The sequence below is a fragment of the Chinchilla lanigera genome, unplaced genomic scaffold, assembly GCF_000276665.1.
Source record: "Chinchilla lanigera isolate Chin_1 unplaced genomic scaffold, ChiLan1.0 scaffold00044, whole genome shotgun sequence".
Classification (NCBI taxonomy): Eukaryota; Metazoa; Chordata; class Mammalia; order Rodentia; family Chinchillidae; genus Chinchilla; species Chinchilla lanigera.
The window spans coordinates 10,739,693-10,848,054 of NW_004955445.1; the positions used below are offsets into that span (position 1 = coordinate 10,739,693).

The following is a 108,362-nucleotide window of genomic DNA, read 5'->3' on the forward strand; positions in this document are numbered from 1 at the left end:
ATGACAACCCATTCATCAGGGCTGAAATTCCAATTTTTCCTTCATTCAAAATGCAGTGACAGCCAGGCGTAGTGGCGCACACTTCTAATCCCAGCACTTGGGAGGCTGAAGCAGGAGGATCGTTGTGAGTTCGAGACTAGCTTGGGGTACAAAGTGAGCTCATGGCCGGCCTAAACTGCACAGTGAGACCCTGTCTCAAAAAGATAAAAAAAAAAAAAAAAAAAAAGAAGTGACAGTGATGGGAAAGTCCAGTGACTGCCCTGGAGCCTCCTGGGCTCCGCTGCACTGCTGTGCTCAATGGTTTTCTCTCTGGTCTCCCTGCTTCCACCCCAGCCCCTCTGCATTCTTTCTCACTTAGCAGACAGAGGGACCCTAGAGCCAGATTATACCACCCTCTATCCAGAAGCTTGGTGGCTTCCCACCCCATGTCTACTTTTCTGTATTTGTGTTACATGTCAGTAAAAAGCTTACGCATATATGAATAGAAACTACCACCAAGTTCCCCATTCCAGCTGCTTCCTGCCTTAGGCTCCATAATCTTGAGCCTAAGATAATCTAGAGCACTGCAGCTGCCTCTTCATGGGTGTCCCTCACTCCTGCCCTTGTCACCCCACTGTACCCCCAAGCTATGTTCCTCCAAGGCAGTCTGGGAAATCCTATGAAATCTCAGTTCATGTCCTGTCCTTCCATTTCAACGCTCCAGTGGTCTAACCTCACTCAAGGCCAATCTGTCCTGCTCCATCCCAGCATTTAACCTCTGGACCCCTGCTTTCCTACCCTCCCTAGCACCTCGGAACGAGCCACACTTCCAACGTGCCCATTTGTGCTCATCACAGGGCCTTTGCATTTGCTGTTCTTTTCACCTAACACAGTCCACAGAGATCTCTCAGGGCTGCCTGCCACTTTGAAAGCCTTCCACAAGCACCTTATGTGTGGGGTGACTCCCTTCCCCACCTCTGTCTCCCCAGCTTTCTCCATCTGAGGTCAGGCACAACTACTTGGCATCCTTGCACCTACTTTCTCATGTAGTTCCCGTCTATATCCTCCTCTAGATCATGGGATCTGTGCAGGGAGGCTTGCTCAGGCCTCTGCTGTAGCCTGTTTCTAAAACAGAGCCTGGAATGTAGTAGGTGCTCCTGAAGCACTTTGTGGGGAGGCAGTACTGGGGACTGAGCCCAGGGCCTTTGCCCTGAGTCACATCCACAGTTCTTTTTCGACTTTTAGTTTTGAGACATCTTGATAAATTGACCAGACTAGGCTTGAACTTGATTCTGCTTTAGCCTTCTGAAGTGGTGGGATTATAGATATGCTGCACCATGCCCAGTGTCCATAAGTACATACTGAATTGAGTTGAATTCTTTATTACAAGACCAGCCTGCCTGTCGGAGAGAATCAGTGCTCCATGTGAGGAACCCGTCTTCCTACTCACACACACGTACACACACATTCCACCTACCCATAGTTTTCCCTACTGGAGGCAAAGCAGAATGTGGTCCTGGCCTGTGGTTTGGAACAAAAAAACAGTCAGAGCACTGGGAGTCCAATGCCGATCAAAGGCCCCTTCATGTTTGTAAACTTCCCCCCTGCCTGGCACATCGAAGGGTAGGGGATGGCCCAGAACCCAGAGTGACTGGTCACAGCTCCAGGCCGTCCCCAGAGTGAGGAATAGCCCATCAGGCCGAGGTGCTTGACCACCACTCCAGGGGACGTAAAGGATGCCTAAACCCAGCCCCAGCCTGAGGCCTCCCTGCTGGGACCTGCTTCAAAGCCAATATTGCTCTTGGAGCTGCAGAGGCCTTGAATGAAATGTTACACTGAAAGATGCTGACAGTGGCACCAGGGAGGGGAGGGAGACGGAGAGTCCCTTCTAGAGAGGGAAAGCTGAAAGTCTGTACCAACACTCCCTGTCCCCGGTCACCCTGTCTCCTCTGCCTTTCCATGGTTGCACTAAGCACTGTGTGATATGCTACACATTTTACACATCTGGGTAGCACTGAGCACAGGGCCTGGGCATGCTAAGTCCTCAGTCCATGGCCTTTGGCCTGCGAAGGGACATAAGGAATTAGCAAATACTCCTACGTAAGGTGTGGTTTCCCTCCCTAGTTCAGGGTCTCACAAAGGGCCAAGGAGCCCTCTGCAGTTCTGGGGTCCTGGGGGGCAGTAGTTCTTTGCACTGATGGCAGTAATGAGCCAGTGGCAGCTACATGCGAAACCTCACCTGCACTCAACCATATGTGGGTTAACATCACCATTTTACATGTAGGGAAATACTCAGCGGTGTGAAATGTGTCCCACGGAGTCCTTGGGACACCTTGATGGAAGGCAAAGGAAAGAAGCAGGAGCTTCCCCACGCAGTTCAGCCATGTTTTTGGATGCCAGGGCACATGTTAGATTCCTTCATTAAATATACAGCTCTTGTTCTTCTGATGAGGGCAAGCAGCTCAGCAGTCAGATAGGAACAAGGCAAGCAGCAGTGTGTGTCATGGGAATTTCAGCCCTGTGTGCACTAGCTGTGTGGCCTTAGATAAATGCCGTAATGTCTCTGAGTCTCAGTGTCCTTGTCTGCCTACTGGACATACCTAGTAGGGGAGAAAAATACATGTTGGACAAAGCATCCATTGATTGTGGAAGCTCTTTAAGAATTCCCTTCCATAGTCTACAGCTTCCTTTTCACTATCAAGGGGAAGGAACAAAAGAAAAGAAATTTATGGGTCCAGGCTTGCGGCCACCTTTTCTCCTGTAGGGTTCTAAGGTCCAAGTCTTCCAGCTGCGGACTTCAAATCCTGCAAAGTCCCCTTCTTTTGAGAAGCTGTAACTCCAGTAAGAAAAGTAATGTTGGCAGTGATAGTTATCTACTTCCAGGTAACGAATTACTACATCGCTTACTAGCGTAAAGCAGCCGTTCCTTAGTTCATGGACTATGTGGGTCAGGAATTTGGACAGGGCAGTGTGGGAGGGCTTGCCTCTGCCCTACCACACCTGGTTTTAGCGGGGAGACTCAGAAGCTGGAACTGTAGCCATCTGAAGTCTTGCTCACTCGTATGCTAGTAGCTGTCACTGGCTGCTGGCTGGGAGCTTGGGTCTCTTCCCTGGACCCCCTTTGTGTAGCTTTTCTGCCTGGTTTAGCTTGAACTTCAAATACGGTGGCTGGATTTTAAGGACAAAGGTCCTTAGAATGAGCAAAACCGGCAGAAGCTGTGCCCTCCTTATGATTTAGCCTTGGGAGTCATTTAACTCTACTTCTACCGTGCTCTTATTGGTGGGGATGTCACTAGCCTCCACCCACACTGAAGAGGTGGTACATTGATTCCCAGCTCTCAGTGGGAATGAGTTCCGATAACAATTGCTATCACGTATTCAGTCTTATACTGGGTCATGCCCTGGTTTATCAATTCTCGCATCATCCCTAGGAGTTGCATACTATTATAGTTCTCATTTCAGGTGAAGAAACTCAGGCCTAGTGAAGTTGATCCACTTGTCCAACAACAAGCAGGTGGCCCAGGCATAATCTGAGTGTGGCTTTGTCTGACACAGGGGTGACAGATTCAAATAGGTAATACAAATGGATTTTTGTAGAGTTGAAATGAGTTACACAGGTACGGCGGTGCGTGTCTGTAGTCCCAGTACTCCGGGATGTTGAGGATTACAAGATTGAACCCAGCCTGGACAATTCAGCAACTCAGTGAGACCCTTTTCCAAAATAAAAGAGAAATTAAAATGAGTTAATACAGGTAAAATGCTAAAAACAATGCCTGGCACCCGCTAGTAATGTAGTACATGTGCTTGTTATTATTAATACTATGATTATTACATTTGAACCACCAGATTGAACCCTCTGTTCTATTTTTTTATTTTCATATAATCAGCACTTTTTACATTTTTATTTTTGATTTATTTATTTATTTATTTTTTGGTTTTTCTCCAGTACCGGGAATCAAACTCATGACCTTGCACTTGCCAGGCAGGAGCTGTGCTGCTGAGCTAAATCCCCAGCCCCCAAATTTTTATTTTCATTAGTGCATGTTTGCAGTACATAATGATTCATCATGGGAAGTTCATACATGTACTTAATAACGCATCTTAATTCTTTTTATGTTTCCCTTTCCCTCTCTCACCCCCTTCCCTCCATGCCTTGGCCACCTTTAACAAGAGATCTATCTTCCTGTTTCCTATTCTCTATCTTACATTTGCTCTTTGTCTATACCTTGGGTTTCTCACGGAAGAGAAACTGTGCAATATTTAAACTCGTGTGTCTGATTTATTTCACTTAACATTATGGTCTCAAGATGCATCCATTTTCCTGCAAATGGCCCACATTTATCCTTTTTATAGCAGAGTAATACTGTGTTGTTTTTATAAATACCACATTTTCTTTATCCATTCATTTATTGATGGACATATATGCTGCTTCTAAGATTTAGGTATTATAAGTTGTGCTGCTATAAACACGGGTATGCACGTATCACTGTAATATGATGAATTTGACTCTTTTAGGCAGATACCTAGAAGGAGAATAGTTGGGCCAAATAGAATTTCTATTTTTAGTTTTTGGAAGAATTTTCACACTGATTTCCATAGTGGTTGTACTGGTTTACATTCCCACCAATAATGTAGAATGATTCCTTTTTCCCTTCCAGCCTTGCCAGCATTTGTTATTATTTGATTTTTCAATGATAGCCATTCTTTCTGGAGTAAGACAATCTCACAGCTGCTTTAATTTGCATTTCTCTAATAGCCAGAGATATTGAACACTTTTCATCCATTTATTGGCCATGTGTACTATTTCTTCTGGGAAATAGCTATTCATTTCTGTTGCCCATTTTTTGAATTGATCTTTTATTCAGGAGGGGGATTTAATCTTTTTGAGTTCTTTATATATTCTCGATATTAATCCTCTGTCCAAAGTGTAGCTGGCAAATTTTTTTCTCATTCTGTAGGCTGTCTCTTTACTCTATTGGTTGTTTCCTGTTGCTGTGCAGAAGCTTTTTAATTTCATATGATCCCATTTGATGATTCTTGATGTTATTTCTTGTGCAATTGGGGTTCTTTTCAGAAAGTCCTTACCTACACCTATGTCTTCAAGAGTTTTACCTCTTTTGTCTCCCAGAAGATTGTTTGTCTATACCTCTTTTGTTTTACCTCTCCCAGAAGATTGTTTTTATATTTAGATCTTTGATCTGTTTTGATTTTAGATTAGTGTGTGGTGAGAAATATGAGTCTCGCTTCAATCTTCTGCATGTATGGAGCCAGTTTTCCAAGCACCGTTTGCTAAAGAGGTGATCTTTCCTCCAACGTATGTTTAGCTGAATGTGCCTGGATTTGTTTCTGCATCTTTTGTTCTTTTCTAGTGATCCACATGTCTGTTTCTATGTCAGTTCCATGCTGTTTTTATCACTGTAGTTTGATAATATAACTTGAAATCCAGGCTTGTGATGCCTCCTGCTTTGCTCTTGTTGCTTAGGATTGCTTTTGCTAGTTTGGGTCTCTGCTGGTTCCATATGAATCTTAGGATTTGTTTTCTAGTTCTGTGAGGAATGCTGCGAATATTCTGATTGATATTGCATTAAATCTGTATATCAGTAAAACCTTTGTTCTAAGGCCAAACTCTGTACTCTCAGTCTTTTGGCTGCTTCTGAAACAGGGAGTCATCCCTGGAACCTGAAGCCAGCTGCCAACATTGGACTTTGGGGAAAGGACCAATTTCTATGCTGTTAGCTGCTCTAGATTCCTGGGAATAGCTTTTTTGGTTTGGAGTTCCCCGTCCTGCCACACACAGGCTGCAAGGTCCAAAGTGCTCTTTTGAGGGCCTTGCCTCTCCACCCAAGGTCATCTGCAGCCTTTGATGAAGCCGGCTGTTGGACTGCCTAAGGGTCAGGTCCCACTTTGAAAAGTCACAGGTGAAACTTTCATCACTATGTCCATGTCATTTACTTGGAACTGCACACTGGGAAAAAACATGTCCTTGAGGCTTACGGGAACGATGGCACTGTCTCCTCACCGGGTCCTGTGTGCACCATATCCTGGCTTCTAGAATTTCAGCTCTTCAAGGCCAAGGTTTGCAATTTTGCCATAACCGTGCACTTTCTGCACTAAGAGTCACCAACCATTTTTCTTTGAGTTGCTTAACACTGTAAATTTAAATACATTGCATTTACAAAGAGCTTTTTAAAATCAAGTGATACAATAAAAAACAAAAACCACTTAAGTCAAAGGTAATTATAAAAATAAATAAAATAAAAATAACACCATGTTGTCCAATTCCATAAAGATGCCAAAGTATCTGACCTAAAGCCACCTCTGTTGGTTATAAGGGAATATTTCCACGCGGTGAGATGTGGGCTACATCACTCAACTCAGACCTTCTCCATGGAGTAATGAAGATCTACGGAAAAGCAAGAGGGAATAACTTTCACATTTTGCCATTTAATGTTAGTGTTTAAATGCCATACAGACGATATCACATGATACTACCTGCATATGCTCGCCAGGGTACCTCTCACTCTTGGAGAAATACTCCGTCGTGTCATCTGATCTAGCAACAGTTCTTTTCTCACACACCGTCCTTAAGCTTTCAGCAGGACCTGTCTGAACAGGCAAAATGTATCCAGAATTGAATCCTTTCTTGCCATTGCTGCTCTGGTCCAAGTCACCATCATCTCCGCTAGCAGAATCTTTAAACGAAAAGCTCATCTGTTAGCATTGGTACGGTAAGAAAGATGGATAATGGCAAGTGCTGGTGAGGATGTGAAAAAGCTGGACACTCATACACTGTTGGTGGGATTGTAAGATCTCCGGTCCCCTTGGAAAGCAGTCTGGCAGCTCCATGAAGGTTAAGTACAGAGTGACCATGTGGCCCAGAAACACCACTCTTGGGTATGTCCCTACGAGAAATAAAAACCTGTATCTGTACAAAAATATGTAAACTAATGTTCAGAGCAGCATTATGCACAACAGCCAAAAAGTGCAAACAATCTACATTACTGTCAACTCATGAATGAATAAAATGTGGTGCAGGGTACAATGGAATATTATTCAGCAGCACAAGGGCGCAAAGTGCTGATGTTAAGATATGGGTGAATCTTGAAGATGTGATATTGGGAGGAGTCAGATGCAGAAGCACCACACATTGTATGATTCTGCATATGTGAACTTCCCAGAAGACGCAAATCTATAGAGACAGAAAGTAGATTAGTAGTTGCCAGAGGCCGGGCAGGTGGCGGGGAGATGGGGAATGACTGTCTTGGGTGTGGGGTTTCTATTTGGGGGGAGAAAAATCTTCTACACTGATTGTAGTGATAACTGTACCTGTGAGTGCACTAAAAAGTATTGTATTATATACTTTTAAAAATGGTATTAGGGAGTGAAGCAAGGGCTTTGTTCTGAGCTACAACTCCAGCCCATTTTTATATATTTTTTTAGGACAGGCTCTTGGTAAATTGCACAGGCTGAGCTCGAACTTGTGATCATCCTGCCCCAGTTTCCCAGAATGCTGCATTATAGGCATGCACCACTACATCTGGCTAATTGTACCCTTTTGAAATGGTGAGTTGTACACTATGTGAGTCATGTCTCAATGATGCTGACTTCTTATAAAATGAAAACAGAACATGCCATTCTACTTAAATCTCGGCAGAGCTGCCCATGTATCTCAGCACAAAAGTCCTTACTTTCAAGATCTACGTCATCTACTTGCTTGTTGCCCTTCTGATCCATCCCCATACTCCCAGATCCTCAATGACTCCAAGACCTGTCAGGCTCCTCACCTGTGTGAAGGGAGAAGTTCAGTGTGATGGCTCAAGGCAGGAGTGAACTTGACAAGTCCAGTGTAAATTCCTTTAGGGCAGGGATTTTAAATTTTTTGGTCTTATTCATGACTATGTACAGCCTCATATCAAGTAGATATTTAGTTAGTATTGATTAAAACAAGTAGCAGCTAGGAGCAGAGTAGCACACTGGTAAGCCCAGCTACTTGAAAGGCGGAGGCAGGATAATCACAAGTTCAAACCCAGCATGGGAAATTTTTCAAGACCATATCTCAAAATAAAATAAATGAATAGGACTGGGGGTATAGCTCAGCGATACAGTGTTGACTAGATGCATGAGGCCTTGGGTTCAACCTCTAATATCGCAGGAAAAGAAAGAAAAAAAGAAAGAAAGTTTCTAAGTTTACTGATAGAGGAAACCAAATCTGGTATCTAAATATTAATTAAGTCAACATCAACAGAGTACATACCACAGACCACGCCTGCCCCCAGAGGTGTTAGGTAGCAGATTCTATGCAAACTAGGATGGTCATAAGACCCAAAGTCAGTACAATAGGAGCCAGTTCAGAATCTGAATCAGGGAAATGATTCCACCAGAATTTAGCAAAGGATAAATTAGATTTTAGAGACATAGAAAATTGAAAGCATTGGAGTTGTTTAAGCATTGTTCTCAAATCAAGCCAGGTGTGGTGGTGTATACCAGTAACCCCAGCACTTGGGAAGCTGAGGCAGGAGGATCAGTGTGAGTTCAAAGCCAGCTTGGGCTACATAGCAAGACCTAGTCTACAAAAACAAACAAAAAAAAAACCAAAAAAAAAAAAAACAAAAAAACCCAAAAAACAAGAAACAAATCCAACCAAAAAGCAAAGAAACTAATCAGTTCTGGCTATATGTTAGAATCTGCTGGGGGCTCTAAAAATTCCAGATACCAAGCCACTTTTGAGCTCTCTCTGGGGCTGGAGCCTTGGAAACAGTGTTTTAGAAGCTTCACAGGTGATTGCAACATACAGCTAGGATTGGGAAATGCTGTGCTAGAAGTTTATAAGAATGTAGTTGGCCCTGAGACCTGAGGCAATGAGACTGAGAATCAGCTTCTAGAGTGACAATACTCTAAGTATTAGTAGTTCATTTAATATTTATAGGAATTTGGGACATAGAGAAGAATATTCATGGCTATTTTACTCTGTTTAATGTTGACTGTGAAAGTTGTATTTCTCATATGTAATAAACACATATAATCAATCGTTCCTTGGTATTCATGGGGCATTGGTTCCAGGACACCCCAAGGATATAAAAATATGCAGATGCTTAAGTATCTTATAAAAAAGATAGAGTATTTGCACATAATCTATGCACATTAAAAATATCTTCACGGGCATGTGGTAGTCTTACCCGTTACTGACTGGCCGAGTTCTGATCAGAATGCAGGTCCTCGTTGTCTAACTCCAGGTAGCTCACACTTGAGCAGCAAGATAAGCTCCTTTTTATTGTACAGTTTTTCTGCTACATTAGAAGCCCTTAAATCCCTATATTCTATATGGAATTCTATGTTGACAGACAAGTGTTTTTCCCCAGATGAATTATTCTTTAGGTTTTTCATGGTAAATAGGAATTCATCTCCTGGTCCTGGTGTTTTTATACATTTAAATGTCCTATGTCATATTTTTAATAGAGCTCCACCTCTAGTTCTGTTATATGTTATAAGATACTGTTGCTCCCACCAGAAGAAGTTGTACAAGCTATAAAATCATAGCTTTAAAAAATTCATAAAGAATTGGGGACACAAAGAAAGCTAAAGGAAGTGAGTTCTAGGAGGAAGTGCTAAAACCATCATAGAAGAGAAGGCTGCTTCATATCCTACTGTAACTGCTTGAAGAGGAGGATTCTGCCTTAGGTGACCAGTAGGAGCCAAAGTTCAGTCACTGCCTGTGAGTTGCTGTGAAGACTGGGATGGAGAAAACCGCTACTTGTGGGGTAGGTCTCCACCTGTTGGCCATGGAATTTACCAAGTGCGGGCATGGTACACCAAAAGGCTGGGAGAGGAGGGCCAAGAAGGATCCTCTGGGAGGAAGGAGGCCTCTCTCAAGTGTTAAACATTTTTAAACATGGGGGCAGGGAGCAGGGCTGGAGAACTGAGAGACAACCTAAGGTGATACATTTTCACCTGCAAAAGATTAGGAGTGAGACAGAAGAATGGAGAAATGTCCTCTCCTTCTGGGCACTCCAGCTTTTGATTACCAGAGATGGGAGAGTGGTGTAGGGTAACTAAGAGACAACTACCACAGGTCAGATGAATGACCATGGGTTGGAAAAGCCTTCCCAGGTGCAGAAAAGGAGGGGCAAGATTTGTGACATATGATAACTTCCTAATGACCAAAACAAAGCAAACCAAAATAAAACTTGGCGATCTCACATACAGAAGAGAGAACTCTACCATTCTAAAATTTGACAAGTCTACTGCTCAGTCAAGAAGACCTTTAAAATCTCACCAGTGCTCAGATCTCACCAGAGCTGGGGGAAAAGCTTTACTCAATCTTTGCAGATAGCAGTAAACTAAAAGAAATTAAAACCACACCAAAGATGAAATCCAGCTCAACTGCAGCTCATGTTGATGAAGTTGACACTCACAAGAAAGGTTCACAATAGTATTTACCCATTCTGGAGTTAGTGGGTAACTCCAAAAGTACCTTTTATTCTCTATTGTTCCTTCTCAGAAAATTCTCACAGTATGTTGAAAGATTAACAAATACAGAGAAAACAATAAAAATGTGACATTCAAGGGAGGAAAGACTCAGTAGAAGCAGACCCAGAGTTGGCCTAGTTTTCTGAATTCTCCAACTTAAAAACATAGCCAAAATGGAATGATATAAAGACAAACATGCATAAATAAATGAAGAATTTAATCAGAGCCTTAGAAACTATCAAAAGAATGAATTGAAATGCTAGAGTTGAAAAATACAGTATTAGAAATATAGGCTGAGGTCTAAAAACCACTGGACACAGCAAACAAAGGTACCAGTGAAGTTGAAAACAGGAAATATAAAATGCTTAAATAATCACACAGTGAAAAAATACAGGAGAAAGACCCTGAGATTTGTAAGACATCACCAAATACTCTTATCATAAGTGTGATTGAAATTCAAGAAGGAGAGGTGAATAAGAATGGGGAAAAAGAACTATTTCAAGAGATAATGGCTTGGAACATTCCAAAACTGATGAAAGGTATCAATGAACAGATCCAAGAAGCTCAGCAAACTCTGTCATAATAAATACTTCCAGGAAAGCACACCTAAGGACATCATAAGTAAACTGCTAAAAAGCCAACTATAAATACATCTTACAGAACACTAGAATAAACAGGTACATTACTTACAGGGAACACAAACAGCATTTAATTTCTTACTTGAAACAATATGAATTTAAAAATAATAAATAACTTTAAGAGGAATAAAGGAAAAAATACCTATCAATCCAGACTTGTATATCCCATGGAAAAACTTTTAAAAAGGCAATTAAAAATACTTTTAGAAAAGCAAAAGCAGAATTTTTTTTCACAGATCATCATTATAAGAAATGACGAGAAAAATGATCCTAGATCTGCAGGAAGGAACAAGGAGATAGGGCAAATATCTGGGGAAATATAAAAATCATTTTAAATGTGCCTTTATTTTTTATTTACATATATTTATACCTCTTTGTAAAAGATTACTGGCTATTTAAAAATTATAACAATGAAGTGTGAAATTTAGACAGTGTTTTTAAATAAATGTTTAGCAACTAGCTGTCTGAGAAAAGCCCCTGTTTTTGGCATCTTATTGTTTCTGCGGTATTAATAGTTGGATGGTATTTTTTTTTCTTTTTTTTTTTTTTTGGTTTTTCTCCGGTACCGGGAACCGAACTCATGTCTTTGTGCTTGCCAGGCAGGTGCTTTTGCCGCTGAGCTAAATTCCCAGCCCCTGGATGGTATTAATAGAAGGATGATTTCAAGCTGCCATCAGCTCTATAGCTGGCTCACAAATTGTCTGCAAACTCAACAATCATCTCTCACAGTTAGCAGAAGTTAGCTTCATCATACCACAGGGTTTATACAATACATAAATTTTTAAAGACTATAAGAATACTAAGGGTAAAAGGAGGTAGGAAATGGAATGGAATGCTTTTGTAAGGTTTTGAGACACATTATCATTTGAAGTAGACTGTGATAATTTGGCACATAATTTCTAGAGTAATCAGTAAAATAACAACACAGAAGAATAGCTTAACTACTTACCAGTCCAATTATTTAAATACAGGGTGATAAAAAATTGCATTTTTCATTAATTTTTATAAGATAATATAACAGGAAATATAAAAGTGACAATTTTATCAAATTTATTTAATGCAAGAATTGATTGGTTGAAATGACACCTGCTAGAGTGACACTTGGGATAGTCAATATGCAAAAAATTCACTGCCTGAGTGACATTTGGGGTAAACTGTTAAGCAGTTAAAATTAACACAGAAAATAAGTAGAATACTAAAAGCTAGGCTGGTGGTGCATATCTGTAATCACAGTACTCTGAGAGGTTGAGGCAGGAAGAACAAAATTTTGAACCCAGCCTGGGGAACTTAGAGACTTTGTGAGATCCTGTCACAAAATAAAAATAAAATAAAATTTAAAAGGGCTAGGGATGTAGCTTACTGTGAAGGCCTTGAACTCAGTCCCAGTAATAAAAAAAAGCAATATATTTAATTGGTACAAAAGAAGGCAAGGGAGAAGGAACAGAACAGAAAAACAAAGAACAAATAGCATAAATAGAAAACAAGTAGCAAAATGAGACACTTAAATCCAACCAGGTAAATAATTACATTAAACATAAATGGATAAACACTCCAAATAAAAATCAGAGAATGTTAGACTGGATTAAATAAACAAAACTCATCAGTACATGTATATAAGAAACATAAATACAGAAGAATAGACATATTGATATTGAAAAGAAAATGGAAAAGATTATCTCAAAAATATTAAGCATTAAGGCATGCTAATATAGCTCTATTAATATCAGGCCTGATAGTATCTTGAGTGTTCTGACTTCTCTTTGACAATTAAAACAAAAACTGTCAGATGTGGTTCCAAATGTATGTTGAAATATTGAAAACTGATATTATAAGTAGGATAAGGTAAAGGGACCTAAAGATAAGTCAAGTTCAGTATTTCCTTGAAACTGGTAAAATGACAATAGCAGTAGGCTATGATAAGTATGTATATATGCTAAAATATATGATATATATATACATGAAAAAACCATAAAAACAATATAAATGGTGCAAAGGACTTTTCTCCAAAAAGAAGCTACATAGATGGCCAATAAGCACATGAAAAGACGTTTAGGATTAGTGACTGTTAGGGAAATACACATCAAAATCACAAAATGATATACCATTTCATATGCTTTAGTATGGTAATTATGAAAAAAAAAAAAAAAACAAAAAAAAAACGCCAGAAATGTTGGTGAGGATGTGTGAAATTGTAATCCTTGTGCGCTAGGAATGTAAAATGGTACAGTGTCTGTGGAAAATGGTATGGCCATTCCTAAATACATACATAAATATATACAAATACATTTGAAACATTGACGTATAATATGATCCATCAGTTCTACTTCTGGTAGTCAGAGACTCAGACATATTCACATACTCATGTTCACAGAAGCATTCATTGTTCACAATTGCTGAAAGGTGAAAACAACATGATGTCTATCAGCAAATGAATGGATAAAGAAAATATGGTCTACACAAATGATGGAATACCATTCAGCCTTAAAAGGAAAGAAATTCTCACACGAGATACAACATGGATGAACCTTGAAGACAAGCCAGTCACAAAAGGACAAAGAATTGTGTGATTCCAGTTATAATAAGGTACCTAGATCAGTCAAATTCCTAGAGCCAGAAAGTAGAATGAGAATGAGGCTGCTGAGGGCTGGAAGACAGGGTAATGGGAAGTTACTATTGAATAGGTACAAGTTACAGAGTTATAAAAGCTCTATAAAAGTTTAGAAAAAAACCCATGAAAAACTCTGGTGTGCAAGGCAATGGGAATAGCCTGATTCCAAAGGCATGGCCCGAAGGAAAATTTCATTGAGAGCACACCAGAATTAAAATGTTTGTTCCGGGAAGCCTGTGAAGAGATGAAAAAACAAGCTATAGGATGAGAGAACTATTTGCGAGCAATATATCTGACAAAGGACTCTTGGTGTGTTGGTTTGGGGGTTATTTTTGCAAGGGGAACAATACAATACAGGACACATTACTTTATAAGATTATTTATAGTAGTCACCCGAACAATGATATACCCAAGAGTGTGCAGGAAATCTGCCCACACACTATAGACCAGGAATCCAGCGGAGGGCCTGGATCCCAAAATGATGTTCTACCTGACTCCAGCTGAATAGAGCCCATAATGATGCCTCCCATGAATCCAGCTGGAGGCCCAGAGCCCATAACAATATCTCACACAGGCCTGTTTCACAGATCTGCACTGGGAAGGCCCAAAGGTCAGTGGTGGAATCTAGAAAGTCTGTGCCAGCAGGCTGAGGGAGCTGCACTGGAGCCAGGAAGTGATGCTCAGAAGAACCAGAGCTCCCCTGAAAGGTACCACAGCCATCCTCAGCAACAGTGAGGTCCCAAGTTCCTCTGATGTCCAAGATGGCCGAGTTCCCATCAGGGAAGCCAACGCAGCAAGCTTTTGCAGGAGGCCGGCAGGGCACCATCTTCCCCTCCGGAGCCAGGAGGTGATGCTCAAAGTGAGGACCAGAGCTCCCCCAAAGTGAATCGAAGCCATTCTCAGTGCCAACGAGGTCCCGAGCTCCTCAGAGGATGAAAACAGCCAAGTTCATCAGGAAAGCCAGCATGATGAACTCCTCCAAAACAACCAACAGCTTCCCACAGCTTCTACCAGCTCCAACAGCCTCTCTCAGCTCCCAACAGCCTCTTTCTTCTTTCCAAGTCTGCTTCTTATGCTGCTGGCAGCAGTTCTCAGGTGGGCCTCCCACACCCAGCACCACACTCAGTTCAGCTGGGGGTTATAAGTTGGCCACCAGTTATCAGTCCATTACACTGGCTATCTAGAGTATATGAAAACAGTGCCAAATAATCCAGTTAGAAAACAGGCAAAGGACAACAGGAAAGTTCGCTCAAGAAGATACACAGATGGCAAATGCAGGCAAGAAAAGATGCTGAACATCATGAACCGGTAGGAAAATATAAATTAAAACCAGTGAGACATCACATCCCCCTGAGAACCGCCTAACTAAGAGCGATTGGTCATGCTAGGTGAGGCACGGACTCAGAGAAGCTGGATTATTTACGCGTTGTTGATGGAAACATAAAACGGTGCAGTCACTTTAGGAGACAGTTTACAGTTTCTTTAAAAATTGAGCATGTGAGGACCACCGCTCCCCTGCACCTCTGTCCAGGGAAGGAGAAGGTTCTGCTGCGGTCCAGCTTACAGGTGTTGCTCCCACTTTGTGGGGGAAATCGGAGTAACAGTGTCCACTCTCACCACAGAGCACTTGCTCTGCTAGGCCCCGAGCTAAGCATCTTATGGGTGTATCTCATTTAACCTCCCCGACTGACCTCATGTCTGGTAGAGACTAGGGTTAAAATCGCTCCCACTTTCACAATGAACAGACCGAGGCTCGCAGTTCCGTTGGTTGCTTAAGGCTATGCAGTACATGGCAGAGCCAGGATTTGAACTCAGGTAATACTAATAAGCTCCTTAATCCCCACATGATCTTTATCGCCAATTTCACAAGTGAGTAAATAGGGGCGAGGAAAGGTTAAGCCAGCTGTCCCGGGACACCGAGCAGGAAGCCGCCGCGATGCTTAACCCAAGGCCGTGCTCCCCGCGGGCTGGGTCGCTGCGCCCTAGACTTGCGCCTAACTTTCCCACCGCGGTCCCGGGAGGAGACCGCCGGCCTCCTGGTCCCGGGGAGGAGTGGAGGAGGGCGGGTCCGCGAGCGCAGTCCCCTCCCCGGCCCTCCCCGGCCTTCCCCGGGCTTTAAGCCAGCGCTGGCCGGGACGGGGCAGTCCCCGGTGCCCCGCGCCGGCGATCGCGCGGATGGCAGCGCTTGCGGCGCTGGCCAAGAAGGTATGGAGCGCGCGGCGCCTGCTGGTGTTGCTGCTGGCGCCGCTGGCTCTGCTGCCGGTGGTCTTCACCCTGCCGCCCAAGGTAACGCCTCCCCCGCCGGGGCCGGACCCTTTCCTCCGCGCTGCAGAAGGGGAGCTCTCTCCCCTTTAACCTGCCTCTGGGCACGCCGGGCTCCTTTTCCTGCTGCCTCGCTTCTCCGTGTCCCACCTACCCTTCTCGGTCTTCCCACATCCAGGACATGACTTAGTTTTTGAGCTCTAACTATGTATTTAGCGCTGTGTAGCACTTTCTCTCCAGGGCCAGAGCGAGCGTGTGAGTGGTGCGACCTCAAGCAGGTCACATTTACTCGTATGTAAGAACGGAGGGAATGATAGCATCAACCCGCCGTGGTGGATGGGAGTGAAAGAACTAAGCCTGGTACACAGTAGCTGGCCTTCCTCACCCAGGTCCTTAGGTGCTGTGAGAGCGAGGGTTTAACGCGCTCTTACTTTGGGTGAGGCTGTGCCTTACCTGTGTTACCTTTCAAAATCCTTTCGGTGGCCCCCAGAGGGAAGATGATCTACCCCCATTCTCCAGAGGTGAAAACCAAGGCTCAGAGAGAAGTGTCGTGCTCAGAGTCACGCTCGCTGCAAGGCACCAGGAAGGCAGAGACTCTGGCTTGTCAGAATCCAGAGCTCGTGTGCTTTCCATACTTCCAAAGCAAGCACCTCTAAAGATCAAAAGCCACCAGCTGATTGAGGGTTCAGGAGTCCAAGAAAGTCAACATGGGGGCGGGTAGAGGCTGGAAGGAGAAGGTGTTCGGGGTCCCCACGGGTGCCTCACCTGTGCCCTGAGTGGGGCCTTGTGGGGGGGCACCAGGCTCAGAAGATGTCTCTAACCTGAGAAGCTCCTGCACCGCCCCCAGTGAGACACAGATACACGTGAAGAGAGGGTGTCATTTACCAACGTGCTGCGGCCCTGTCCCACTGAGACCAGGGGCGCTGCGGGAGGGTTCAGCTCCCTAGGGGACCTAGAGTGAGGAGTTGAGAATAGGTGACACCAGGTGACTGGGACCAAGACATAATGATTTCCATGGTGAGGAATGATCTAAACTCTCCGACTTTCTTGATTTGGTAGAAAAAAAGATAAATGATAGGATAAGGATTAGGTCACATTTTCAGATGGTATCAGGCACGTTCAGGGTGATATGGCCGTAGACTAGGTCACCCATCCCGGGTGGCCTGCTGACCAGGGTCCTTGAGCCAACCTCTCCTCTCTGGGTCTCACTTTCCTTTAACATGCGGCGATCACCCTCCTATCTTCTTGGGCAGATGTGAGGCGTGCATTAAGACTTGCTGCAGCATCTTGGCAGAAAGGAGGTGGAAGGGTTCAGGCGTGGGGCTCAGGGAAAGAGATGTGCGGGGCACAGGGTCTCTGTCCCTGGACTTGACAGCTGCTCCCTGCTCTCTGCTCTGGCAAGATCCTGAACTCAGGAGCAGACTCCTGTGTGAGGGCGCTGAAGCCTTGGGCTGAGGGGCCACCTGGAAAGGAGAGCAAGACTTCCAATGGCAGACGTCAGTGTTGGGCTTGGGCTGGTCCTCTGCGTCCTGTCCCGAGGTGCACATGGGCAGGGCGGGACTGCGGTGAGTGCAGTGGGCCCTGTGGTGGCCATCCGCCTGATGAGAACGTGTCCTCTTGAATGCCTGGCTCTTCCTCTATTGCTGGCACCATGGCAGCTCCTCAGGCCCTGTCCCGTATAATGTCCCTGACAACCTGGCCGGCAACTGCTATTTGAGTCCCTCATTGACAAGTTAGGGAATGGACACTCAGCAAGGTTGGGTGACTTGCCCAAGGTCACACAGCTGCTCCAAGCTACAGTACAGAGCCTACTTCTAACTGCTGTCTACTTCTACTTCTAACTGTGGTACTTTCCTTGGTCATAAATCAGCCGGGACTACTCCTTGTGCCCTGTAGTGGGCCCTCGATGTCGCTGCCTTGCAGTGACTGATAAAGTAGACCCTCCTCCCAGGAGGCTGATCCTTCTGCAGGGGCTGGGGAGGCCGAGTCTCCATCCAAATCTCTGTTGGCCTATCTAAAGCCCTCTCCCACCCGTCACACTCTCTGTGGAATTGTACTGCTGTATTCTGGGCAGTGTTAAGAACTGTGATGCTTCTCGTCTAAGGAACGATGTGAGCAAAAGCATCCTCAGAGAACACTGCGCTGTGTTTTGCCGACAAAGGCCTTGCCATGTGCAGGCAGCGGCAGGCTGCTCTTATCTTGCCCCGACCTGTGCTGCCCCCAGAGGCAGGTGGTTTGACTTTAAATGTTTTCTCTGTGCAAAAATGCAGCTCCAAGATAAGTATCCGCAGCATCTGCCCCATCCCCGATGCCACCTGGCCACTGCAGAGCTTCTAGGTCACTCAGACAGTCTGAGCCGCCAGTGCAGGCTGGGTCACACATAAAAGTTTGGGGAAACTGCAGGTCATAGATTAGGAAAGACGGTCAGAAAGGCCACACGCTGAATGGTGTTGAGCCAGGGCATTGTCCCACAGTGGGTCTGGTTTTCTGGTTTGGCGATCTCTCTAGGCCAGAGACATCACTAGCCTGATGCCTAGGAATCGCTGTGGTTGAGAGAAGACCCACTCTGCGGGGAGGCTGCTGTCAAGTGTAGAGCAGGTCCTGGAGGAAGGGTTCCTGCGTTCTGTCTTCTGGCCAAGAGGGAGGGAAGGAGGGAGTGAAGCTTGGAACGCAGCAGCTGGAATCTCTGGCGCCCCTGGGGATCCACCCTAGGCTCAGGAAGATGGGCCTGCCTCCGAGTTTTCCAAGGATGGTGACTTGGGGAGTGGTCTTGGAGAGCTGGTGAGCACAGACAGAACTGTTAAAGCAAGCTTGCAAAGAAGCACCAGCCCCCTCTGTTGGTGTAGAAGTCTGGCTCCTTTTCCTGCCTTGCACTCACCGGAGCGAGTTAAAGTGGTGCTCACCGTGACTGCAAGGATCCTTTGAGGAAGAGGAGTTCAGGACACTCTAGGTGGAGCTGCTGTATGATGTTGTGTAGGTTGTACACCGAACAGGGGCCTCGAGGTGATACGTGAGGCTGAACCAACCTGCCGCCTGCGGCACACTGTGCCCTGATGCCACCAGGAAAGGCCCCTTCTCTAGTTTGCGTGAAAGTGTCATCGGTGCTCCTGGCAGACTTGTCCTGGGATGAGGATCTTCTCAGGGGCTGGAGGACACCTGAAAGGTCAGAGCCGTACTTTCTCACATTTGCTTAATTCCAGGAAAATGATCATTTCATTCCCAGTCTTAGGCTTTGGGGTCAGAGCTGGATTCTCATTCTACAGACTTGCTCTGTGAGCTTGAACAGGCCACTTTACTTCCCTGGGCCTCACATTCTTCCTTTACAACATGACCATAGTGTTGGCTTTCTTCCTGGTTAGTATCAGGGTTCCATGAAATCTAATCTCTTATGCCTGTATCATAAATGTTTCTTTTTAACTCAATGCTAAAGATGTGTCTGAGTGGTCCCATTTTACAGACCAGGAAACTGAGGCTGGGAGAAGTTAAATGATGCAAAGTACTTGGACCCTGAAGTTGGGCAACTTGGATTTGGGCTTTGGCTTTGAAATGACAAAGAGGGGAGAAGTCTCCTGGAGTTTTTGGGCCTCAGTCTCTTCATCTGTGAAGTGGAGAGAATCTCGATCCACTGGATGGGGCTGTTCTGAAAATTCAGAGAAGGCACAGACATGGTGTCTTGATAGCAGCCACAACCCCTCCCCCCACATTACCATGTGCCATCTTACCTGCCTTACACCTTTTAGCCCATTACTTTCCATAGCAGCCCTAAGAACTAGCAATAGTGACTGTTTTCATTTTTACAGACGAGGAAAGTGAGACACCGAGCAGTTAAGTAATGTCCACACAGCTACTGGGTATTAGGACTCTTCTTCCTCTTCGGACAAGGGTGTAAATGAGGCTGGCTGTCAACCCCAGCTCCTTGGTGTCCTCATCACACAGATGGTGGCCCAGTTCCCTCGCCTGTGTGTGTCGCTGTGTATGGGGAGCGGGTGTTGGGGAGGCGGAGAGGACTGTGCCTTATCTTGTGAGACCAATGCACTGCCATAGGTCCTTACAGGAGGAGGTAGAGCTCAAGGGAACCAGATGATGGCTGAGGGATACAGGCCACCTCCACACTGGGGGAGCACAAGTTCCGAGCCTCTCCTGGAGCTTCCCCGGGGACCAGTCTGCTGACATTTTGCCTTTAGCTTAGTAAAAATGAGGTCATACGTCTCACCTCTGAAGCAGCGTCAGGAAAACTCTTGTGTTGTCTGAGTTCCTGCATTTGGGATAATTTGTTACAGTAGCAGCAGGAAATAAATCCATGGCAGAACCATCCCCAGACTGCTGCTTCCAGGAGGGGAGTGGTCAATGCAGCCCTGTCTCTGCCCTGAACTCTGGTGTGCTAATTGCCCACAATTCACAGGCGTGCCCCAACCTATGGGCCCACTGTTCTTGGGATGTAAACCCCCATGTTTTGGAGAGAGCAGGGCTGGGTGAACAAACCCCGGGCTTTGGATTCCTCTGGGTATGAGCTCATCTCTGGCCCCTGCCCTGATGAGCTGTGATTCAAGGAGTCTTTACTTCTCTGCGCAGGTGCGTTCTGGGAACGATCCCAGGCTCATCTGAGAGCTGGGGTTGAGTGCAGGCGATCCAGTGACAGGACAGGCTGTGAGGCCACCGTAAGGCTCCGGGGTCATATGGCAAGCCAAGAGGCCTTCCTGTCTTGGGTGGGTTTGGCATTTGGGTTGGAGGGGGCAGGGTACAGAGAGAAAGGACGGATGCTCCTGGGAATGCTGAATAATCTGAGGGGGCTCTGGGGCATACGGACCTCCCTCGTTGCCTGGTACCTGGCCCTGGGGTGACTAGGGTAGGTGTGTGTGTGTGTGTGTGGTCTGGATTGTCTGGTTTGCATGGGAGAGCATTGCAAGCAGGCTAGTGGGTTATCATTTCTAGCAACTGGCTAGTCCCGAGATGCACAGCTCCTCCAGGATGTCAGAGCATCAAACAGAGAAATTAGAAATCATGATTAGTACAACCCCTACGGCCCCTTTCTTTTCTCACTATGCCTCTTCAGACCTGCCAGGATCCCTCCTGCCTCACTTCCCCTTGCTGTTCCCTGGAATGCTTCTGCTTCTGACCTTCTCTATTCATGTGGTCTTAGCGCCAGTGGCAGCTTCTCCTAGGAGTTCTCTTTGGTGACTTCTTCCCAAGTGCACTCTAAAACAGCTTCCTGTTCAATTGCTTTCATGGCCTTTGTTAATTCCAGTGGGAAAAGATCATTTCGTTGTTCAGCGTCTGCCTCTCCCCCTGGGCTGTGAACAACATAAGGACGGGATCCATGTCCCCCATGTTCTTGGTGGCAACCGCAAGATCTAAAGCAATGTCTAGCGCATAGTATGTGCTCAGCAAACACACACTGAATGTGTGAACTTGGAGTTGAACCCAGACTGTGCCTTCAGGACACAAGTGCTTTTCAAAATCTCAGGCTGTGTCTGGCTTTGTGGACCGTTTGAGCTGACATCAATGTTTTCGGCATTTTCTTTTTTCAGCTGGGACAACGGAGGCCTGGAATGGGCGGGGAGGGACTTTATCCCAGTGTGGTGGTCCGAGAGCCCTCCTCCAAGCCCCTCGTGTCCCTCCTACTGGGTTTGACCTGCTGCCTGGACCCAAGTGCTTGTACTGAGCCCTTGGTTGCAGAGCTGTTCCTCTGAGCCCCTGCCAACTCTCCGCTTTCCCCGAGTCCTGCCAGGTGTGTAAATAGGGTTCCCGGGGACGCTGCAGGGAGCAAGATCGAGTTTCCTGACCCAGCTCCACGGGACAGTGCCCTCTGGACGGATCACAGGATTTCCCCAGAGTGAGCGCCCCCAGCTAGGGCCAGGTATGCTGGGCCTTGGAACAAGCCTCATGCGTGTGCCCTAATTGCTCCATCCAGGGACCTTAGGAAAAGATACACAAGGTCACACTGCCTCCTGGCACACTGCTTCTCTTCCATGAGCCTTGATTTCCTCATCTGTAGAGTGGGCATGATGACAGGCCCCTGCTGGGAAAGCCCTGGCATATAGTAGGTGCTCAAGAAAAGGTCACTGCTGTTGCCTGCAAAATAGGGGTTCCAGGTTCTCTGTCCTGTCTGCCTGTCCTGGAATTCACAAGAGGGAGAGGAGGAAGAGGGGTGGTCCCCACTGCATGACACTGGAGAAGGCCCTGGGAGGCCAGCATGCCCCTCCCTTCCCTTTTGCTCTCCTTTGGGAGAGCATTATCAGCAAGCGGGATAGAAAGATTTGTCTTCAGCCATATTAAGCTCTCCTCCAGGAAAAATGTCAGTCCCTGAGTGGCTACAGGAAACAAGCTCAAGTTTGTTGATGTCCTGGGCCTTGTGCCTTCTGCATGCCCTCTTCTCTTGCCCCAGGGACCTAGTAAGAGCTACTGATAACCCTCTAGAATGTCCTCAGAGCCAGGGGTCGGTGGCTCACGCCTGTAATCCCAGCACTCAGGAGGCTGAGGCAGGAGGATTGTTGTTGCAAGTTCGAGACCAGCCTGGGCTACAAAGTGAGCTTAAGGCCAGCCTGAACTGCATAGCGAGACCTTGTCTCAAAAAGACAAAAAAAAAAAAAAAAAAAAAAAAAATAGATTGTCCTCAGGCCCGGGCATGGCTCTAAGCACTTGGGATATACAGGGCTCATTTACATTCCTCAGGGCTCTGTGGGGCAAGTGTTATGATCTATAGGTGCTGATAAACTGAGGCATGAGATGATTCAGTCACTGGCTCAAGCTCCCACTGCTGGGAAGTGGTTGAGCTGGGATTCAAACCCCAGCATCCTGGCTCCAGAGTCTGTGTCCTCAGCTCCACTGTATGACTCAGGGCTGATGGACCCATTTTACAGAAGGAGAGGCTGAGGCTCAGTGAAGTGAAGCCACACGCCCAGCATCCCACAGCCCTTGCACGCATGGTGGGCTGGTGTTCCTATCTCATTGGAAGCTCATGCTCCTTCATGGCTCTGGAGAGGAGAAGGGGAAGGAGCAGCTGTGCGGGATAGGGTGAGAACATTGAGGAAGGCTCCCAGAGGGGAGATGGCCATTCAGACACCAGAGCTCTCTGGAGCCTGGGCTTTAGGAGGAGTCAAGCATGGAGGCAGGGAAATTGACTTCCGCTGCTGGGTTCAAATCCTGATTTTCTGACCAACTATGTGACCTGTGGCCAGTTACTTAATGTCTGTGCCTCAGTTTTCTCACCTGATAAAGTAGGTATGACAGCAATAGAGAATGCTTAAAAGAGCTCCAAACTTCCAGGCTGCCTTCCCTGACCCAGCGTCTGCTGTGCTTCAAGCACATTTGTTCCCAGGGGACAATTTTCTATATCCGGAGACAATGTCAGTTGTTACAGCTGGGCATGGCACCCCTAGGCTCTCATAGGTAAAGCCCAGGGGGGCGCTGTTACACACCCTGCAGTGCCCAGGACGCCCCCCGCCAAGGATGCTCAGGCCCCGGATGCCCGTGGTGCCCAGGCGGGGAGCCCCTGCCCTGAGTGCATCCAATTGGCCCTGCCGGGCAGGCACCATCATGGGCCTCTTCAGCGCACATGCTTGCTGTGGGCGCACGGCCTGGGTGTGGGGGGCCTGAGAGGAAGGAGAAGCTGGGGGCGCAGCTCTGGAGGAACACTTGCCTGGCATGTGTGAGGCTCTGGGTTCCAGGCCCGGCCCTGAAAAGAAGAGGAGGAGGAGGAGGGGCGGGCACAGGGAGCATCCCAGGCTTCATGAAAGCCCTCCCCAGAGGCCGGTTCCCGCTCAACCCCGCGGAGCTGCCAGTCCTTTGCCCTCTGGGCTTTCTGTGGGCAGAGCAACGCCTTCCCCTTGGGAAAATAACAAAAGATGGCCTGTTCCTCCTCCCACAGCCTGGGCTGTCCCTCAGCCTTACCACGGCCCTTGTACCTTCCTCTCTTGACCGGCCCTGAAAGCCACTGGCTCTGGGGCCTGGGGTACGGGGCAAAGGGGAGGAAGGAAAATTCTTCCTGCCCCTTTAACCTCTTCCTGCCTCATCTGTAGAGGCAGGAAGAGGTTAAAGGGGCAGGAAGAATTTTCTGAGGGGCATCTGTAGCCCCTCAGACTTCCCTGGAGGAAGCATTCAGAATTCCCTGAGGACCTGCTCTGCTACAAAATATAGAAGGGCCAGGTTTACTGGGAAGCAAGTCCTGAGGACCTGTCTGCTCTGCCCGCATCTGAGCTGCAGTGCCTGCCCGAGGCCGCTTCCTGTTGGGGGGTCCAAGCACCATCCTGAGTAGACCTTCTTAGCCCCGCAAAGCCGGGAGTGGACCTGGAAGACCTGGCTGTTTCCTGCTTACATTTGTCTTGCTGTGAGGACTGGACTGGTTCCAGACCTGTTTTCTTTCTCTGGAAAAGGAGGCTTCTCCGGGCCAGTGTGTCCCCCAGACTCACTTCCGTGGTGGGGGTTTGGAGGGTCAGCATTGTGAGAGTATGAACTTTAGCTTCGTGGACTCCAGGTCACTCTCCCACCATCCGGCTCTGTGACTGTGGCCAAGTTACTTAGCCTCTCTGTGCCTCAGTTTCCTCCTGTAAAAGGAGAACACTGATAGTACCTACCTCGCAGGGATGTTGAGACAATTGACTCAGACATCAAAAACATTTGATGCGGGCCTGGCACATAATAGATTATGTAGTAGGCTATTACAAATGATCCCGCACTGGTGGTCTGCAGGGTGTTAGAGGGGATGAGGCTGGTTTCTGAGCCGCCACGGCTCCTCCCTTTACTTGGTGGGCTCTGGGTTCTTTGGGCCCCCATTTCCTCCCCTAAAAATGGAATAAAGCTCAGCTCCTAGGGGCCGTTGGAAGATTAAATGAGATAGTGCTCACCCAGAGAAAAGCCTCAATGGGAATTCCCTTGTCGTTCTTGTTTTTTGTTTAAATAACTTTATTGAAACAATTTACACACAATAAAGTTCCTCCATGGAAAATGTACAACTCGATGGTTTTTAGCCTATTCACAGGGGTGTGCAAACAGCTTATCGTCTAATTTTAGAACATTGTTATTATCCACCATAGAGACTGCAGTCATCATCTCCCCAGCCCTAGACAACCACTAATCTAGTTTTCGTCTCTAAGTTCGCCTGTACGGGACGTTTCCTATCATAGCATCACGCGTGCTGTGCGCTCTTGTGACCGCCTCCTCTGAGTCAGCATGGTGTTGTTGAGTCCATCCGTGCTGTGGCATGGATCAGTACTCCATGTCTTCTTATTTGTTTTTACTTATTTGTATCAGTCCCCGTTTGCAGTACGTAATGATCGCATTCCTCGCGGGGAGCTGGTGAAGGGACATCACGCATCTTCACTGTTTTCATCCCCCTCCCCCTCCCCCACCTCCGCGTGCCGCTCTTATCCTTGGCCCAAATCCCGAAGCCCAGGGACAGAGAGCAGCGCAGGCTCAGTATCAGAGGGGCTTGGGCACTCTGCAGGCCAGGCCAGCTGCAAGGGTCATTTTCCGTCTTTCAGTTCCCCCGAACGCCTGGGGGGCCGGCCGGGCCGGGCAGGATGGGGTGCCTGAACAGTGCAGAGCTGAAGAGACGGCACAGGCAGACCCCAGTGGCCAGAAGAGGGGACAGCACAGGATGTGGCCCTGGTGACTCTTGGAGGATCTAGGCTTGGCTGGGATGGGGGCAAGCGAGGCACTGCCCTTCCAGGCTCATTTTCCTCATCTGATACATGGGTCTGTGTACCCCGTAGGGCAGTGTGGAGGATCTCAGAGTTCCTGCAAAGAGTGAGGTACAAATGAGGCCCTGTCTATCATGTTCATCTTTGTGTACTCAGCTCCCGGCACACAGCAGGTGCTTAATAAACAGGTTTTGGATGAGAAGGGAATCAAAAGAGCTATTTCTTCAGTGTTTCTTGCGTACTTAAGCACGGTCCTCAAGGGACTCATAGTAAGCTGAAAAGTATTAAATGAGCACCTGTTAGGCACCAGCTTCTCTTCTAAGGGGATGTGGCGGGAAACCTCAGACACAAGTCCTCCTACTTGTGGGGCTGACATTCTAGAGCGGGAGATGCGGGAACAGGCCCGAGGATGCGGAAGTGTGCGCTAACAATGGTCACGTGACGCTGCACGGAGAGAACAGGCAGAGCGCTGGGGACTGGGCGGTGCGAGCTGAGGGGGAGGTTGCACTCAAACAGGAACATCTGAGCACAAACCGGAAGGGGGTGAGGGAGTGAGCCTGGACACCTGCGGAGAAAGAGCATTCCAGGCAGGGGGAAGAGCAAGTGCAAGGGTCATGAGGCGAGAGCATGCGGTGTTCAAGGAACAACAAGTGACCTCCCTCAGTCCTGAAGGCGGCCTCTCCTGGGGCGCTGACTTCTGCTCCTGCTCACAGCGGAGCCAGACTGAAAAGTCTAGATTCTTTTTTTTTTTTTTTTTTAAGACATAGGCAGTCTTGCTAAGTCACTAAGTAGCCCAGACTGGGCTCAGACTTGTGATCCTCCTGCTTCCTCCAGTGCCGAGATTACAGGTGCGCACCACCATGCCCAGCTGTAGATGGGCTGGAAAGGCTCGTCTCACAGGTGACCTCAGGTAGGGTTCCACTCCAGCCTGGGCGAGGCCTCCTGCAAGGCCAGGCCTTCCCCGCTGTGAGAGGGGCTGGGCCCCTAGATGCTACTGCCTCATCCCACATTGGGAGCTGAAGGAGCTGTTGGACAGCCAGAGAAACTGAGGCACAGAGAGCTGCCCAAGGTCACACAGTGAGTCAGCTTCTTTTCCCCAAAGAACGTGTTGTGTCCTTCTGGGGCTGAGTCAGGCCCCTGGCGCTGCTGGGCTGGGCGCTCCTGCCCATCCCTACCCACCCGCCGGCTCGTGAATGATTATTGAGGCCTGGCAGCCGCAGGGTGTGAGCCGCCCCAGGAGCACTTTTAATGAGCGGCTGCGAGAGCTGAACTTGTCAGAACACCTGCTAATGAGTTCAGGGGTCTAACACTGGCTCCAGAGCAGGGTGGAGGACACAGGCGGCTCGGCTCAGAGGTCTTCTGGGAACCAGCCCCTCTCCCCGCCACCTCGGCCGCCATGGAGTCTTGGGCCCAGTTGGACATAGGTGGCTCTGGGCTTAGCCCTCCATCCCTCAGTCTCTCCCTATGGCAAGTCCCAAAGGAACAGACCTAGGCGGAATGGGAGAGGGCTGCAAAGCATGCTCTGCAGGGAACACATCTGTTTGATTCCTCCAGCAGAACCCAGCAGAGTTGCGGAGGAACTAAAGGCGCACTGACCATAGGAGACCTAACGTACACAACACCTGCACAGAGCAAGTGTCTGGTGGATATCGCAGTGCTCTTCACTACGATCCTCACTGCAGAAGAACCAGGGCCAGGGCCCCTGGCTCAGACCACCGCGGTGGGAGCACGGTTTTGTCATGCACATGTGTGCACATGTGGGCAGAGAAGTCGCTGCACCTCTCTGTGCCTGGTTGCTCATTTCCAAACAGGGTCATGGTGGTGGGCCAGCGGGGTAATGCCTGCCAAAGCACGACTGAGCACCTGGCACACAGTGAGCCCTTCACTATGCTCTTCTGTCCTACACAGAGAGGCAGAGAGACTTTGAGCAGCTTCTGCAGACTCTCAGACCACAGTAAACTGAGTCACAGGTGTGCGTAGCTGCCTCCCGGGGCTATGACTGGAGTTCAGTAAAGGAACCCACGGGGCCACGCCTGGTATGTAGTAAGTGCTCAGTGCATGCGGCCACCTCCCATACCTGTGGGGTGGCGCTGTGGTGGCAGGGACAGACTGGGGGAGAAATGATCCCACCACCACCCCCCATGCAGGCACGCCCACATCCACATGCCGTTTTATCTCCCTGTGGTGTTCTTGCCTGACACATAGGGTTCTGCTGGGTTCTCTCTTGTCACCCCCAGGCCTGTACCTGATGTGTGCTCCCACTCCATTCCCTCTGCGTCCGTATCTGTGTAGCACCTAGAATCACTGACTTCATCTCCAGGTGGCAGACTGGAAGCACCTTAGCAGACATTTGATGGAACTTCTAACAGAAAGAGGGCAAGAGATGAGCTTAAAGCCAGCAAGCTCGGTGGGGGGGGAACAGGCAGCGGGATATGGGTGTGTATGTGTATGTGTGTGACGGGGGATCCTGCTCTGTGCCATGCACCGCTCCCAGCGCTCGGTCTACACTGCCACATTTAATCGTCACAACAAGAGCTCTGTGAGGCTGGAATTCTTATCAGTATTATTATCGTCACTCTCATGAGGAAACTGAGGAACAGGATTAAATCACTTGCTCTAGAAAATGGTAGAAGCAGGATTCAAACTCAGGCAGTCTCACATCCAGTGTCAACTGGTAGCCCCCAGGACACTCTGCTTCTTGGCATCAGGTCTAGATTTCAAACCCCATCCCCAGCTCCTTGTCCACGGCTCTTCGCATGGATCCCTACAGCTCTGCTTCTTGGAGCACTGGACCCAAACGAGTCTGTGATGCCGTTGTTCCTGCTCTACCCACAAGCACCTGAGGTCAGAGTAGGGCGGTGACTGGGCCAAGATCATGCACTGCAGTGGTGAGTGCTCAGACCCAAGGCTTCACACTCTGCCTGGCTCTGAAGGGGCGGCCTCGGATGGGCTGGGCTGGCAGGAGACACCACGGGATTAGGCTGCTTCTGCCAGCTGCATTCCAAGTTCAGGCCTGCCCCGTGCACTTCTGGAGAGTGTGCCTCTAGGAAGCAGAAGGAAGGCACCACTGTGCTGGGGACTTTGCCCCCCTACCCCGTTCTGAGAAGGGCTGGCCAGCCAGTTTTCTACCTGGCAGGGGCTACTGGCATGTGCCAAGATCCCAGTCACAGCCCAGCTCCTGAAAGCACACCTGTGATAGCTCAGAAGAGCAGGGGCCAGGGAAGGGGATGGTAGTGGAGGGGACAGTGTCCTCAAAGCCCCTGCCCTTGGGCTTGTAGAAGAGACAGTCTCTCCCTTTTCTTTCCTGGATGTAAGGGACAAGCCTGGGGCAGTGAGAAGAAGGCTTCTTCACGTCCACCTGGAAATCATTCCCCAGCTCAAAAATTAACCACCTGACATGGCGTTTTCTTTCTCCCTTCTGCCCTCCCCACTCTGCATGCTTGGCCTGCAGACTTTAATCCCTGTGCTAATGTACTGGCTAAGCCCAGGAATGTGGGATTTCTGTGGTGGGGAGATTATAAAGCTTCCTGTTAGCAAAGCAGTGAGTGTGCCTGGGTTGATTGGTAGGGGTTGGGCTGAATCAGGTGCTGTGATCAACTGCCTACTTCCACCCTGTCCTTGCTTCCCACCTGGGCCGGGACAAGGATGAGCGAAGGGAGGCATCCATGGATCCAGTTCTGTGATGAGCACCTGACACAGGGCCTATCAAAAGCTAGTATGGGAAATAAAGTGAATAAGGAACATGGAATTTAGAAAACACACTGGAAGAGTTGTTATGAAGTAGGAGAAACTGTTCAGCAGGTAATTCTCTGTGAAGTATAAAAAAAGTCAAGAGAAACGATGGCCTTTCTAAAACAAGTCTCAGAGCAAGAAATAAAAGGGTCGAAGAAGAGACATTAAGGAGCAGAGCAAAGGTACTGGCATGTAGCCCCATGGTGAGCACTTGCCTTGCATGTGTGAGGCCTGGAGTTTGATCTTCAGAACCAGGGAGGAAAAAGAAGTAGAGAGAGATAAAAAAAAAAGCAGTGCTCAGTGAAAGAGAAAAATAAAGCCATTATGTTGTAAACCCCACACTAGCAACAGCAAAATACATTAAATAAATAAAGAATGCATATTTAGGCCATAATCAGAAGTATGATTGAATGAAATGCAGTGCAAGAGAAGGAGAAAAATGATTCATGTAGAAGATAAAGGGAATCCAACATCTGCATAATTGGTATCCCTGAAGAGGAAAACAACACAAAACAGAATATATTAGAATCTTTAATAGAAGGAAACTTCCCTGAGACAAAAAACTAAAATGTAAGAAGACATAAAGAGCATATTATCTCTCATAAGAGTTACAGAGACTTATCAACACTGAGATATACTGTGCTCATGTTTATAAACCTGAAGCCTAAACAGACATCTTATAGATATCCAGGCAAACAGTTCAAGTGAGCTGTAAGGTGAAAGAAGTCAGGCTGAAAGAACACATACTTTGGGGCTGGGGATTTAGCTCAGCAGCACAGCACCTGCCTGGCAAGTGCAAGGTCATGAGTTCGATTCCTGGTACCAGAAGAAAAAAACAAACAAAAACCCCCATATTTCTGCCATATAATAATTAGATATCTATTCATTCTCAGGGAAAGTGTGACCTAAGAATTTCACCAAATATATTAATTTTCTATTCAAAGGATATTCTTCTTTTAAAAATACACATATTGTTAAATTTTACAAAAATAGAACCATGAATTAGTACAGGTTATTCATAACCTCATACCTAAGATAATTCACCATCAAGTACACATTTCAAAATGCTTTGTGTACATTTATCCTAAAGGGATCCTCTAGGACTTAGACATCCTAAAAGGATTATTCCCAGTGTGCACAGAAACAAACTCAGGTTGAATGTGTTCCACAGTTTGTTCTAGCAATTCAGTGCAAACCCTACTGTCTCCAGAGTCTCTGGCCCTCTACAGAAGTTCTGTCTGATAGAACCTTCTGTAATGATGGAAATGTTTCGTCCAAAATGGCAGACACCAGTCATGTGTGGCCGATGAGCATTTGCAATGTGGCCAATGTCACCAAGAACCCAGAATCTGAAATTCCATTTAATTTTAATAAACTGAAATAGCTACCTGTGCCCCAGAGCTGCTGTATTTGTGCTGCATCAAACAAGGAATATTTATGTAAACTATAATCAGGGGTGTGATATACAGACTAGAGAAGATTGAACAAAATAAAGTGGAAAAGAAGAGAAAGAAAAGAAAAATGAAATAATCAATATGGAAGCTAACAGAACCCAACATCTGTGAGATTTCTTGCTTATAGACCTGGCTTCTAGGGGTGTGATATCCCTTAGGTTCAGTTCTTTTCGTTCTTGCCTCCTGCACAACTCGAAGTAAAAAGTTCCTGGCTTCAGAGGACGGAGGGAATCTGCTGGGGGCGGTGCAGAAAGATTCACTTGGTGCCACCCCACCACCTACCCCAGTAAGCCTCCCTTCCTGCAGGGAACCTCTGGACAAAGGCAAGGGGGCAAACTTCTGACCATGAGTGACTCAGAAAATGAGTGTGCGACACCAAATGCTTCCTCCACCCTCTGAACTTTAGAAGTTAAAATTCACAAAAGCAATGTGTGGGATCCTGTGACTCTAACTCCTACCTTCCACTGCCCTCAAGGGCTCAGGGAAGCTGCTACTGTGCCAGCGTGTGGGCCAAAGCTCAGCATGCCCATGTGCCTGGTCTGAACTCACAGAACAGGGACCCAGAGACAGAGGTAGAATGGACCTAGTGTGGCTGGAGTGAAGTCAGAAGCACCGGGATCCCATCTATGATTTCAGTGCTAATAGGACTAGGGGTAAGGAGAGCTTCTTAGATGCTCTCCATGGTCCTGATGAAATCACTGCCTGTGCAACCCTCAGTTTTTACACTTGTACAATGGGAATTTTAAAATAGACAGGGATTTTCAACGCTGAGTCTTGGTTTCCCCAGTAACTACTCAACACTTTTTGTTAGTTAGTTTGTTTGTTTGAGACAGGGTCTTCCTATGTATTTCAGGTTGGCATTGAACACACTATGTCGCCCAGGCTGGCCTTCAATTTACCACAATCTTCCTGCCTCAGCCTCCCGAGGACTGGGACTACTGGCATGCATCACCATGCCTGGAAATTGGTCAACATTTTAACATTATGTTCAGTCTTGCCTGTGTGTGTGTGCACTTTCCTGGGGTTTTCATACATTCCCAAAGGCGTCCCTGACTCCACCAACTGAAAGCATCTTAGTGCGAAGTCATAAACTGGTGACTGTGGGTTGGATACCACTTGCAGCTTTTTTTTCCTTTTGGCTCACACTTGTGTTTTAATAGGCAAAATTTTTAAAGCTGTTAGATTTTACAAAACAGCATGTTTTATCCTTCTCTTGGAAAAAATATCAAGATATATCTGGCATTTTGGGGCTCACATTCCCCTTGGCAACAAACAAGGACCGGAGCTTGCTGTCCTTAAGGAGGCCTGTGTGCCCCTTGCCAGTCCCCACCCCTCCCTGCTGTACCCACCAACATCAACTGTACATTATCATCAATTTTGGGCAACCCTTCCCCGAAAAAGTGAAGGTTTCTGTACCCACAGCACTGTCAATAGTGCAAATCAGACTTGTGAAAGCGAGGTGTTTTCCTTAGGCCAGCTCACTTTGCTCATTACATCATCCCCCACCTCTGAGTCTGTAGCGTCTGTTGAGGCCCTGAGGGCACAGGTGAACACAGCCAGACACGGGCTTGTTGGCCTGGAGCTTGTGGTCTGGCGGGAGGAGAGATAATGAGAAGTGAACAAACAAGCAGTAAGCTTCAGCCAGCTGAAGCCCAGCAATGTAGTGCGGGTCACAGCCCAGCGTCATCAGAGGGGCTCCCTGAAGAGGGACCTTTGAGGACAAGGTGGACAGCGAGGAGCCAGAGACTTGGGGGGGGTGAAGAGGGCCAGGCAGAGGGGGCCGCAGACGCAGAGGCCCAGAGGTGAGCGCTAGGCCTGTCTGACCTCAGAGCACACCGCACCACTCGGCATTTTACAGCCTCGGCTCTGGGGTCCCTGCCTTCCAGCCTCGCAGGAGAGTTTGCGGGGCCCTGGGAATCATTTCTCTGCTCCCAGCCGGCAGGGGGTGGAGTGATTAATAAGCAGCACTTATTAATTCTCCGCCAGATGCCTGGCGCCCTGCTGGAAAACCTGAATCCATTTGCCCACAGGAAGCTCAGCTGGGCGAGGAGGCTATTTGGGGCCACCCTGGCGAGGTGCCGATCCCCAAGCAGCAAGGTAGCGAAGCTCTCTTGACTCGCTTGCTGCCAGAGCCCCGCGCGGGCTGAGGATGGCGTTCCTGACTCCTGCTTTCTCTTGAGTCACCTCTGAGCACAGTGCTGTATCTGAGTCCTTCCTCCACAGAGAGCTGCTGTTGGCATCCTGGTGAAGAGGGAGAGGGAAGGAGAGAAAGGGAGAGAGAGAGTAAAGGAAAAGGGAGAGAAAAGAGGAGAGGGTGTAGAAGGGAATGGCGCGGGAAGCGAAGAGACAGGAGGGGAGAGGAGCACAAAGAGGGGAACAGAGGCCTGAGACTCAGCACTGTTGAAAGGGGACCTCTGCCATCAGCAGAGCATTTCCCCCACTTATACCGTGTATAGAATGGCTGCACTGCACAAAGGGACCCACAGTCGTCACCCCCAAAGCAGATTCAAACATTCGCACCAGTTTTAGTCATAGGAGCCCCACACTGGAGATAACCCACATGTCTGTCTACAGAGCATGTACGGATAAGTTGCCACGTATTCACAGAACAGAGCACTACACAGCAATAAAAGATGGGAGACCAGACCGATGCACCCACTATGTGGATGAACGTCACAGGGGTTGTGCTGAGCAAAAGAGCCAGATGCAAGTGTTCTGTGGAGGGAAAGTCCGAGAACAGGGAGAACCAATCGCCAGTGGTAGAAATCATAGCTGGAGGATGTTTTCCAGAGGCAGGTGGGGACAGACGGAAAGGGCCACAGAGCTATGTTCCGGGCCTAGACCTGATTGCGGTGATGCATATTTTAAAAAGTCCTTGAACTGCGCCCTTTTTAGGCATATTTTTGCTTGCACGTTGTATAGATCAATAAAGCTAAGGTTTTAAACAGTCATGTTGGTTGTCTTGTTTCCAGCGGGGGAAGATCTTTTCCTATTACTTGAGAAGAACCCCCTGCAGATGCATGACTCTTTCTATCATTCTTGGGACACAAATGAAACCCCCAGCGGCTTTGGTATGTGAACATGGCCTCAATTCAGAAACTGGAAGGGTCAGCTTCAAGGGGCAAATTAAAATGTGGAATTGATTCCAAGTGAAGGCTTCCTCTGCCCTCGCTGGCTCAGAAGCTGGGGGCTGAGCAGGAAGGGGAGATTCTCATCTCTGAGGCCCCCATGCATGGGAACTCTTTTGGGGTCCAGCATCACTTAGGAGCAGACCTCTCGGGTAGAGCCCTAGAGGGGCCTGGGCTGAAGGGCTCCCCTTGTGACCCTACCTGGTCCTCCTCCCACCTTTGTTGTATTGGTCCAACAAGGGTTTAGATAAAACACAGGCTTCCCACCTCACTTGGACTGAAACAATGAATCCTTTTTAGGCATAAATATGTCCCAAGTATTGCATGGGACAAACTCATGCTAGAATGTTATTCATGGCGTATTCATCCCAATGCTGATTGGATATTTGGGGAGGGCCTGTTTGCTCTCTCCCATACCCGCTTTGATGATGGGAATGCCAAGAGCAGAGCCGAGGTCTGGACTCAGCACCCCTGATTTACACTCAGCGGGCTGCCCACACTCCCAGCATCTCTGTGAGCTTGGCCGGATGAGTCACTCTGTGCCTCAGTTGTCTTACCTGCTCATGGAGATATTGTGGAACCTACTTCCTAGAGTGGCTGTGGCAACCACAGTCCTGCTGAGGTAGTGCAGGGCAGGAGCTGGAATCATGTCAGGCATGCAGCAGGTGCTCAGTAAGCGTCGGCTCGTTATCAGTGTTACTTTATGGTGATGCTGCTGCTGCTGCTGGCGGTATTGTTGTTGCTGTCATACGAAGGAGGAGGTATAGAGCTTCCAGGATTGTTTTCTGGAGAAAAGGAGCAAGAACTAAAGGACAAGGCTTATGGGGTGTGGGGTCAGGAGGGAAGGTGATGGTTTTCAGAGCAGGATGTGCAGGCCTGTGTGGGGCAGAGGAGAAGAGATGGAGGGGCAGGAAGAGGAAGGACAGGACAGCAAGGACGAAAGATGCTTGTTTGGCCTAGGAATGTGGGGTTAGGACACACCAGAGGAGAAATAAAAAGGATGTGGGAATCTGAGAAGAGCAGCCACGGAGTATGCCAAGAGGCATTGTGGTAAAGAATCTATCCATGCCTGTGAATTCCAGCATGTTGGCAAGCTGAGGCAGGAGGATTGCATGTCAATACCAGCCTGGGTCAATTACTGACTTAGACAGTTCCTCACCTCAAAATAAAAAATGAACAGGGGGTGTAGCCCAGTGCGAAGACCCTGAGGTCAGTCTCCAATACTACAACAAAAGAAAATGTATATTTCTGGAGTCAGATTAAATGGGTTCAAATCCTGCCTCAGCAAGCTTGGGCAACTTGCCTGATTTATACCCTGCCTCTGTTGTGTTATTGGCAAATTGGACATAAAAACTCCTGCTTCAAAGGGTCATGAGACTAGAATAAGTTAAAACATGTAAATTGCAAAGGTTTCTGACAAATAGTAAGTACTGTGATTAGTGATCTTTGTACTGAGAGTCCTTTAAGTGTTTGAAAAAGAAGAATTTTAAAATGAGAGTTCTTGCTTAAAAGATTCTGTTGTTTGTGAGCTATATTATCTGTATGACCCAAATCAGTATCTTTTTATAATTCCTCCAGAATGTAATAGTACCTCCCTGTCATGGTTGTTTGATCATTAAATGAGTTAATACATGTAAGAGGCAGGGGATTTAGTAAATACCAAAACAGTGTTGGTGGTTGTCATTATCACTGTCATAACTTGGCCACACAGTGACATAAGTCAGGGTAGAAAAAGCAACTCTCTGCTGAGCTCCTCAGAGTTAGCTTTACATACTGCTGTGCTCAACCACTCTATTCTATTTTCTTTTCTTTGAATGCCCTGGTAAGGATCTTCCAAGGTTATGCTGGCCTCATCAAGTGAAATGGGACAAACACCTGCTTTCTTCTCTGAGTTTGTGCAAGGTGGCATTATCTATTCCTTCACTGTAGAAATTGTAGAATTACCATCGAAGGGCTTGGCGTGTTTTTGTGGGGAGGTTTTCAATGATTGATTCTATTTCTTTAATAGACACTAAAATATCCAGCTTTTCTGTTTCTTTTTTCTGATAGTTGATTGTTACGTTCTTCAAGCAGTTTGTTTCCTCTAAGTTGACAAAATTAGAGGAGTACATTTGCAAGATTCTTCTATGGATCTTGAGATTGAAGAGTACAGTAGAGAAATAAAAGCCCAAACATGTTCAGGACAAGGCAGGGTCTGATCTTGGGACTCTATAAAAGCTTTTATTTGCTCATCTACAGTTCAAATAGCTCCTCCCCAGAGGAGTCTTCCCTGATGTCCCACTTTTCCTTCTAGGCTAAATATCCGTCCCAGGTGTCTCTAGTGGACTTAGAATCACATTTGCTACTGGACCTGTTGTTCAGTGCTGCACTTAGGAATCTGCAGCAACCAGCCACTGAGACTTTGAATTCTTTGAGGGCAGATTCACTTATTCTGATTCCTGAGATTCTCTGCATTCTTAGGCTTTGGACCTATGGAAGAGTAGGTAAAGATCACAATCTATTCATCAGTCCATTGATCCATCAATCCATCCATCCATCCATCCATCCATCCATCCATCCATCCCTTCTCTATTGACTGATACCAAGCCCTACATTATGTTGGGCACTGTGCTAGGTGAGGGAAACACAAAGGAGAACAGGACAGAACAAACAGGTATCTACTTTTCAGGGACCTGTCATTGGAGAGACAGAGTAAGCGAAGAATGTAGAATGCCTGAATCTTTGCAGGTTACCATTTGATGGCATTTCTAAACTATTTTTCATGGAGCACAAATTGTGTAGAATTTGAAGGGAACTTTAGATCTACAAACAAATGTATTTTGGAAATGTGAGGTAAAACAGAGACAAATAAATGTGATCACATGATTTGTGAGAGGCTTCAATGTATATTTATGAATTTTTAAGGAAGTGGTGGGAAGAAGAGTTGTTGGCAACTCACCGGGCTTTAGAATTTCATTGGAAATGCACCAACTATGAGAGCACATAACTATATGAGACAAATATTGACAGATATGAAAGGTCAAATAAGCAATAACACAGTTGTAACAGAGGACTTTGATACTCCATTGTCGCAAAGAGATAGATCAACTAGACCAAAAATTAGCAAAAAAATAACAGAACTGAACCAAACTTTTGAACAAATGGATTTAGTACACCTTTACAGAGTGATCCACCCAGCAACATCAGAATACACATTCTTCTCAGCTTTACGTGCTTAAGTAAATGCAAAGGAACTGAAAGTATCCCATGCATATTATCTGACCATAGTGCAATGAAGTTGGAAATTATTGACAAAAGAAAACTGCAAAAACTCCATTAACACATGGAAATTAAACAACATCTTCCTGAACAACCAATAGATCACAGATGAAATCAAAGAAGAAATTAAACAATATCTACAATCAAACAAAAATGCAAATACAACTTACCAGAACCTGTGGGACCCAATGAAAGCAGTCCTCAGAGAGAAATTTATAGTGGTGAATTCTCACATCAGGAAAATAGAACAGGCACAGATAAACAACCTAATGCTGCACCTTAAGTTTCTAGAAAAAGAAGAGTGAGTCAAGCCCAAAACCCAAAGAAGGGAGGAAATTATAAAGATCAGAGCAGAAATTCATGCCATTGAGACTAAGAAAACAATACAAAGAATTAATGAATGTAAGAGATGGTGTTTTTGAAAGAATAAATAAAATTGATAAGCCCCTAGCCAACCTTATCAAAAAAGGAAAGAAAAAACTCAAATTCATGTAACAAGGAATGAAAAGGTAAAATCACTACAGATCCTGTGGGAATTCAGAGATTGTCAGTACCTACTTTGAAAATTTCTACTTGCATAGGATGGAAAACACAGAAGAAATAGAGAGTTTCCTATAAACATATGAATTACCAAAGCTGAATCAAGAAGATATAAAAATTCTGACTAACCCAATATCTGTCAATGAAATTGAAAACATAATTAACAGCTTACCAACAAAGAAAAGTCCAGGTCCTGATGGATTCACAGCTGAATGCTATAAGAAATTTAGAGAAGATTTAATACAAATATTCCTCAGACTCTTTAATGAAATTGAAAGGGAAGGAACTAATTCCTGGAGGCAAGTATTACCTTAATACCAAAACCAGAGAAAGACCCAGCCAAAAAAGAAAACTACAGGCCAATCTATCTAAAGAACATAAATGCAAAAACCCTCAATAAAGTACTAGCAGACAGAATGCAACAAATCATCAAGAAGATTATATACCATGAACAAGTGAGATTCATCCCAGGAATGCAGGGATGGTTAACATATGCAAATCAATTAATGTAAAATATCATATCAACAGAGCCAAAGACAAAAATCACATGATCATCTCAATAGATGCAGAAAAAGCTTTTGATAAAGTCCAACATTCATTCATGCTAAAAACCCTAAAGAAAATCAGAATAGATGGTCTTTACCTCAGTCTGATAAAAAGCATCTGTGACAAACCAAACAGCCAACATCATACTAAATGGACAAAAACTGAAAGCTTTCACTCTAAAATCAGGAACAAAACACGGATGTCCACTGTCACCACTCCTATTCAATATAGTTCTGGAAATGTCAGCCAGAACAATTAGACAAGAGAGAGAAATAAAAGGAATAAGGATAGGGCAGGAAGAAGTGAAATTATTATTATTCACAGATGACATGATACTCTACACAGAAGACTCCAAAAACTCCACCAAAAGACTTCTAGATATAATAACCAAATTCAGTAGCGTAGCTGGATACAAAGTCAGCACTCAAAAATCAATAGCATTCCTGTACACAAACAACAAACTTACTGAGAGAGAAATTAGGGAAACCACACCCTTCACAATAGCATCCAAAAAAATGAAATACTTAGGAATCAATCTAACAAAGGAAGTAAAAGATCTATACATTGAAAATTACAGCACTCTGAAAAAAAGGGATCAAAGAGGATTTCAGAAAGTGGAAAAATATTCTTTGCTCATGGATAGGAAGAACAAGCACTGAGAAAATGGCCCTACTCCTAAAACTGTTATACAGATTTAATGCAATCCCTGATCAAAGTACCATTAGCATACCTCACAGAACTAGAGAAAACATTCCTAAAATCCATCTGGATCCAGAAGCAATCTAGACTAGCAGAGGCCATCCTGGGCAACAAAGGCAAAGCAGGAGGCACCACAGTCCCTGACTTGAAATTATACTACAAAGCTACTGTGATTAAAAAAAAAACAACAACAACAGCGTGGTACTGGCAAAAAGACAGACCTGAGGACCAATGGAAAAGATTAGAAAAAGCAGACACAACTACAAACACACTCAGCCACCTTATCTTCGATAAAAGGGCCAAACTCTTCCTCTGGAAGAAAGATAGCATCTTTAATATATGGTTCTGGAAAAACTGGCTTTCTACATGCTGAAGACTAAAACTAGACCCACCTGTATCACTATGCACTAAAGTCAAAATGGATCAAAGGTCTAAATATTAAACTGGAAATACTAAATCTACTGGAAGAGAAAGTAGGTAGAAGTCTTGAAGACATTGGGGTAGGCAGAGAGTTCTTGAATAAAAACCAAACTGTACAGGAACTACTTCAAAGAATCAACAACTAGGATCTCATCCATTAAAAAGTTTTTGCACATCAAAAGAAATCACCAACACAGTGAAAGAAAAACCCCACAAACTGGGAAAAAAAATTTAGCCAACTTTCCCTCAGACAAAGGACTTCTATCTAGAACATATAAAGAATTTTAAAAAATCAGATCCCTAAAATTCAAAGACCCAATTAAAAAATGGGCATCTGAGATGAATACACACTTCTCAGATGAAGAAATACAAATGGCAAATAAATATATGAAACATGTTCAACATCATTGGTCATCCAAGAAATGCAAATTAAAACAACACTGAGATTCCTTCTCACCCCAGAAAGAATGGCTATCATAAAAAAAATCAACCAATAACAAGTGCTGGTGGAGCTGTGGGAAAAAAGGAACTCTTTTCCACTATTGGTGGGAGTGTAAACTGGTACAACCACTGTGAAAATCAGTGGAAAGATTCCTCAAAAAACTAGGACTAGAGATCCCATTTGACCCAGCTATTCTCCTTCTGGGTATCTTCCCAGAAAAAATCTTCCCAGAAAAATATTAAAAATATCATACCACAGCGACACTTGTGCACCCATGTTTATGGAGGCACAATTTGTAATGGCTAAGTCTTGGAAACAACTCAAATGCCCATCAACCAAGGAATGGATAAAAAAGATGTGGTATTTTTATACAATGGAGTATTACTCAGCTATAAAGGTAGATAAACTTGAGGCTTTTAGGTAAATGGATGCAACTAGAGACCATATCCATAAGTGAAATAAATCAGACTCACATGTGTAAACATTGTATTATCTCCCTAGTGTAAGAAACTGAAAGAGTAAATAAGATACAAAAGGTACAGTAGATACTGTGAAAAGGAAAGATACTGCTCAAAAGGAAAGAACAACTGGTATGGGGGAAAGCAGAAATGAAGGTATAAATAACTAAGATAATTGCACTACTAATTTCTATGAATTCACTGAAAGGAACAGTTAGTGTTTATATTGTTTGATCAATCTTATGTGACAATATCTGGTAATCTGAGCAACTAATCTGAAGATAACAATATGCAATGTAATAACCATTGTTAATCTCCTATCATCTTGTTTTGAAATTTTGTATCATTTTATTGTTTTCTTATTACCTTTAAAATAAAAAATAAAAATAAAATAAATAGAATTTCCTCAGGAAAACCTCATGTGGCGTTAGATGACCAAACAAAATGTCCAATATAGATATTACTTATAGCCACCTGCCGGGCTCCAAGCAGCTCACACACTTGCCAGTGGTTCTATCCATGTAGGGTGTCCCCATGTGCTTCTCTGAGTATGGAGTAACAGCTCTTTTTATGCTAGCAGCACACTAATAGTCCACTCAAGAAATACCTACTTCCATCTGGCTGATTCATTTGTAAGTAATATGTGGCTGTTCCATAAACAAAGCTAGCCCTTGTTAGCTGGGTTTGGTTCAGATAAGCCCCAAATCCCGCTGAGGAATTTGACTCAAGTACAAAAGAAACTTCCAGTACAGGCAAGAAGGCCACCCTTTCCTTCCCTGCAGCAAGTCGACCTCAAGTCCTAGTTTAGAAAGATGTCACCATCTTCAAGAACGCATCTGTCTTTGGTTCTCCAGAAGGACCTGAGACAAGGCTTTGATTGTGAAGAATTTTGCGGGGATGGGGGAGAAAGGAGGTAGCACAAATGTGTGAACAAAGAGGTTACTTCTCTGACACTGTGGTCTTAACCATACTGGGTACCTCTGGGGGATGCTGTTTAACATGGCTCGGTTGCCCCGCATGAAGGGCAGCCCAACTTCTGGGCTGGAAGGTGTTCCTAGGAACGGTGTTTCCCTGGATATGTCAGCCACACATGCATCTAAAGCCGGAGGAAGCTGGAAAAGTCACTGGTGCAACCAAGACTGGTGGGAGCCAAAGGAGTGTCTGGTCCATTTGAGCTGCTGTGACGAGAAGCCTTAGACTGGATAATATATTAAGAAAGAGATTATAGCTCACAGTTCTGAAGGCTCTGAGCCTCGAGCACTGTATTTAACAGCCCAATCCATATTTAAGATCAAGGCCCTCGCACATTCAGTGCCCAGGGAGGGCTTGCTCTCTGTTTCAAAGATGGCGCCTTGTTGCTGTGTTGCCATGTGCTAGGTCGCGTGGTGGAAGGAAGGCCCTCAGGGCTCTTTTACAAGGGCACTAATCCCATTTGAGGGGGCCGAGCTCTTTAGGACCTAGACATCTCCCAAAGGCCCAACTTTTCTTACCATCACCAAGGGGATTAGCTTTCAACCTGGAAGCGGAGACATATTCAGACCATAAGCAGGCGTTACGGGCACATCAGCGCTCTCCAGATTCCACGGGCCGGCTCAGTTCCCATCCTCCTCTGCTCCCACAGCTCACAGTACCACACTCTGTTTCAGACTCTGTCTCCCTGAGGATAAATGATTAGCCTACGTATCTGTCTCCTTGAGCGAGGGAAACAGAGGCGGCCAGCCTCGGAGCCTGAATGCCAAGTAGCAGCATCCACTGTCGCCTAGAAGTCCAGGTGTCTTGTAATAGACCAAACTGAAGAGGAAATAAATGCCTCATACTCATGCCCTTTTCAAAGTGCGAAGATACGAAATTGCCTAAGGGCACCCAGAAGTTCCTTGATGGTACATCCGGGCTCCTGCGGGCATCAGAGCTTACAAGCCCCCTGGGGGACTCATTCTCCAGACTGGGGCCCCTGCTGGTCTGCCAGGTGGTACAGTAGGCACATAGACGGGTGTGGTAGTCAGTTGCCCAGTGAATGTCAGTTACTGTTCCTATTTGCAGAGCACACAGTGTGTCAGCTCTTGTGCCCAGCACCCTGTATGGATGTGGTGACTGCTTTTGGGGTCACCTCCATGCCCCCATGGGGGCTCACCATCCTGCGCATTCCAGAGGCTTCTTGCTGCATCTTGGGGGGCTTCCCTGGCTGAAGAGTGAGCTCAGCTTGCACACGTGAAGGCCCAAGGTGCCCAGTGATGGCAGACCAAGCCGAGTGTCTCACCGCCCAGACCTCGGAGGTGTGCTCTCCCAGAGTCCCCATCAGGGTGCTGCTCCGGCCGCCCACAGTGGTGACCTCCTCCTGAGCACATGTCGTATTTGCTTTCTTCTCTGTCTCACCTCCCCACTGCCCTTCCAGACTTTCTGCCTCCCATCAAGTAAATTGTTTTTGTTTCCATCCTCACCTCATGATTGATTTCTGAGACAGTGGGGGTCTTTCATGTAAGCCTCCAGTGGTCCTCTGGACGGACAGAAATAGCTTCCTCATTTTACAGCTGAGCCAAAAGAAGCTCAGAGGCCAAAGCCTTGGGTACTGCCCCACCCGCTGCTTCCTTGTGAAGGGGCTGGGAGGCCGCCCCCCCCCGCCCCCTGCCCCCCGCTGAGCCCTGGTCTGTGTCTCCCGCAGGAAGGGCGCTGCCTGTTCATCATCCTGCTCATGGCTGTGTACTGGTGCACAGAGGCCCTGCCCCTGTCCGTGACAGCGCTGCTGCCCACCGTCCTCTTCCCTTTCACGGGCATCCTGCCCTCCCACAAAGTCTGCCCCCAGTACTTCCTCGACACCAACTTCCTCTTCCTCAGCGGTCTGATCATGGCCTGTGCCATTGAGGAGTGGAACCTGCACCGCAGGATCGCCCTCAAGGTCCTGATGCTCGTTGGGGTCCAGCCGGCCAGGTGAGCAGGGTCGCAGCCCGCCCTTGGGGGGAGGCAGAGGGACCACCCTTCTTGGCTTGCAGGTTCAGTCGTCAGGGCCAAGAGGCTCGTCATTGCCACCGTCATGGACCTGCTCATTCTCAGCTATCGAGGGAACCCCAGGTGTGGGCCAGGCGTGGAGCTGGGCCACCTGTGCGCGGCTGTCCTCGCGGTGCGTAAGGACAACCCGGAGAGGGGGTCAAGATGCTGACCCCAGCCCACGAGGCCCAGAAAGGTGATGCCACTGGCTCAAGGTCCAAGCCTTGGGCACTCCTGTGTCCACGGCTTCCCTGAGAACAGGCCTGGGAGGCCCGCTGTAGTAGTCTTAGGGCAGGGTGAGCAGGCTGCTTGGGCTGTAAAAATGACTCCGGCCTGTGACACAGCAATGTCCCAGCACCGGCTTCATCAAGTCAGTGTGAGGGTGGCAGGCTGGCTGCAGGTAGCTCGCTCAGCCTCGAGCAGCAAGAGGTGCCCGGCCACAGCTGTCTTCCCTGTGTGCTCTTCACCTGTGCAGGGGGGGGCTGGGGGCGTCCGGGAGATGCAGAGGGGGTGTGAAGATGGCCGCGGCGAGCGGGGAGCCCGAACTCAGTGCTGCAAGCCCTCAGGCTCCCTGGCCAGGATTTGAACTTTTATTCTCAGAGCAATAGCTATCGCTCAAGCTTGGCCGTGCTGGGTGCTGGTGAGAAGTCCAGGGTGTGAGCAGGGAATGAGAGGAGATGGGAAGGAGGCTGAGACAGGCAAGGGTGAGAGGGCAGGAGCCCCGTGCCTCAGCTGTTATCCTGAGACCAGTGCCCTCGGGGCTTGGGGACAAGGGAGAGACTGTCAGGTTCGGATCGGCTTTAGCATGATCTGACGTGGGTACCTGTGGTCAGTCCACTAAGCACGCTGAGCCGAGCATTCCTCAGAGCCAAAGCAGCTCAGATTACTGATTCCTGCTTTTCCACTAACTTGCCTTCTGTGGGCCTCAATTTTCCATCTAAAATGGACAGGTTGGATTCCTCAGGGATGGGAAATGGGGGCCAGAGGACCTGCTGGACCCAGGGATCGGGATTCATCTCTATCTGCCTCTGTTGTGCAGGCTTATCCTGGGGATGATGGTGACCACCTCATTCTTGTCCATGTGGCTGAGCAACACTGCCTCCACCGCCATGATGCTGCCCATTGCCAGTGCCATTCTGAAGAGCCTCTTCGGCCAGAAGGAGCCTCGGAAGGACCTTAGCAGGGAGAGTGAAGAGAACAGAGGTGAGGCTGTGCAAAGGTCCTGGGGTCCACTCCACCAGAGTGGAGGGGTGAGAGCAGGGATGCTAGGCAAGGATAAGGGAAGGAAACACCTATCAGGCACCTAGCATGTGTCAAGTATTTTTAAAAAAATAATAATAACAAGATTAGATTTTAAACCATGATACCTTGGTTTTCAAATTTTGGGTGTATTGGGCGTTTTACTATGTACTAAGCAACAAGTTAAGCATTTCACATATGTTTATTCTTTTAACTCCCAAAATGACCCTTTGGAATAGGTCCTATAATTGAAATTTGTTTGAAAGCATTTGAACAGATGCTCAGTATCACTAATACCCAAAGAAATGTCAAATGAAACAATGAGATTTAGATGAGTGAGATAGCAAAGTGAAGGCAGTTGGAGATATTGGTGAGCTTTCTATTGCTGTGACTGAAATATCTGACATACTCATGCTAAAGGAGGAAGGGTTTGTGTTGGCTTACGGCGTCAGGGGTTTCAGTCCATGGTTGCTTGGCTCCAAGGTAGGAACATCACAGCAGGAGGGCATGGAGGAAGAAAGCGTCTCACCTCATGGCAGCCAAGAAGGAGAGAGAGAGAAGATAGAAAAGCCAGAGAAAAGGCTGGATGGGGTACACTCCCCACAGGCCACCCCCAGCGGCCTACTTCCCTCCTCTGAGTGCCACCTCCTCTGAGCCCACTCAGCTATGAACTCATCCATTGAAGAGTTCAGGACCCTCGTGGTCCAGTCAGCTCTCTAAGCCCCGCTGGAGAACACTGCTGCGCTGGAGCAAGCCCTCAGTACCTGAGGCTCCGGGGGATGCTTCATGTTTAAACCGTAACACTGGCTAATGCCCAGTGTCAGCAGCAACAGGGGCCATGGGAGCTCTTGTGAATTGCTAGAAAGACTGCGGTCTAGGTCAGGCTTTCTTAAGGGCACCCGCAAGAATTCAATACAGTGAAGTGTGCTCATGCCCTGTGAACTAGCAGCTTTGCTCCTGGATGAAAATGCTTGAGGAATTCTCAAAAAAAAAAAAAAAAGACCAAAAAAACCCAAGAGGAGAGACGAGCGGTGACATTCACATTTTCTACGGGTTGAGACTCGGCAGTCTTGTGGACACCGTTCCTAGGAAAGGGCAATGGAGAAGCACACGTTGAGCACCATGAGCTCTTAAGAGACAAGAATTAGCAAGCCAGACAGTTACGTAAATGCTTCTTACAAAATGGCTATGGCTGGGGAGAAACCAGAATGAGATCTAGAGCGCAATACCAATATAGAACCTTCTGCATTCACACACAAACGGCAACATGCTTTGCAAGGACACGCACATCCTCAAGACGAAAAGCTACACATTAAACACATCTGAAACACATCTGAGGGTGGCAGGGAGAATGGGGCTGGGAGGAGTAGTGATAATGTGCCGTGACCTGAAGGTTTCAGTTTCTTGACCCCCTGAAATTGAGCTCTTAGCGAAACTAAACACAAGTAGCCACTGTGTTTTTAGATGACAGAGAGGGGAGGTGACTAACTTTCCTGGGTCAGACAGCAGGCACGGGGCTAAGCCTGACTCTGAAACCACGTTAGGTGATTCCAGAGCTCATCTGTTACCCAGGAAGCCAGCAGTAGCAGTGAGAATTCTTTGGTCTGCAAGTAACAGAATGCCTGTCTTCAAGTAGCTTAAAAAACATGGGTTTTCTTCAGGTATTAAGAAGCCAGACAGAGGCAAGTCCGGCAACAATTCAGATTTACAATAACAGCTATTATTAAAAACGGTTATTCTTTTGGTCTTTCTCTCTTCTTTCTCTCATGAGACAGGGTCTCGTGATGTATTCAGGCTGGCCTTGACCTCACTATGGAGCCCAGGCTGGCCTCAGACTTGGGCGATCCTCCTGCCTCAGCCTCCCGAGTGTGGGGATTACAGGCATGCATCACCATGCCCAGCTAAAATGTTTCACTTTTGATTGATATTAATGTACTTTTAAGGGAAGTTTTAAACCCATGCATATATAGGCAGAAGCTTCTAGCTCATCCCCAGAATCAATTCTTTCATTCTTTTAGTAAGAGAACCCCCACATGGGCACGTGGCTGTATAGAGAAAAGGCAGAATTTCCCAGCCTCCCTTGAAATTGGGAGACTACACTTGGTGATGGGACCTACGTGGAAACGAGGCGTGTAATTTTTACTTCTGCTCTTCCTGCTGTTTGCTTTCTGTGTGTGGATGTGAAGATAGCAGTGAGAGTGATAGATGCCACTGGGGACCCGAAGGTACAAACTGCTCCTCAAGACAGATGGCACATCAGTCCCAGCGGATTTGCATCATTTGCTTTAAACAAGTATTAGTCACAAAACCATCCATTTTGTGTGCTAGTTATGCTCTTTTCAAATATGAGCTGTGATAAAAATACAGTAAAATTTTAAAATTTACCACAGTAATGACACATTGCTACTGCTACCCTTCAACGCAATCCCCCTCCCTTTGAGCACATCCTGGAGTTCTTGTCACTTTCTGAAGCCTTCTTTCAAGAGTGGTTTTTCTTTGTGGCTACCTCAGTGGCTTGAATTTATTCAAAACATTTACAATGATTTCTGTCAAGTAAAAACATTACAGTGTTTCCTCATCTACCTTATTGCCCAGATCTGGCACCATGCAACTTCTGTGTCTCCCCCAAAGTTAAAATGACCCTGAAAGATAAATGCTTTGAATCAGTTCAGGACATCGAGGCAGCCATAGCAGCACCCCCTAAAGACACTTATGAAAGAAGATTTCCAGAACTGCTTCAGAAACTGGTGAGAGTGATAGGATCCGTGTGTCTGAAGTGAGGGGGATTTTTTATGGAAATTAATAGGAATATGTCTTTTACTGTAATACATCTAAAAAATTTTTAAACTTCACTGTATTGTTCAATCACACCTTGTATGTGTTAAAATATATATGTATCCATTAGGAATTCAGCGATGGCCCGTGTCTCCTCCGAGTGGATGTCACTTGCTGACAGTGTATGAGTATCATGTACCGAAGGGTCCTGCTTATTTTATCCCTGCCCCCTCTCTGAAAGTTAGAAATGATACAGGTGCTTAACAGCTGAGATCCAGAGAAGTGAGATGGTATGTCCAGAATCTCATTTTTGGTGAAGTAGCAGAGCCAGGGTCCCCGCAAGGGCAAAGTCTTCCAAATGCAAAGAAAACGATGCTGTGTGGCAGGGGTTGGCCGGTGTTCCCTGTAAATAACAGACAGTAAACATTTTAGGCTTTGTGGGTCACTCTGTTGCAACTACTCAGCTCTGCCTTTGAAGACAGGGACAGGGTCTGTCCCAGTGGGCATGGTTACGCGGCCATAGGGTGTTATTTATGGGTGCCAAAATAAAAACACAGCTTTCACAACCCTGAATATTATTCTTTCATTGCTCTTCTCACCCATTTACACATGCTTAGTTGACTGGGCACACCAAATAGGTGACAGCCGGATTCAAGCTACAAACTATGGCCCACCAACCCCTGTGCTATACTATCCCATTTATGGTTTTCAAACTGTTCTCCCGGGTCTTGAATCTCCAAGAGAACCATGTCACAGCCTCCCTCGGTTTGCAACAAGCAGTTAGGGCCCTGCCCCTCCCTGCTTCAACTCTAGCTGGCCTATATTTTCTGTTTCATATTCTGGGCTTCTAAGGAACAAAAGCAGATGTTTATTGAACACTTATTTTGTGCAAGGCTCTTGTAAGGGCCTTATGTCTGAGTAGGGGAAGCTTACTTCGACCTCAGTTTGAGGAATGGAAGTTGAGGAAGAAATAGAGTGAAAGTGAACAAGCCTCTCCCATGTCACCCAGTGGGCAAAGCCGTGGCTCTGAGGTTTTAAGTTTGATTCGGAGACACAGCCCTTCCTCTCATTACTCTGCCCCTCACGGGAGATTTTTGTCAAAATGACCAACCGTGGCTGGGGCCGCAGCTCAGTGACATGGTGCCTGCCTGGCATGTGCAAGAGGCCCTGGCTTCTGTCTCCAGTACCAAAATTTTAAAAAATTAAATATAATAAATGTTTGAACGCTAAGTCCCTCACTGTGAAGATGAAAATTCTGAGATCCAGGAAGGGGAAGGGACTCAAGGTCACATGCAGTACTGGTTGTGCAGAAGACTCCAGTCTTCTCCCCTGCACTGCAGGGTGTGGGGAGGCAGGGAGCCCTGGGTGGCTGCAGGATCAGAGAGCAGGGACAAGTTAATGATCAGCCCCCGAGGCCTAGGACAGGGCTAATTCCAATGCAAAGAGAAACGTTCTGTTCACCCAGTTTCTGTGCTTTGGCCAGGCGGCCCGAGGTGAGGACAGGTGAAGGAGTGGAAACTTGTGTGGGTGGGTGAGAGGGACCAAGAGTCTCCCAGGGGCTTTAAGTTCATCGATAGCGGCGACCACAGCCACCCTAGTCTGAGCTACGCCTTTCTGAAGACCCCCCTAGGCCATACTCTGCTTGGTGTCTCCTGCTCATCACGCGTTACTCTTCGTAGCTGCACTGAGATGCAAGTGATCTCATTTTACAGATGAGGAGACTGAGGCACAGAGAGGCGAAACGATTTCCTGAGCCTTGTGGAAACCCAGAATTGGTGCTGTGGACACCATGTTGTGTGCTCTGGCACAGAGGGGAGCAGAGGCCGGGCTGGGGTGCTGCTGGACTAGACCCCAGACGTGCTCGTCCAGGCAGGGCAGCCCCGCACCTCTCTCTGGTTTTGTCCTCGGTTCTGTGCTCCGCACGGTCACCTGAGTGGTGGTGTCATTCCGTACGCATGCTCGCACCACGCCCCCCACCTGCAGGGGGCGCTGTTCTCATCCTGCCACGACACAGGAAGAAATGATGCTCCAAGTGGTGATCTGCCCAGTGCTCCTCAGCCAGTGAGGGGCCCCCTGGCTTTGAAATCTTTCCCCTGCTTTCCTTTGCCCAAAGAAGGCCACCCGTGCACGCTGTCGATGGCTGCGTAGGAATGTCCGAGGGGCAACCGTTCACAAAGCTGGCTTTCAGGTTGGATTAAACATTGTTCTCCTTCGCTCTCCATTCGCTGTGCTATTCCACCCCCAGACTCTTTCCTCACCTGTAAAGTAGGAGTAGGGTGCTGTGTGTGCCAGATCAATCAGTAGAGCAATCAATAGATTAACCTGCCTAATGTGGGGCTTTTGATCTTCCCTGCGCTGCTCTTTACCTACTTTGACACAAGAACACACTCTCTTTCTCAGCCTTCTGTGTGTCAAACTGAAAGCTATTTCTGTTATACTGGGAGGGTCATTATAGGACAGACCTACTAAGTGCCAGGTGGGCGCCTTGGAGATGAGGTGAGACTCAGAGGTAGAAGATAAAAAAATGTGGGTGTAGCCTGGCTCTGCCACTAACCCACCAGGTCCTCTTGACCCCAACCTTGACCTGCCTCTTCATACCTCAGTTTCCCTAAGAAGGTAGTAAACCTAGCCCGACTCCCCAAGACTGCTCCAGTGTGCTTGTGAGCTTGCAAATGTGAAAGTGCCCACAGACAAGGCTCCCACCTGATACAGCCTCAAGAATCCGTGTGATTTGAATAAGCTCTTACATAAGCCCAAGCTCTGGACTGACCTGCAACTTCTGGACCCGGAGAAGTCTCTCTGGAGACTTTGCCCCACCAGCCTGCTTCTGCATGGTCTCTCAGGCCACCGTGCTCACAGGAATCCCAGAGGTGGACCCCTGGGTAAATGGTTAAGAGCGCTTGCCTTGGTTGTCCTAATTTTTCCATTTCATCTCCATTGCCTTTATATCATTAGGAGAATAATGCCTGGGATAAAATGCGGTCACGTTACTGATTTGTAAAGGGGCAGTGAAGCTCCCTCTGCCCATCTTCTGTGCTAAGCTGGTCACTGCCCACCGTGTGTGTGCCAGTACCCCTCCACTGTCCGCTGTCTGGTAGTGCCCTCTCCATCTCATTTGCTGGCAGCGAGGGGCAAGGGTCCATGGATGAGGCAGATTGGGGAGTACCCACCTTCCAAGAGCCTCGGTTTCCCCATCCGTAACTTCAGGTGAGTTACACTCAACCCCGGCTGCACCTGCAGAAATTTTCAAAAATGCCCAGGTTCCTGCCCCATTCCAGAGCCACCAATAGACCCTCTGAGTGGAACCCAGTGCAGGTGGGGCTGAGGAGTTTGGTGGGGGGTTTTACCTGAGGTGCTGGCGAACTTCCAGCTGGGAAGGGCAGAGTGAGGTAGAGATGGGTGAGTCCTGGGGTCACTAGGCCAGAGTTCTTCCTGTAGGACCATCCCCTGCGGAGCGACTTTGCCCTGCAGCCCTCAGTGTGCTATTAACAGCCCTTTGCTGCTTGCTTCAGTGCCCTGGGCGTGAGTCTTGTGTACCGCATGTAGACATGTGTTCCTGTCACCTGAACCTGGAGGTTCTTGTCCACACGGCCCAGGGTAAGCGGACCTGACTGTCAGCCTTCAGACCTGGCTGGTGGTCAGCAAGGCTGGCACCAGACACAGCAAAAATGACACCGCCAGCCATCGTGAAATCCTGTTCCCTCTTGGTACCAACAGGAAAATTGCAACAAAGTTTGGGGATGGACTTCCCTAAGCCACTGAGACAGGGAAAGAGCCGAGGCTTGGGCTGAGACCCTTCCTCCTAGGCCATGTGGCTGAGTATGTGGGCTGATTTCTAGGAGGAAAAATCCCATATAAAAGAAAAGATTGGGCCAGGGATCTAGCTCAGTGGCACAAGTGCCTGCCTGGTAAGTGCAAGATCCTGAGTTTGATTCCCAGTAGCATTAATTTTAAAAAATTTAAAAAATAAAAGAAAAGATCAAACTATATTGTTCCCTGCTAGAGCTTTGATACTCCTTCAGAGTATCAATGTCCTTCAGGCACAGGTCCCCAGAGAACATGGCTGCATGAGTGGAATTTATTTTTCATTGCAGTGGGAGTGATAGCTGATTCCTCAGAGAACCTAGAGGGTCTCAGCGGGAAGGTATCAACAAGAACTCTGAGAAGTCTGGGGCTTCGGGGGTCACATGCAGGAAGGCTGGTGGGAGCCAGGGCGGCTCTAGGTTGGCCGGTGCCGGAAATCAAGGGCTATTCTATGCCTGGTCAGGAAGTAGTGGTTATTTACAGAGCAACAGAGGGGGCGCTCAGCATTTGGTACAGGGGCCTTGCACTGAGGTGAGATGGTGAAGCGGTCTTGCCTTGTGCTGTGGTGTTTGTCAGTGTCTGCGTCTGGCGCTCCGTAGATTGCTGAGGTCCATTGGAGACCCGCGCGGCCTGTCTGGGAGGTTGGGAGCAGTCTGGGGCGCCGGCTGCTGCCTTGACTTCTCTCTCAGGTGTGACGGCATTGATGGAATCTTTACCAGCACTCAACTTTCATCAAGGTCTTTGGCCCGCCAAATCCGGCCCACTGTTTGTTTTGGTGCAGTTAGTGAGCTAAAAGGAGTTTTTAATATTTTTAAAGGTTTAAAATCAGTCAAAAGAAGGAAAATTGTTTTGTGACGTGGAGATTACAGGAAATTCAAACCCCAGAGCCCAAACTGTTTACATATCATCCATCTGCAATGGCAGAGCTGGGGAGTTAGCCCAGTGATCACGGGGCCCCCAAGGCCAGAGAAATTTACTACCTGGCCTTTTACAGGAGAATTTTGCCGGTCTCTGCTTTATTTATTATTACTACTAATATGTGTGTGTGTGTGAGTGCACGCATGCCTCAAACATAATAGGCAAATGCTCTACCACTGCACTCCAGCCAGGGCCTGGTCCCTGCTTGTGGTGGTTGACTTTCATCCTCTTGGTGAAGTCCCAGGAGAACTGTTACTTCTGTTTTTAGGAACTAAAAATTTGAAGCACAGAGAGATTAAAGATTTTTACCTAAGCCAGTGTTTCTCAACTTCAGCACCTTTGACGTTTTGGGTGGGAGAATTTCTCGCTGAGGCAGGCTGGCCTGAGTACTAGAGGATGCTTCATTCCTGGCCTCACACCAATAGATGCCGGGAGGGTGCCCTTTTTCCGTGGTCGTGACAATCAAAAATATCTCCAGACATTGCCCAAGGTCCCTCGGGGTGGAATTGGCCCTGGATGGGAACCACTGGTCGGAGACCACTTAGTAAGTGAGAGAGCTGATCTGATCCCAGGGTCACATGTTTAGTTCTGTAGGGTAGATTCTTTGATCCTTCGCAGTGGTTCCAGCCACAGAAATGTTTAACTCATTCCACTTTTCTTATGTAAAACCACTGTCAAAGACTGATTTCTAGGAGGAAAAATCCCATATAAAAGAAAAGAGGGGGTCTGGTCTATAAGCAGAAGGACATTTTGGAAATGAAGTCAAATCCTGTCCCAGCCTGTTCTGCTCAAACGCTACCCTGCCTCCCACCTGACTCAGAGAAGTCAAAGTCCTCTCTTGGAACCCCAAAACCCCTGCATGATTCACCCTGTTTCCTGACACCCCTGCTGCTGCCCCCTCACCTCTTTTAGTCTCCTTCTTGGCCCCTCCTGCCCCACAGTTCCCACTTCCCAGCGCACTGGGCATGCTCCTGCCTCAGGGCCTTTGCCAATGCTCTTCACTGTCCCAGGTGTTTGCTTGCCTCACTCCCTGACCTCCTCCAGGTCTCTGTTAGATGACAGAACTCTTGAAAATGCTGTCCCCTTCCTGCTTTAATGCTCCCTGTGATGCCTGCCTGCATCTGACACAGCATACCTCATTATACCCATCTGTGGTCCATATTCTGTCCTGGAAGACGAGCCCCACAGGACATGGATTTTCATGTCTTATCACTTAGTCCCAGGCACACAAGTCACACTTCACAAGGTGGTTTAATGGATTGATTTGCTAGAGTCTGTGTGACCCCAAGTGGCACTGAGCTCTTATCTCCAAAGAAGAATGGGACCATAGCCGTAAATCATTCACTCTTAACATCTCTGTGGTCACCAGCCTAAGCCAGCCACCATCATCATAGTTGGAAAATGGATGAGAGCCTGCACTGGGTGCCTGGCTTCCACTCTTCACCCCTGTGCAGTCCATCCTTCTCTTCAACCCTGGAGAGATTTGCAAAAGTTATACCATCCCTCTTGGGCACTAAATCCTGCAGGGAATCCTCGTACCTGATCTGGCCCCTGCTGACCTTTGCCTACCTCATTTCTCTCCCCCTCACCCCCCAAGTCCTCCTGACTTTCTACTTCCCCACTTACTGGAATTCCTAGTTTCCTCAACTCTGCCTAGTTTTCCCCTACCACAGGGACTTTGCACTTGCTGTTCCTATTTCCTGGAACTGCTCCCATGGGTCTTCAGACCATATGACTGGCTATTTTCTACCCTGAGGTCTCAGATGAGATGCTATCAGTCCACAGTGACCTGACTAGTGGCAGTAGTTCATCTGCTATCCTCGCTTTTCATTTTCCATCACAATCCCCAGTTTTATTACCTCCGTAACATTCATCACTCCTTGAAATTTTCTTTAGTCATCTATTGCTTGTTTCCCTTTTTAGAATATGGGAAGCAGGGACCTTGTCGTACATTGTTCACTGAGTACCCCGAGGCCATAGCCCATTGCAAGTGCTGCCTCGGGTGCATTAATGAATGGGCAATGGAGATCACTCTTCCCATCCACTGCTGACCCATTTTCAGCCAGCTGATCTGCCCCAATTATCCCCTTGGCCATAGCTGCTTTGGGGCTGCTCCCTGCCCACAGGCCTGGGGCTGCCTCCAGAGGTGGATGGATGGTGGGACAAGAGGATGGAATGTTGCGTGCGTGGTCTCCTCCCGACACCCCAACCTGCTGCTGTTTTCTTTTTCCTGCGCTGTGGACAGTGCGGGGTTCTCGGCAGTGAACGCAGTCTTGCCCGGCTGCACAGCAGTTTGGGCTCTCCCGTCCCTTTCGCCGCCTTGCGCTAAAGCCCTGGTGCTCTTTCCCCAGGCGCCGTGCGGGGGAACGGGCTGCACACCGCGCCCACAGAGACTCAGTTTCTGGCCAGCACACACGCAGAGGGGTAAGTTCCCGCTGGATGGACGGAGGGGCCCCACGTGGTTCAAGGAGATGGACGAGAAGAGTGGTCTGCAGCAGCCGCTCCCAGCCGGAGTTTCTCTCCAAACGATCCAGTGCCCAGGTGTCCGTGATTTGCCCCTGTGACCTGGACGTAAGCCTCTAGGGCCTCCTCTAACAAGTCCCCTGAAGGAAGGGTGGGGGACACGTTGAACCCCAGAGGTTCCACTGAGGCTGAGGGGCTTTGGAGCTCTTCTCGCAAGGAGGGATGCAGGACAGCAGGAGGGCACTCACTGCACTTAAAGACAAAAAGACCCGCGGTCCAGTGACAGTCCACACTTATGTGACATCTTCCCATGGATGTTCACTAGTCTGCCACGACCTTTGCTTGGAGTCACGAGGACCTGACTTGGAACTCTGGCCCCCCTGCCTGTGTGGCTTGGACAAGTCACTTAACCTCCGGTTAGCCTTCACCTGCAGCTGGGCGTGACACTGGGACCCACCTTAGAGGGCTGCTTCGAGGGCCCATGAGATAACATGATAAAACATGGGCCTTATTTACAGCTAGTGGCTTGGGTTACTTAAGCATCATTTCTTCCACTTAACAGTGATGAACAGCAGGCTGCAAGGTGATCTGCTAAAGGCAGTGCTGGGCCTCAACTGGGTCTGTTTCCTTCACTCAACACATTTTGCTTGAGGGCCTGTGATGAGCCAGGCTCGGGTCCAGGTGCAGGGAATACAGCAAGGGGCAGAAAAAACCTCCCACTGCTTATGGAGCTTATGCTCTAGGGACAAAGGAACTTAGGAGTCCCGAGGTGGGCCACAAAGCAGGCAGAGGGCTAGGGCAGTAGGTGGAAGGATGAGAAAATCAGCTTTAAAATGGGTGGTCAGGGAAGGGCTCCCAGGAGGGTGGAGCCTGAGCAAACCCCTGCAGGAAGTGGGGGGCTATGGGGAAAGAGTGTTCTCAGCAGAGGGACGGGCATATGCAACATTCCTGAGGGTGCAGAGAGCTCCCCAGGAAGCCATTGGTGGAGGCACCGAGCATCTGAGCCCTCATGGGCCATCACTGTAGCCTTGACTTTGAACGCAATGGCAGCCAATGAGGAGGGACAAGACCTTATGTCTGGTGTACCCCATGGCCAGTGCTCCTTCCTGCCACCATGCTTGGAGGCTTTAAATCTAACTTTGAGACATGGATTCTGAGATTGGACCAATCACTCGGCACTATGTGACCTAGGAATATATTTTAAACATCTGCCCATGCAGACCTTGTGCTGGGGCTATTGAAAAAGACCTAGACCCTACCCTCTGGAGGTCTCTGTTCATTAGGTGCAGACCCCTTCCCCGCTCTGGGCCTCAGTTTTCCCATCTGAACAAAGTAGAGATTGTACGAGATGAACTCCAGGGCCCTTTCCACCCTCTCCTTCTCCTTCTGAGGCTCGGTCTGGTGGGGACCCCAGCTGCGAGGCCGTCACAGCTCCTGCCCGGGGCTCTCAACCCTAAGAAGTCAGACCATGACCTTGGTTTCCAGCTGCCCCAGGCTTCGCCTTCCCTCAGGCTGGAAACCGACTGCTCAGATCACAGGTCAGGTCCCCGCTGACCTCTGGGGAGAAATCCCTTATGTGGCCAGCAAGTATTTGAATTATCTTTATTCTTAAAAAATAATTTTTAAAAATTGTTTTGTTACGTGGAAGCAATTCTGGTTTTCATCTTAATTTCTTTTCCAGATTCATGGAGTATAACTGACAAAGTAGTATATTCATATACAATGTGATGTGATGTGTTGAAATACATATATATTGTAAAATGATTACCATAGTCCAGCTAATTAATATATCCACTGCTTCACACACTTATAGCAGCTCTTAATTTTATCTGCTTAGAAATAGTTTATGATAGCACAAGTCAAAAAGTACTCTTGAAAAATGTGCTCAGCGTCTCTCACCCTGGTTGAAGCCATGAAGTGAACACTATTCTAGGGGATTTCTTGGTATCTCTACGTATTATTGCATCTCTGAAAATTTTTAAAACCTGGCCACGCTATGTACAGTTTTCTAACCTGCTCTGTCTCTTGACGGAGTGCAGGGAACATCTTTTCACCTCAGTAACTGCAGGTCAACGTCATGATCTCTTAGTGATATAATTAATAACTCTTAATTTCATGTTTCCTCAAAGCTAACTGTATAAGAAATACAACCCCCAAACTTCAAATAAAGAATTAAAGGAGGAAAATGTCCATAACTTCACACCAAAACAACTTGAAACAGGAATATTTAAGAAATAACATCCTAAATAATACTGATACCTTCACTTACACCTCCCATCTTATAAAGCACCCACTGAAGCCATCCTTTTAAGTAATTGTATCGGCAATCTACCCGGAGAGTTATCCTTTTGTGTGTGGGGTTATTAGGGATTGAACCCCAGGCTTTGGACTAAGCTACACCCCACCCCACACCTTTTCAAGACAGGGTCTCACTAAGTTCATAAATTGCCCAGTCTGGACTCAAACTTACAATCCACCTGCCTCAGCCTCCCAGTTTGCTGGGATGACAGGCATGCACCCCCACACCTGGCAGCCAATCCCTTTTTGATAGATGTTTAGGTTGTCATTTATTTATTTATTTTTGGTACCGGGGATCAAACTTACGACCTCGTGCTTGCCAGGCAAGCGCTGTGCCGCTGAGCTATATCCCCGGCCCATGTTTTTTATTTTAAAAATTATGTTTCGTACCATGGTGGTGCCTTTGTGCCCACACCTGCAACACCCGCCTTGTTATTTCTCTGGGGTAAATTCTCAGGTAGAGCAGTGGAAATGAAGCCTTTCTGTACCTGTGCCCACTTTACTTCTAGAAAGACCCCTTGGCTCCATAACCCTGAGCAGAGTGTGTGGCCCGTATATGTGGGAGGCCAGAGGTTCTGACTGAGTTCTAAATGGATTCCCTTTGGGCCTTTGAAAGCAGAGGCCACCCTGAGGAGGCGGAGGTGCCGTTGGATCTGCTTGCTGACTCCAAGAAGGAGGAGGAATACCACAGGAACGTCTGGAAGGGCTTCCTCATCTCCATCCCCTACTCGGCCAGCATCGGGGGCACCGCCACCCTCACAGGCACCGCTCCCAACCTCATCCTGCTGGGCCAGCTCAAGAGGTGAGAGCAAGGGTCCCCGCCGGCCTGCCCGAGGTTCCTCTTCGCTTCCCTCCCTCCCCATCCGGGGACTCTGTGCCAAGGACGCCGAGCAAATCTCAGCTCACAGAGGGCTTCCATTCTCCTGGGGGCAAACGGCAATAAATGAAAAGGCAAATGAATAGATGTATGTGTGCGGCAGTTAGGAAATAAAATAAAGCAGGGTGAGAAGGAAGAAGTGACAAGACCAGGGTCCTATGGTAAGCTCCGTCCCCTCTGCAGAGGTGACATTTGAGCAGAGACTGAGAAGTGAGGACATGAGCTTGTGGACACAGGCTGGAAGAGCATGTCAGACAGGGAAAAGTGAATGCAAAGGGTTTCAGGTGGGACTGTTCCTGGGGAGTCTCAGGAACAGCAGGGAGACCAAGGAAAACTGGACATGGAGATGCACACTTTAGTTCCAGGTACGGAAGGCTGCGACAGGCAGATCATTTGTGCCCGCAACCTGGAGACCATCCTGGACAACACAGTAAGACCCCACCTACTGGGGGGCTGGCATAGATAAGTGAGGGAAAGGGAGAGGAGGTGAGGTGACACATGCAGCATCTGAAGACGCCTGCCTTCCCTCCAAGCGGTGAGAGCAGTGGCAACCTGGTGCTTTAGAAGCGAACTCCAGCTGGAGACTTTGGTTTGTGTCTGAAATGACCTGAAAGAAGCCTCCTGGCTTTTATTAGGGCCCTGCATGGCGGTGCCCTCTGCCAGGGAGTGATCTGCACGTGCCGCAAGCGTTCAGGCAGTGACTGGGCTGCTGGAAGTCGGGGGTGGCGACACGAGAGGATTCTCCCGCTGCAGGACTTCTTTCCTTTCTCCCAGAGTTTAGTTTCTAGAACTTAAAATTTCCAGATTCTACCCAGGAAGTTCAGATTCCAGGATTCTGGGAGGCTGGTTCCTAAGGCTCTTTCCAAGTGGGGATGCAGTAGAATATGGTCTTTAATTTGCATGAGCGCAAATGGACCCATTTGGCGAACAGTAACCAAAACTATCTGATATTCGGTGCGGCAACTTCTCTACCTGGTGCTCAGTCAAAGAGTCAAAACCAGGGGCGACACTGGAGAACGGGTCCTGGTGATCTCTCGAAAGGGATTTGTGGGGAATTGAAATTATTTCATGAGTGTTTGGGGCACCCACGATTGGCCGCATGTGCTGATTTTAAAGCCTGAATGCTGGGTAAGGTGAATTTTTTGATTTTTGAGATTTGATATGAGAAAGTTCCTACACTCAGCCCCTCATGCCTGTTGGAATCAAAGGAGGTTAAAAAAAAAAAAAACAGTAGCAGATTCAAGGCCAGCTTGGGCTACAAAGTGAGCTGAAGGCCAGCCTGAACTGCATAGTAAGACCCTGTCTCAAAAAGACAAAAAAAAAAAAGCCCGGGCTTCCCTTACTGAGATTCTGATTCAGGAGGTGTGGGGCGGGGCTGAGCGCCATATTTTCCCTGTTGGTTTAAGCGCACGGGGTTTTACGGCAAGCCTCAAGTGTCTTGAGTCTCCACTCTTTGAACGAGGCCTGGCTGTGCCTCGTGATTTTGGTTAGCACAGAAAAACCAGAAGCCGGAACGCTCCTGCTGAAGGGCTGGGGAGAGTCTAGGCCTGACCCTTCCTTTCCTCAATTTCCTGCAGGGAAAGGCTGGGTGTTTGATGCCCATCCCAGGGCTGTGCAGGAGACTGCGGGCTCTAGGGGTACAGGACAGGGCCTAGGCGGGGGCAGGTGCTATCTTAGGTTTTCAGGCTGCCTGCCCATCCCGAGGGCAGCAGGACCTTGTGCCAACCTGAAAAGAGATTAAGAAGCAAGCACTGAGGTACGAAGGGAAAATGCCAGATAGGTAGGATTCTGAATAAATTACATGCAACCCGTATGCCACAGTTAGTGGAGCCCATGGGCCTTTTAGTATGGAAATAGGGCTTCAAGAGGAATTCCAGACCCAGGCATGGTGGTGCAGGCCTGTAACCTCAGCAACCTGGAAGGTTGAGACAGGGAGGTCATAGATTCAATGCCAGGATGGCAACTTAGTGACTGTCTCAAAGTAAAAAAATTAAATTAAGTTAAATTAAAGGGCTGAGGATATAGCTCAGTGCAAAGGACCTAGGTTCAATCCCTAGTACCCCTATACACACACACACACACACACACACACACACACTCACTCACTCACTCACACAGAAAGAGTCCCAGGTAATCTGTGGCTTTGGTTCTCCATCTGAGAACCAAATAGACCTGGGGTAGGAGTCAGGGGAAATGACCACCCTAGGTCCTTGACCCTTGGTCCCAAAGGCCATTTTTCTGATTTATTCTGACTATAAAATGATATGGGCATGTTATTAAATACTTAGAAAGCATAGAAAAAGTGAAGAGTTTGAAGTACCCTCTGTCCCACTGACAGCAGACTTCCTTTAAACTGTTCTTTGTCCATATATTAAATATTTGTGTGTGTGTATATGTATATACTTAATGTTGTTACCATACTGTATATATGGTTTTATGGCAGGATTTTAAAATTATAATTTTATAACAAACAAAATTTATAGAAAACATAATATTTTTATAACTATAAATTAATCTGTTTTAGGTAAGTGTCATACTTTATAAGTCATGGACATTTCTACTGCTTTCATTTTATTATTTTGCTGTTATGAATTATGTGACTGACCATATATCTATTAATATTTTGCTTTTCTAAAGCAATATTTTTCTTTTTTGTCTAATTACAGAGACATACTTATTCATTGTAGAAAATACAGATAAAAAAAAAAAGAAAAAATCTCTCAAAATCCCATTATACTGTTTATAATATTTTGTTTGTTCATTTGCTTGTGTCTTCAATGTTTGGCTGTTCACTTACTTAGTTAGAAATGTCTGTGTTTGTGTCCATGTACTTTTTGCTTTTGATACCAGGAATTGAACTCAGGACCTTGTGCTTTCCAGGCAGGCACTTGTGCCACTGAGCTAGATCCCCAGCCCTATGTCCATATACTTTTGTGTACATCATTTTGTCAACCACCAGGGTCCAGCCTGGCCTCTTTGCTCCCTTAGGCACCCGTGTTGAGTAGAAAGTCCCCAGGGTACAGATGGCACTCACGGTTGCAGAGGGTCAGGTCCAGCATCCCTGAGGAAGAGCAAAGGGCAACTGGGTCACACTGTTCCCTGACACCCAGGGGCCTGGCCCGCTCTCCACCCGCCCCCAGCTGACCGTGGTCCGCCCTCACCCGCTCTGTCCCCCAGTTTCTTTCCGCAGTGTGACGTGGTAAACTTCGGCTCCTGGTTCATCTTCGCCTTCCCCCTCATGCTGCTGTTCCTGCTGGTGGGCTGGCTCTGGATCTCCTTCCTCTACGGGGGGCTGAGCTGCAGGTACCTCTCCTCCGCTTCCCGGGCGAGGCTGGGGTTGGGGGGCACAGCCCAGGCCTCCAAGCAGCCTGAATGACTGGGGTGGCCTCCTCAGAAACCAAGGATGGCTGTCCCTGTCATGATGCCAAGCCCTATGCTGAAGTCTTGACCCCCAGGGATGTGAGGCTTATGGGAGGAGGGCGGATGGCCTGCTCGCCTCACCCAAGCCCTCCGGTAACATCTCCCGTCATTAATAATTATTGATAGCATCCTTCTCCAAGTAAGGTGAACACATATGACTGGCAGAGAGGGGAGTGCAGGGCTTCCCATTTTATGGGGACCTGGATAACTTGGTGTGCTATGAGGGCAAGGTATGAAACAGTACCAAGTCGTACAGTGGGAAAGCAATCCTTTACTGCGTCATGAACTACACTTGCTCACACTGAGTAGAAAGTCTCAGCTGGGTGGATGTTTGAGGAAACTTGACATCTCTGACATTTCCCGGCCAGCCCCTTGAGCAAAGGAAGAGCAAGCTGCAGCCCCCGACCCTTAAGCCGGTGATGTGTCCAGCCAAAATGTAGCTCTCGTGCTTTGCTTTCACGGATTTGTTCTTGCGGTTACTTTCTACTTATTATAAGTGATCCTTACTTTCCAGTTAGGGGTGGGATATACAGTTTTCTATTTTAAAACATGCCTTTAATTAAAGCAGGGAGTCTGTTTGGAGGAAAATACAAAGGGTGATTGGAATACACAGTGCCCATGGAAGCAGCCCGAATCATGGGGCTCAGATGGACCAGGGTTCAGGTCACAGCTCCGTGCGACCTTGAACACTTTGCAACACCCCGAGTCTCTAACTTCTTTAATTTCCCCGCTTGTAGATTGAGAAAAGAAATTAGCTCGGGCTCAGGTAACAGCGAAGTGAGGGGAGCGTGTGGGCTGTCCAGGAAGGGCCGGGGCCAGCGTCCCTTTGTCTCAGCAACCCGTTCTGGTGGCACCTGTAGAACCCGGCCTCAAGGAGGCCACAAGGGAGAAGATGCAGGCAGAGGGGCCCAGGGAGAGGTGCTGCTGAGTGGGTGACGGGAAAGTTCTGGCCAGTCCTGCGGCCCCATCTGCACCCAGCGAATACCTGTGAGTCCTGTTAGTGGCTGACAAGTGGTGAGGTTCTGCAATGGCAGAGAGTGCACTCCCCTTGGGGGGCCTGCACCCTACACAGACTGACCAGGAGCCATTAAATACAGTAGGTTAGCAGCGCATGCAGTGGGAACTGTGCGCTGGGAGGTCTCTCACCTTACCTGGGAAGTTGGGAGAAGTTTTGATGGATTGACTGAGATAGGAACAATGAACAGACTTAACTCAGGAAAGGGAAGGAAAGAGCTAGGGATGAAGAAAACCATTCCAGGGAGTTAGGACAGCAAGTGCAAAGGACCTAAGGCCAGAGGTAGCAAGGGTTGTTCTAGAACTGAAAGGTCAAGGCCACCCTTTCCTTGGGATGAAAATTTGTGGGAGATGATGCCAGGGAAGGAGATGGGGGTTTTAAACTCGGGGTTATTTTGCTCTGCCTGCCTTAAAGGGACATTTAGTGATGCTGGGGGACATTTTGGTTTTTTCAACTGAGGAAATAACTGTGACATCTAGCAGGTAGAAGCCAGGGGTGCTGCTAATATTCTAATTATACACAAGATGGTTCCCCAAAACTAAGAGTTATCTGGCCCCACCTGTAAATAGTGCTGAGGAGGAGAAATTGAGTTACATCTCTGTGGATTTTAGAGGAGTTTAACTTCACACAGTCAGATTTTAGAGGAGTTTAACTTCACACAGTCACAGTTAAAAACTGTGAGTTTTTTAAAAAGATTCATTTGTTTATTTAATTTAGATAAACAACACATGCACACGTATGGTTCAAAAACCAGAATAATAACAAGACATGATGATGTGCACCTATAATCTCAGAATTCTGGGAGGCTGAGGCAGGAGGAGCTCAAATTTGAGCCCAGCCTGAACAATTAATCTATTTAATGAGATCCTGTCTCAAAATAAAAAAATATAAAAAAGAATGGGGTTGTAGCTCAGTGCCAACACCATGAGTTTTATCCCCAGTACTGAAAAAAAAAAAAAAGAAAGAAACAAAGAAGTATGTAGTGAGAATTCTTTTTCCCAACCACGCCCACATCAGCCCATTTACCTAAAATATTCCTTCTAAAATGTATCTAGGGTAATCTTCCAGAGTTTGCTTAAGCAAGTATAGGCAGACACGAATGTATTTCCCTGGTGACTGCTCTTCCTGGCAGCTTTTGTATATTAGTAGGCATTTTTAAAGGCTGTTCACAGAGGTGGAATTTCTGGGTCAGAGCATGAGTACATTTTTATTTCAGGAGATGCTGTGCATTGTCCATCAGAATTGTGCTAGTTGGCTCTCCCACTTACAGTGTACGAGAGGGTTTGTTTTCCTGCAGCAAAGTGGGTCTTTGTCATTCTAAGGGAAAAATAATTTGTATCTATCATGAGGAATTTTTAGCAAATTTTCATGTTTGGAAACCACAGTGTTTCCTCTGCTGTGAATTGTTAAACTATGTGCTTATGTCCTTCTTTAAAAATCGTTTTGAGACTATTACTCAGGCTGGGCCTGAATTTCCGGTCCTCCCGAAGTGGTGGCAGTCAGGCACTATAGTACCACGCTTAGCAATCTCAGACCCTTTATGTTGGCAGAGTTAGCACTTATTCTGTAATATGAGTTGTAATGTTTTCATTGATTTGTCTTTGGACTTTCCTTATGGTGCCTTTTCCCACATAAAATTCTTTTCAAAGTGTGACGCTTGACTCTAGCTTCAGGCACGTGCTCTCCCCAACACCGTTTATTGACACACAGGCTTTTAAAATTTTGAGATTTTATTTTTTCTATCATTGGCTCCTTGTTCTTTTGGTGTTCTGTCTAAGAAATTTTGCCCAATCCAAGGCTGTGAAAACTTACCTCTGTGTTTTCTGCCCAGAGTTTTATGGCTTTAGCTCTTATGTTTAGGTTGTTAGCTCATTTTGAGTTAAATTTTGTATATGGGATGAGGTAGAAGCCCAAATTCATTCTTCTGCACATGGGTATCCAGGTGTGCTAGCCCCATATGCTGGTGACTATTCCTTCCCCACGGAATCATCCGGATTCTTGTCCAAAATCAATTGACCACAGAGGTATGGACCCGTCAGGAAGTGATAAACACAGGTCTGTTCCATTCATCTGTGTGGCTGACACCATTTACCACTTTTCCACATCAGCCTGAGGTACCATCTAAATTCCCACTAGTGATGGAGTCTATTCCTAGACTCTAGTTTGTTCCGTGGATTTGCTTATTTATTCGCAAGACTGCTGACCCACTAGGGGTTTTTAAGCCTGGGAGTCATATGATTGATCACACTTTTAAAAGGTCAGACAGGTTACAGGTGGGGACAGTTCTAGAAAGGGAAGGCAGTGGCAGGAGCCCAGGTGTCAGATGTGGCTGGCGGGGTGTGTGTGTGTGTGTGTGTGTGTGTGTGTGTGTGTGTGTGTGTGTGTGTGTGTGTGTATGAAGTCAGCCGCACCTGCAGGGACACTACACTACAGACCTCCTGGTTTCTGTTCCAGGGGCTGGAGAAAGAAGAAATCAGAAATCAGAGGGGATGCAGAAGACAAGGCTCGAGTTATGATTCGGGAAGAATTCCAGAGCTTGGGGCCCATCAGGTGTGTGAACGTCTTGGGGCAGGGGAAGAGCTGGGTACTCTGTGTTTAGGGGAGCTACCTCCTGGTCCGTCCCTTGTGAGCCGCAGGGGAGTTTGAGCACCCATGCCTGGCACTGAGATGGAGGGTGGTAGCTGACTCACCCAACCAGCCTGGTGCCCACGTAGATACCTTGAGCACTGTAAAGTCCCTCAGAGTGTCCTTGGAATGGGCATCTGACCTTCCCATCTAGGCACCCTTTCCTCCCTGTGCGTGGGGTGTCTGACACAGTCTCTGATGGCTCCTAGCACCTGGCTCTGCATGTTTCCCATGTAGATAAAAATAACTAAGACTGAGCCCTGAGTTCAAAGAATGGCTCTACCACTCCTTCCTGTGAGGCACTGGGCAGGATACTAACCCTCTCTGGGCTCTATTTTGCAATCTATGAAATGGATGCATTTGGGTAGCTATTCCTTCCAGCCCTTAAGGGTTCTCTCTTGACCACTGTACACCCTCTGTCCATGTCTGCGCCCTGTGTATATCTTTCTTGGTGTGCCCATCTGTCCCCTTCTGAATAGGTCTGTCTGTCTATCTCTGTGTGTCTCTGCTTCTCTCTCTGCCTCCTTTTGTTAGTCTCCTTTTCTCCCTGCTTTTCCTTCCTCTGTGTCTGTCTCCTATGCTGTGTCTTTCTTGTTCTTGGTCTTCCATGGGACCCTGGCAAATCCCCTGTGCTCATGAGAGAAAGAGTTGGGGGAGGGGAGGAGAGGACCTGGGAGTGAATGATTCTTTTCAGCTTCTTCAGAGGTGGGGCCTGGGCCTAGTTGGTCGTGGCCTGAGCCCTCGTCCTGCTGCAGAGGTCAGCTGGAGCCCACGGTCACCAGGCGACTGCCTCTCTGTGTCACAGCTTTGCCGAGCGGGCCGTTTTCACCCTGTTCTGCATGTTTGCCATCCTCCTCTTCACCCGGGACCCCAAGTTCATCCCTGGCTGGGCCAGCCTCTTCAAGCCCGGGTGAGATTCTGGGGACCCATGGTTTGGAGCCCTGCAGGGAGGATGCTGGGGTGGGGCGCATGCAGCTGGAGAGGTGGCGGAGCTGGGAGACCTGTGTCCAGGTTCACGCCGTCATCCTGTGTAATTCTGTCATTATAACGCTCCTTCTTTCCTCCCCAAAGCATTTACCCTGGAAACATTTAGTTTCTCAGGTGTCAGAGCTTTGGCCTTGGAGTTAGACTGAACTGCGCTAGAACTCTTGTTCTGCCCTTCACAAGCTTTGTAACTCTGAGCAAATCACCCCTTTCTCCCTCCCTGTCTCCTTCCCCGTCTCCCTCCCTCCCTTCTTTGCTCTTCCTTCTCTTCCTCCTCCCCTTCCTTCTTTCACTATTTACTAAGGGCTGATTATGTGCTGACCAACATGCGGGTTGCCGGGGACACAGACAAAGCAAGTAGTTAGACAATGAATAATTCTGCGTATTGTGCTGAGTGCCATGAAAGGCTGTTCTATAAAACGACAGAGCAGGGGCCTTGACTTTGGACAGATCTGAGAAGAGCCCGCACCAGGAAGGGGGTGATGAAAGCAGTTGATACACACTGAAGCATCCCCTGAAGCCCATGTGGGTAACAGACAACACGTTGAAAGGACTCAGAGAAGCCCGTGGCGACCTGCTGGGAAGGAGGGAAGTCGGGGAGGCCTAGCTGGAAGGGTGAATCACAGAGGGTTTTGTTGGGCATGTTAAGCAATGAAGCATTTTGATCTTTTTATCTGAGAGCATTGAGCAGATAGTGGAGGATTTTAAGTTATTTGAACCGCACTGTGCCTCAGTTTCCTCATCTGTAACATGGTGTTTTGGATGATTCTAAGGATCCATAGTGCAGTTGACTAGTGTATCTGCAGGTTCTACGTCCATGGGCTCAGCTAACCATGGGTCAAAAATATTTGGAAAATAATTGCTTTTGTACTGAACATGTCCAGACTTTTTGCCTGGTCATCATTCTCTAAATACTAGTTAACCTTCCATGTAGCATTTACGTTGTGTTGGTGTTAGAAGTCATCTAAGCATGGTTTCAAGTATGCAAGAGGACTGCTAGGTTTTTTGCAAGCACTGTGCTGTTTTATAAGTGAGTCTTGAGCACTCACTAATTTTAGTGTGGAGTGGGGAGTCCTGGAGCTGCCTGCTATGGATCCCAACTTAACTGTACGTATCAAGTGATTAGAATGGCAAGTAGAAAGAACTTGATAATCATTAGCTTTTTTCACCAGGAAATGGCTAGCACAGGCAAGAAGGTAGGTAAGAAACACACCACCATCCAGGCGGCCCCATCTTCTAGGGCAGGGGTCAGCAAACTACATCTCATGGGCTAAATCTGGCCAGCTCTGTAAAAATGGAATAGTTTTTACATTTTAAGTGGTTGGGAAAATTACAGAACAATAATATTTTGTGATGCATGAAAGTTATACAAAATTTAAATTGCAATGCTTACAATAAAGTTTTATTGGAACACAGCTGCAGCTATTCATTATGTATTACCCATGCCTGCCTCCGTGCTGCAGAGTCAGTGCTAAATTGTGACAGAGTTCTGGAAAGCCAAAAATACTTACTGCATGGTTCTTTACCAAAGACATTTGCTGACTGCTGGTCTGGGGGATGGCTTCAGAGGCTTCAGTGAAGGTGGCAGCAACAGAGTTAGGATGATATGTTCGTCGGTTTTTTCATCACTGGAACAAAATACAGGGTATTCACAGATTAAAGGAGAAAAGGTTTATTTTGGCTCACGGTTTCAGAGGTTTCAGTCCATAGTTAGCAATCCAAAGCAGGAACATGGTAGCTGAAGGTCATGGGGGAGCTTCTTACCTCACAGCAGCCTAGATGCAGAGAGCAAGGAAGAGCCAGGAAATGGACATCCCAGGTGAAGGCGAAGACTAGAGCTCTTCCAAAGAAACAGAAATGAACCTTCCTTCTTGCCCCTTTTGATTCCATTCAGGCTACAAGCCTATTGGCTGGTGACACTCATAGCCAGGTGGTTCTTCCATCTTCAGTAAATCCACTTGGTCACACCCAGAACTATATGCTAAGCCAATCAGTTGGGCATTTCCTACTCAAACTGACACAGCAGCCAACTATCACAGTCCACCCCTTGTCAACTGGACAACCAGACACATTTTCTTAAGTCACACTTAGCCTCCAGATAAAAGGACAAGGTCATAATCATGCCTAACATTGTACAACTGTCCTATATATGCACCGGTTCCCTCCTCAGAATAGCAGGCGAGTTATTCTTAGGGTGATGCTTACTCCTCACAGTTCATAACTTAAACATTATGACACAGGTTTAATAATGCTTAAAAACCAATATGAAATCTATCAACATTATGTTACAAAGGAAGAATATTAACACAATAAAAACAGCTACAATTACAGTCCTCCTTTCTATAACTGGTCACAAGGTTCTGGTTGGTATTTATTACTACCGTCTTCTACTACCCATTCTCTATTCCCTTGGCCTTCTGCAAGCCCCTCAATAGGCCTTGGTTCTTTCCCTGATGGGATGACTCATACCTTCATTTTTGAAGGTTCTGGGCCATTTGTCACCCCGCTTGGGTTGGGTGGTTATAGTTTACCAATATCCTTAATAACTAGGAGGTGCCCTAAGGGGTCTCCTACACCCCAAGTGTATTCTTCCTTTCCTCTGTGGTAGAGTTGATACTGTAGGTCAGTCACCCTTGCCAACATCATCACTCCCTTTTTGGCTTGTTCACTCAGAGGCATGAGGAGCCCAAAATGACCAGGGAGAAGTCTTAGCTTCCAGTTTAATGGAATTATTGTTGTGCTTCTTGGTATAAGACTTCCCCCCTCTGGAACTAAGACTTCTAGTCCAGCAGAGCATAAAGTCATGGGAACAAGAAGGAAAGATTTTACTAGTGGATCACTAGGGGCAATGGTGGGTGGTCCCATTCCACTCTACGCCTTGATTCCTGGGCCTATGAATCCTGGCTATGGGAGACGCAGTGCCATATAGTGGGTGCTGATCCAGATTGGGCAGCCGTTTGAAGAACCTCGCTCCAACCCTGCAACCAACCTGTTGCCACCTAAACTGACACTGTCACTGCATCTTTAAAAGGCCATCCTGCCTTTCTGTCATGCAGCTGACTCTGGATGGCGAGGCACATGGTAAGACCAGTGAATTCCATGAGCATGAGCTCACTGACTCACTTCTTTAGCTGTAAAATGTGTTGCTTGGTCAGGGGCAATGCTGTGCAGAATTCCATGATGGTGGATAAAGCATCCTCTAAGTCCATGGATGGTGGTCTTGGCGGAAGTATTATGCACAGGGAAGGCAAATAATTGTCTTTGGCAGTAAGGACAAAGCACTGCCCTTTACATGATGAAAGAGATATAACGTAATCGACTCTTCACCATGTGGCAGGCTGCTCACCTTGAGGAATGCTGCCATATCCATAGTCAGCATTGGTCTGTGCTGCTAGCATACTGGGCATTCAGCAGGGGTGTAGCCAGATCAGCCTTGGTGAGTGGGAGTCCCTGTCGCTGAGCCCATGCATGACCTCCATTCTGCCACCGTGACCACTTTGTTCACGGGCCCTTTGGGCAATGACAGGGATGGCTGCAGGAAGAGGTTGGCTGCTGTCTACAGAGTAATCATCCTATCCATTTGATTATTACAGTCCTTTTTTGCTAAGGTCACTTTTTGGTGAGTGTTTACATGGAATACAAATATCTTTAAATCCTTTGCCCATATAGAGAGATCTATCTGCATACCTCTCCCCAAATATCTTTATCACCAATTTTATAGTCATGTTCTTTCCAAGTCCCTGACCACCTGGCCAGACCATTGGCGACAGCTCATGAGTCAGTATACAGTCACACATCTGGCCATTTTTCCCTCCAGGCAAAATGTACTACTAGGTATACTGCACAATGTTCTGTCCACTGTGAAGATTTCCCTTCACGGCTGTTCTTCTGGGATGTCCTGGAAAGGGATTGTAATGCTGCAGCTGTCTGCTTGAAAGTGGTGCCTCCATACTGTGCAGAGCCATCTATAAACCAGGCCCTATCCTTCTCTTCCTCTGACAGCTGATCACATGGTACGTTAGGCCATAGTGCATGCTGGGAGACAGAAGGCAATATAGCAGGAGTAGGAACCATGGACATTTGGGCAACTTCTTCATGTAACTTACTTGTACCCTCTGGACCTGCTCTGAGTCACTCACATATACACTTCTATTTCATGAATTACATAGAATTAAATAGAAGTGGTGTACATGTGAAGTTCCTGTGCACATCCAACTTCATAACTTGGTGAATCAGATAATAACCAGTTCATGATGGGCAACTCACGTCACGATAAGCCGGGGTCCACTGTCAAGCATTCAGTTTCCGCTAAGGCCCAGTAGCAGGCCAGAAGCTGCTTTTCAAAGGGAGAGTAGTTGTCTGGAGATGATGCCAGAGCCTTGCTCCAAATTCCCAAAGGCCTCTGCTATGATTCACCTATGGGGCCCTGCTAGACACAGACTCTGAACAGCATCCCTACCTACCACTGCCACTTCAAGTACCATTGCATCTGCTGGACTGTATGGACCCAGTGGCAGAGCAGCCTGCACAGAAAGCTGGACCTGTTCCAGAGCCTTCTCTTGTTCTAGGCCCCACTCAAAACTAGCAGCTTTCCAAGTCACTTGGTAAATGGGCCAGAGTAAGACATCTAAGTCAGCAATGTGCCTCCAAAATCCAAACAGGCCCATAGGCATTGTGCTTCTTTTGGTTGTAGGGGAACCAGATGCAACAACTTACTTTTCACCTCAGAAAGGTATCTCTGCATGCCCCCACACCACTGGACTTCTAGAAATTTCTTTGAGGTAGAGGGACCTCACCACCTGACCTCAGAGTCCTCACTGATGAAGTGGGTAATGAAAGTTCTAACTGGCTGAAGGTTGCGATAAGGAACAAACAAATTACAGTTCAAGAAAGTGGCTCTTATTGCTATTACTGTTATTTTTCCAGAATGTAGGTACTTCACGTTTTTCAGATAAGAAAAATGGCTATGATAAGCATTCCAACAATAAAAAAAAGTGACAGTCACCTAGGATCCCAGTCTCTAGTTCTGACACACTCCTTTTCTGACTTTAAAAAATGTCTGCTTGGAACTCTTCTACATTTGATTACATTGTAGGTACAATTCGAAGAGTTTTGACAAGCATATACATTTTATTACATGTTAATTTCACTTTAATAAACATGACAGATAAAAGGAACCCCACGGAAATAAAATTTTTTAACAAAAATGTGATCACAGTTAAGCATATTATTTGTGATCAGCTTGTTTTTAATTACAAAAGTTATGCATAACCAGATGTGTGTTGTGGCAAATGCCTGTAATCCCAGCGCTCTGGGAGGCTGAGGCAGGAAGACTACAATTTTGAGCCCAGTGTGGACAACTTAGCAAGACCCTGTCTCAAAATATAAAATACAGGCAGGCGCTTCTGCCACTGAGCTATACCCCCAGCCCTTAAAATACAAAATAAAGGGCTGAGGATATAGCTCAATGTGAAAGTCGTAGGTTCAGTCCCAAGTACCACAACAAATATCCTGCATACTCATACAAATTCAAACAATATGGGGCAGGGGATTTAGCTCAGTGGCACAGCGTCTGCCTGGCAAGCACAAGGTCATGAGTTCGATTCCTGGTACTGGAAGAAAAACAAACAAACAATATGGAATATTCAGATATATATATGCATACATGCATGTGTAAATGTGATAAAAGATTGGAAAATAAAATACAACCATAGACAATTTCCTATTTCACGTTTACTGCGTTTTTTAAATACCTCATTGTGTTCTATAGAGCAGGAGCTCTTTAGTCTATTTTAAAAATTCTTTATTAGATTGTGCCCAATACTACAAATAAAACCTTGGCTTTCCAAAAATGTACAAGGTATCTTAACTGTATTTTTGTCATTACATAAAGATTGACATTATCCTTTTATCTTTTTAAAAACAGATACAGGATATTTATAATTTGGATGAAACACAGTTTATTTAAATACATCCTTATCCAAAAATAACCTTCCATTTTGTTCTACTCTTATTGATAATGAACATTCTCTGTCTGAGTCATTTTCTCATCACTGGAATGAAATATCCAGCACCCACAATGTAAAGGACTAGAGGTTTATTTGGTCTCACAGGATTTCCTCCATATATAATTTCTACATAATCCTTGTGGAGACCTTAGATCAAAGAACATTCACATGTACAACTTGGAAACAAGTGACCCGCCTTCTAGAAAGTGAAAGCCCTTTCTTCTCCCACTGCTGGTCCGTGTCTCCCCAATACTATCAGCAGGTTTGCCTTCCCCTCTTAAGTCTGGACAGTCCATTGGCAGAGGAGTAGCTTCCCATGTATGTTTTAACATATAGTTCCTGGATCATGGCAATATCAGCCTTCTTTTTCCACTTCGTAGCTATTTGAATGCCCCTCTTTCCAAATGTGCAAGCTGAAAGAGGATTTGTTCGCAAATAGCTTTGAGCTTCATTGAACTTGGTGTCAGAAAATTCTGAATTCAAGGCCCATCTCCTCCACAAACCATGGTTCGGCTTTAAACAAGCTATTTCTGCTCCCCGGCCCTTCGAATCTCCATTTGAAATGGAAGATGCCTGCTCCGAGGGCTTCGGTTCTACCAAGCTCCTGCAAAAGACACATAATGGATGCTGGGAAGGTGGCACTTAGGTTAGGAGGAGCTGTGACGCTGGGTGGGTCTCGGCTCCGCTGGTGTGACAGGCTGCATCTGTGTGGTGAGCTCCCCATACCAGGAGGAACTCAAGCATTAGCTGGATAAATACGTACAGGGCTCCTACAGGAGTCCCAGTCAGGGTGACTATGGGGGTTTCATAGACTCCAATATTCTGTGGCTCTCAAGATTTCTGTCCCTTTGGTCAGGTCCCTCCTCCTAAGGGCCTTGAATTGGGAAGATAAGCATTTGTTGGGCTCAAGCAAGTCTAAATACCTCAAAGAGCTGTAGCTAAGGCATTGCCCCTGCAGGTGTACGTGTCCCTGTTGAGCCCTGGGCAGGAGAGCATCTAGCCTCCCGGGTTCCTGAAGTCCCCTTCCCTGGGGCCCAGTAACCCCCACTAATCCTCCTTTGCGATCTGCCAAACCACAGCCTGCTGAGAAGCCCAGGGTCACATGATTTGGGACCTTCTCATTGTAGGTTTATTTCTGATGCTGTCACAGGCATGGCCATTGTCATCATCTTGTTCTTCTTCCCATCCCAAAGGCCTTCTCTCAAGTGGTGGCTTGACTTCAAAGGTAAGAGGGTCCAGGCTGGGGCCTGACTGGGCTCAGTGTGGACTGTGGCATGGCACATGTGTGGGGAGCTCAGTGACCCGGAGCAGTCCCTCTGTCCCAACACACGGCCCTGCGTGTCCCCTTGCACCGTCCGAGGGGTTACCTTGTCTGGGGACCAAGGGCTGCCCAAGGTGACAGTCCGGGACAGGCATTAGGCATCCCTGGGCCGGAAGCAGAGCTGTCTGCTTGTGTACAACCCTTGAGACAAGAATGATTTTCACATTTTCCAATGGTCAAAAAGTATTTCCTGCCATACGAACATTACATGACATTCAAATATCAGTGTCTACACACAGTTTTGCATTTCCTCGAGAAATTTGTGGGAATTTATTTTCTTTGGTTGTGTACGTACTGCCATGGCAGCCTCAACATTGCCACAAAGCCACACATGTTTACGTTCTGTCCCTTTACAGAAAACTGCCTGATCCCCTCCCTGAAGGCAAGAACCTCAGCTCAGGGGCCTAAGGGCCAGGCAGGCAAACCAAGCTGGGTTTCACCCATGTAGAAAGCCTGAGGTCAGAGGCAGACTCCCTAGCAGCAGTCAAATCCTGTTTTTAAAGCCTCACTGAATGCCCAACCTGCCTTCCTCAGCCTGGCCCTCAGACTGCCCATCCACCACCCCTGCATTTCCAGCAGGGGCAGCCCCAGCACCGGCCATGGGGATGGGGTTGGGACAGGCCCAGTGCACACCTGGGGCAGCAGGAGGCCAGAGCTGTTATGTAACTGTGTCCAGCGATTGATGCAGGCTAGTCCCAGCCAGTATGAGGCCCCCACAGGAGACCAGGAGTTCAGGGCTCGTGAGCGGCTGTGTGGGGCTGGTCCTCGGGAGGCAGAGGTGAGCAGAGCTCGGCGCCTCCCTCCTCCGCTGCCCTGTCTGCCTTGCAGCTGGCTGTGCTCACAGCTTTTCGCTTTTTGCACATGTGTAGCTTCTGCTTCGGGTGAGTTCCTGCACCTTCACAGCTTCTGTTCATTCTCCTTCACCGTGCCTGCTCCCTCCTGGTGCCGGCTCACTGGGATTTCAGCGGTGACCACTTCCTCCTGGTATCATCTCCTCTGTGCATTGTTCCTGCTTCTGCAGACCCTCGGCCCACTCCCGCCCCTCCTGTGGCGCAGTCTCCTGCCTGTTCAAGCCGTCTCCTTTAGTTATCTCTTCTCTTCCTCTGGGGCTCTGTCTCCTATTGGCGCATCTGAGAGCCCGAGGCGGCTGGGTGCAGCTTGTTCTCAGGTGACCAGCTCTCACAGCCGCATGGGTCCCGGCCGGCTGTAGTCTGGAGGCCATTGCTCAGGTGCCTGTCCATGGCTCTGTCCCCTGGAGGGCAGCCGGGTGCCCAGGCACAGTGATGTAGAGGGTCGGTGTGGCAGCTCTGTCACCCACTCCGGTGACTGCTCAGTCCCTCTGTTCCTCGCAGCCTGGCTTTTGCACTCAATAAGGCAAGGGTCCTTTCAATGCCCTCCATCTCTGGCAGTCAGTGGCTTTGGAGGTCAGGGGCTGCAAACCGAAATGCTTACAGAGACAGCATCCACCTGCGGCAGAGTGGGCGCGGGGAATACGTCTCACCAAACACCCGGCCCTTCTCATCCATCTCTCCCATCACATCTTTGCAACAGAGACATGTCCTGCAGCATGGGTATGCAACAGCAGCAGGTGACACAAAGTGGCAAGACCTCAGCCTCCTAGCCCCGCAAGCCCAGCCCGCTCATGTCCATTTAGGGGAGCAGACGTTGCTCGGATTCCACCATTTGTCACCATGTGGGAAAAAAGAACTAGGATGGTCTAATTTGCTGATTTCTCAAGAGAAGCCAAGATCTGTATTTTTGTAAGAAACCCCCCCGATTTTAAGTGTTGACAATTAATTTAAATTGCAAAGCAGACTGATGTCGCTGACACCAGTCACACTAAATCTCTGTGTGCTGAGTCTGGTGTGCGAGTGGCAGTGTGACACCTACACTGAAGCCTGCTGAACTGGGGTTTCCTGCGCTGCCTCTCAGGGAGGAGGGCGCTGTGAGCACCAGGGGACTTCGCATACTTGGCCAAGATGACAATTTGTATCACTCAGCCCTGAAGCCTTTTGTAGAGACAGGGAGTGACCACACAGTGTGTTTCCATGGAGAGAGAGTGACCTGAATAAGGTCACACAGTAGCCAAAAAAGAGGCAGGACGTGGAAAGCAGACTGCACTGATTTTCCTGTTAAGTCCTCCCCACCATCTTCCATTTTTCTGTGACCTGGGTTACACGTATGGTCCTCCCCGTGGCAGTCGTTCAAGTATCGATCCATGGCCAATGCAGTCCACGCGTGTGTGTGGTCGCCGCTCTGTTGAGGAGGCTGAGGCTGAGGATGCTGATGACAGTGCTCCTATTTCCTCTCTGCCCAGCCAGCTCCTCCTCCATGCATCTGCGTGGCTCGCTCCGTCACTTCGTTCAGGGCTCTGTCCAGATCCCCCTCCCCTTCCCTGAACGGGAAAAGCATCCTTTTTTATCCCTCTCTATTTCTTCACCCCATTTTATTTTCCATCGCAGCACATGGAATTTGCCAGCATGACCTATTTGTTTCTTACCTGCCTGCCCTACTGGAGCGTCAGCTGACCAGGGAGGGAGTTGCCTCGTGCTGCCCTGCTGTGCTCCCAGTGTCCGGGGAGTGCTGGGCACAAGGTGGGCACTCAGTGTATATTCACCAAGTGAAGCAGCAGGGCTTGCTGTGGGCCAGGCCCTGGGCTAAGCCCTTGGCATCCAAGGGACCGTGTCCTCTCACCAGCAAGTCTCCAAGGGAAGGCTGTGGAAATGCTGCCCTCCCATGTCACAGATAAGGCCCTCGAGGCTCAGAGAGGTGCAGTCCCTGGCCTGTGTCACGCAGCTAGGGGATGGCAGAGCTAGGATTCAGTGGACTGCAAAGCCTGTGCTTTTAGCCGCTGCTGCGATGCCAGCTGGCGTAGAGGGGAGGCAGAAGTAGGAAATCCTCCCAGTTCATGGAACAGTGGCAGGGCACGTGGGGGGCGGGGGAAGAGCAGGAGCAGCAACCGCTGATGGGAAGTGAGCTCTTGGCATGCAGCAGGCAGTCTGAGGAGCACTCGCCAGTGAGTCTGCGTTGCTTGACACCCACGGTCAGGGCCTCCTTCCGGCCTGTCACTGTGACACCTGCCATGTGGGACAAGTCACTTTCCTTGTTTAGACCTCGCCTGCTTTGTAATCACCTCTAGGCAGGGAGCTGGACCCCTTGCCATCTCCCGTCACCTCTTGCGATTCCGGGAGGAGCTGAGTGTTGCATCCGGCCCACGAGTCCCCAGGCGGTGCGCACCGGCCCCACATATACGCTCCTGTGTGGGCTGCACACACCTGTGGGCCGCGTACGGCGGGCCTCCTGCTGACTTGCCCAGGAAGCTTTTACTGTCTTTATGTTCTGATGATAGTGTCTGGTTTCAGGTAAACCTCTGTGTTAAATATGGGTAAAGCTGAAAAGCAGAAGCAAAATGTCAGCGGATACTTGACCAGGAAGCGTCCTGGGAAATAGAGAGGAGGAGCCAGGCTGTCCCCCTTGTCTCCCTGGACGAAGCCTGCAGAGAAAGGTCCTGTTTTAGGCCTGCTCTGCACTGTGGACGGGGCGAAGCGTGTCATAGATGTCACTTGGCACACAGCCACAGAGTAATCTTGAGCGCCATTCACCGTCCCAGACCCCGGGACGCAGCTGTCAGCTAAGCGAAACAGCCCTTCCGGTGACAGATCCATCATGGCCTCAGGCATGTTCACAGGGACCTCCAGGCCCTATGCCTGAGCCCTGTGTAGGCTGAGGAAGAAAGGGCCAGAGAGGCCCACACCCAGCCACGGCCCAGGAGGGGCTGTCTCCAGGCCCGCGCTGCAAGCAGGGAAGGAACATAACCCGTGTGCCAAGCCGAGCCCACTGTGTATTTGCAGACAGAGCTCTCCCAGAGCGCTCCAGGCCCATGGTCCCCAGCTTCCTCCCCAGTGCAGCGACAGGGCAGTTACCTCCCAGACAGTAGGTGTGGCCTGCAAAGCCTGAACGGTCCACTCTCTGGCCTTGGACGGAGGAAGTTTGCCAATGTCCACCCTGCCTTCCAACCACTGCAACACTCTGTCCCATTTGAGGAAGTTCCACGCCATACATTGAACCTTTATGGCTGAAGGACCCTTACTTAGTTCTGTTTTGCTGAATTTCCTTCCTTTTTTCCCCTTCTCTGAACAAATTCAAATACAAAGAAGGCCTTTTCTCTTGTGAATGAGGATTAAAAATAGCAGTTAGCCCGAATGACTGTTGGGAGATTGAAACAATGTCCTGGAAGACAGCCTGGTTCCGGAACATTCTGAATCTGTGGGAGCCGTGAAAATTGTTACCGCTCTGAATGATGCTTGTGAGGTTTCTCGCTGACTCTCCAAAAGCAGGCTCTGGACCAGACCTTGGCTTGCTTGGGACCCCTGCGCATCCCCACAACGCGGAGGCTGCAGGGCCTGTGGCCCCTTCCTCTGGCCAAGTGCCTAAGCAGGTGTCCGGTCCCTCTCTCTGCCCAGCTCCCAATGTGGAGACCAAGCCCCTGCTGACCTGGCAGAAGGCTCAGGAGTCAGTGCCCTGGAACATCATCCTTCTCCTGGGAGGCGGCTTCGCCATGGCCAAAGGCTGTGAGGTAAGTCCCGAGGGAGCCCGGGGCCTGCAGGGCAGGAGCAGGGATGGCACAGGCCTTGCAGGCACAGCCCGCCTCACAGCTGCCGCACTCGGAGGATCCCCGCTGCCACCTTGCAGGCCCATCCTGAGCACCGGTGCTGTGGAGGAAGGGGGTCAGTACCCTGACCCGCAGGGTACTCACAGGCCCCCGGAGTAGAGGAGCGATGGCGCATTGCGCGTGCCTTGTGCCAGGCCTCTCAATACTTCCCCTGAGGCATCTCCTGCAGACCTCCCAACAACCTGTGAGGGAGATGACCCAAACCCAGCCTGGCCCTTGGCCAGGGGCTGGAAGAGGAGACCCTGTTACCCAGAGGGCTGCGTGTGGCCTGGGGGCTGGGCAGCAGGGCCACGATGGGTGCCCGGAGGCCAGTCTGGCTCTGTGCCCAGCTCTGGCAGCCGTTGGGGCTTTTTGCTCAGCTGGCCTTTGTGGGGCAGCTGCCCCTTTCCCCAGCCTCTGCCAGTGCCACGCTGTCCCAGGGCAGCCTCAGCCCGGCTCTGCAGTGCCCAGAATTTTTATGGGACACCCAGGTCCCTGGAGCCTGTCCAGGCCTTGGCGGGGACGTAGCAGGCCTCTAGAGGCTTGGAGGTCCGGGTGGGGTAGGGGGCTGCTGTGTGGGCTTCCCAGTGCGGGAAGCATTTCCTGGAGCTTACCTGGAGCTCCAGCATCCCAAGACTTCCCGGGCCTGCACACAGGACCACACACAGCCTGGCCCCTGCCTACCACCCCTATGATGCCCACTACCTCTCCCACTTCTTTACTCTCCTCTGTTCCACTGGCCCCTGCCATTCCTCAGCCACGCCAGACTCATTCGCACCCCAGGATCTTTGCACCTATCTTTCTCTGTCAAACATTCTCCAAGAGATCTCTCAGTACTCAATCTTCAGTTCTCAGCTCCTCAGAGATGGGCTCTCTGACCACCAGCTAAAGCAGTGCCTACCTCCTCTTCCTCTCACCACTCTGCTTATTTCCTTTATACCCTATCCCCCACCATGACCCTGTCCTTCTAGAAGAAGGCAAGCTCCATAAGGACAGGGACCGTATTTGTCTCGTCCACCTTGGGTCCAGACATCAGGAGATCAGCAGGGTCCCAGTACTGCATGGTGCTAACAAGTATTTGTTGATACAACCTATACCATGGGCTATTTTGAAACTGATAAGATGTTGTAGGGAAAGTACCTGGAAGAAAACCAGGAGCCTCTGCCTTGTCATTGTCACTGTTGTTAATATGCCGCCTTCCAGGGAAGACAGCTTGGTCTTGTTCTGTTGCCTTCGTGTATAAAAAGTCCCTACAGCAAACAACTTCACCTATTTTGAAGTTATAGATGCTTGATACTAAGGCAGCATAGCAAACCCTATAGACATGTAAAAATGCCCCTTGTTTTCTGCTAGAAATCAGTCATCTTTATTACTCTTATCATTACTGTTACCATTATTATCATACGATCCAGATTCTGAGCTCCAAATCACTTGGAAAAATAACTTCTCTCATTTGGGCAAATCACTTACCCTTTTTGTGCCTCAGTTTCTCCAGCCATAAAATGAGGATAATTGTATTATCTATTTCACGGGGTTGTTATGAAAGTGAAATAAGATAATACTAACAAAGCACAGGTAAAACCCTGGCTTGTAAGCGTAATTCATTTTGGAAACATGCCTGTAACACAAAACACTTGCATATCAAAGTGAATTTCCCCATAAGAAATAATGACAACTTATGATTTGTTCCACAACCCTCAAAAATTCATACAAAAATGATTGCAATACTGTAATAGATGCAAAGTAATAAAGAAAATGCAAAGTAATAAAGAAAAATAAACAAATTAACCCACACTTACCTTTGAAAACCTTCATGGCTGGTGTGAGGGAGACAAGAGAGAGGAGGGTCATCTTGTAAGACCACTTTCACTGCTCTGTCAGAATCACTGCTGTCAGTCGGCTCCCTGGAATCTTTTTCTTTACATGCAGGTTTAACAAGGAACCTGTGCACTGATACTTGCTTTTGTCCCCCTTTGATTGTTTCATGGAAATGTGGCATTACATTGTCATGAAACAGATTCATGGCTCACACTGCTGCAGCCTTATCGGGGTGGCGCTTTTCTATAAAATTTGGCACTTTTCCCCACATTTTATGCATCTCCCTAGTCTCATTTGAAGTGAGAATTCCTCCGCCTTTTTTCCTCCTCCTCTGCTGACAAGATCCCCTCTATAGCCTCTTGCTGTTAGGAGATGATCACCCACAGTCCTGGGGAAAGACAGGGTGGGAGAGAGGAGAACCATCAGCTAGAAACGTTTCCTCATCTTGCAGAACATTTACAGAACAGGTGACTTGCGATCCAAGGTTTTACTATACTTAGAAGAATGACCAGCACTGCACGAACACTAAATTAAGTGCTCGTTATATTAAATAAATAACAAGCCACATAGTATGCCCTGGGACCATTTTTACATGTACTTATTTAAACCTTACCACAATCATTTAAAGAACCCAAGGAACACAGGTTAAATAACTTGCCCGAGATCACACAACTTGCCAGGGCTACAAAGGTTTCAATGTTCACACCCGTGCACAAAACCTTTCCTTTTTTCCTTCCTTTAGTCCAATCTGCTGGTCTTTCTGCCTAAGAGTTATTACCTAGAGTTGCACATAGCAGTCAAGACCACTGCTATGTTTTATGAGACTTTTAAGAGATCTCCAAGGACCTCCAGTGGATTCTGATTTTGATCATTAAACTATTGCATTCTCCTTATAAGCCATGACCCTGCTATATAGAAAGCGATCAAAGGAGGGTCTGGTTGTGGCTGGAAAAGAGAGGGAGGGAGGGATCATCGTGGCAGCCCAGGCTCCCTCCCCCATCCCGCACAGCGGTCTCAGGTCCTCTGGCCACCGTTGGGGTCCCCATGAACGGCCATTGCATTGGGTGCCTTCTGAGTTCCACCACTTCTGGCATCTCATGGCTTGATGCCACCAAGAAGTACAGCTGGCACACATCAGGGCATCTACCAGGTGCCTGCCCCTTTCTAGGTGCTTTGCTGATCACTTCCTCTTCTTCTGCCAGTGAACCTTTGGGCTGGACATTATCATTATCCTGGCTTCACCAGCAAGGGAACTGAGGCCCAGAGAGGTTAAGTTTCCTGCCCAGGATGGCAGCTGGAAGGGATTAAGCTGGGCTGCACATGTAGCCTGACTCCAGAGCCTTTCCTTCTGACCCTCTCTCTGGTCCTGCTGACTTGGACCTTGGCTGTTGCTGGTCCCTGATATCCTTGGGAACCTGTAGGGGGACTGTGTTTCCAAGGAAATGGAGCTTCTGATTCCTAAGGGAGTGGGGAAGTCCCCATAGTGTCCCGACAGAACCCCAGGTGGCTGGGGGCTTCCCTCCCTCATGAAGCTGCCAGACTTCCCCACAGTGAGGAAGCTGAGCCAGGCCCTGAGTGGCTGCAGGATGTTGGCTGGAAGCCTGGCACTAAGAGGCCAAGCTCTGGGGAAGCACCCGGTGTCCCTCTCACCCAAATCATTAGCATTCGCTTCAGCAGTCCCTCTCCATTTGATTGCACACCCTGCTGCTGGTCTCTGTGCCACAGCCCTGGCCCAGGGAAAGAGCTGGTGGCCCATTTTTTCCGTAGAGTACCTCTGGCCAGAGGAGGGCTAAGCCAGGCTGCCCAATGGTGCAGGGATACAACAAACACCATCAGTCCACCAGGACTTTCCCGGAGTGAAACATTTTTAAGCATTTATAATATGTGAATTGGAGGCAATTTTTAAGTCAAATTGTGGAGGAGAATATATTATTTTATTTATGTAAAGACCATATGGTGCAGGGCATGGTGGTGCACACCTGTAATCCCAGCACTTGGGAGGCTGAGACAGGATGATCACCAGGAATTCAAGGCCAGCCTGGGCTACACAGTGAGTTTAAAGCCAGCCTGTACTGCATAGCAAATACCTGTCTCAGAAAAGAATATATGGTTATTCTAGAATCCAGTATAAAATTTTAAATTCTAAAAAGCAGTAAACGTTCTGTTACCCATAAAAGAAAAATGTATTACGTTTCCTTGGTAAAACAACTTAGGTTGGTACCAAAGGATGCTGCGTTGGTGAAAGGACTGCAGAACTGTGGTAGGAGCACATGTGACTCTCAATGTTAAGAGACTAATCTAACTCTGCCCTTGCTCAGCTCCTAAGCTTACAGCTTGCTCTTCTTTATTTTTTATTGTTTTCCTGTACTGGCGACTGAACCCAGGGCGTTCCCACTAAACTACACTCCCAAACCTTTTTTATTTTTATTTTGAGACAGGGTCTCGCTAAGTTATGCTGAGTTTCCCATTGGGCTTGAACTCGTGAATACCTGCCTCAGCCTCCCAGAGTGCTGGAATTACAGGCATGCATCACCACGCCCTGCAGCTGTTATTTTTGCGGAAAGATAAACTTTAGGACCAGCCCTTGCAGCTTTGTTGTGGTCTTGCCGCATGGTGCCACCAGGGGGCAGCATCGAGAATAATTTGACTTCACAGCTTTGTGGTCACGGTGAGGATCTGCTGATCTGGGTGGTTCAAGGATACAGTACCTTTGATGGCAGGAAGGCCAGGGTGGGGTATTACACTGTACATTGCTAACTAGGGTGATTCCTGGAGAAGTCGGCAGAGAGAGCACCCCAATTATTCTGCAGCGTTGATGCAAGTGGAGTTGAATGGCCCCACCTGTGCCTTCCTGCCCTGGTTATTATGCTGTCCCCAGCCTGGAGGACTGCAGTCAGCTCTGGACATTGCTCTTCATTAAGAGGCAAAGTAGCTGGGCAGCAGTGGGGCAGGCCTGTGATCCCAGCCACTCAGGAGGCTGCAGATGGAGGAGGATAGCAAGTTCAAGCCCAGCCTGGGCATCTTAGTGAGACCTTGCTCAAAGTAAAATTTTGAAAAAGAGTCGGGGATGTAGCTCTTCAGTAGAGCATTTACTTAGCCTGCATGTGGGCCTGGGTTCCATCCCCAGTACTACAAAAAAGAGAGGAGAAGACAAAGTGACAGACCAGTGATCCGAGGGAGGTGTGAGCACCTGGGAGCTTTGCAGAGGTAGAGGTGTAATTCAGTCACCACTCTGGGGACCCTGGGCAAGTCACACAACCTCCTGCTCCTCGCTAAAACAGGGACGGTCACGTCCACCCTACAGGATGGTTAGGAGGACCCAGCAGGAAAGGTAGCAGAGCCTGGCGGGTCTATGACAAGGAAGGACAGCGCAGAGTTGACCTTAATGGTCACATGATGGTCATGGGGATCAGTACCCTTATTGGTAATCACACTGTGTTGCTTTTGATACACATATATATGGTACATGCTTTATTTTACATATGACTTGTAGGGAGATTGCATAAACAATGCATTTGGTGCATGTTGGTTGATGTTATTATAGAATAATGAATATTTTGCGTGTTACTGTTTGGTTCATTAATAAACACCACTGGAGGAATAAGATTTACAACAAAGCATCTGATCCCCTCTCCCACTCAGGCTGGGACTTCAGGGTGCTAGGACCAGATGGAAGGTTTGCTTCTGACTCTAACCAAAGGGATTATCAGGGACCCCGGGTGTGGGCACCGGCCCACGGAGCATGGAGAGGAATCCGAGGGGCGGGGAGGCTGCTGGCTCAAATGGGGACCTCGGACGCGTTCTATCCCTCTGCAGCCAGGCCCCCCGTCTGCGAAGGGCAGCGCTGTCCTTGTTAGGATAAACCCCAACCCTCTCCCTGGCTCGGCGCTGGGTGTGATGGCCGCCCCTGCCCCGCAGGAGTCAGGGCTCTCGGTGTGGATTGGGGGGCAGCTGCACCCGCTGGAGAACGTGCCCCCGGTCCTGGCGGTTCTTCTCATCACCATCGTCATCGCCTTCTTCACGGAGTTTGCCAGCAACACCGCCACCATCATCATCTTCCTGCCTGTCCTCGCGGAGCTGGTGAGGGTCCTTCTGGGGGGAGAGGGGACCCCCCAACGTGGGCACACCCTCAGGGGTCGTAGTTGCCATCCCTGTCTTCCCAAGTGCATGCAAGGGTCAGAACCGCAGAGCCATTTCTTAAACAACAGAGACATTTTTCTTCCAGAAGTGCGTAAACAGAATAAATATTTTCAAAGTGCAACACATTCCCTCATTAATCCATGGTGACATGGAGAGTTTTCTGGGAAGACACAAGTTACCTAATTTAGATTATGACAACCCAGAACATCTCCAGACATTGCCAAGTGCTCCTGTTGGGGATAAATCACACCCAGTTGAGAACCTCTGCTCTAAAACCACCAGCCCAGGATAGTCTCATCAGGGAGGGCCTGGGATGATTTATCCAGAACCCTTTTTGCTGGCTGAGAAAGCCACGCAATCCTGGTGTGAGATCTGCAAACCTGACCCTAAATCCAGACCCAGAACGTGAAGGTGGAGACGCAATAGGTCTCTCGTGTAAAGGAAGATGCAGACACTGCAGCAAAGTGAACCCAGGATTGTATGCGAAGAACAGTACATCACAGTCAGGTAGATTTTATACTGGGAATTTTCAAAAGGATTAACTTTAGGTAACTATTAATACAGTTTTATATTTAAACAGATTAAAGAAGTCCAAACTATATGATTATCTTAATATAATCCAAAGCTCATAAAATTAAGGCAGTGTTGCAGGTACCTACGCTTGGTATCCAGTCAGCAATGCAGCAGCTCACTGATCCGCACCACCTTTTGGGGGGTCGTGGTTTGCTTATTGTGTGTATCAGTCTGCAGTGGAGGGCATGCTGCATCAGCGTGCAGAGACACACCGTGTACTTTTTCAATGACGGGCAAATATTCCCTTGTAATCAGACAGTTGTAGATTCACTTAAGCAATCTCCTCCTAGCAGGCATATAAGTATTTCCAGATCGTTATTTAACAATCCCATTTTGACCTTGCCTTGGGGATGCATCCTTGATTAAATCTAGAGAAATTCCCATAACGAGAGTCCTCGATTAAAGAGCACGTGCGTATAAATGTTAGATCTGAGCAAATTATGCCCCAAAGTGGCTCCCCAACTTACCCTCCCATGGCTGTGTGGAGTGGGAGTCCTCACACCCTCTAAGTGTAACCGGGTTTGATCAGTCAGATCAGAGGGACCTGGAATAAAGAGAAATGGAAGGGGCCACGTTCTCTGAAGACACTTGTGAAAGACGCATTCTTCTAAATTCTACTTCTCATCAAAATCAAGACATGTACACACACGAGGATGGCGTGGGAGCTTTTGGGGAAATGTATATGCTTGGGGTGCCACAAACTCCTTAGAGGGCCCCAACGTGTTATGTCTTAAGTAAAATGCGAGAGAGCTGATCAGCATGACTTACAGGGGAATGTAGCGTTTGGGAGAGGTGAGGAGAGGGTGGCCCGCTGCCCGAGACCAACCCACAGGCACACTTCCTGCACGGGTTCTGAAATGGGGAATGCTTGACAGCGGATGCTGTCCTGAGCTCTCCTGCCTCTGAAATCCAGCCAGGCCCCCCCAGGAGCCACCCAGAGGCAGCTACCGGGATGGTTTGGCTGAGGAAGGACCCGGTCAGGGAGTTGTGTTAGAGCTGTGGTTCTCAGTGTGCGGCCCCTGGACCCCGCACACACACCAGACTCAGCATCCCCTGGGGAACTTGTGCCAAATGCGAAGTCCTGGGCCCCACTCCGACCTGGAGGGTTAGGATTGCCTCATCTTGAGGAAGTAGGGTCCTCCATCTGGGTTTTCAGGGGCGTGCTGGGGGATTCTGACTCACACACACTTGAGAAGGAAGGCTCTGGATAAATCGTGGTTCTGCAGCGTCACTGACCTTTGCAATGTGTCTCCGTCTCCTGCCTGGGTCTCTGCTGGTTGGCTTCTCTCTCTGTATTTGTGGTTGCACATCTGTCTGTCTGTCTGTCTCCTCTCGCGTGTCTTTACTGCTCTCTGCCACTCTGCTAATCTCTATGTCTTTATGTCCCTCTCATTGCAACTGCCTGCCTGTCTGTCTCTCTCTCGCTGGGGTCCCTCTATGCCTGTCTGTGTCTTGTCCCTGCCGCCTGGCCAGGCCGTCCGCCTGAGGGTGCACCCGCTGTATCTGATGATCCCGGGCACAGTCGGCTGCTCCTACGCCTTCATGCTGCCGGTCTCTACACCCCCTAACTCCATCGCCTTCGCTTCTGGAGACTTGCTGGTCAAAGATATGGTGAGTCTGCGCATTTGTACCCATGGCCTGGGAAGGTGGGGGACACCAGCAGGACCCTGCCCTCCCCACACCCAGCACCACACCTCTGAGCAGGTCATTCTGAGTGGGGCTGGGCATTTAAATGATAGCAAGCACTGGGATGAAACACACACTTAGACTCTTACCAGAAAGGCTGCCTGGCAATGACTTTCCACAGCTGGCTTCAGGGACAGGAGACTCGCCCCGCTCTCTAGACTCTGCTCTGTTGTCCTGCTTGTTTGCCAGTGCTCCATGCTCAGAATCTCTAGGAGGCAGGGGAAGCAGACACACCCAGGGATGCAGAGCTTTCGGAGGGGCTCTCACTGCCCAGCCAGTGCGGGAGTGAGATGGGTGAAAGCTGAGGGTTGTGGTGAGGGCCACCCACCACCTTCCAGAGGGCCACAACAATGTGTTCCGTTCCCCTAGCGAGGCTCCCTGCAGAGGCAACTCCTCCTTCTCTCTTGCCCTCTGCAACCCCTTCCCTCTCCAGTGTCCTGAGCTGTCAGCATCCCAGAAGTGCCATCTGTCTAACCAGGCACGTGACCCCAGCAAGATGAATGGCGAAAGAGCGAGCGAGAGAGGGAAGAGGCAGAGGAGATCCCAGATCCCAGCGATGGTCCCTGACCGTTCCTTGCTAGGTTTCTGCTGCATGCACTACATACTTTGGCCACCAGGGGCAGCAGAGCCGGCTCCAGGGAGGGTGTTTGCTACGGATGAGACGGACAGTAGACAAGCTCAGTGGGTTTTGACAATAACGTAGAGTTCTGTACTGTTAAGTGCTAGGAAGGAAATAAAACATGGAGCATGGGACATGGGGCAGAGGAAGAGGATGATGGGGATCACCTTAGGTAGGTAGACAGCCTCTCCCAGGAGGGGATGTATGAGCTGAGAACGGATGTGGGAAGCAGCCAGCCCTGGAAGAACTGACCAGCAGAGGGGCACGGGGCTGCAGTGGGGAGCAGCTCTGTGCGTTGGGACTGCGGTAGAGTGGGAGAGCGGCTGCAGAGCTGGGAACCTGAAGGGGAACAGAGTGCGGGGCACAGACCTGGGACACTATTCAAACCGCAGTGGGAGGCCCGGATGGGGTTGTAAGCAGAGCTACGGTGTGCTTTAACTTCCGCCTTTAGCGGATTACTTTGGTTGCCAGATAGGAAGGTTGTTAGCACTGGAGGGACAGGTACCGAAGCCGGGAGGCCTTGTGCAGAAAAAGACAGTGAGGGTCAAGTCAGTGCACAGCTCAGGTTTGGAGAGCGAAGAGACAGGAAGAGAAACGAGAGGCCCCCCAGAGGCAGAGACCACACTCCATGAGACGGAGAAGGTGCCGAGAGGCCACCACAGCAGCTGTTCTATGGCCCACCTGCAGGATTTGCTCCCCAGAGAAACTGCTTCGTTGCTAATTAGAGTAACGCTGTGGGTCCAGCATCACAGAGCGCAGCTTGGGCTATTCTCTCCCGCAAAGGTGCCAGGGGCTTCCACCCCCTCTGGGACAGGGCGGCTCAGCAGAGCACGTGCGACCTCACATTTGACCTTCCGCCTTCACGATGCGTGCCTTTTCTGCGAACCGTCCTATTTATTCAACAATTTTGCTAAGTCCACTTTGTTTTTAAAAACTTAGATAAGAATACTTGGAAAGAAAAGTTTCCAGTGCATGAGTCCATGGAAAACTTGTAGTACATGCAAAGAAATAAAAAAATAAGTCAGGTTTTCCCTGATGACAGTTGCCTCAAAAGGTACCAATGGCATCGGGCAAGGCAGTGAGAAGGCTGAGGCAGGAGAGTGCCAGAGACACTTTCACTGTGAGCCATAGGCTCGCGAGAGCTCTGGAAGGGGAAGCCTTCCTCACCGTGGACTTGAGCCAAGGGAATGCTAAGCGGAAGCAAGCAGAAAAACCAAACAGCAAAACAGGGATTTTAGCCCAAGGTGGACTGGACAGTACGAGAGACCAACCAGGGGAGGGGGCAGATGGGCAAGTGCTTTCTAGGCACTTACAGAGGTAAAATTTCCAGAGGAAAAATTCTTCCCCATAGACCAGATGGCTTAACTGGACCTGCAGAGTGTGTGGTGTGTGTGTGTGTGTGTGTGTGTTTGCAGGCATGTGCACGTACGTGTGTGCTGTATGTGTATGTGCATACGTGTGTACATACATTGCTTGTGTCTATACGTGTATCTTGAGTAGGGGGTGCTAAATGATTATTTGCAGGTCATGTGACCTTGAGCAAAACAATTTCTCTGGACCTCATTTTCCTCTCCCATAACAGAGAGACTGATAATGACCTTCGAATGGGGGCTTCCGAGGTTAAGTGGGTCTCCCTGTGAGAACGCATGTGTGGTGCCTGGCACCACCTGCAGGCCACCCAGGGAGCAGGGAGGCTTGCAGCTCCCCGCGGGACGGCTCCGGGTGGTGTGAGACGGAAGGGTCTCGGGCAGTGACTGACCTGGGTTTGTGGCCCGGCCCATCACTCCCCAGATGTTGGCTTTCCAGAGACTGACCTCCTGCCTCTGAGCCCCAGTTTCCCCTCCAGTGCGAAGGGCCTGTGCCGAGCCCCACTCAGTGTGAGCTCTGTTTCAGGTACGGACCGGCTTCCTGATGAACGTGATGGGTGTCCTGCTGCTCAGCCTGGCCATGAACACCTGGGCGCAGAGCATCTTTCAGCTGGGCACCTTTCCAGACTGGGCCAGCAGCCACTCAACCAATGTCACAGCACTGCCATTCACCTTGACGAACACCACGCTTCACAACCTCTGACACGCGCACACCCCCAGGGGTTCCCTGTGGGCTGGGCGGATATCCAGTAGCACAATACCTGCTGCTAGGACCCTACAGGATGATCGAGAAATTCCTTTCTGTAATCCAATATGCAGCAAGCGTTGAGACCTCCAGGTCCACTCAGGCCCATAGGCTCTCTGTCCAGGACACCTTCCCTTTTTCTCTCATGCCATTCAAGGCCCAGTTCTCTCCCAGATCTGCTGCCTCATCAAGCTCCTCTCCATGACCTGTCCCGTGGTTAGGGGTCAGACTGTCCAATCTAACTGCACCTAGCAAGCCCCGGATGTGCGTTTGTCTTGTACACTTGGGATAGGAAGCCATGTCCACCCGCACAGGTGCAGTAACTTTCTTCCTGATGGACCATTTTAGGTCTCTCTGGAGAGACCATCTTGCCTCTAAGGACCACTTTGCCTTAGAGACTTGAGGGCTGGAACGTTCCAGAACAGATGTTGAAGCTGTCCCAGCTTGGGTGGGCTGTGCTTGGCTGGTGTCTGCTCTGCACCAGCTGTTTGGTTATCATCCCTGTGGATACCCAGCAGCAGGGCTTGCTCCCAACCCCGAGAGACAGAGGGAGGGACGGGCGATTTCCTGAGGACGTGGGGACTGCAGAGCCACTGTGCTGATCTCTGGGCTCCCAAGCACACTAGGGCAGTTTGAGGATCGCCTGCTGACATCTCTACCCCAGACCTTCAGGGTTCTCCTCTTTCATCTGACTCAGCTTGTCCATAATTCTGAGGTCAGGCCAATTCTGGGCCTGGTCCTTTCACAGGTAACCCAAGGCTCCTCCAGCCAGGACCTCCTGCATGGGCCCTTGGGGCATCTGTGGCTGTGAGTCACCTCCTGTTTTTCTTGTCCTGGCAGCTGGTCCCCATCTTGCCCCAATGATAGGCAGGTCTAATTTACAAAGGTCTCATTTTCAGGACTGAAAGAAAACTGAAAAGATAAACTGAGCCTCATAGAAACCCACAGTAAAATGTCTCTGGCAGGCAACATACTGTAATCCCCTTGCAGAGATGGGGACGCTGAGACATTCCTGCCAGCATGGCTGGAGGTGGAGAGGTCCTGGTGGACTCCAGCACTCCCAGTTTTCAGCAGAGGTGACCTGCAGCCCCGCACGTGCGCAGTAGGGGACATGGACACTCAGGAAGCTTCTGCTAGAGGGGTCCAGGCAGCTCAGTGTCAGAAAAGACCAGCAAGGCCCCACTTTCCCGTCCTGCACCCTAGAGACCTAGGTTCTCTGAGGAGCATTCAGTTCTCACCCTGCATCAGTGAGTCAGGGTGTCTCCCTGGGAGCAGGCTGAGGCCCTGAGCTGGAGACAAGCCTCCCCTCCTTTCCAGGGGGAGCAGCCAGTATTTAATCACAGTCTCAGCCCATCTGAGTTGGTGGGGGGAGTGTCTCAGCCCCCCTGTGGGGCAGGGGGAGAGGGTCATGTGAAAAGAAACTCCAGGACTTGTGAGCAAAGGGTTCATGATTCAAATACTTATGATCAAAAATGCTATGGAATAAAGAATGTTAATCAAAACCGGAATGGGAGACTCTGTTTTTCTAAGCATAAGAGCCCCTCAGAGCCTCAAATGCCTGGGCTACGAACTCCTACTCAGCTCTCCCCTCTCCTTTCTACTCCACATACTCAGTGCTCTTCTGCCTCAGGGCCTTTGCATATGCAGTTCCCTGTTGCTAGAACACTTCTCTCCCTCTCTCACTTTGCTCAAGTTCCTGCTCAGATGTCACCTGCCTAGGGATGCTTCCCTGACCTCCTATATAAAGCATTGTCCTTGTTGCTCTGCCTCTGTTTGTCTGAGCACTTAGGACCCTGAGTCATGTATCTTCTTGTTTATTAGCTTTCTCTCCCTCTGGAACATAAACTTAGAAAAATACCAACTTTATTTTGTTCTCAGCTGTAACTCCGGTACCTGGACCACTCTCTAGCACACAGCAAGTGTTCAGTATGGATATCATACATGAATCTACACCAGATGTAGGAGAAAGCAGGCTTGCCAGTTGATCTGGGGTCTGTTTGGTTCATTTCTTTGTTACCTCATTCTCTCATTTGTTCATTCAACAAACCTTTACTCAGAAGTGACATGCTGGTTCGTGTCACCTCCTATCCTGGCGGAAGGGACAGGCAATAGGAAGGCAAACAGATAAAGTGACTCTGAGTCATGGTTCGAGCTAAGAAGAAAACAACAAACTGACTCAGAGGCCGGGGCGGTGAGGGAGGAATTCTCTGAGGAGGTGGCAGAGGGCTGAGACCCCCGGAGGAGTCAGCCGAAGCTCATCGGAAGCTCATCACCGTGTGGAAGGAAGGGGGAAGAACTGGGGGAGCCTGTGGGGAGACTCCAGGCAGGGCAGTGGTCCCAGTTTGCTGCGTGCTTGCAGCTGGGCCTTTGCCAGCTTTGGGGTGCCCATTCTTCTGGCTGGTAACCAATCCTCTCTGCACCCCTCTTGGAAACCTCCTGCCCCTCCCAGGACTGGTCCTCTGGATGTAGCTCCTGTCTGCATGGAAGGGTTTTGCCATTACTGACTGCAGAGATCTGTGGGCTGAGGGTGGGCACCATTATGGTGCGCTGGTGGCAGTGAGGGAGGAAGGGGGTGGTGCCAGGTCATTGGAAATGTGCTGTGGGCTTATCTGGAACCTACGGGGAGCACCAGAGGTCAGAAAGGACAAAACTGCACAAAGCAAAAATCCTGTTTTTGTTTTCTGCGGCTGCATAGCACCTCCCCTAAATTTCAGGCTTGAAACGGATTCAAGCCCACCTTTTTACTCTGGACAAGGGTGGCTGAGTCCTGGCTCTAGGTGGTGCGGTCAGGCTCACTGGCTTGGGCTGGAATGTCCAACACTCTCCAGGGTCCCTCTTCGGGTGGCTTCTCCAGGACCTAGTCTAGACCTCTGTGGATGACTGTGGACTTCAAGGAGGAAGAAAGCAATCTGAGGTCCCCTAGGCCTGGATGTGGAGGTCCCAGAGGTGGACTCCACCCCCTGGTAGAAGGAGTCGTGTCCATCCTGGAGGCTGCGGTGGCAGGTGCAGCCACCTTTGGAAGCCATCTGTCTTCGCTCTTAACACTGTGTGAAAGATCTCAAATGTTATTCTAAAAAGACTGTGTGAATGAATGGCCTAAGCCTTATGAAGAGATGCCTAGACCCATATGTCTGTGATCAGAGATGTGCAATTAAAATAAGATTCAGATTAAATTTAGTTTTGTAATGATATCTACAAAAACTAGACAGGTGGGCCAGGGATGATGGTGGGGTGTGGGGAAGCAGACCCTTGGGTTCTGCTGGTGACGCTCACTGGTGGCAGTCTGCCCAGCAGGGGGGCTGGCCCCGACTGAGGGACCTTGTTCTGTGTCTCCCCGTGTGGCCTCACGATGCGATTCTGGGGTTCTGTCCCAGCAAGTCAGCCCATGGGTTCCTAGGGAGACAATGGAGGAAGACATCCAGGCCCCTGCTGTTGGAGGTGTTAAAGAGCTGGAGGCCACCTCGGTGACCATAATGGGGGGAGTGGTTAAATCTCAGGCCCACAGGCTATGGAAAACACAATACAAGGCTGCAGGGAGCACAGGTATTAAGCCCCAAGCCAGAGGCATCATCACAGGGACAGAACAATAGAAGCTGGGACAGGGGAGGGAAATGCAAGTCATTAAGTAAGGAGGTCAGAACACCACTATAGGCGTTGGTTCCCTCCCTAAAGTGCTGTGTAACCACGAGTGCTCTGTGCTGTATGCTGTGCCTTCTACTGCCTGTGACTTTAGTTTCCTCTTCTGATAAATGAGGGCACACAGTCAGGGTCCTGACAGGAAACAGGAAGCGTACAGATCGCTAGTTTGAGGAAAGTTTGTAGAGGGTCTAATTACAAGGGGTGAGCAGAACATAGGAAAGTCGTGGGGAAAATGCAGAACCCTGGCGTGGGGAGGGAGGGATGGGGCAGAAGCGCACCTCCAGGCTCTGGGCCTTGAAGGAGAGAGCCATTGACAGGAGGGGTCCAGGGACAGATAATGCTCAGAAGGACTCTGCCAGGAGGGGGTGGTGTGGGTTGGGGTTCCCCAGACTGACATAATGCATGTGTGTGTTCAGCAATCCCCCCTTATCTTTAGGGGATGCATTCCAGGGTTCCCAGTGGATGCCTGAAACTGTGGATCACACCAAACTCTGTGCCTGTGGGGGCTGGGGATTTAGCTCAGCGGCAAAAGCTCCTGCCTGGCAAGCGCAAGGTCGTGAGTTCGGTTCCCGGTACCAGAGAAAAAAAAAAAAAAAAAAAAAAAAAAAAAACTCTGTGCCTGTGATAAAGTTTAGTTTATAAATTACACACAGTAAGAGATTAATGAGACCAACTATTAACAATATTATAATAAAAGTTATTTAAAATATAAATTGTTTATTTCTAAAAAGTTTTTTCTTTAGATATTTTTGAACTGCAGTTGATCATAGTGCAGTAGTCAGGTTTTCATCACTGTAACAAAATGCTGAAGACAGTTCATTTAAAAATAGGAAAGGTTTACTTAGGCTCATAGTTTTGGAGGTTTCCAATGACAGCCTGGATATCATGGCAGGAACATCTGGCAGAGGAAGCCACACACCTTGCAGCAGTCAGGAACCAAAGAGAGAAAGAAGAGGACAAGCTGAGGCACCAGTCTCTCCTTCAAGGGCTCCCCAGTAGCCTAACTACCTCACACCAGGCCCCCACAAGTCTCTACCATCTCCCAATAGTGCCACAGACTGGTGACCAAGTCTTCAACCATGAGCCCTTGGGGGTACACTTACTCAAACCGTAGCACATGGGTAACTGAAATGGGGGGAAGTGGAGCTGCAGATAAGGGAGAACAGAGAGAGAGAAAGAGAGAGAGGGGCTCCGTGTGGAGTCTGAGTAAGCCCACACTGGTGGGGACGTGAGCGGGCCGAGGCTTGAGAAAGAGTTGTGGCTGGCATCTGAAGGCTGCCCGCGGCAGGATTTCCCCAACTTCTAGAAGGCCAGTCATTTGCTGATTGGGTGAGAGCCTGTCCACTCCGGAGGGCAATCCACTTTACTCAAAGTCCATTTATTTCAACATTGATTTCTCTCAGCAAAAACACCCTCATGGAAACATCCGGGGTCACACTGGCCCCTACGGCCAGCACTGCGGTTCAGCCACGGACACCTACCACAAGCTGGAGTGCAGGGAGCCCTCGAGGCAGCCCAGCCCGGTCCACTCCTGTGCCCCGGGGCACGGGGAAGCGGGGAGTGGGTCGAAGAAACAAACCACACAGATTTGGCGCAGGGTGTAGCCCTGGCTGAAGCTTGCCCTCTGGTGGTGCCCACTTCTGCATCTAGCCCTTGTGGGGCTATACCTCCCCCTCCATCAGTGAGTTTTAAATTATTAATTGGCTGCTAATCTTTAAAGTTCAGAAGCTTTCACCTAAAAAGCTAGATCTCTGCTTCTGGAAAAGAAAATGCCAGATCTAATGATACGGCTCCCTCATGGTATCCAGCAGTAATTACTTGGAGCTGAGTAGTGGCGGCGTGTTAAGTCGGAGCAGGAACTTTCTTCCTTGCTGCAGTCCCCACCCCACCTTATTGTCTTACCCTGAGCTTCTTTCCCCGCTGCCACCTGCCTGGCCTGTGAGGGCGTTTGAGCCTAAGACTCCTAAAGTACATGATCAGGAAGGTCCATCTGGCACTGCTGGCCACTGGGTCTAACGGCCTTGAGCGCTGCCCAGCAGAACTTGCGGCGATGATGGAAATGGTCTGCACCTGCCTTGCCCCATGCTGTAGCCACCTGAGATGTGCAGCTGCTGAACACTTGCGTGCGTCACGAGCGTACACGCTGAGACGTGTCATGAGTACAAAACACACGCCGGGTGTTAAAGCCACGGTGGGAGAAAATAAAGTAAAATAGTCTATTAATAATAATGTTTCCAGGTTGAAAGGTTAATCTTTTGGCTATAAGAGGTTGAATGAAATATTTTCTTAAAAGTAATTTTAGTTTTATGTGCTTAGTTCGGTTTATTAGAAAACAACAGCGTGTGTCCCCCACCCCCACCCCAGCCTCCTAGTCTTTCCCTGTCGGATACCGCTGTCTGCACGCTCAGATTTTAGCCATATCACTGCAGTCTCCTGCCGTCTGGACAGCGGCCCCATCTCCACCCACAGGCCGAAAGCTCAGTGGCACTACTGTTCTACGGCCCTCTGATTCTGATCCCCGATCCCAGACTGCACTCCCAGGGCCGGCCCGGGGCTCACCACTTCCCCTTCTGTCTTATGGCTCTGAATCCTTCCTCCAGAAATTCCCCCCAACACAGCTGGTTCTATGGGCGATGACTCAGAAGTCCCCTCCGGATGTTGTAGGCCTTGAGGTCAGGCCAGCCTTACGTGGGCAGAGGTGACTGCCTACATGTGCCAACAAAAGCTAAAAATATCTTCCGCTCTTTCCCTCTTCCCCCTGTGCTTCCAAATCTTACGAACCCGCCCGAGGCCTCCTGGAAGGTGGCCCTTGTGGTTCTTAATTAGTCAGCTCCCTGGTGCCCACGAGAAACTGGGCAAATGCTGGCGGTGCTTTCTGGGACTGGGCGGGTGCTTCAGCATTTCCCTTGCAACAGGACCTGGTGCTTGGAGGGTCATCGCAGAGCCTGGACGAGCAGGTCCCAGCAGCCTGGGGCTCTCTCTATCAGAGCTGGAAACCAGGAGGGAGGAAGCAGAGCAAGAACTTCCCTCTGTGCTTACTGCTTCTCTATGCACATTACCTCCGACTCCTCAGACAACCCCACCAAAAAAGTACCTCGTCCTTCTCGCTACGGCAGGATGCACAGGTTCAGACAGAGGCACTGTCTTGGCCAAGGTCACACGGCACAGTGACCGACAAAGCTGGCATTTACTATCAGCTCTGCCACCTGCAATTCAGGGGAAGAGCTCCGTAGCAGCTGAGTGACAGCAAACTGGACTGAGACCTCCAGCAGAGGTCGAAGATTGGTGGCCCTTGTGCTAGCTTTCACCTCCAGACCTGTTAAGATGAGTCAACAGAGTAGTGTCTCTGTTTATTTATTTTTTAAAGACTGAATTTAAAAACTTAGAGATTTTTCTGTGCTAAGGGGAATGGTTGGCATCTTTGGAAAAACTTGAACATCTGGTGGTGCTGGGCCTTATTTTTCAACGGGCTTTGATCCTCTGCTGGACTGAGAAGCAGTTCCCTTTCCGAAGGTCACATGTTGCGGTTGCCTGTGTCCTTTAGCTCCTCTGCAGGACACCGGCACGTGGGGCTGCTGCTCCTGGACAACCTTGTGTGCCTGGTTCCTGCCAATGAGGCAGCCCCTGGCTTCCGGGGGCTGGGGGCTCAGAGCCTGGGTAGGGTGTTGAGCTCTCTGAGTGTCTAACCACAGGTGTCTCACTCACTTGCTGGGTTACTATGACACGTCACTTCCCCTAAACAAGCCACAGGATGCTCCACTTCAGGCCTGAAGGAGTGGCCCAGGCAGCATGTCCTTGTAAGGAAAAATGACCAGCAGTCTGAAGGCCACCTGGCTGTGTCCCCTACCAGTCTATCTCTGGGCTGCGGGCTCGGGGGAGGCCTCCTGGGGTACAGACCCTGCTGGAAGTGACAGGGACAGAGAAGTTGGGGGAGAAACCCCATGTTTCAAGTGGGAGTGGGCTCCCAGGACAGCCTGGAAGTGGGCCTGCAGGGCAAAGGGCTGCAGAAGGGGCAGACAGGGAACTGGCATTTAATGAGCTCCTACTGTTGAGGGCCCATAATCACGGGTCTGTGAACCAGTCCCTCCGCTGGAGAGTGACACGGCTAAGCACCGTGATAGCCATCGGCCTCTGATCCTAGCAGGGATCCCCTTGTCTCCTGCGGGTCCTTAGCTCCTGAGTGTCAAGGATCAGGCTCCCCTTGGGGCCCATAACTACAGAAGGGGAGGGGAGGGAAAGGGGAAGCAGAGCAGCGTCTTAGTCTCCTGCTACTGGTAACAAGCTGTATTACCAGTTTCTATGAACCTTAGTTTCCTCCTCTGTAAAATGGGCCAGTTCTACCTTCCTGCTAGTAGGATTGCAGATGTGGCTTGGAAAACATCTTTCTCTTCTCCCACACCTTCCCCCGTCCCTGCCTACCATGAGAAGAGGAGGAAGCTTGCCCAACCCCTGGGAGGTGGCCCCGCAGGGCGGGACAAGGCAGCCAGGAGGACTTAATTACAGGCTAGAAAAGCAGAAGCAGCAGGTCCTCCCAAGTCCCAGCAGTCATCCTGCTTCCTCTCCACCTGGCCCGCTGCTGCACACCACCTGCCTGAAGCCACTGCTGCTCCAGGACCATGAGGGGCCTCCATGCAGCTGCTGAACACCTCCTCAGGACCGGGTAGGTCTGGGGACTTTGGACAGGGCCACAAGCAAGAAAAAGCCAACACTCCATAGAAATGGTTATGAGCTCAAATTCCAAGCTCTGCCTCACCTCTCTGAGCCTCGGTTCCCCTATCTGTGAAATGGGAATAATAATAATAATAATGATTTCTTTGAAACTGTTGTGGGAAATGAATGAGCAAATGCATACACAGAGCTTGGCTCAGAGTAAGTACTCAGTAAATGGCAGATAGTTCCCTTGTCATTTAAAATGACGGAGAACCCAGCACAGAACTCAGCACCACCTACGACCTAGGATTGGCTTTCAGTTCCTAAAAGCATTTCTATTAATAGCTAACATTTCAACAGCTACCCTGTTCCAAATGCTAATTATATAGCAGGAAGGGGTGGTCAGTTCCATTTCAAGGGCCAGGCAGGCCTTGCTGTCCTGCCCTGGCCTGCACAGGCCTGCAGAGGGGAGAGGGAGCCGAGCCTGTAGGGGACGCAGCCCTGCCAGAGGAGCAGCGTGTGCTCAGCATTAGCTGCCTGTTGCAAAGGCAAGAACTCTAGCTCAGATCCCTTTGTTTCTCAAAGGGAGTGGAAATCCAGGTTTTAATGAAACTTCCTATTTCCATATGGAGGCAACACACACACACACACACACACACACACACACACACACACTCACACTCACATGCACCATGCACCAAAATAAAAACCACATATTCACATTAGAGTCAGCCCTTGGCCCCAGGATTGTGACCTCCGCTCCAGGCCTCGCAGATCACAGTTCCCCAAGGTCCAGTACCTCAGCCTTGTTTCCTAATGGTGTCACTCAGAGTGCAGGAGTTTTTCATACGCTGTTCCTTCAGTTGGGGACACCCTCCCCCACTTAAGAACTGACAGCTGCCTTGCAGTCCCAGTTCAAATGTCACCTCCCCCAGAAGCCTCCCTGACTCTGTCTCTTCCAGGTAAAAATCAGTGACTCTCTTCCCCACTCCTCAGTCCAGGCCCAGGTTGAGTTGTTTTGGGTTGGAGTGTGTGTGTGTGTGTGTGTGTGTGTGTGTGTGAGAGAGAGAGAGAGAGAGAGAGAGAGAGAGAGAGAGAGAGAGAGAGATACTCAGGATTGAGTGCAAGGGTGCTCTACCACTGAGCTCCATTTCCAGCTCTTTTTATTTTTCATTTTGAGACAGAGTCTCATTAATTTTCCAGGCTGGCCTCAAACTAGCAATTCTCCTGCCTCGGCCCCCTGAGCCCAGTGGTACTTGTCCTCTGACGTCCCACTGAAGTCTTCCTAGTTTGACTGTGAATTCCTCCAGCGTATTGCTCATGATTTAATCTGTCTCCTGCCAAAAACATGGACAACGACTTGATCCTTTCTCCTTCATCTTCAAGGCCCCATCTCCCCCTCCAGCATCCTCCTGTCATGGCTGGCCTTGCTTCCTATTAGCCCGAGCAAACAGAAGCAATCATGCTCACTTGGTGAATGCTGGCAGAACCTCTTCTTACTGTGTCTCTGTCATTATCACCCTGAAGCATAACTCTGTGAAGGCTGGCGTGTCACCTGTTTTAGTCCTTTCTGTTTCTCCAGGAGCTGGCACTTATTAGTTGCTTCATAAATATTTGTTGAGTGAATAACTATAAGGAAAACAGAGCAGAAAAAGCTCCTCAGAGGCCAACTGGGCTTCCCTTCCTGCCCCTAAGTTACTGAAGTCCATAAAGAACTCTGTCTTCCTGACTCTCTCCCTCTTGGTCATATTCTCTCTCCTTCTTTCCCTCCCTTCCTTCCTCTATCCCTCTTTCCCTCTCTGGAGCTTCTTGCTTCATGGCTTTCATCCATTCTCTTGGGCCAGCCTCCCTCCCAAGGCTGTAATTATAAACTCAGGCAGCCCCAGCATTGACCCCCGCAGGAAGTGCATAGGGCTCTTCCCTAATAACTCCAGGGAGAATTATCCTGGAGAAGACTCTAATTGGCTCAGTTTGTCACATGGGTGACTCTGATTGGTCCATCTCAAAGTGTTCCTGCTGCTGTAGCTAACAGGACGGAGCCTGCTACCAGGTTGGTTGGACAGCATGGGCAGGCGGACTCCTTCCTGCCTCACCCTCCTGAAAGAGCATCTCCTATTTGTGTGCAGGTGGAGATTCTGGCAGTTGGGGATCCAAAAGGCATTTGTCCCACTGCGTGCTGCCTGGGATGCCTTCTCCCAGCCTGTCCCGGCCAGCTGTGGCCAGTTGCTGACCCACGTCCTCCTGTGCGGGTCCTTGGCTGTCACTGCTGCAGGTCTGGTTCATCACTGGCTGACATCTTCACAGCTTTATCCACTGGATCTCTCAGCCATGGTGGCTACGGTCTGTGGCCTCCTGGTCTTCCTGGTCCTGGGCCTGGTGCCCCCAGTCCGCTGCCTGTTTGCACTCAGTGTGCCCACCTTGGGCACAAAGCAGGGCCGCCAGCTGCTCCTGTCCTACAGTACTGCCACCCTAGCCATTGCTGTGGTGCCAAATGTCTTGGCCAACGTGCGTGCCACCGGGCAGGTGCTGAGATGCGTCACCGAGGGCTCCCTGGAGAGTCTGCTCAACACCACCCACTATCTGCATACCGCATCCAGGGCACTGGGCTCCGCAGGCCGAGCAGGCAGCCGGGGCCTGACGCTCCACGTCCAGGGCAATGGCTCTGCCTTCCGCCTTCACATGCTCAAGGTCGCTCAGCAAGTCCTGGAGGATTTCTCTGACCTAGAGTCCCTGGCTCTGACAGTAGCACGGGGTACCCAGCGGGTAGTCACAGGGCTGTTTATGCTTGGCCTCCTGGTAGAGTCGGCCTGGTACCTCCATCGCTACCTGACGGACCTGCGGTTTGACAATATCTACGTGACACGGAGGCTGGCTCAGCAGCTGGCTCAGGCTCAGGCCACACACCTGACGGACTCTCCACCGGCCTGGCTGCTCCAGGTTGCCCAGCCAAAGCTGTCACAGCAGGAGCTGCTGAGCTGTCTCCTAAGGTTGGGACTGCTTGTCCTGCTCCTGGTGGCCACAGCTGTGACAGTGGCCACTGACCACATGGCCTTCCTCCTGGCACAGGCAGCTGTGAAGTGGGCTCAGAAGCTGCCCGTTGTGCCCATCACACTCACGGTCAAGTATGATGTAAGTAAAATGGCGGGAAGACGGAAGGAGAGTGATTTCCTGGGAGGAAGGAACAGGGCTTGTTAAACCCTCGACTTGCATGTACGTCTTACTTGCATCCAAGTTGCGGCCAGGAACCCAGGGGCCCTGAGGCATTGGAATTCATCTGACCTCCCCAGCAGCCCTAGGAGGGGGATTCTGTTTTCACCTGTATTGCACGTTAGGATGCTGAGACGTAGACACCTTAAAGTGACTGGTCCCAAGGTCACACTTCATAAGTAGCAAGGGCTCATTTTCCTCATTTGTACAAAATAGATCAACCCTCCTTACCCTAAGCTATGTGAGTCTTAAAATGTGAAAATGTATCTAAAAGTACATAGTAAGTTCCAAGCCGCATAAAAGATGTTCAAGACTTAGTAGCTCCTGCTGATAGCTTACATTTGGATCTCTGACCAGATAAAAGGCTCGGGTATGGTCTACAACAGGAGTCAGCCAACTACGACCTTCAGGGCAAATGCAACACCGGGTTTTAGGTTTTGTCAATAAAGCTTTATGGGAACACAGCCTTACATCTATTTGTGTACTGGAGGTGGCTGCTTACAAAGGCACAGCTGAAGTTGCAGCCGGAACTGTGCAGCTCACAAAGCCTAAAATATTTACAACTTGAATGGTAATGTATAAAACATTTACTAGCTACTTACTGTTGGATATATTTATTATCAGACCAAGGTTTGTGTTTCTCAGTCTCTTCCTTTGCCACAATCATTTTATTTGTAACAGAGAGATCTCACGCAAAACTCTGTTGCATAAAACATACTAAAACATCAGAGCTTGAGCTAGTAATATTACTAGCTTATATTTATCACGTGCCTATTATATACTAGAAAATTATTTTTCAAATTGTGAGAAATCAATTTAATTAGTTTAGATGGTCACAGCCAGCTTCTTTTTTTTAATGAAATAAGCTAAGAATTATCAGAGTATATTTTGGGTGACATAGGTTTATATTGTTTTGTGAAGTTCTTCTTCAAGTACCATACAATCTGTGCTCAGAAAATTCTGTAAAATGTGTTTCTTACCATGGGCCACAGGAGAGGTATTTGCCTGGCAGTGTTATAAGTGTGTAACTGTTTCCTCATTTAAAATCTTAGAGAAAAATCAAAGGTGCCTTGAGGCAGACATGGCTGTGCATGCCTATAACCCCAGCATTCTGGGAGGCTGAGGCAAAAAGATCAAGAGTTCAAGCCCAGCCCAGGCCATTTAGCAACATAGCGAGACCCTGTTTCAGAGTACAAAAAGAGCTGGGGATGTAGTTTAGCGCAAAGGCCCTGGGTTCAATCTCCAGTACTACAAAAAAAAAACCCCAAACCCCAAACCATTAAAACTAAGGTCCCACTGATCCAAAATTACACTATTATTTTATGTATCATTAAGTAAAAAACGCTGCCAACTAAACCTTGACATTATGCTTCCTTAACACTTAGCATTTTAATTGTATGCGTATAAAGTAGTTTGCTTGTTACTATTTAACATAGATTATTTTACTATATCTGTTGGCTCACTTCGGACCTCCCTGCCTCTCTGGACACCCCTCTTCCTGGCTGTGACGTTCCCTGGAGTCTGTGGAGTCTAATGCTTCTGAGCAGGATTCGGGACCCACCTTGGCTGGGACTGACCCCTGAGTAGGCCATGTTGAACCCGTCTATGGCCTTGGGTTCCCCATCTTTTAAATGAGGGTCAACTTCACAGAACTGTGCAGATTTGATGACTAGTACCTCCTAAGCATTCATAAGGGCTCACTAAGAATAAATGCCAGCCGGGCACAGTGGCACGCGCCTGTAATCCCAGCACTCTGGGAGGTTGAGGCAGGAGGACTGAAAGTTTGAGCCCAACCTGGGCAACTTAGCAATCTAGGGGAAGAGCCTATCTGAAAATCTGAAAATATAGAAAGAACTGCAGAGCTAGCTCAGCATGAAGGCTCTAGGCTCAGTCCTCAGCTGAAAACAAACATAAATGCCAATGTTTAAAATATACCGCTCAAAGACAGTAACAATAACGTGTATGGTACTTTTTACTTGGCAAAAGAGTTCCTTTCAGTCTGGGTCACAGTTGGTTCTCCCCACCCCGGTAAACGCTGGTTATTTGTGTACCCACTTTGCGCAGGAGGGCAGAGACCCTGGGGCCATCCACCCCTGCAAGTCTCTGCAGGCGGCAGGGAAAGGCAGAGGCAAAAGATCTCTATTCACCGGCTTTTTCTCTTTTTGGAAGGCAGCATACACCGTCCTGGGCTTCATTCCCTTCCTCTTCAACCACCAACCCGCTGAGAGCCCCTTCCTGTCCGAGCACAGAGCCTACTCGTGGGAGCTCCGCCTCACCTCCCGAGACTGCCCCCTGCTGCCCGCCCAGCATCCACGCACCGCCTCGGCGCTGGCCGCAGGAGCCCTGCAGCTCCTGGCCGGCTCCACCGTGCTCCTGGAAACCTACGCCCGGCGCCTGAGGCATGCGATCGCTGCCTCCTTCTTCTCCGCCCAGGAGGCCAGGAGGGTCTGCCACCTTCATGCCCGGCTCCAGCGAAGACACGACAGGCACCAAGGCCAGCAGCTGGCCCGGGGGCCCTTTCCAGCCCCTGACACCCGGGCCTGCCTGCAGGCACCGAGCACAGGTACACAGGCCAACCGAGTACTGGATCCCTCGGAGAACAGAGAACCTTTGCAACAGACCTGAGTTGCAACCATGGCCCTCTGATGACCTTGGGTGTATCGCACCACCTCTCTGAACCTCCGTTTCTGCATCTACGTAATGACTGCGAGGTGACAGTCACCCTGAACCACATTCTACACAGGAACGTGCAAGGAGATACTGGGCTTGCAAGGCCTGAAAGGACGATGCAAAGGCGAAGTAAGAAGTGCAGACAGCTCCAGGTTCCTGCCGGCCGCCTGGAGATCGGTGCAGTCTCCCACCTGCACCAGCTGCTACACCTGTTGGGTGGAGACTCAGCTTCGTGAATTTACCTACAGTCTTCTGGAAATTATTTATATGCCTCTGAATCCTCTGAATTATTTATAGAATCTAAACTTTTTATTTTATAAACAAACGTATTGATTAAATCTTAGATGAAATGTTAATTCTCCACTTTGAATTCCTTCGGGGGCTTGCCACCTAGAATTGCCAGAGTTAACAAATAAAAATAGAGGATGACCAGGTCAATTTGAATTTCAGATTAACAGTGAAATACTCACGCACTGTTCCTTGACCTCTGGGTATGTCTCTGACTCCTGGGTCAGCCACACACAAGCCATTGTGTGAACCTGAATTTTCCCACTGTCAAAAAAAAAAAAGAAGTTACAACAAATGCAGTTGAAGTTCTTGACTGACATTTATTAGGAATATTAAAATCAGGCAACATCTCATTCTATAAAATGGCATGAGGATCTGGGGATTCTCGTAATTCTAGGCTCCTGACATCATTTCTAGGCTCACCTCAGGTGACAATTGCTGGGGCTGAAGACAGAGGCAGAGACAGGGGCAGAAATGATGAGGAGAGTGTACCCCAGGTAAGGGAAGCTGAGTTGGATGGCTGACCTAGTTTAAGACTTAATCTTAGGGGGCTGGGGTTTTAGCTCAGGGGCACAGCACCTGCCTGGCAAGCATGAGGTCATGAGTTTGATTCCCGGTACCGGAAAAAAAACAAAACAACAACAAAAAAAGACTTAATCTTAAATCTTGAAGGTTTTCCTTTAACTTGTGTATCAGTTTTGCTATTAGAAATGTAGTATTTTGAATTGATATACTTTGCGTCCTTAAGTACTTTTATCCTTGGCCAGGTGCAGGAGCAAAGATGGATTTCCATCTGCCAAGAGAATTCCGTGCTCCATCTTCCAGAACGGGTGTGGACAGGTGACTACAGCACAAGGGTTCTCTCTTCCCTCATCCCTTACCCATGCATCCTCCTACCCAGTGCCAGCTGGAAAGAGGGTGGGGCCCTATCACACACAGCACAACCTATAGAAAAACAGGCACATCCACTCTCAATAAAGCTAATATGCCTGCAGTTGTGCCGTTCCTTCACCCAAGCTCCTTTGGTCAATAGCTAATTGAGCTCATGATTCACCTCCTCCAGGAAGCCCTCCTGACCCCAACACAGTGCAATTAAAAGCGGATGAGCTTTAGAGTCAATCGTGTTAAAATGCAGGTCCCCGCTCCCAGCTCAATCACTTTCCAGCTGTATGACTTCAGACAATTTATGTCATCATGTCTCCTCTCAGTCTTATACTTTTGTCTACAAAATGAGGATCAGAAAGGTGTCTCTCTAGTGGACCTCTGTTATTTTTGTCTGTCTAGCATATGTCTCCCCCTTGCTCTTGCAGAGGAACCACTGTTCTACGCCACTTGTTGGGAGCCATTGGAGCTGGTTATTTGTCAAGCAGTCAAGTTACCTCAGTATTAAAAAAGGCATCCTGCCGGACAATTACAGTCGTTAGTCGCTAGGCAACATTACCCCCCATGATACTAACTTTGCAAGTGTATTTTTGTTTTGTTTTGTTTTGTTTTTTTGGGTTTTTTCCGGTACCGGGAATCAAACTCACAACCTCGTGCTTTCCAGGCAGGCGCAGTGCTGCTGAGCTAAATCCCCACCCCACTTTGCAAGTGTATTAAAAAAAAAACACCCCAACTGTTGAAGGGAGTCCTCTTGCTCATCAAGCAAGAGGTAACTCCACCTGACCCCAGCTCTTGTCTCTTGTCTTTATTTTTCTCATCCTCACCGCCATTTCTCTCCGGGGTACAATGAGAGACCAACGAGGCTCACTACATCCACTCATTTCCTGTAATTCTCCAGCCCAATCCCAGCATCTGGCCATTTCCTGTGCATGGGTCATTGATCAACCATAGCTCCCCAGGAGGTCAAGACTAGTGTGAAGCAAGCCAAGAGCTGAGCACACAGGCTTTCAAGGACAGTCACTGCTGCACAGCATGAAGCCCTGAGATCTTATTCTTCAGGAGCCACTCATTCTTCGGGTCCCACAGGGGGCACCTCAATAAACTTTGCTCTGAGGTGCTTCAAGCGCCTTCCCCTAATACTAACCCTGGCTGCCCGTTCTGCTCGTATCAGTGATGGCTTCCATTCAATCCAGCCCCGCCAGAGACCTTTCCTGGTACACTATATAGTTTTGGTGACATAGAATTGACTTATTTCTCTCTGGATTGTAAGCTAATAAAGTTATAAACAAATAACTTCTGGAAGCTTCTGAAATATCCCCTTTTAAGCATGTAGGAAGCTTGTAACAAGAAAGAAGGAAGCCAGACAGAGACAACAAAGGGAATTCTGGCAACAATATTTGAGATCCTGAATCCAATCGGTCCCATGGCCAGCACTACCTTGACCCTCCTCATTATATGAGCTGTTATTTTTGTTTGTTCAATCTAATTTGAATTGTGTTTCTGTCACTTACAACCAAAGAACCCTGATTAATAAAACCTAACTCACTGAATTGTTGTAAGAATTAGATATAATAATGAAGGTACAGCAGGACTAACACATGGTTTTCAAACACATCCTAATCTATTTTCCCTGCTTAAAAATTTACATTTTGTTTCCTGAAGGCTTCCTGCCATTAAGATTAATTTCTGTAGAAACTTTTGGTATCACACAAGGTATCCCTGACAGACAGGAATGGAGAGCATTTTAAAGCTGTGAGGAGAAGCACAGACAGTAAAAGAAAAAAAGTGATAGACTTCAAGGGAACAAAACTAGAGTGAAGAATCTGTGTGTATTTTTTCAGAAAAGACCATAATTTTCCACCCCTTATGTTGTAACCCAGTAGGTAGGAGGTAACAACAGACAGAAAAATTTTCTGACAGAAGACTCAGGGAAGAACCTATGTGAGGGTCCCACAATGATGGCCACCAACTCATACCATTCCCTGCCCGCTTCTGACTTATTTCTTAATGGCTTCTCATTGTAAAGGAAGGGCATTCCAGAGTCCCAGTCTCCCCATTTCCCTTTTAGTTAGGGCTTGTGATCCAATACTGGTCAATGGAACCTTACAGGACATCTTCTGGAAGAAAATATTTTCCTTCACGATAAAGAGACAAAAGCAGAGACCATTCTTGATGTCTTTGAACATGATTTCAAGTAGATAGAGTATGATGCTTGGTGCTGTAGCAGCCATCTTGTAAGCATGAGAGGATTTGTTTGAGGGCAGAAACTAACAAGCTAAAGATGGATGTGAGTAAGATAGGAAGAATCTGAGTGCTTAATAATATAATTTAATAATATAATTTGATTCAGCCAGTTCTGCTGTCAGCCTACTCCAGACTTCTTGCTGAGATAATAAATTTCCCTTTTCTTGGGTAAATTTTTAAATTTTAGAATAATTTCAGATCTTTAAATTTTTTGGAAAATAGTTAGCTCATGTACACCCCACATCCAATTTCTCTTATCATTAGTATCTTATACTAATATAGTATATTTGCAGTAATTTTAAGATTTTAATGTATTATTCTTTAATAAAATTCACACTTTCTTCAGAGTTCTTTGGTTTTGACCTGCTATCCTTTTCCTGTTCTGGGATGCTATCCAGAATGCCGCATTACATTTAGTTGTCATGTCTTCTCAGGTTCCTCTTGGCAGTGACAATTTCCAGTTTCCCAGGCCTTTCTGGTTTTTGATCCCTTAGGCAGGTTTGAGGCAGATTGGTCAGGCTTTTCCTCATTTTTGATTTGTCCGATGTTTTTCTTGGGGTTAGGCTTTGGATTACTTTTTTTTCTATTCCCGAGGAAAACCACAGCAGTAAGATTCCATACTCATCACACTAAGAACCCATACCATGAACACAACTTAGCACTGGTGATGTAACCTGGATTATCTAGCTGAGGAACTGCCTGAAGAAAGTGTCCCTGCTGAAGAGCAAACATTTTCTGTCCTTTGTATACTTCCTTTTTGAAAGGAAGTCACTAGGCACAACCCACATTAAGAGGGGGACAGTTTCTGCTCCTTGAAGGAAGAATAGCTACAGAAATTATTCAATATTCTTCTGCACATGAAATGTGTTTATTCCCCCTGATTTATTTATTCATATCTGTATAGATCATGGATGCTTGATGGAGACCACTATAAAGTGGCTCTGAGCAGGATTAATATTAACCAATTGGCTTTTCATGTTTACTTGTAAGTCTGCCTGAGGCCTAGGTCCCCTATTGGAGATGGGTGGCCTGTAATGGCAGGTGAAGTCGTGGTGCCTCAAAGGACAATACAAGGCCACAGCTAAGGACACCTGGCTCTAACTTCAATTAACTAGATAAAGACTAACTGCAGGCATCTCATTCCTGTGGTGAAGGCCTTCCTGGACATAACATAGTTCTTCTAAATTAGCATAATCAATTACTTTAGAGAAGTCCTTGTAGGGACTCCTTGTAGGGACTCTCAAGGCCCTGCCATTCAAGACAGATTCCTGCCTTTCTTCAGTATTCTCCACCCTTGTTCTTATAACTAAATAAATACGGGCCACCCAGAAAAGTCCTGGGTCTTAGCTCCCAGAGAATCTCGAATTCTGTTAGAGGTTTGGAACCTCCCAGAGCCCTAAAATCAAACCACTTGACTCTTTTATTTAAGTCTTTGCCATCCACTTATTTGGGAGATTATGGGCCTGATCAGTCTGTAATAATATTAACCCAATGGATGCTTATTCTATACTTTAGATTATAACTTAATACTACTTTACTTTGTTACTCACATTTTTCTAGCTTCCGTTATTGGGAGCTCTTTCAGTTGGCTCCTGTATCTCTTTGACGTAGCTCCACCCATATGAGTTTTTTACAGTCTGATTTTCTGTCACTGCATGGTGCTTCTAGGCTCATCTTACAGATTCCTGCCCCAGGATACAGCCATTTTTCCAAGGATTTCTCTCTGAGTCAGTTCATTGGAGAATGGTAGTAGAAACCAATATCTGGTAAGAGGTGTTATCATTGCTATTGGAGATGTCCCTATTATAAGCCACTTCAAATTGCTTTTCCAGTTAGTTGTAGCTAAAACTTTCATACTGGTTTGTCACAGATGTCAAGGTGAATGCTGTGACCTGTATGGTGTAGAAAAAAAAGACATAAGTAAATGTCTATGCATGGCCTCTGATAACACTACCAGTGTCCTTTGATTCCTTAGTGGCATAAATGGGATCCAGAAGTGTCCCTGTATCCTTTGGGGAAGGTGAGGAGTGGGTGGATGAGAGACATCTTACCATGAGCCTCCCTCTAGGGAGGGGTGAAGTGATGTTGTATCCAACGCCTACAGTATGACCTCTCCAAGTTCAGATCCAGTGGGAGTTCCAACAAGTGCTCAGGAGAGGGGCTGGGGATTTAGCTCAGCGGCAAA

General features: G+C 48.3%; 2 protein-coding genes across 7 annotated transcripts; both read left to right on the plus strand.

Moving 5' to 3' along the window:
• Nucleotides 1–15,643: 15,643 nt before the first annotated feature.
• Nucleotides 15,644–90,105, plus strand: Slc13a3 (solute carrier family 13 (sodium-dependent dicarboxylate transporter), member 3). Of its 5 annotated transcripts, none has more exons than XM_013518382.1 (14): nucleotides 15,644–15,978; nucleotides 42,929–43,194; nucleotides 44,291–44,454; nucleotides 54,339–54,411; nucleotides 57,365–57,550; nucleotides 60,803–60,928; nucleotides 64,515–64,610; nucleotides 65,491–65,595; nucleotides 72,805–72,902; nucleotides 75,461–75,592; nucleotides 77,462–77,574; nucleotides 83,386–83,547; nucleotides 85,654–85,791; nucleotides 88,379–90,105. In XM_013518382.1, the coding sequence occupies exons 1-14, from the start codon at nucleotides 15,868–15,870 to the stop codon at nucleotides 88,553–88,555; spliced, it is 1,947 nt and encodes a 648-aa protein (XP_013373836.1). In that variant the 5' UTR covers nucleotides 15,644–15,867; the 3' UTR covers nucleotides 88,556–90,105. The 5 variants fall into 5 exon arrangements, with proteins under 5 accessions (XP_013373836.1, XP_013373838.1, XP_013373837.1 ...); XM_013518383.1 differs by having other exon boundaries at nucleotides 15,645–15,978; nucleotides 57,368–57,550; XM_013518384.1 differs by lacking the exon at nucleotides 60,803–60,928.
• Nucleotides 90,106–96,711: 6,606 nt separating this feature from the next.
• Nucleotides 96,712–103,119, plus strand: Ocstamp (osteoclast stimulatory transmembrane protein). Of its 2 annotated transcripts, none has more exons than XM_013518233.1 (3): nucleotides 96,712–96,896; nucleotides 99,013–100,015; nucleotides 102,267–102,578. In XM_013518233.1, the coding sequence occupies exons 1-3, from the start codon at nucleotides 96,853–96,855 to the stop codon at nucleotides 102,489–102,491; spliced, it is 1,272 nt and encodes a 423-aa protein (XP_013373687.1). In that variant the 5' UTR covers nucleotides 96,712–96,852; the 3' UTR covers nucleotides 102,492–102,578. The 2 variants fall into 2 exon arrangements, with proteins under 2 accessions (XP_013373687.1, XP_005392432.1); XM_005392375.2 differs by having other exon boundaries at nucleotides 96,714–96,896; nucleotides 102,263–103,119.
• The last annotated feature ends 5,243 nt before the right edge of the window (nucleotides 103,120–108,362 follow it).

Excerpts from the sequence above, each read along its gene's own strand:
- Slc13a3 (XM_013518382.1), top strand. The coding sequence starts at position 15,868 with ATGGCAGCGCTTGCGGCGCTGGCCAAGAAGGTATGGAGCGCGCGGCGC. Across the intron at positions 72,903-75,460 it reads GTGGTGGCTTGACTTCAAAG|CACATGGAATTTGCCAGCAT; the intron begins GTAAGAGGGTCC and ends TTTCCATCGCAG. Across the intron at positions 83,548-85,653 it reads TGCCTGTCCTCGCGGAGCTG|GCCGTCCGCCTGAGGGTGCA; the intron begins GTGAGGGTCCTT and ends CCGCCTGGCCAG.
- Ocstamp (XM_005392375.2), top strand. The coding sequence starts at position 96,853 with ATGAGGGGCCTCCATGCAGCTGCTGAACACCTCCTCAGGACCGG. Across the intron at positions 96,897-99,012 it reads GAACACCTCCTCAGGACCGG|GTGGAGATTCTGGCAGTTGG; the intron begins GTAGGTCTGGGG and ends ATTTGTGTGCAG. Across the intron at positions 100,016-102,262 it reads CACTCACGGTCAAGTATGAT|GCAGCATACACCGTCCTGGG; the intron begins GTAAGTAAAATG and ends TCTTTTTGGAAG.